We start from the raw sequence: 140,829 nt of genomic DNA on the forward strand, positions 1-140,829 counted from the left end.
GGGAAGCCGCGGCCGCCGAGCGCCCGGGCTGCTGCCCCAGCTGGGCAGTGCTGAGCTGCGCCGCGCCGCGCTCGGTGTCTGCACTCCTGGCTCTGCGTTCCCCGCCAGCCACCCCGGGGCAGGCGGTGCGCCCGATCGCCGGCCCGCCAGACAAAGGAGGCGCGGCGCGGCAGAGCCAGCGCGCGGTCGGACGGACCATGGGCTCGGAGCGCGGGCGGCCGGCGCCAGCCCTGGGGACCTGGGGCTCCCGGGCTCGGCCCTAGGCGGTCGGCCCCGCCGCCCGGGGCGCCCAGCGGAGAGGACGCGGAGCCCGCGCGGTGCGGAGGAGGCGGCGGCCGCCGAGCGAGAGGGGGCGCCGCGGTGGGCGGCCCGCGCGGCCCCGGAGCCATGGGCAAGTGCAGCGGGCGCTGCACGCTGGTCGCCTTCTGCTGCCTGCAGCTGGTGAGCGCCGTGCGTCCGGGGCAGGGTGGGGCGCGGCGGGGCGGGGTCCTGGGCGTGCGGCTGGGGTTGTGGCCCCCGGGAGTGTGTCCCGGGCGAGTGCCTGGTGGGGGGTGGTCCGGAGTCACGGAGCGGACGGGCGGAGCCTGCTCCCGCTGGCCCGGCTGTCTCTTTGTGTGCGCTCCTCGGCTGTGCCCGGCGCTCCCCCGCCCGGCACTGCACGCACGGCTCAGCGCGTCCTGCGCGCGGGTCCCCGGCCCGCCCGGCGCCTGCCCCACGGTGCGAGTGGCCTCCTGCTGGAGGGCGTGCTGAGGGGCTGGCTCTCCGGGGCTGGGGGTGTGTCCCTCCAGGTCGCGCGTGTGCGTGGCTCTTTCCTCGGGCCCCTGCCGCCCGTCGCCGCCCCGGCGTGAGTGTCACAAAAGTGCTCCCTCCGGGTTCCTCTGTGATGTGTCTCCAGACCGCTGACCATTTCTGGGCCATGCTCATCATAAGCTCCGAGAAACCCTCAACCCTCTTTTGTGCAGTTTCTGCCTCCTTTCATCCTCTGGGCTGGGCAGCCGGGGCCGCCCCCCTGGAGGAGGTGTCCAGGAACTGCCAGATCCCGGCCGGCGTGATCTCACCTGGCGCCGGACACCCCTCCCAGCTTGCGTGCACCTGGCCACCGAGGCCGTGGGTCGTCTGCCAGCCTTCAGCTCTCCCAGAGCAGCCGGGTGGAGACAGGCAGGTCCACTCCTCTGCCTGGACTGGCACCAATTGCCTGGGGACACTTGAGTGCCCCCGGGAGCGTCCGGGGGACTTGTGCCTCCTCCTTGCTTAGGGAACTCAGGTCCTTGTCTCAGGAGGCCAGAAGAGTGAATTTGGAGGCCGAGGGAAAGCAACTGTGCCGGTCCGGTCAGGCGCTGGCAGTGGAACTTGGGGGGCGTTTAAGGAGAGGGGAGTCTCCTGCCCACCCTCAGCTCAGGCCCAACCACGGTGGGTGGGGGGGTGAGGGGACTCCTAAGGAGGCAGAACTCTGTGGGAGTGTTGGGGAAGCTGGACTCCACGGACTGGGTGTCCTCTCTTGCCCCCCTACCCGCCACCAGCAGGTGCAAAGATAGTGGGACGCTCTAAGCCCGGGTGTGTAGATCTCAGCTTTGCCTCTCTCTTGCCTTTCTCCTCTCGGGGACCCCAGCCCCAAACACGCCATCCCCAGACCTGTCCTTTTGGGCAATGGTAGAAACAGCCCAGGCTCAGAGCACTGTAGCCCTGCTACCCGAAGTGGGAGACTGGGCGGTGCCTCTGGTCAGTGGGCTGCGCTGTCTGTAAATGGGGGTCCCCGTGGCCTGCGGAGCGGAGAACGCCAACTCCAGAAGGGCCGCCGAGATTGCCTGTCTTGTTGGCTGCTAAATCCCCAGCCGCTGGGCCAGGGCCTGGCACTCCGTGAATATTTGCAAAATGAATGAATCTGAGATTTGACGGTTCCTAGCTCATGGCACAAACACCTGCTTTATCTACTTTAAGGAACAAAAAATGCCAAGAAACGAGAAACTGCTTGGAAGATTCTGTTTCTATGTTTGTTAGTGTCTAAGACCTTGAATGAGGGTGGTTTCTTTAATTAGAAAACAACTATATCCTGGAAAAATGAATAAATCAGTAGATAATTGGAGCAGATGAAGGTCAGCGTCCCCCCCAAGGTAAACCTGCTACCAGTGTGTCCCTCGCTCGCAGTCCCTGTGGACGTGGTGACCACGGTGACCCAGAGGGGACCCAGGCGGCTGACCACAGCCTCTGTTGTCTTCTTGGTTATGAAGTAGTTCGTTCTGCGCCTGGGAAGTCCAGGGCTCCTTGGGGTGCTTACTGCTCTGCGGAGAAGGCAGCCTCCCTGCCTTCACAGCTCTCCCTGGCGGGGCTGCACCCACTCGTCCCCATAGCACAGGGGTGGGGAACGTCTGGCCCATGGGCCGTATAAGGCCCCTTGAAATCACATGGTCTGGCCCTGCCAAGGCAACTACAGGTGGGACTCATCATTCATCACATCTGTAGCAGGCTCAGTGTTAAGTTGGTGATTTTGTGTGGCCTGCAAATGGTGCCATAATAGATCCGAATGGCCCTTGGCAGAGAAATGGTTGCCTACCCCTGATTTCACTAGCACGAGGGGCTCTGGAGTGGGGACACCTGTGTGGGATTCCGGCTCTCCCACGGCCTGGCCTGGTGGCTTTGGGCAGCTTGTGAGTATTACAGGAGAGAAGGTGGGGGAGGCTGGTTGCCCAGGGAGACCCTCCAGCTATCCCTCTGCCTGCGGGCCTCTGCTGCAGGCAGCCTCCACAATGTTCCGCGGGCCTCTGGAAGTCCCCAGCCTGAGAGGGGAAGGGCAGTTCAGTTTTCTCATGCCAGGAACTGGGTTGTCGGGGGAGGCGGGAACTAAGTGTTTTGCAACTGAGAACAGAAGAGGAGACATTGTGCCACTCTGCTTTTTCTTTTTTAAATATTTTATTTATTTATTTGAGATGTAGAGTTACAGACAGAGAGAGGGAGAGACAGACAGAGAGGTCATCCATCCGCTGGTTCATTCCCCAAATGGCCACAACGGCCAGAGCTGGGCTGATCCGAAGCCAGGAGATTCTTCCGGGTTTCTCACCTGGGTGCAGGGACCCAAGCACTTGGGCCACCTTCCTCTGCTTTTGCAGGCCACAGCAGGGAGCTGGATTGGAAGTGGAGCAGCTGGGACCCAAACTGGCACCCATCTGGGATGCCAGTGCTGTAGGCAGAGGCTTTACGCCACAGCACCGGCCCCCACTTTACTTTTTTCAAATGGAGCTCATCATTATGTCAAAGCAGGCTGGGTCTCTACACTTCTGTAGTTGGGATAGATCTGCTTGGGTGTGGGAGTAGGAGATGAGGGGTTATGGAGGTTTGGGGAAGCAGGCAGGGGCTGTGTCATTTGGGCTGCAAGTGTAGGATAGTAGTTAAGGCCCTGGAGTTCAACAGGACAGAACCAGATTCCAGTCCTGGCTCTGGCACCTTCTGTGTGGTCTTAGGTGAGTTACCCTCTCTGAACCAGTTTTTTTATCATCTGTTAAATAGAGCAAAAATAAATAGCTCCTTACTGTTCGCATTGTGGTGAGATGAAACCCACGCAATGGAGGTAGCACCGTGCCAGGTACAGAGTGAGCGGTAGCTTTTTATTTTTATCGTAATGATTCATACCGTGGGAAGATGCCCTGGAATTGTGGCTCCCACGTGTCCAGGTGCCACCTGCAGCAGATGGTTGGACACTGAGCTGAGAGGCAGGAGGCCTGGATTCAGATCCACTTGGCCACTACCATCCTGCTCCGGGAAAGTCTCTTCCTCATGCTGAGCTTTGGTTTTTTTTTGGTCTGAAAAATGGGAAGAACCGGGGTCTGGCTCCCCAAGGTCCTGCCAGCTCTGCCTGGGACTGGAGCTGACGTGTGGCCTGCCCTGGAGGTTTCTTTGCATCCTCGTCGGTCTGGTTCTGTCCTTTGGGTCCTTTGCTTTTCCGTGTCTTGAAGGCTTGTTAACACGATTCCTAATTGTTACTCCTTTGCCTTCTCCCTCCCTTGGCCAGACCCTGCCCTTTCTTCTTTGTTCGCCTCTTTCCTGAAACCTTCCAGGCTACTCTGTTCTTCCAGTAAGGGGATGAACCAGGGAGCTTTGCCCTAGGGAGTGGTCATCAATTCTTCATCATCATCATTATCACTCCCATCTCAGGAGTCCTGTGCTAAGCACTTTATATGCATTACCTCATTTAACCAAATGAGCTTACATATGTAAAGTGCTTGGCAACGCGCCTGGTACATGTTAAGTGATCAATAAACTTTAGCTCTTGGACTGTTTGTGTCCTTATTGTCATTCTACACATCGGGGTGGATGTCTTTATTACCCCCTTTTTCGGATGAGGAAATTGAGGCTCCTAGGGCTGCTGAGGTTGGCCCAAGGTCAGTGTCAGCACCAGGGTAGGAGCGCTCTTCTGCCTGAACAGACAGCTCGCTGTCAACCCCAGCCCTGTGCTGCTGCTCACCTTTAACCAGCGTGTCATCTCAGACGGGTCCAAGCCTCAGTTTCCCCATCTGAACATGAAATGATGTTTTGGTAGGCTCACGCATTGCTGTGCCTTAGTGCCTGGCGCTGTGAGCCGGGGGGTGCTCCGTAACATGTCACTGCCATGGCTGTTCCGGCGCCGGCTCTGGGTGACCTTGGACGCATGCACCTGCTCTCCTGCACCCTTGAGCCTTGGTCCCTACCTCACAGAGTTGTAGAAAGGGCTTCCTTAGGCGTATGCCAGGCACGCAGTAGGTATTCAGGAAGACACCGCTTTCATTCTTTCCCTTCCGGAAAGCTCCTTGCTTTCTGGAAGGTGGTGGGTAGACGAGGGGGACAACAGGAGCCCGGGCGTGCAGCTTCCAGCTGAGCTGCAAGTAATGGTGTGAAGCCCGGTCAAGCTGATTGATGTCGTTATTAGCCACAGTGATGGTGAAGGCCAGAGGGAGCTGGGCTCCGGCGGGGGCCTCTCTCCTGAGCAGCTGCATCGGCCAGCTCCTGGCTGCCTCGGGACAGCTGGCTCTGCACGGGGTGCCTGAGGCCCTTCAGCCAGGCTGCAGAGTCCGGAGCGTGAGACTGTCCAGGCCGCTGGCCCCTTTTCTTCTTCTTTCTCTGTTGGGTGAAGTGACACTGTCCACTCCCTGGTGCAGATGGACAGCCTGAGGCCAACAGCCCTCATGGCCCTTAGGAGGTGGGCAGAGTGAGGAGGAGTGGGACTGGCCCTGCTTCTGCTCCCAGGCGGGGGGAGTGGGGGTGGATGATGTATAAATCAGTGCCCCATAAATGGCAGCCGCTCTCAGATCTGCCACAGGGGTTAAGAGCACTACCTGGGGTCAGGCAGACCCTGCTGCTCTGCTTTGTGACTTCCAGAAGGTCCCTTAGCCTCTCTGAGCCTCTGCCTCCTCACCTGTAAAGTAGTCACGACTTGGGGTAGCCGCTTCTACCCCCTGGCAGTTGGGGGGATTTGGTGAGATGATGGCCGGACAGCACCTGGTGCGGCGCCCGGCCCGGGGAACTGCTGCTCCCTCTGTCTCGCTGTTGTTGGCCTGGAGACTTGGACGTGGGAGGTCACTTCAGCCCCATCTCTGCCTACGTGAGAGGCTTTTAGTGATCAGGGTCATCCCTGTAAATACTCCAAGGCTTCATTTCTTCATGTGGAAAATACGGGGCCCAGGGTGGCACTGTGACATAGTGGGTAAGGCCGCTGCCTGCAGTGCCAGCATCCCATATGGGTGCCAGCTTGAGGCTCGGCGGCTCCACTTCCAATCCAGCTCTCTGCTATGGCCTGGGAAAGCAGTAGAAGATGGACCCAGTCCTTGGGCCCCTGCACCCATGTGGGAGACCCAGAGGAAGCTCCTGGCTCCTGGCTTTAGATTGGGCCAGCTCTGACCATTGCGGCTACTTGGGGACTGAACCAAAGGATGGAAGACCTCTCTCTCTGTCTCTGCCTCTGCCTCTCTGTAGCTATTCAAATAAATAAATAAATCTTAAAAAAATTTAAAAATACGGGGCCCGTGTGAAAGCACAGCTGTGAGGGTCTCCTTCGTCTGCTGCAAGCCGGGCCCTGTGCCGGGCACTTTGGATGCCTTGGTTCTTGTCCCCTCTGGCTCGTCCACTGCCACGTAAGCAGTAGGAATGGACTGAGGAGTGAGGCCCGGATCTGGGCTCCCAGTTCTGCCCTGTGTGCCCCAGTGCTCCCTGCTGGGGGTTGGAGCGGGGCTGGAGTGGAGGCTCTGCCTGGTGTGAGTTCCTGTTAGGTGATGAGGATTCTCAGAGCTACTCCAACGCCCCCTCGCCCCATCTCAGCCCATCCCAAGCTCTGTGTTGGGCTTGAGGAGCTGTGGTGCAGGTTGAGAAAAAGTAACCCCGGCAAGAAACTACTTGTGTGGACAACTTGTCACTCCCATAACCACTCTGTGAGTTAGGTGTGGTGGCTTTTTTTTTTTTTTTTAAGATTTATTTATTTATTTATTTGAGAAGCAGAGTTATAGACAGAGAAAGGGAGAGAGAGAGAGAGAGAGAGGCATCTTCCATCTGCTGGTTCACTCTCCAAATGGCTGCAATGGCCAGAGTTGTGCCAATCTGAAGCCAGGAACCAGGAACTTCTTCCAGGTTCCCTATGTGGGTGCAGAGGCCCAAGGACTTGGGCCATCTTCTGCTTCCCCAGGCCACTAGCAGGGAGCTGGATTAGAAGTAGAGCAGCCGGGACTTGAACTGGTGCCCATACAGGATGCAGGTGCTGCAGGCAGAGGCTTAACCCACTACGGCACAGCGCCGGCCCCAGGTATGGGTTTTATACCCATTTAGTGCTGGACATACCGAGGCTTGGAAGAACAGAGTGCCTTCTTACAAGGGCCCAGGAAAGAACTCTCAATGAGTCATCAGGGGAGAGGATCCTAGAAGAACTGTTAGAAAATGTGGATCAAGCAAGCTGTGACCAGTGATCACAGGGCCTGTCGTCCAGCGTCAGGAGAGGTGAGTGACAGGAGCACAGACTGAGACCACAGGCATGTTTTTTTTTAAAAGTCGTTCCAGGCCACGGAGGGGTGGAGCTGACTCTGGGCCATGTCCCAGTGCCTTGCCTTCCCCTGCTTCGGGCTGGAGAGGGATGCTGCTTTGTTCAGAGACTGAGGGAGAGAGAGCCCCAGCCAGCAAAGCCAGCATCCCCAAGAGTCACCTGCGTCTGCCAGCGCTGGGGAGTGGGCACTGAGGTTCAGAAGAGCCGCTCACCACAGTTTCAAGATTGAATGGATTACCTCGGCCTCCCGGCCCCTGCCCCTCGGAGCGGCTGGCAAATGCAGAGGCAGGGAGGTGGCCTGGGGAGGGCCTGGGCTCCGGGGTCCGGCTGTGGCTTGAGTTCCAGCTCTGCCTCTTTGTAGCTGGATGCCCTTGGGTAAGACACTTGACCTCTCTGAGCTCCACCTGCACTTCTCTAAATCAGAATAATGATAATCTGCCTGGGAGAGTTGTGGGGAGGCTCCTTAATGATATGCAGAGGGGGCGCTCCTAAAGACTTTGAATCGTAAATACCCAGGCAGTGATCAGCAGGTGCCGCATGCGGGGTGGGAAGTGGAGAACAAGTCCCCCCCAACTTGTGGAAGACCCTCGCTGGGGCAGTGGTTCTGCTTAATCTGTGTGACCTTGGCCTTGCTGTCCCTTGGTCTTCTTGTCTGCAAAATGGGAATAGTAATAGCACCCTCCTCATAGGACAGTCATGAGATAAGGCAGGGGAGCTCTGGGCGGGGCCTGGTGTCACCTCGAGGGAGGCTTGGCCCTCCCCGGGCCTCTGACCCTCTGGGAAGGGAGCTGGCTGGGTTCATTGTCACCTCAAAGCACCCTGCCAGCTATGTCTGAATGAGCAATGAGCTCCCTCCTTCCCAGGAGGAGGTCAGAGTCACTGCTCTCACCTTGCTGCAGGCAGTGGTGATGGATGGGGGAGCTGGGCCTGGGGCGGGGAGGAAGCGCTGCCTCTGATGGCCTGCTCAGTGCTGCACACCTGGGAGTCCGGTTGGCAGGGCCTCAGCTGACCTCTCCTTCCCTCTGTCTGCCTGCCTGGATCAGGGCGCTGTCACCGTCCCGAAGGCCTTGATGGCATCTGTGTTTGTAATGTCGTGTCTCAGACTGCAGAGGGTCAGGGCCGGGAGGTTCTGCCCTGCACTAGCCGCTGGGGCACTGCAGGTGTTTCCGGAACTCCAGAAAGACTAAGGCTCCGAGAGTACGAATTGCTATCGGCTAAAACCCCATCCCGAGCGGAGCTCAGCTAAAGTGTAATGTAAGTGCCAGGTGGGATTCTAGGTGCTAGGTCACCAAAGGGCCCAAAACGTGACATCCGCTGCCAGTCAGAATCCCAGGGTTCGTGTAGTCGCTCGCCTTGCAACTTTGAGCCGGCCCTGGACCTCTCTGGGCCTTTCCTTGCCTGGTCTGTGAAATGAGGAATCAGGGGAGGGTGTTGGGCTCCATCGGTGGCTTTCACACTCTACAGAGGCTCTGCAGGGCTGGGGTGGGGCTGACGAGCAGGTGGTGAGTCTCCAGTCCCTGGCGAGGAGTAAGAATTCACGTGTAAGATGAATGACTGTGTGGACACCAGACCCCTTGCAGCCCCCAGATGCTGGTCCTCGGGCCAGTGCCAGTGGCATAAAGTGGTATCTTATTCTGGGTGATGACAATTGTGGACATTTTTGTGCTCTTACCGTGTCCCTTTGCTTTAAGCACGCTCCTTCCTGCCCCCACTTTGAATCCCACGGCACGACTGAGCGCCTGGCACAGGGGCAGGGAAACGGGCGGGCGCGGGTGTTTCCCCTTTGCCTGCTCTGCCACTCCCTGCCCTCGAAAGAAAGGCAGCCCTGAGGTCTTCAGGGTAGGAATTGGCTCCTAAGCCTTTCTTTTTGGGGGTGGCGGGGTAGGTTCTGCAGCCCCAGCCTGAACCAGAGATGTGGGTTTTCAATTACACAATTAAATGCACAATTAGGCATAATTACCAGTGCTCAGAGCCCGAGACTGCTCATAATAGGCGTGTAATCTAGTGCAGCCTCTGTTTATACTACTCAGCGCGCTCCCTAATGATGCCAGGATGCCTTCACACTGCACTGTTGCTATGGAGACAAGCCCGCCACCACCAGGCGAAAGCTGACAAATGGTGTTCTGGTCCCGGGCCCCTGGATTGCTTCTGAGGTCTCTGCAGCCAGCCCTGGGGTGGAGGGGCCGGCCAGGTGGGCCAGGAAGGCAGGTCAGCCCTCCCTTCCTCTGATGCAATTCCCCCCACCCCCGGTCAAAGCAGCCTTGGCATTGCCAAGGGTGAGCGGGGAGGGGCACATCAGTGGCCTGGGTCAGCAAGCCCTGAGCACGATGGCCCAGGTGCTATGCAAGTTCTTGTGGTTGTCCCTTTAAGCGTTGTCAGTCTCGCAAGGAAGCTGAGTCCTGGACAGGGGCCCTGTGGACACCTGGTTCCCAGGTGGGCCTGGCTCTGCTGTGACCGTGACCTATGACCTTGGGGGAGTCCCTGCCCCTCTCTGGAGAGCTCTGTTTTCCTGTTTCACAAGTGGACTGTGGGGTCTCTGCACGTGTTTTTGTCTCGGAAGTGGAGGAGACCTGTGAGCATTTACGACACGAGTACCTGGAGTAGCTCAGCCGTCCTCACAGGGGCTCTTGGTGGGGGGCACGGCTGTGACCCCCACTTCACAGAAGCAGAATCTAAGGCTGGGGTGGCTGCATGGGTGGTGGCAGGGCAGTAAACAAACCTGGCCCCTCTTCTCCCCCAGGCCCTGTGCTTTCACATGGGCCCACTCGTGTCATCCTCATGAGAGCCCTGCAGGTGGGACCATGTCCTGGGTGAGGGCTGTGAGGCTCAGAGTGGCAGAGTTGCTTGCCCAGAGCCACACAGCGAGGCAGTGGCAGAGGTTGATCTGACTGGTGCCAAAAGCCAGGGTTCCTAACTTGGGCTTCCCAGCAGAGGTCATGAAGAGGCAACAAGACTTCCCTCAACAGCATGTACCAGGGCCCCCCAATGTAGGCATCAGCCTGGGCCCCGCTGTGAAGGAAGCAGCGAGTCCTGGAGTCCCTCAGACCCAGCACTTCACTTTGACCTTGAAGGACACAGTGGTCATTTTCTCCTGCTTCAGCCCACCCCCACCTTGAGGAATAGAATTTGGTCTGATCTGATTGATTGATCTGAAAGGCGGATAGACACAGAGGGAGAGAGTGATCTCCCACCTGCTGGCTTATTCCCCAAGTGCCCACAAGAGCCAAGTGCCAAGGCTGGGGTCAGGCTGAAGCCAGAAGCTAAGAATGCAACCTAGGTCTCCCATGCAGGTGGCAGGTCCCAGTTAACTCAGCCATCACCTGCTGCCTCCCAGGTACACGTGAACAGGAAGCTATTTGAAAGGCAGAGAGAGAGAAGGAGAGACAGAGAGATATGTTCCATCCACTGGTTCACTCCACAAACAGCTGGGGCTGGGCCAGGCCAAAGCCAGGAGCCTGGAACTCTGTCCGGGTCTCCCATGTGGGTGGCAGGGGTCCAAGGACTTGGGCCATCTTCCACTGCCTTCCTGGGCGCAGAGTGGAGATTAGAAGTAGAAAACCGACGCTGGCATTGCAGACGGTGGCTTAACCTGCAGTGCTACAACGCCAGCCCCCAACACAGTATTTCTGGACACTTACTCCGTGGCAGCCCCTGGGGACACAGACAGATCAGTGCGCTCCATCTTGCCACTTAATGCGTGGTGTTTGGCAAGTCGCACGACCTCTCTGTACCTTACTTTTATACCTGTGGTGAAGGCGACAGCCCGTGTCTTGCAGGGTTGTTGGCAATGCAAGCCAGCGCAGCTACCCCTTATCAAACCCGCACCATGTGCCAGGCCTCGCCCAAGAGTGCGGCCAGTGAGTGCCAGGGCAGCCATCTGCCCAGCAGGGGGCCCGCCTGCCTGCAGGTGTCACCAGAAGTAGATGGCCGTTCCCCTCGCCACTTTCCTAGGTCTGCTTAGAGAATGAGACACTGGGGCTGGGGGGCGGGGACAGCACCCACTGGCGACCCCCAGGCCCGGCCAGCTGCCTGACATCCTGGCTAGCAGATGGACATTCTCAGGTCTGGGGCTTCTGAGGGGGGCATCAGACATCACCCCCACTCTCACTCTTTTTTTTTTTTTAGATTTATTTGTTTATTTGAAAGTTACACAAAAAGAAAAGAGAGACAGGGATATATCTTATACCTGCTGATTCACTCCCCAAATGGCTGCAGCAGCCCCGGGCTGGGCCAGGCCAAAGCCAGGAGCTTCTTCCAGGTCTCCCACGTGGTGCAAGGGCCTAAGCACTTGGACCATCCTCCACTGCTTTCCCAGGCCATAAGCAGGGAGCTGGATTGGAAATGGAGCAACCGGGACTTGAACCGGCGCCCACACGGGATGCCGGTACACGCAGAGGCTTTCCTTGCAATGCCACAACACCAGCCCCACCTTCACACTTCATTGCTGAGAAAACGGAAGCCCGGAATCACAGCACAAGTCCGGGTGGAGTTGGGATGCAGCCCCTCTGGATGCTTCTCTCCCCCGCCCCCGTCGGTCTGTTTGGCAGAGCTCTGGGGGCTGTGGCTGGGGTGTGTGCGCTTGAAGCCGCACAAGCACTCGTGGGGCAGGCGCTGGCACGGAGAGATTTGTGGATCAATAAACAGCCCTGCCCGCTTCCTCTCTCTTCATTTATTCATGAACTCTGAACTCCTTGGCTCCAGAGAAACTGCCTGGAAGAAAGCAATTAGAGCATAATTACAGCCACTCCTATCATCAGCTCTCAGTGGGAGGGGAAGGGGCTGCCAGGGGCGTGGGGAGGGAGGACCCGGGAGTTCCCTGGAGCCCCACTTGGCAACCCCCAACTCCGCACCTGCTCCGCCTCCCCTGAGTCCCAGGCTCGGAGGGCCCTGGGCGGGGCTGGAGGACCTGCCCCCCTTCCCCCCCCTCCCCCCCGCCAGGCAGTGAAGTGCTGATAAGGACGGGGCCCTTCCAGGCTGGGCTTGTGGGGTCCTCCCTGCCAGAGGCCGGGCCAGGCATTCAGGAAAACTGAAGCGCACCCTTGGCTCCTGCTTTCTAGAAATCCTCTTCTCAAGACTGCCAGGGCCACAGGAAATGTAAATTACCTGGAGGAAGCAATTACCAGGCAGGACTCCATTCACTGCCCAGTGACACACTGTAATAACAGGGCGCGCAGTCAAGATTGATGGGGGGTTTCTGACCCCAGAGCTGCTGCTCTTCCCCACAAGGTGTCCACCCACGAGGAGAAGCCCCCCCAGGGCGGGCCTTCTGTCATCTCCTGTGCACAGCAGGCATCTGAGCCTCGGGGCCGACAAAGCCTGAACAAGGGAACACGGAGTTGGTGCAGGACTCTGAACCGGGCCCCTGCAGCTCCAGACCCTTGAACTTGGCACTCTACTGGGTGCTTTGCTTTCTTGCCTTCCTCTCTCAGGTTGAGCCCCAGGTCTGGGGAGGCCTCGAAAAGCTATTGCACGTGCCTCCCCCCCCTCCCCGAATCTGTCTCCTGGCTGGAGGAAATGCCCTGAGCCCTCCTGTTGCTCTCTTGTGCCCTGTGCTGGCTGAAGAGAGGGTGGGAGGGCCTGGCCCTGGGTCTGGGCTGTGGCTAACAGGCCAGCCTTGGCAGAGGAAGGTGAAGGCCTGGCAGCTGAGAGGAAGCCCAGCTGTAACCAGGGAGACAGCCCCAGAGCCCTTAGCTGTGACACGGAGGGTGTGGCATCACAACGGGGGTGGAGGGGACTGCCACCTGCATGGACAGAGGAGCAGGTGAGGGGCTAATGGAGTTGGAGAGGGGACGCAGGGCTGCAGGGTCACTGATTCTCCCTCCTGGAAATGCATTTGGGCATCCTAGGACAACCAGGCTTCCTTCTTCCCTTATGCTGCCCCACCTGACCGGAGGTTGCCATGACAACTAGCTCCTCATCATTGGCCCTCTGTAGGGCCCTGCCCCCTTTCTCTAAGTGACAGGTGGTCACCGTGGCAACAGGCCCTGCGCCCAGCAGGGGCTTGGCTGGCCAACTTTCCGGTGAGGACCTTCACAACCCGCCCTAGGCCGCCTGGCATCCATCCTTTGAGTGATCTCAGCAAAGCGCGGCTCTGATCCTGTCTCCCCTCTGGTCCGCCCTGCCCGCGGCTCCCCTCTGCCTTCAGGATGATCCACTCTCCAGCTTCCCAGACGCTAGTGGGCAGCAGACTCACTTGCAGGGCTTGTGGACATCCACACTGCTGGGCTTCTCCCCGAGTTTCTGATTTAGCAGGTCTGGGGGAGGGCCCTGGAGTCTGCATCCCTACCAAGGAGACGCTGATGCTGCTGGTCTGGGGACCACACCTTGAGAACTGCTGGTTTAGACAGACACTGAACGTCTGCCCAGGCTTGCATGCTCACCTGAGCTCAACAGCTGTGTGTCCTCAACTTGGGTCACGTTGACCTAAGCAGCCCGAGTCTTTCCAACCTCAGTGCCTTTGCACCTGCTGCTCCTGCCTCTGGAAGTCCTTTCCCAAACCCTTATCTCCTTAGGCCGGCCCATCCCTCATTGCCTCCTCGCAGCATCTCTGTACCCCTATGTCCTCACCACTCACTGACAGCACCTTGCCCCTCCACCTGCATCATGGTGGGGACCACACACGCTCTTATCATTCTGCTCCTATTTCCACAGCCAATCCCTCTGCCTAGGCTGTGAGCTCACCGAGGCCTGGAAACTGCAGTGGCCCTCAGAAGGCACTCAGTGAGTGTGGGAAGCTTGAATGAACCCCATTGTGGCAGCCAGCCAGTGAGGTCGCCATGGGGTGCGAGGTGCTGGGATCCAGTGGAGGGGAGGCAAAGGCCCGGCCGTGCAGGCTCAGGTCCTGTCGGTGGTCCTGTTGCCACCCAGCCAGTGCCACACAGGAAGGGAGGACAGCAAAGGGTCCAGGTGGCTGGAGAGGGCTCCGCACAGCCGCTGGTCAGGCAGGAACAGAGCAGTCTACAAGCAACGTACAAGCCTTGGCACGCACCTCGTCGCCCTTGCTCCTCACTGCAGCCTGCCCTGCACAAACTGTCATCCCTGTCCTACAGATGAGCAAACGGGACCCAAGAGGGGGATTTGCTGGGCTGCAGTCACAGCCTGCACAGGGCAGAGCTGGGACTTGAACTTGGCTTTCCTAGTGCTAAATCCTCGACTCTCCACCTGGCCCTTGCCTGCCCCTGGAGCCGAGGCACCTGTGTGGCCTGAGACTGTCCCTTGGGAATGGCCTCCCAGTGAGGATTTGCTGGTTCGATTACAAACAAGACACCTCCTTGCAGGGGACCTGGGAAACGTTAGCTGGCCCTGTCCCTGCCTTCCTCTGGCTGTGCCCCTTGCCACAGGCCAGGGAGTCCACAGAGCCGGGGACCTGCACCCAGAAGTGCCCATGCCCCGAGCCTGACTGGATAGTCAGGACCCAGAGCCCCCTAGCTGGTCACCCCCAAGCCCACTCAGGCCTGCCAGGGCCCTTTCAGAGGAGGCCAGCCTGGGCTGCTGGTGTGTGCGCCCCCAGCCCAGGGGCTAGACAAGGAGCGGCTGCTTGAGGGCAGGAGTGCTTGTTGTGGACATGAGTGTCCAGCCCTGGGTGTGAGGCCCCAGCCAGAAATGGGAACTCTCACTGGGCCTGGCTTCCCCAGAGGCCGAATGACATTACTGCCTTCTGGCCCAGATTGCCAAGGAATCAGACACTGAAATCTCAAAGCAGCCCTTCCAGGCCATTGCGGCTGGGTGAGGAGACAGTCCGTGTCTTATCTGGGAGTTGGGAGGCTCGGCTGGTAACTGGAATACTTAGACCAAGGACACGGAGGCCACTGTGGGGCCCCCTCCCTGGTCCTGAAGCCCCCCTCCCCCACCAGACATCAGAGAAGGGTCTAGGGCTGGGATGCAGGCAGAGGACTGCCCCCTCCCCTGACCCCCCGAGCCAGAGCAGCCTCCGGCACTGCCAACTGCTCAGCCTATCAGTGCCTGTCCGCTGGTCAGCAGCCCCAGGAGCCATCTGGGCCGACTGCAGTCCCCAAGCTGCCACTCCCCTGTCATCCCCAAGACAGGCCAGCAGGGACTCTGGGTTCCTCCAACGGAGTGAGAGGCTGTCTGGGGCCCAGCCTGGGGGGGGGGTGTCACACCGTGGTTGTTGTGGTTGTCGCGGTTGTCGACTGTGACAGGTTGGACCAGGGCCCAATAGGACAGGAAGTGGGGGGTGGGGTGGAACTGCGGTTTGTTTCTAGGCCTGCTATGGCCAAGTACCAGTTCTTAAGCTCCTAGCTGCACCGGGCGTGGGTGAGATTTCTCCCATTTTGCAGAAGAGGAAGAAGCTGAGAGGGTTGGAGTAATGCTGCTCCTGCCTGCTGGGCAGTGAACTGGAGTGAGCAGCTCCGTCTCTCTGAGCCTCATTTCACCACCTGTCAAGAGGAGGTGATGGTGCCTGCCTCTTAGGGCAGCGGCGCAGCACCTGGCACTTAGCGAAGGCTCAGACCGTGGAGACACTGTAATTATGGCCAGGACAGCTCATTATTAGGCGCCTAGAGGGCAGGTGTGAGTAGTCAGGACATGGCTGGATGGAGGCGTCCCAGGCATAGCATCCTGGAACTCAGAAGCCAGGAGAGTCCCCAGAGAACATCCCTCCAACTCTGTATTTGTCACAGGAGTACACAAGGGCTCAGGGAGGTGGTGGGGACCCTAAGTCCAATTCTGTCTTCTTTCCTGGCTGCCCCAGGAAAAGGCTCGGCATCGGAGCCCTTCGTGATCTGCTGCATGAAGTGGGTGGGTCCAGCCAAAAATCCCCCAGAGCAGGCGTTGTGACAGCAAGTTAAGCAGCCACCTGCAACACCAGCACCTATATGGGCACAGGTTCATGTCCCAGCTGCTCCACCTCTGATCCAGCTCCCTGCTAATGGCCTGGGACAGCAGCAGAAGGTGGGTCAAGTGGTTGGGCCCCTGCCACCCATGTGGGCAACCTGGATGAAGCTCCTGGCTCCTGGCTTCCTACAGAGAGAGGGAGAGACAGGGAGAAAAATCTTCTGTCTGCTGATTCACTCCCCAGATGGCTGCAAGGGCCAGGGCTGAGCCAGGTGGAAGCCAGGAGCCAGGAGCTTCATCTTGGTCTCCCATGTGAGTGGCAGGGGCCCAAACACAGTCCATACTCTGTTGCTTTACCCAGGCCATTAGCAGAGAGCTGGATTGGAAGTGGAGCAGCCAGGACATGAACTGGAACCCATATGAGATGTCTGCATCAAAGGTGTCATTTCCTACTGTGTCACGGCACCAGCCCCGATCAATTTTTTTTAAGGATTTATTTATTCGTTTGAAAGTCAAAGTTACAGAGAGAGAGAGATAAAGAGAGAGAATACCTTACATCCATTGTTTCAATCCCCAGCTGGCCACAATGGCCAGGGCTGGGTCAGGCTGAAGCCAGGAGCCAGGAGCTTCTTCTGGGACTCTCACATGGGTGCAGAGGCCCAAGAACTTGAGCCATCTTCTCCTGCTTTCCCAGGTGTGTCAGTAGAAAGCTGGATTGGAAGAGGCACAGCTGGGACACAAGTTGGCGCCCTCATGGGACTACAGGCCTAACTTGCTGCCTCATAATACCTGCCCTATGCCTCAAAAAAATCTTTTGTTTTTAAGATTGATTGATTTATTTATTTGAAAGGCAGAGTTACAGAGAGGCAGAGAGAGAGAGAGAGAGAGAGAGAGGTCTTCCATTGCTGGTTCACTCCCTGATGGCCACACCGGCCAGGGCTGGGCCGGTCCAAAACCAGGAACCAGGAGCTTCATCCGGGTCTCCCATGTGAGTGCAGGGGCCGAAGGACTTGGGCCATCCTCTACTGATTTCCCAGGCCACAGCAGAGAGCTAGATCGGAAGTGGAGCAGCCAGGACTTAAACCACCACCCATACAGGATGCCAGCACTGCAGGTGGCAGCTTTACCTGCTATGCCACAGTACCAGCCCCACCCCCCAAAAATCTTAAAAATAAAATAAAACAAAGCCAGAGCTCCTCCAGCTGGTGGAAGCAGTCAGCCCCTCTGCTGCACCCTGAACGAGAGTGCGTTTCCCCACGGTGTCCGTGTTTCGGGGCAGAGGTTGGCGGGGAGCAGTGGCAAGGCACCCATCAGTCCAGGAGGTGCCACAGGAAGTCACAGATATCACAGGAATATGGAGCCCAAATGCCACTGCCGCTGGGTGACCTCGAGGGGCACTTGGTGTCTCTGGAGAAGGGCGGCTGCTCTCTCGGTGCAGGGGTGGGTCTGGTAAACTCGGGGCTCTGGAGCCCAGGACCCGGTTCAAGTCGGTATTGGCTGCGTGCCCTTGGGCAAGCTACTTTGCTTTGTGCTTCATTCTCCCCATGTGCCAGGCGGGTGTGTTTCCGCGCGTGTTAAATGAATCAAAGCATTCTAAGCGTTGGAGAGGTGCTTGGCACATAATGCGTATTAGCTGTTAGCACCTCTTAGAGTGTTCCTGGGATGAAATGAAATGGGACCTGAAAGAGCCGCGCTCAACACACGCGCACAGAGGTCCGAGGGCTGAGCTCCCTGTGCTTTCTCCCCGCTCACCTCCTGCTCCCCCGCTTCCTCCTGGCCCGGAGCCAGGCGAAGATTGCAGGACGCCACTCGACCCTCTTTCCTCCTGCTCCTCTGCCCTCCTCTTTAATCTTCCATCCTGCCCCTGGACCCACCGAGAGAGAAAGAGAAAGAGAGAGAGGTGGAGGGAGAGGGTCTCCTGCCGGCTGCACTTCCCCGCCTCCTATTCTGAGATCTTGGGCTGGAGACCCTCTGTGTGCAACCCTGTGGAATCATGAGGCAATGAGCCCTTCTCGCCTGCACTTGGGAGAGCTAAAGGAGACGGTGCAGCCAAGTGCGTTTGGCACAAAGCCTGGCACAGGTCAGTGCACACAGAATATCAGCCTTTGTTGGCCATGCTTGCGTCAAGCTGAGAGCCAGGCATTTTGAAAGGAAACCCTGGGTGGGGGGCCTCTCCTGCCATCTGCCTTGGCTCTTTCAGCCCCCAAGGGACACGCCCCCACCCTAGTCCTCACTCGGGCAGGGCACACCACCCCCCATAGCAGGCAGGTTACCCGGAAAAGAAGTAGAGACCGCAGAGGGGTGGGGGCAGACCTTCAGCCTGTGGGAGGGAAAAGGCAGTGCAAGGGGCTCCAGCAGGCCCCCTCCACACTTCTTCCAGCCACGGTGTCCTCCTGCGTCCGACAGAGCTGATGGTCCCACAGCACAGCTCTGAAGGGTTGGCCAGATGTTGGTGGCTGCTGCGAGTCCCTGCTGGAGGAGAGGCAGGAAGGCTGGGATCCAAGCCAAGGCGGGGACAGTCAGTGGTGTAAATGGCCAGGAGGATCCGGAAACCCCGGAGTGGCTCCTGGCCCCTGCCCGCCACTGTTGCTAGGCAGACTTCCCCACCTGGCTCTTAGTCGGGGGGAGGAGAAGCCAGAGTGCTTGCAGTTGCCATGGCAGTGAGGCTGGTTTTCATCAGCCTCCTTCCTGGAGCATCCGTTCAGGAGGCGCCACTGGAGAAGTCTGGGGACTGGATTTTTCCTCCTCCATCAGGTCGCAGGACCAGTGGCCCCAGCCCGGAGAAATGACTTCCACTCCCAGCACTGCAGGTGCCTGATACCTCCAGGAAACTGGGAGGGCTCGGTGCCCCTTCCCAACCCCTGCTGTCTCCCCACTCAGACTCAGTCCCTGCTACTTGTTGTTTTGTAGATTTTTTTTTTTTTTAATTTGAAAGTCAGAGTTACAGAGAGAGAAGAGAGAGATCTCCCATCTGCTGGTTCACTTCCAAATGGCTGCAATGGCAAAGGCTGGACCAGGCCAAAGCCAGGAGCCAAGAGCCAGGAGCTTCTCCTGCACATGGGTGCAGGGCCCAAACACTTGGGCCATCTTCTACTGCTTTCCCAGGCACAGTAGCAGGGAGTTGGATTGGGAGTGGAGCAGCCAGGACTCGAACCAACACCCACATGGGATGCTGGCACCGCAGGCCAGGGCTTTAATCCGCTGTACCACAGCACCGGCCCCTCCAGGGCCTTCTACTTGCCCAGGTCTCTCCCTACACAGGTTCTCTGTCCATGCTCTCCCCACCTGAACCTTCTCCTTTCCTCTGGCCTTGCCCACCTCTCGCCCTCAGATCACAGGCTCAGGAAGTCTTCCTTGACCGCTGGGCTCCTGGCACCCTTTCTTCAGAGCACTTAGCACTGTGTGTGTGTGTGTGTGTGTATGTGTGAGAGAGAGACAGAGACACAGATATACACACACTCTGAGTGTGAGCTCTATGGGGGAAACAGCTGTGCCTGAGTGTTTTCTTTCTTCTTTTTCTTTTGTTGAGATAAAAGTCACACACCATCAAATTATCCATTTTTTTCAGATTATCCATTTTACAATGTACAACTCAGTGCTTTTTGTATATTCACCACTATTTAATTTGAAAATACATATATTTTTAAATTCTGGAATATTTTTATCCTAGGGCTAGCACTGTGGCACAGTGGGTTAAGCTGTTGCTTGTGATGCTGGTTCAAGTCCTGGCTGCTCTGCTCCCAATCCAGCTTCCTTTTAATACACCTGGGAAGGGCCGGTGCTGCGGCTCACTAGGCTAATCCTCCGCCTTGCGGCGCTGGCACACCGGGTTCTAGTCCCGGTCGGGGCACCGGATTCTGTCCTGGTTGCCCCTCTTCCAGGCCAGCTCTCTGCTGTGGCCAGGGAGTGCAGTGGAGGATGGCCCAGGTGCTTGGCCCTGCACCCCATGGGAGACCAGGAGAAGTACCTGGCTCCTGCCTTCGGATCAGCGCGGTGCGCCGGCCGCAGCGGCCATTGGAGGGTGAACCAACAGCAAAAGGAAGACCTTTCTCTCTGTCTCTCTCTCTCACTGTCCACTCTGCCTGTCAAAAAAATAAAATAAAATAAAGACTCAAAAAAAAATACACCTGGGAAGGCAACAGATGATGGCTCATGTGCTTGGGCCCCTGCCACCCACCTGTGAGACCTGGATGGCGTCCCTGGCTCCTGGCTTTGGCCCGGCCCGGTTCTGGCCATTGTAGGCACTTGGGGAGTAAGTCAGAGGATAGATCAATCTCTTTTTTTCTCTGTTGCTCTACCTTTCAAATAAGTAAGTAAGTAAGCAAATAAATAAATAATATTTCTGGGCCAACGTTGTGGCATGGTGAGTTAAGCAACCACTTGCAATGGCAGCATCCTATATGGGCACTTTTCAAGTGCTGTTTACTCCACTGCTGATCCAGTTCCCTGTTACTATGCCTGAGAAAGCCGTGGGAGATGGTCCAAGTGCTTGGGCTCCTGCACCCAAGGAGGAGACCTAGATGGCTCCTGGCTTTAGCCCATACCAGCCCTGGCCGTTGTGGCCATTTCGGGAGTGAACTAGAGAATGGGAGATTGATTCTGTCTTATTTCTCTCTCTCTCCTTCCCTCTCTCTCTCTTTCTGTAACTCTGCCTTTCAAATAAATAAACAAATTTTTTTAAAGAAAGAATATTTGGGGCTGGCGCTGTGACAAATAAAGTCACTGCCTGCAGTGCCAACATCCTATATGAATGCCGGTTCAAGTCCCGGCTGTTCCACTTCCAGTCCAGCTCTCTGTGGCCTGGGAAAGCAGTGGAGGATGGCCCAAGTCCTTGGGCCCCTGCACCCATGGGGTAGTCCTGGAGGAAGCTTCTGGCTCCTGGCTTTGGATCTGCCCAGCCCTGGCCATTGTGGCCATTTGGCGAGTGAACCAGCATATGGAAGACCTTTCTTTCTCTACCTCTGCCTCTCTGTAACTCTGACTTTCAAATAAATAAATAAATCTTTAGAAAAAAAAAGAAAGAGAATATTTGGAGAATATTTGTATCCTGAAAAGAAACTCCAAACCCACTCACAGTCACTCTGCAGTCCCGCTTGCCAGCAGCCCCTGGCAATCACTGCTTTACTTTTTGGCTTTGCCTGTCCTGGACACTTCGTGTAAGGAAGTTGTCCAGTGTGTGACTGTTTTCACTTAGCAGAGTGTGTTCAGGGCCATGTGTGTCACAGCGTGTATCAATACGCCATTCCTTTTCATGGCTCAGTAGTATTCCATTGTGCACATATCTTCAGACTGTTCCTGCATTTTTGTTGCTGTGAGCATCTGGGTACAACTTTTATCAGAGCTTAGTTCTCAGGTTTATATTCCTACAAGTAGAAACGTTGGGCTGTGTGATGATCTGTGCTTCACTTGGTGCGAAATCACTCATTGCCACCAGCCAAGTCTGAGAGTCCCAGGTTCTCTCCATCATTGTTACATGCATTGTTATTGTCTGTGTTCTTGTTTGTAGCCATCCTAGTGGGTGTGAAATAGCATCACGTGGTTTTGAAGCCCCTTTCCCTAATGACTCTGACTTTGAGCATCTTTGCACGTGCTGATGAGCCGCTGGAGCTGGCACACCTTGGAGGCAGTGCAGGTGTGCTTGCAAATCACCTCCCTAAAGCACACATTGCAATAAAGCGAGTTAACTGAAATTCCCAGTGCACAGAAATGTTATAAAGTTACATTAAGTGTGCAGCAGCATTATGTCTAAAAACCAGTGTGCATACCTCAATTTAAAAGTATTTATTGCTAGCAAATGCACCTTCAGTGAATTGTATTCCTCACGTTGGAGAAGAGTTTTGCCTCATCGTTGTTGATTTGAAAGGCAGATTGGGGGGCGGGGAGCACTGTGGCATAGCAGGTAAAGCTGCCTCCTGTGGCATGGACATATGGGCCCCAGTTCGAGTCCCAGGTGCTCAACTTCAATCCAGCTCCCTACTAACACGCCAAGGAAGGTAGTAGGAGATGACCCAAATGTTTGGGCCCCTGCACCCGTGTGGGAGACCAGGAAGAAGCTCCTGGCTCCTGAATACAGACCAGCCCAGCTCCAGCCTTTGTGGCCATCTAGGGAGTGAACAAGCAGATAAAAGATTTCTCTCTGTATCTCTCCCTCTCTCTCTGTAACTCTGCCTTTCAAATAAATAAATAAATATTAAAAAAACAGCATTATTTTAAAAAGAAAGGCCTGGCATTGTGGCATAGCCGAGTTAAGCTGCCACCTTCAATGCTGACATCCCATATGGGCATTGGTTCAAGTCCCAGCTGCTCTGCTTCTGATAGAGCTCTCTGCTTATGCACTTGGGAAAGCAGCAGAAGATGGTCCAAGTGCTTGGGGCCCTGCACCCATGTGGGAGACCCGGATGAAAATCCTGGCTCCTGGCTTTGGCCTGGGCCATCCCTGGCTGTTGTGACCATTCTGGGGGGTGAACCAGTGGATGTAAGTTCTCTCTATATTTCTCTCTCTGTGTAAGTCTTCCTTTGAAATAAATAAAATCAATCTTAAAAAAAAAGGCAGGCAGACAGAGATCTCGTATCTGCTGGTTCACTCTCCGACACACAACAGCTGGAGCTGGGCCAGACCAAGGCCAGGAACCAGGAACTCAGTCTGGGTCTTCCATATGGGTGGCAGGGACCAAGCCCATTTGAGCCATTACCTGCTGCATCCCATTAACAGGAGCTGGAATTGAAAGGGCAGCCTGGACTTGAACCCAGGCACTTTGATATGGGATGTGGGCATCCCAAGCAGTAGCTTAGCTATTGCACCAAATGCCTGCCTGTTGATGCTGATGTTGACGCCTGTTGGCTGCTCAGGGTGGCAGTTGCTGGAGGCTGGAGTGGCTCTGGCAAACTCATTAAATAAGACTGCGTAGAAGCTGGCCTCGTCGGTTGTTCCTTCCAGGAGAGATTTCTCTGTAGCATGCGATGCTATCTGGTGGTGTTTACCCACAGCGGGGCTTCTTTCAGAACTGGAGTCAGAGGCTGGGCACTGTGGTATAGCGGGTAAAGCCACCACCTGTGGTGCTGGCATCCCATATGGGCGCTGGTTCAAGACGTGGCTGCTCCACTCCAATCCAGCTCTCTGCTGTGGCCTGGGAAAGCAGTAGAAGATGGCCCAAGCCCTTGGGTCTCTGCACCCGCGTGGGAGACCCAGAGGAAGCTCTGGCTCCTGGCTTCTGGTCAGCACAGCTCTGGCCGTTGCAGCCACTTGTGGGGGTGGGGGTGTGAACCAGCAGATGGAAGACTTCTCTCTTTCTCTGTCTCTACCTCTCTCTGTAACTCTTTAAAATAAATAATAAATAAATAAATCTTAAGAAAAGAACTGGAATCAGTCCTCTCAAACCAGGCCACTGCTTTCCCAGCTAAGTAGTCTTCCAGGTGTTTTGCTGTCATTCAGCTATGTCCCGCATCTCCCCCAGGAGCCGATTCCATCTCATGAAACCACTTTCTTTGGTCACCACAAGAAGCAACTCCTCACCCATTAAAAATTTTTAACTTTTTCCTTTATTTGAAAGAAAGACACAGTCAGCCAGCCAGCTAGGACTGAGCCAGGCTGAAGCTAGGAGTCAGAAACTCAATTCAGGTCTCCCAACTACTTGAGCCATCACCTGCTGCCTCCCAGGGTGCACGTTAGCAGGAAGCTGGAATTAGGAGCAGAGCTGAAATTTGAACCCAGGAACTCAGATATGGGATGTGGGCATCCCAAATGATATCTTACAAGCACTGCACTAAATGGCCAAATTTGATCATGAGGGGTGGAAACTGTGGCACAATGGGTTGAGCTACCACTCATGATGCCAGCATTCCATATTAGACTGCCAGTTCGAGTCCTGGCTGCTCCACTTCCAATCCAGCTCTCTGCTGTGGCCTGGGAACGCAGTAGGAGATGGCCCAAGTCCTTGGGCCCCTGCACCTGCATGGAAGACCTGGAAGAAGCTCCTGGCTTTGGATCAGCTCACCTCCGGCCATTGCAGCCATCTGGAGAGTGAATCAGCAGATGAAAGGTGCCCTCTCTCTCTCTCTCTCTCTCTCTCTCTCTCTGCCTCTGTCTGTAACTATGCCTTTCAAATAAATAAATAAGATCTTAAAAAATGAAAAACATTTGATCATGAGTTTGTAGCTTTTCAGCCCCGCCTTCCAGCTACACTTTGAATTCCAGTTCTCTTCCTGTTTCCACTACCTCTGTAGTCACTTCCGCCGCTGAAGTCTTGAACCCTCAGCGTCCTCCAGGAGGTGGGGGCCAGCTTCTCCCAGACTCCTCCAGTGTTGACATTTCCACCTCTTCCCATGAATCACAAATGTCCCCAGTGGCGTCTGGAATGGTGATGGCGTTCCCGAATTTTCCATTTCCTTGGCCCAGCTCCATCAGGAGAATCACTGTCTGCGAGAGCTCTCGCTCCGTGAACTGTGTTTCTTAAATAATAAGGCTGGAAAGTTGAAATCACCCCCTGACCCACGCTTGCAGAGTGGCCGTTGCCTAAGCAGACATGAAAGCGACGTTGGTCTCGCTGCACAGCTGCGCCAGGGCTCTTGGCTGACCACGCACGTTGTCGGCGAGCAGTCATGTTTAGAAAGACATCCTTTTTTTTTTTTCCCTGAGCTGAAGGTTTCTGCCGTGGGTTTAAAATATTTAGCAAACCGTGTTGTAAACAGATGTGCTGTCATCCAGGCTTTGTTGTTCCATTTGTGGAGCACAGAGAGAGTAGATTTAACACACGAGGACTTCAAAACGTTCGTGGGAGATGGAATTAAAGGATAAGCTGATTTTGATCCCCAAGATTTTGAAAGCACGGCATTGTTTTGTCACCATACATGTTTCCCATGAAATTGTCCAAGATTCACTGTGTAATTCCTCAGGGCCCTTGGGTTTTCAGAATAATAAAAGAGCGCTGACTTCAACTAAAGTCCCCAGCTGCATTTGCCCCTAAGGAGACGACCAGCCTCGCCTTGAAAAGCCTTGAAGCCAGGTGCTGACTTCTCCTCTCTCGCTATGGAAGTCCTAGACGGCGTCTTCTTCCACAACGAGGCTGTATTATCTACGTGAATGCTTGTTCTTTAGCATAGCCACCGTCATCAGTTGTGTTTGCAGCTTCACTTTCCACTTTATTTATTTTTAAAGCTGCATTTATTCATTTGAAAGGCAGAGTGACAGAGACAGAGGAGAGAGAGAGATCTTCCATCTGCTGGTTTACTTCCCAAATGGCCACAAAGGCTGGGGCTGGGCGAAGCTGAATTCAGGAGCCAGGAGATTCATCCGGGTCTCCTTCATGGGTAGCAGGGGCCCCAAGTACTTTTCTGCTGCTTTCCCAGGTGCATTGGCAGGGAACTGGATCAGACATGGAGCGGCTGGGACTCAAAAGGGATGCTGGCTCTGCAGGCGGAGCCTTAACCTGCTGCGCAGTGCTGCCTGCCCCATGGCTGCTTTGCTTTCTTATCATTTATGTGTTCACTTGAGTAGGGCTTTTTATTTCTTTCAAGAAATTTTCCTGGGGCTCCTGGGATGCAGAAGGTTAAGCCTCCTCCTGTAATGCCAGCATCCAATATGGGCACCGGTTTGAGTCCTGGCTGCTCCACTTCCAATCCAGCTCCCTGCTGATGTGCCTGGGAAAGCAGTGGAAGTTGGGCCCCTGCACCTGCTTGGGAGGCCTGGAAGATCCTGGCTTCAGATTGGCACAGTCCTGGCTGTTGTGGCCATTCGGGGAGTGAACAAGCAGGTGGAAGTCTCTCTCTCTCTTTCTCTCTGTCTTTGTCTCTGTCTCTGTCTCTCTCTCTCTCCCTCCTTCCTTCTCTCTCTGTATCTCTGCCTTTCAAATAAATAAATCTTTAAAAAAATTTTTTTCCTTTGTGTTTACAGCTTGCCAAGTATTTGCCACAAAAGGCCCAGCTTTTGGCCTTACCTCAGGATTTGACAGGCCTTCCTTGCTAAGTTTGTTCATTTCTAGCTTTTGATCTATAGTGAGAGACAGACAGCTCATGGTAGGTTATTAATTGGCCTAATTTCAATATTATGTCCCAGGGAATAGGAAGGCCCAAGAAGAGGGAGAGAATCTGGTACTACCAGTTGGAGGAACAGTCAGAGCACACAGAATTATTTATTTATTAAGTTCTCTGTCTTGGATGGTTGTAGTTTGTTGCACCCGCAAGCAATTGCAGTGGTAACAGTCAAATATCAATGGTTGGTTGAGGGCACATTAGCAGGAAGCCGGGATCAGAAGTGGAGCTAGGAGTTGAACCCAGGCACGCCAGTACAGCATGTGGGCATCCTACATGGTGTCTTAATACTGTGCCAAATGCCTACCCTCCCCCACATGGACTTAAAACCATCTTATCTATGTCTGTAAAAAAAAAGTGTGGAATTTTTTTAAAAGCAGATTTATTTATTTACATCAAAGGCAGAGAGACCTTCTATCCACTTCCATCCCCAGATGGTCAGGGCTGGTCCAGGCCAAGGCCAGGAGCCAGGAACTCTATCTCTGTCTCTCACATGGGTGGCAGGGGACCAAGTACCTGGGCCATCTCCTGCTGCTTTCCCAGACACATTAGCAGAGAGCTGGATCAGAAGCGGAGCAGCCAGGACTCGAATCAGTGCTCGGATACGGGATGCTGGCGCTGCAGGCGGCTGCTTAGCTCACTGCACCGAAGCTCCTGAAATTCTGAGAGAGACTGCATTGAATTTGTAGGTTAATTTGGGGTCTAGTGGCATCTTCACAGTGTTGGGTCCTCCAGTCTGTGAACAGAGTATGTCTCTCCATTGATTTAGATCTTGTTTAGTTTTTTTTCCCCAACATGGTTATGATTTTTTAAAGGATTTTATTTATGGATTTGAGAGGCAGAGTTACAGACAGAGAACGGGAGAGACAGAGACAGAGAGAGGTCTTCCATCCGCTGGTTCACTCCCCCAAATGGCCACAATGGCCAGAGTTGTGCTGATCTGAAGCCAGGAGCCAGGAGCTTCTTCCGGGTCTCCCTCGTGGGTGCAAAGACCCAAGCACTTGGGCCATCTTCTGCAGCTTTCCCAAGCACATCAACAGAAAGCTGGACCAGAAGTGGAGCAGCTGGGACTCAAACTGGAGCCCATATGGGATGCTGGTGCCGTAGGCAGAGGCTTATCCCTACTACACCACAGCACTGGCCCAGGTTTTGATTCTTTGTGGAAGAAATTTATTTATTTATTTATTTGAGTGGCAGAGTTACAAAGAAAGGAAGAGGGACAGAGCGAGCTTCCATTGCTGGTTCACTCCTCAAATGGCCACAACAGCCAGGACTGAGCCAGGCTGAAGCCAGGAGCCAGGAGCTTCTCTCACATGAGTGCAGGGGTCTAAGCACTTGGACCATCCTCCACTGCTTTCCCAGGTGCATTAGCAGAGATCTGGATCGGAAGTGAAACAGCCAGGACCTGAACCGGTGCCCCTATGGGATGCCAACTTCACAGGTGTCGGCTTTACCTGATACACCACCATAATGCCAGCCCCGATGGTTCTGATTTTTAGCTTACAAGTTTTGGGCCTTCTTAGTTACATTCAGTTGCTGTATTTTTTCTTTTTAAATATTTATTTTGTTTATTTGAAAGGCAGAGTTAGAGAGAGGAGAGACAGAGAGAAGTCTTCCATCCACTGGTTCACTCCTCAAATGGCCGCGACAGCCAGGGCTGGGCCAGACCAAAGCCAGGAGGCAAGAACTTCTTCCTGGTCTCCCTTGTGGGTGCAGGGGCCCAAGGACTTGTGTGATCCTCCACTGCTTTCCCAGGCACATTAGCAGGGTGCTGGATTGGAAGTGGAGCAGCCAGGACCATATGGGGGGTGCTGCCATCTCAGGCAGTGGTTTAATGAGCTATGCCACAATGCCAGCCTCCTATTTTTTTCTTTTGGATGCCATTGTTTTTTGTTGTTGTTGTTGTTTGTTTGTTTGTTTGTTTGACAGGCAGAGTGGACAGTGAGAGAGAGAGACAGAGAGAAAGGTCTTCCTTTGCCGTTGGTTCACCCTCCAATGGCCACCGCGGCCGGTGCGCTGCGGCCGGCACACCGCGCTGATCCGATGGCAGGAGCCAGGTACTTACCCTGGTCTCCCATGGGGTGCAGGGCCCAAGTACTTGGGCCATCCTCCACTGCCTTCCCGGGCCACAGCAGAGAGCTGGCCTGGAAGAGGGGCAACCGAGAAAGAATCCGGCGCCCCGACCGGGACTAGAACCCGGTGTGCTGGCACCGCAAGGCGGAGGATTAGCCTAGTGAGCCGCGGCGCCGGCCCTTTTGGATGCCATTGTTAATGAAATTGTTTTATTAATTTATTTTTAAGATTTATTTATTTATTTGAAAGTCAGAGTTACACAGAGAGAGGAGAGGCGGGGGTGGGGGTGGGTCTTCCATCCACTGGTTCACTCCCTAAATGGCCACAATGGCCGGAGCTGTGCTGATCCAAAGCCAGGAGCCAGGAGCTTCTGGGTCTCCCACAGGGGTGCAAGAACCCAAGGACTTGAGCCATCTTCTACTGCTTTACCAGCTCAAGCAGAGAGCTGGATCGGAAGTGGAGCATTCAGGTCTCGAACCAGCGCCCATATGGGATACTGGCACTGCGGGTGGCAGCTTTACCCGCTACGCCACAGCGCCGGCCCATTTTCTTAATTTCCTCTATAGATTATTCATTGCTGGTATATGGAGATGCAGCTGGTTTTTATATATTGATCTTGGGTTCTGTAACCTCGCTGATCTAACTTAGTAGCTCCAATAGCTTTCTATGGATTATTCATCTTCTTGCATACACGAGAACTTGTCGTCTGCAAATGGAGATGGCTTTACTTCTCCCTTTCCAATCTGGACGCCATTGATTTCTTTTCCGTGCCTAATTGTCCTGGCAAGAACCTTCGTGACAGTGTTAAACAGAGTGGACATCCTTGGCTTGTTCCTGACCCGAGGGGGAAGCTTCCAGTCTTTAACCGTTCAGTGTGGTGGGGCTGTGGGTGTGCTGCGATGCCCTCTGCCGGGCTGAGAAGGTGCGGTGCCCTTCTTGCTCTTGGGTTGAGCGTTTCCATCGTGGGTGGGGCTGTGTCTGTGTTTTTCCGCTGCACTGTCTCCACTGCGCAGGGCTCGGACCGACAGTCAGAAGTATTCAGTGGTACAATTGTACAATTGTACAAATGAGGTTGGAGTGAAGAGGACTCCGGGTGCCTGGTGACCCTGGCCTTCCCGGGACCCTTCCTGCAGTGACGTAGTCTGTGACCACAAGCTTGGGCCCACTTGCTTTCTTTCTCTCTTTCTTTTGATTTATTTTATTTATTTGAAAGGCAGAGTTACAAAGAGAGGAGAGAGATTTTCCATCTGCTGGTTCACTCCCTAAATGGCTGCAATGGCCAGGGCTGGGCCAGGACAAAGCCAGGAGCCTGGAACTCCATCTGGGTCTCTCATGTGGATGACAAGGGCCCAAGCACTTGGGCCATCTTCCGATACTTTCCCAGACGCGTTAGTAGGGAGCTGGAGGCCAGCGCCGCTGCTCACTAGGCTAATCCTCCGCCTAGCGGCGCCGGCACACCAGGTTCTAGTCCCGGTCGGGGCACCGGATTCTGTCCCGGTTGCCCCTCTTCCAGGACAGCTCTCTGCTATGGCCCGGGAGTGCAGTGGAGGATGGCCCAGGTGCTTGGGCCCTGCACCCCATGGGAGACCAGGAAAAGCACCTGGCTCCTGGCTCCTGCCATCGGATCAGCGCGGTGCGCCGGCCGCAGCGTGCCGGCCGCGGTGGCCATTGGAGGGTGAACCAATGGGAAAGGAAGACCTTTCTCTCTGTTTCTCTCTCTCACTGTCCACTCTGCCTGTCAAAAAAAAAAAAAATTAGGGAGCTGGATGGGAAGTGGAGCAGTCGGGACTTTAACTGGCACCCACATGGAATGCTGGCATCGCAGGCACAGCTTTACCCACTATGCCACAATGCCAGCCCCTAAACTGCCTCTTGGTAAGGGCCCAGCTGTGCTGAGTGGCTTACTGGCTGTGTGGCCTGGGGGTAAGGGCTGGCTTCTCCAGTTGCATTCCCAGCACCTGTAGGTTTGGGGGCAGGGGAGGAGTGAAGCGTGCATGAGGGCTTGTGCGGGCTGCCTGGATTTGGGGCCCATATGGGATGCAGCTTTACCCACTAGGCCACAGCACTGGCCCCCCCACTTTTAAGTTGACTTATTTGAAAGGCAGAGTTCAGAGAGAGAGGGAGAGAGAGGGATCTTCCATCCACCGGGGCTGGGCCAATCCAAAGCCAGGAGCCAGGAACTCCATCTGGGTCTCTCCCCTGGGGAACCAAGGCCCACAGTCTGTGCCGCAGGGAGGTTGGCATGGCTAACACTTTCCCGGCAGTGAGTGCGAAGAATTCGCAGAACCTTTGGCACACAGCCCCGCCTCCACGCCTCATGACAGTCTCATGAACAAGCTACTGCCATCAGCATCCCCACTTTACAGCTGATGGAATTAGAGAACAGAGGTGTGGGCTTCAAGCAGTCATTAAGACTCCACCTGGGGGGCTGGCGCTGTGGCGTAACAGGTAAAGCCGCTGCCTGCAGTGCTGGCGTCTTATACGGTTGCTGATTCGAGACCCGGCTGCTCCACTTCCCATCCAGCTCTCTGCTGTGGCCTGGGAAAGCACTGGAGGATGGTCCAAGTGCTTGGGCCCCTGCACCCACCTGGGAGACCTGGAAGAAGCTCCTGGCTCCAGGCTTCGGATTGGCGCAGCTCCAGCCGTTGCGGCCAATTAGGGAGTGAATCAGCAGATGGAAGACCTCTCTCTCTCTCTCTCTGCCTCTCCTTTCTCTGTGTAACTCTAACTTGCAAATAAATAAATGAATCTTAAAAAAAAAAGAAATCCATCTGGGACACCTGTGTCCTGTCCTGGAGTGCAGGGCTTCGAGTCCTGGCTCCTCTCCCCATGCTGACTTCCTGCTAATGTGAACCCTGGGAGAAAGCAGGTGATGGCTCAAGTACTTGGATCCCTGCTGCCCACAAGGAAGACCCACAGCGAGTTCCAAGCTCCTGACTTTGGCCTGGCCCAGTCCTGACTATTGTGTTTTTGGGGAGTAAACCAGCGGATGGCAGATCTCTGTCTGTCTTTGTCTCTCTCTGCTTTGAATATTTTTTTAACAAAAGAATGTTCTAGTATATAAATGGCTTACATGGTCCTTAAGCTTCCCTGTGAAGAAAACAGGACACTGTTAACCTCTTTGGGGCCGGTGAGAAATTAAGATCCGGAGGGGGCAGAGTGGCTTGTCCAATCTGTGATAATTTATTCCACACTTTAAATTTATTTTATTTTATTTATTTGAAAGGTAGAGAGAGGAAGAGAGCCCCCATCTGCTGGTTCACTCCCCAGGTGCCCACAACAGCCAGGGCTGAGCTAGGCCAACACTGAGTCAGAAACTCCATCTGCGTCTCCCACATGGGTGGCAGGGGCTCAGCCACTTAGCCATCACCTGCTGCCTTGCAGGGTGCACATTAGCAGGAAGCTGGAATGGAGAGTGGCACCAGGACTTGAACTCCGGCACTCCAGTATGAGATGCAGCAGCGTAACCCTTGTGCCAAACGCCTGCACTTATTATACGCAGAGTCCTTTATTCATAGCATCTCACTGAGCCCAGGAGACAGGTGTGCTTATTCCCCTTTTACAGATGAGTAAACTGAGGCTCCAGGAGGTAACTCTCCCAGATCCCATGACTGGTAAGAGCTGGGACTCAGCTCCAGGTCTGCCCATCTCCAGAGCTGGAGCTGGTGACCGCTGGGCTCCTCAGCCTCGGGCCTGATGTTGGCTGCTGCTTGCTTTGCTCTAGTCACTCCTGACATTCAGAACATCGCCTTAATGAATTCTCTCAGCCTAAGTGCCCGCTCCATTAAGGCACTTTCTGCCACGAGTTTTTGGCTTAATTATGTGGTCTCGTTCATTGTACTTAGTCGGGGAACTGATTAATCACCATTTTATTTACCCAAATGTTCATTTGTCTGCAGCCAGCGTCTCCCGGGAGAGCCTTGTTTTGCTGTTTTCCTGGCTCCAGGCTCTTGCCCTCCACCTCTGTCTTCAGCGTTTCTCTTTGTCAGGAAGCTCTTCCCCGACCGCGGGGGTTTCCCCGAGCTGGGACAGGGCCCTGGGTGCCTCAAGAATTTGGGCTTGGGCAGAGTTGGAGTGGCCAGCGCTAGGAAATTGGGCGTCCTGGGAGAAAGGGGGCCCGAATCTCCACCTGACCTCTGCTTCCAGCCCGTGCTCCTGCTCAGCCAGAGAGCGCCGTGCTCAGGGCACGTGGCTTCACATCCCACTGGCCCCTAGGGACCCATGGGCTCAGCCCTGGTACCTGAAGTCCAGTGGGATCTCTTGTCGTTCCTTCAGCCACTAAGAGCCACCCCCAGGCTCCCTTGTCACCCAGACATGTCTGCCTTTTGCACTGGAGGAACTTGTCTGGGTTTTGTTCTGGGGGTCTTGCACCCTAGAAGTCCCCACGGTCCTAGGCAAACCGGGCCGACTGGTCCCCCCACCCACACACGGGGTTCACCCAGCCTCATTCCAGCAATTCTTTTAGTGCCTGTATTTTGTTTTCTTACAAAAACTTTACTCCTCAGGTAAAAATCTTCTAGAAATACTAGGGGTGCCACAAAGTTCATGGAAGATGGAATTAAAAGTTCATTTTGGTGCAAAAATTTTTGAGATGTGTACATAGTTTATCTCATAATAGGCACTTTATGTGAAATCTTTTTTTTTAAGATTTATTTATTTATTTGAAAGAGTTACACAGAAAGAGGAGAGGCAGAGAGAGAGAGAGAGAGAGAGAGAGAGGTCTTCCATCTGCTGATTCATTCCCCAATTGGCTGCAACGGCCTGAGCTGCGCCGATCCGAAGCCAGGAGCCAGGAGATTCTTTTAGGTCTCCCACGTGGGTGCAGGGGCCCAAGCAATTGGGCCATCTTCTACTGCTTTCCCAGGCCATAGCAGAGAGCTGGATAGGAAGAGGAGCAGCCAGGACTAGAACTGGCGCCCAAATGGGATGCCGGCTCTTCAGTCCAGGGCGTTAACCCATTGCGTCACAGCACTGGCCCCTCTGAAATCTTTTGAAAACTCCTACACCTCAAAGACCCCCATGATCCCACTCCCCAGAGTTAAGAGGTTAACAGTTTAGCGATTCTGTTTCTTACACACAAAAATAGGATCCTGGGGTGGATGTTGTTCGGCAGTGGCGATGCAGGCTTTCCATTTTGAGTGCCTGGGTTCCAGTGTCCGCCACGCCACTTCCAATCCGGCTTCCTGCTAAGGCACCTGGGAAAGCAGCAGAAGATGACCACTGCCACCCACATGGGAGACCTGGATATGGCGTTCCAGGTTCCTGGCTTCAACCTGACCCAGCTACTAGCCGTTGTGGTCATTTGGCGAGTTCACCAGTAGATAGAAGATCTCTCTACCCACCCCACCCCCTGCCGCCTTTTAAATAAAAAGAATCTTTGAAAACAAACAGGATCCTGCCATTCAGGGGGCTCCAGAGTCTGCCTGTTCACGCTGCACAATGTGGCCTCTAGCCACACCCCCTCTCCATGGCCTCCTTGGGTTCTGTCCGAGGGAGGGAGGTATTAGACTGTTGACAGTGTTTCATTCTTATGGTCAGTTCAAGGCCATGCGTGAGTACCTCGCACTCTGGGAGGCACGCCCTCCCAGGGTTTTGCCTCATTACTGCTATGATTTGATAGTCCTGGTAACATGTCTGGAGTGCTTCCTGTGCTGGGCACTTGGCATATACTACACCATTTCATTGTCACAATTCCAGGGAATGTGTGGACTGTTGTTCTCCCCTTGTACAGAGAGGGAAACTGAGGTTCATATAGGAGATAAAGCCAAGCTCACACAGCAGGTGAGTGGCAGAGCCAGGACCCACGCCCAAGCTGCCAGGCTCCAGAGTGTGCCATCTTCCCCACTGCCTAAGCCACATCTCATGGTTTCCCAAAGGGTAGATAGGAGTGGATGGTGCTGGGGTCACACGCCCTGCTTACCTGGTAGGGCACCCGCCCCAGGCAAAACCCTTGGAGGATTTGCTGAGAGGGTACCTGGGCAAAACTGGCTGTCTCCAGCTTCTGCCCCAGGGCCTGGTGGGAGGTGGTGGCATGGAGACCCCCAGATCCAAGGAGCAGCCCCTTCCCCAGGCAGAAAGCATGGGGGGCCCCAGGAGGACTGAGGAGCTGTGGGGAGGCCTGGGCTTGGGAGAGAATCCAGACCCCTCAGTTCCCGAAGCACCGTTGTGAGGTGGGCATCCTCAACTCCACAGACAGAGGAGGAAACAGTGACAGAGCCACTGCCCTGCGGCTGTCTGTGCCTTGCTAACACGGCCGCCCACGGCGAGCCTGTGGGCTTGGACCAGATGGTCAGTGAGATGACAAGCTCAGTGGGATGGAGGGAGCTTCAATTTTATTTATTTATTTTTTGATTCCCCCTTGGTAGCACCCTGGCCCACCAGGCCTAGCAATTATGCAAATTGATGTAGATATATGCTAACGAAGTCCTGCCAAGCAGTTCTGTTGGAGGTGATGGGACAGATCTGCCCAGAAGGGGCCTGCAGACCCCACCCCGCTGGGGAAGGGGTGGGAACGGGTCAGTGGTCACTGAAATGAGGGAGTGGGTTGCCATGGAAACAGAGGCAAGCCCCTATCCAGACCAGGGCTGCCCAGATCAGCGTCCTGGGTCAGCCCCTGCCTCCCTGGCAGCTCCATGCTGGTCTCCAAGGGCTAATTATGCAGAAGGTAGTGACCAGCTGCTCCTTCCCTCCCCTGGCCCAGCTGGGGTAGTGGGGGGGGGGGGGCTGGGTCACAGCAGGAGGGCGTGGGGACAGGCAGATGGCGGTCTGTGGCTTGGGGGCACCAGAACCCGGCCTGAGTAGGAAGCAGTTCCTTTGCCAGAGCAGAAGGCACCTGCAGCAGGGCTGTAGAGAATGAGGTTCCCACACGGCCAGGGCAGGCAAACGGGCTCAGACCCAAGGCCAGGGTGTGGAGGGGGGCTGGGTCCCCATATGGCCCTACTGGTGGCTTAAGCCTTCCATGCCCCCAGGAGCAAACTTGTCCACTTGTCGGGCCTCAGTGTCCTCACCTGTAAACGGAGGTGGGATTACGAGACGGGACAAGAGTACTGAACACAACAGGTGCGCTATGAAGTCTCCGACTGGCCCCGCAGAGCCGTTGTTAAGCTCCCGGGAGAGTTTTGTTTCCTCTCCTCCTGGGAAGGAACTCTGTCCTCTTGCCCCTCTTCCTGTAGCCCTGCGCTCTGGGCTGGGACTTGGGTCACCGTGTCGCTGCTAAGGGCAAATGCTGGGCGGCCGCCCCCATACTCACCCCGAGTCCTCAGGACTTAGCACACGAAAGGCGCTGGAGAAATGTTTTTTGAATCCCTGGGTGCTGAACTCTGAGTGTGTGGGCCCCCTGGGAGAGGTAAGCGCTAGCTGTTAGCTAACCCTGGGAGCGCAGGGTCTTGGGGAAGCTGATGCCTGGGAGGCCCTTGGGTCCTGAGCAGGCTCTGCCCCGATCCGCTGGGTGGGAAGAGCAGCGGCATAGACTGCCACCGGGCAGCCACACTGGGCTGCGGGGAGAGGGTGCTCCTGTGGCTGGCAGCACCTGGAGGAGGGGTGACCTGGGGTAGCCAGGCAGGAAGAAGCAGGGCCATGGGGGCCCCTGCAGAAGGTAGCGGGGGGCTGGCAGAGGCAGTCTAGGGGGAAGGACCATTAGGTTCTCAGCAGAGGCCACAGGGCCTCCGAGGCCAGTCCCCTGGAGGCAGGAGGGCTGCACTGCCAGGGCCTAGACAGCAGCCTGGAGCCACAGAGGCCCCCATTGTACAGATGAGAACACTGAGGCCGAGTCACAGCACATTCCTATCACAGGGAGAGGGGGACTTCAGTCCCCTGAGCCGCTTCGCACCCTCTAAGGGGTGAATCAAAGGTAGAGACATGGTTCTTTCACTGTTTTGCAAAGGCAAGTTTGTTGTAAAAAGTTTCAGAGACAGAGGCCTGTGTTTCAGGCTCGGTGTCCCCAGGGACAGCTTCTCCCCACTTAAGCTGTGTCTTCCCCTGGCTCTGCAGCCTGCATTTGCCAGCACACACACTCACACACACACCCACTCACTGACACACACACACACACACCCACTCACTCACACACACACACACACACACACACACATACTGGCTGTCCCCCTCCCCTGCTGGCTTTTGTCTTGTCCACAAACAGAATCAAAATTTTTTAAAAAATTTGACAGGTAGAGTTATAGACAGTGAGAGAGACAGAGAGAAAGGTCTTCCTTCCGTTGGTTCACTCCCCAAATGGCCGCTACGGCCGGCCCTGCGCAGATCCAAAGCCAGGAGCCAGGTGCTTCTTCCTAGTCTCCCATGCGGGTGCAGGGAACCAAGCACTTGGACCATCCTCCACTGCACTCCTGGACCACAGCAGAGAGCTGGACTGGAAGAGGAGCAGCCCGGACTAGAACTCGGTGCCCATATGGGATGCCGGTGCCACTGGCAGAGGATTAACCAAGTGAGCCATGGCACCAGCCCCATCAAATTGTTTTAAAGCTTGCTTTTTTAACTCAACAATGATAGCCTTGGCCTGCTTGTAGTGGGATGGGCCTGGGACGCAGGCAGAAGGGCTGCTGGTGTCCTGGAAGAGAGTGGGGGCGGGGGCAGATTCGTGTGCATGTACATGTGTGCGTGAGTCTGTGTGTGTGTGTGTGTGTGTGTGTGTGTGCTGGGCACAGAGAGGAGTCTCCACAGGTCACTGCACACAGCGGAGGGGACCCAGCAGAAAAGCCCCTTCACCATCTGCCTCTAGACTTGAGCCCTGGGGGGCAGGAGCCGCAAGGCTGCTTCACCGTCACCTCGCCCAGGGCCGGTGCTCAGGAGCTATGTGTTCAGTGCCCCGAGTCTCCAACAGCCCCATGTTCCTGACCCTGCCGAATGCCACATGGTCTCTGGGACTCTGCCCCTTTGGCTCCCTTGTGTTGCAACTCCTGCTCAAGCGGCATTGGCCCCAGATGGACCCCAGAGACGGGGCTGCTCCTCCGCTGTCACTTTGCTCACCTCGCTAATGAAGGCTCTGGACCAGCCGTCTCCAGGGGTCCTCCCGGCGCTGCTGGCTGCAGCGTCAGTCCCACTCCCTCATTTCATGGATGAGAGGCTGAGTCGAGCTTAATTTTGTCAGCTGCCTCAGAAATCCACTGGGAAGGGGGGAGCTCGGGCCGGGGACGCAGCAAAAGCTGTGGCCACGCATGGAGCCCTAACTGCAGGCCAGGCCCCGGCTGGGTGAGCCCTTTGCTCGCACTGTCTGGATCCTCGGGACTCTACAGCAATGGAAGAGACTGAGGGACAGGGGGTGTCCCCTGTCCAAGGTCACGTGGGGAGTCAGTGACCAAATGAGGCTGGAACTGCAGTCCGCCATCCCCCAAACGCAGAGTCTGTGTCCTTGGTGAACTGAAGCCAGTAGGAGAGGTGGGCAGGGTGGGTGTTGGGGCATGGCAGATTAAACTAGCCCTCAGGATGCCCCATCTCGTGGGGGTGTGTGCATGAGTCCCAGCTACTCTGCTTCCCAGCCAGCTGCCTGCCGATGTACTTGGGTACTTGGATTCCTGCCAAGACCCAGATGGAGTTCGTGGATCCTGGCTTTGGCCTTGCCAGCCATGGCTGTTGTGGGCATCTGGGGAGTGAACCAGCAGATGGACGATCTCTCTCCCTCTGTCTCTTCATCTCTCTCTCTCTCTCTCTCTCTCTCTCTCTCTCTCTCTCTCCTACTCTGCCTTTCAAATAAATAAATAAATCTTTAAAAAAAATTTAAAAAGGTCAAACCCAGGCCAGACTAACGCCTTCTCCAGGAGTGGTAGGGGAACCTGCCCTGTCCCCCAGACTGCCTGGCTTTTGTGGCTGAGGCCCATGGTGACGTGGCTGGAATTTTGGCCGGGGAAATTATTGACTTGTAGGAGTGGCTGCTCAGAGCTTGGGGCCAAAGGCTCCTGATGGGGTCTGTGGGCCTGAGCACAGCCCCCTCCCCACCTCTCCCCCAGTCAACCGCCTGGGGCTGGGGTAGGTCCAACTGCCTTATTCATCTCTGCCCCCCCTCCATCCCCACCTGGGTTGGGCTCCTGGGGTTGGCGTCTAGACAGACAAGAGCATCCTACTGAGAACAGAGGCAGCCCTGACTCGAGGCTGAAGGTTCCCATGGCAACAGCATCCCCCTTAGCTGGCAGCTACCGGATAAATAAATAATCACCGATGGGGGTGGGGAGCTCAGAGTGGGGGAGGGGCAGCAGGGGAGGTTTCACTCTAGACAGAAGAGTGTGGGTAAGGCTGGAAGTACGCTGGGGAAACGGTGTTGGCATTGCCCGGTGGGAATGTGGGTGGAGAAAAATGGGCGAGGGTGAGGGATTTGGGAGGTGAGAGCCAGGACTGGATGGCGGGCTGGGCCTTGGGCCTGGGGATAGAGCAGGGTCTGTAATGCAGGTTTCTAGCTCATGCAGCTGGATGTGTCGCCGGGCCCAAGGGTTGGGCGAATTAGGTCCAAGTGAGCCCTCCAGTGAGTCGTCGGTTATAACGCGGAGCAGGCAGAAACTGAAGCTTGGATGGCATGTATGTCTTGGGACAAATGGAGCATGAAGAGGGGCTCTGAGCCCCTTGTAAAGGGCCTGAGTGCACAGCAGGATAGGATGAGCTTCCCTAGAGCCTGTGAGGATGGAGGTGGAGAGGGGGTGGAGAATTAGCATTTAGCACCTGCTGTGCTGGGCCCTGCTCTTGCCCCCTGGGAAAACCCTAAGTCCTCATGGAGCTTGCTGTGGAATGTGGGAGACGGACAGTGAGTGAACAGGAGTGAGCATCATGGGAACCGCCGGCCATAAGCGCCTTGGGAAGATAAAGCAAAAGTGGAAGCTGGGAGTTCTATGGAGTATGGCACTTTTTTTCACTGTTAAGGAGATTTATTTATTCACAAGGCAGAATGGCAGAGAGAGAAGGAGAGAGAGAGAGAGAGACAGAAAGAGAGAAATTTTGCATCCACTGGTTTACTCCCCAAATGCCTGCAACAGCTGGGGCTGGGCCAGGCTGAAGCCAGGAGCCAGAAACTCCATCCAGGTCTCCCATGTGGGTGGCAGGGGCCCAAGCACTTGGGCCATCATCAGCTGCCTTCCCAGGCACATTAGCAGGGAGCTGAATTGGAGGCAGAGTAACCAGGATTTCACCCTATTCATTCCAGTGTGAAATGCAGGGGTCCCAAGTGATGGCTTAACCCACTCTGGACAATGCCCACCCTGGAGAACAGTAATTTTAAGTAGTGCTGACTCCTCATGCCCTATGAGGAAGATTCTGTGAATCATATCTTATTTTTTGATAAAGAAACTGAGGTACAGAGATATTAGTGACTTGCCCAGAATGGTCTAATAACCAGTGGCTGCAGGATTCTAGCCCATGCTCTGTTCCTAACCACTGGGTCATCCTGCTCCTGGGGCCGTGCCACAGGCGGAAGCCAGGGAAGAGCAGGTGCAGGCAGGAGAAAGGGCCCCTGAGACCAGGTGGGATGAGAACACGAGGAGGTTGGGGGTTGCCAGGGACCTCAGTGAGAACGGAAAGCCGCAGTGTAGTGGGCAGAGTGAGTGGCAGGAGAGGTGGTGAGAGGGTCTTTTTTTTTTTTTTTTAATGAGAGAAGCTTGAGGTGTTTAGGAGCCAGCGGGAGGGTCCTAGGGATAGGAGGATGTTGAGTTTCCAAGAGAGAAGGGCCAGGGTGTTGTGGGCCACGGTAAGGGAGGGGCAGCGGGGGAGAGTGTGACCAGGTGGTCCCTGAGAGAGGGTAGAGGAGGCTTGGACACAGTAAGATCTGGGACGGTCACTGGGGAGACCTAGCCAGGCTACGGGACATCAGGAGCCCTCTGAAGTCAGCACAGCCGGCCAGTCTGTCCGGGGTGACTTTCTCCAGTCGCACAGGGGAAACGAATGATGGCCAGGCTCGGGCTTCTCCTGGCGAGTGCGATGGAAGGGACTGGCCCCAGGCAAGACTGACTGATGTCACAGGGAGGCTGCAGTCCCACAGCCAGCGTTGGCTGTGAAGCACCCGGAGGGCTGTGGAATGCACTAGACAGGTCCTGCCACCCCAGAGGGTGTGGAGAATGGAGCTGGGCAGAGCAGTTACTGTGTGGATGGGGCACATGGAGGAGAAGGCCATGGGAGAGGCGGTGTGGAGACTGGGGCAGAGCAGCTGGATGGGGTGGCCCCAGATGTCAAAGTCAACCAGGAGGGTGCAGGGGCCAAACTTATTTTCAAAGATGGTGCCAGACCTGGCGGCCAGAAGAACGTGCAGTGGAGGAGGGTGGGGTGGCTGCAGGCTGAGCCTCAGGGCCATGTGCTCTGGATGTGGCTAGGGGACCCCAGAGGATCCCAACTCCACCTTTGGGCCCCGAGGAACATGAGACGAGAGAAGAGAAGCAGAATTCCTTAAGGGGCTTCAGGGAGAGCAGAATCCTGGGTGCAAAATGCAAGGAGCAGAGGGACCCCTCCTCCAGGGAAGGGAGCTGGAGGTCTGGGGGTCTGGGGGCACTTGCCGGTTGGGCATAGGAAGGGGGCAGGGAGTGCATGGGAAGGGGGCACTGAGGGCCACTGGACCCGGGAAAGCAGCACCAGTGCAGGGGGGAGTGATGGGCAGCAGTGTGGGCCCTCCCCAGGGGACACTGGCTTCTGGAAGGCAGGGCTGCGAGGCGCAGGAGCCTTGATCTCATCTGTCACTCTGGGTCCTTGGTCAGCGGACTTCTGTGTGGCTGGGGTTCTGTGTGGCTGGCGTGAGATTTGCGTTTTAGAGAAAGTGCTAAGGCGGAGTGGGAGCGGATAGGAGCAAGCCTTCCTATGCCCAGAGATCCGGGAGGCGGCTGCATTGGTTACCCCCAAGGACTTTGCTGCTGGCCCACTTAGGACAGAGATTTGAAAAGCTGGCTTGACCTGGCCTGCAGGCTGCCTGGGTAAAAATATCCCCAAGGTCTTCTCATTCCCTCCGTGCACTCGCATTTGAAATTGTTACAAAGGGGTAGGTTGCTGTTGCTCCACACGCATGGTTCCTCGCATCGAGTAACAAAGGCTCACTGAGGCCGGTTAAGATTTATAATTGCAGGTGGCGGGCGTTGGCACAGCAGCTAAGATGCTGCTTGGGATGGTCACATCTCATATCACAGTGCCTGGGTTCAAGTCCCAGCTCGGCTTCCAATTCCAGCTTCCTGCTCACTGCAGCCTGGGAGGAGATGATGGCTCAAGGCTTGGATCCCTGCCAGCCTGGGCAAAGCCAGGATTGGGTCCTGGGCTCCTGGCTCTAATCTGCTCAGGCCCAGCTATTGTGGCCATTTGGAGAGTAAAGCAGCAGATATATGAGCTCTCTTTCTCTGTGTCTTTCAAGTAAAGGTTTTTTTTTTTGTTTTGTTTTGTTTTTTTTTTTGACAGGTAGAGTGGACAGTGAGAGAGAGAGACAGAGAGAAAGGTCTTCCTTTGCCGTTGGTTCACCCTCCAATGGCCGCCGCCGCTGGTGCGCTGCGGCCGGCGCACCGCGCTGATCCGATGGCAGGAGCCAGGAGCCAGGTGCTTTTCCTGGTCTCCCATGGGGTGCAGGGCCCAAGCACCTGGGCCATCCTCCACTGCACTCCCTGGCCACAGCAGAGAGCTGGCCTGGAAAGGTTTTTTTTTTTTTTTAAATTAAAAAATATATACAATTACTGTAGTTCCCAGATTATGGTTTCTAAGCTGGTGTAGCCAGATGGGAAAGATTTTTATCCTATTTTGTTCTTTTTTTTAATGATTTATTTATTTTTATTTGAAAGTCAGAGTTACACAGAGAGACGGAGAATCAGAGAGAGAGAGAGAGACAGACAGACAGACAGAGAGACAGAAAGAGAGATCTTCCATCCACTGGTTCACTCCCTAGATGACCACAATAGCCAGGGCTGAGGTAGGCTGAAGCCAGAAGCCAGGTGCTTCTTCTGAGTCTCCCAAGTGAGTGCAGGGCCCAAACACTTGGCCCATCTTCTGCTTTTCCCAGCCATTAGCAGAGCGTAGGATTAGAAGTGGAGCACCCGGGACTCAAATTGGGATCAACATGGGATGCCAGCCTTGCAGGTGGCAGCTTTACCTGTTATGCTACGACACCAGCCCCCTATTCTGTTCTTATGGCTATTTGTTAATTAGCTGCAGATCACTGTTGCACAAGCAGAAATTCTGAAATATTGGGCTTGGTTTGATAATAAAAATACAGTAAACTGAGAACTGAGAATATTTAATGAGACACTGAATGTTGATTCTTAAAAAGATACAGTAGTCACCCCTGTAGTCATTTACCTGCAGTGAAATATCAAGTTCCAGAAATGAGCAATTCGTAAGCTCATTGTTTGCTCATTTATTTATTTTATTTTATTTTCATTATTAGGATTATTTTATGCTAAAAAGAGAAGAAAAATTCTAATAAAAATAAGTATACACACATACATAGAGACTGTATATGGGCAAAAACACACATCACATGAGGAGAACAATTGTTCAGCTTCTCTTAGCCACAAAGCTTATTCTCTTTACCCACAAGGTTGGATTCTATTAAAGATTTTGTGTTTGAATAGCAGTGTCAGAAGCAGGAAGGGAAAGGAGGGCGGGGAGAGAGAAACAGAGAGAGTCAATCTTCCATCCTCTGGCTCACCAGACTGCCACACAGTGGCAGGGGCGCAGGTACTCTGGTGATCTTCTGGTTTTTGTTGGGTACTAAAGGGTCTGTCCCTAGGCTTCTAGTAGCCAGTAAAGGAGTCATTAGTCCCACAATTCTGGTAGTAGTGCGTTAGCAGGTGGCACATCCCGGGGCGCAGAGTGTGGCCGGATCCTACGAAGAGCCGCCGTACCCCGGCCCATGAGCAGGGCAGCCGCACACGGGGGAATTTGGTGCTCCAGGAGTCCACGTTGTGGTTGCTGATCCCAGCGTGCACCCTGCCCCCATCCAGTGGAGCTTTTCTTATTTTATTTGTAAAAAAAAAATTATGTTTATTTGAAAGTCAGAGTTACAGAGAGAGAAGGAGAATCAGAGAGAGAAATCTTCATTTGCTGATTCACTCTCCAAATGACCACAACAGCCAGAGTTGGGCTGATCTAAAGCCAGGAGTCAGGAGCTTCATCCTGGTCTCCCATGTGGGTGCAGGGGCCCAAGCACTGCAGCTGTCTTCTGCTGCTTTCCCAGGCACATTAGCAGGGAGCTGGGTGGGAAGTGGAGCAACCGGGAATGGAACCTGTGCCCACATGGGATGCTGGCACGCAAGTGGCAGCTTAACCTAGTGCGCCATAGCACTGGCCCTGCTGTTTTGTTTTGTTTTGTTTTGTTTTGTTTTGTTTTGTTTTTTAAGATTTATTCATTTATTTGAAAGGCAGAGTTACAGAAAGGCAGAAGCAGAAAGAGAGAGAGGGGTCCTCCATCCACTGGTTCAATCCCTCAAATGGCCATAACGGCCAGAGCTGAGCTGATCTAAAGCCAGGAGCCAGGAGCTTTCTCTGGGTCTCCCATGTGTGTGCAGGGGCCCAAACACTTGGGCCACCTTCTACTGCTTTCTCAGGCCATAGCAGAGAGCTGGATCAGAAGAGGAGCAGTGGGGACTTGAACCGGTGCCCACATGGGATGCCGGCACTGCAGGCTTCAGCTTTACTCGCTATGCCACAGCACTGGCCCCGATAGATCTTTAAAGAATAATCAGCAAGGAAGAAGCTCCTGGCTCCCAACTTCATATTGGCTCAACTCCAGCCACTGCAACCGTTTGGGGAGTGAATCAGCAGATGGAAAGGTTCTCTCTCTCTCTCTCTCTCTCTCTCTCTCTCTCTCTCTCTGCCTCTACTTCCCTGTAACCCTGTCTTTCAAATAAATAAATTTAATTTAAAAAATAAAGATCTATTTATTCATTTGAAAGGCATAAGAAGAGAGAGAAGGAGGGGGGAGAGAGACAGAGAGAGAGAGAGAGAGATTTTCCATCCACTGGTTTATTCCCCAAATGGCTGCAATGGCCAGGGCACATATAAACTGCTGCATTCAGTAAAATAAGGGTCTAATCGTCAGCTCGTTCATGCGATTTCTGTTATATTCTCAAAACAACTTCTCAGGAGGAGTGGCTTCTCTGTGGTTGAAGAAATAGGTTCAGAGAAGGAGAGTGACCTGCCCAGGTCACACAGCACAGCTAGGATTTGAACCTGCCTTTGAGTAACTTTCAAAGCTGCTGCATTAAAAAAAAAAAAAATTATCCAATGATATTGACTCCATCTGTGAGGCCACAGAAGAGAAAGGAGGTTTGAGTGGGGCCAGGGTGGAGATGGGGTGCCACCATCTCTTAGGTGGACATACATGGGCAAGGGGTCTCAGCTCCGCCATGTGCCTGAGCACCTGTCACAGCCACTGGCTCCATCCTCTGATGGACCAGGTGCCGGCTGAATCCAGAACGCCAAGCCGGACCCCAAACCACCAGAGTCACGGTGCGGGGGCGGGGGAATGGAAGTGGGGGAAGAGTGATGGGGGTGGGGAGCAGCAGAGAAAGGGCCCTGCAGCTGGCGAGTTCCTTCCCAGGGTCAGCAGACCATGGCCGTCAAAGCTGGGAGGGCAAGGCGGGCATGTGGGAGTGAGCCAGTGCTGGGAAGCGCTTTCTGCCTCCGTATCCCTGTGTCTCTTGGCCTCTCAAATAAAATAAATCAGTAAAACTGGAAGGGCCCTCAGGGATTATCCAATCCAGTAACTTCCACACCTATGGGGAGAAGTCTGAGACCCAGCAGGGGGGGTGACCTGCCCACGGTAGCCAGGCAGGCAGAGGCAGAGTCTCCACTGGGACCTGCACCTCTTGACTGCCAGGCCAGGGCCAGCTGGGAAGGGCGGTGCATTGGTGCCAAAATGGGACAGGCGACAGGGAAAGGCCTGGTCTGCCACCAAGCTGCTGTGTGGCCGTGGGCAAGTCACTTCTCTCTGTACCTCATGTTCTCTTTCCTCATAATGAAATCCTGGTTTGGACGGGCTAAACCACTGCTTGGAACACATGCATCCCATATCAGAGTGCTGGTTCAAGTCCCAGCTGCTCTGCTTCTGATCCAGCTCCCTGCTAATGCGCCTGGGAAGCAGTAGATAGATGATGGCTTAATTACTTGAGTCCCTGCCACTCACATGGGAGACCCCATGTTTTTAGCTCCTGGCTTTGGCTTGATCCAGCCCCAGCTGTTGCTGCTATTTGGGGGAGTCTCTCTCTCTCTCTCTCTCTTTCTCTCTCTCTCTCTGTCACTCTGCTTTTTCACATACATAAATAAGATTTAAAAATGAGATGATGATCCCAGCTCTGCCTTTCTGCCCAAGGAGATGAACTTGGGACGCTCCTTACGGCCAGGCTGGTGCCAGGTGGGTAGGTGCCAGGGTTGGGCCTCACCGCCAGGCTTCCCTCACCACTTTGCCCAGACCTGCAGCTTCCTTGGCCTCTGCCCAAGCCTTGCCATCTGTGTAGTGGCATCGGCACCACCTCCTCCTGCCTCCCTGCTGGGGTCCTCTCCCTTTCCCTCCCCACCAGACCTTCCACTCTCCCTTCCTGTTTCAGTCAGGACTCTTGGTTGTGAGCGACAGAAATCAGAAGTGTGAGGGTCTTAAAAAAGTGTGTGGAACATGAACATGTGTATTGAAAAAAAAAAAAAGTGCAAAGATTTCAACATTCTTTTGCACCAAAGTAAACTCATAGCCATTATTCCATGGCTGGATCTAGTTTGAGGCACTAAGGACAAGGCATCGCTTTGAAAAAGAGGCCCCATCAGAGCTACATGAATTCTGCCACAGTTGAAGCAAGAACAGATACCCAATTTATGGTGAAACACTGGTGACATCACTGATGACTTATGAAAAGTTTATGAGGACAAAGCTCCAAGGAAATCAGCAGTTCACAAATGGATAACTCCTTTTCAAGAGGGTCATGACAGCGTGGAATCTGTAGCCCGGGGCGGCAGACCATCCACATCAGATTGGAAAAAAATAATCTCGTTTGTACTCTAATCGAAGAGGACCGATAATTAACAGCAGGAACAAGAGCCAACACCATAGCCGTCCCAGTGGGTTCAGCTGACGCGATTCTAACTGAAAAGTTAGACTGGAGCAAAGCTCTGCTTGGCGGTGCCAACATTTTTGGACCCGGATCAGCTGCAGACAAGAGCATCGCTTTCAATGGAAATTTAAACAAGTAGGATCAAGATCCCTGAAGCAAGGCTGGCCGGCGCTGTGGTGTGGAGGGTAAAGCTGCCGCCTGCAGCACCATGCGTTTTGTATGGGCACCGGTTAGAGTCCTGGCTGCTCCACTTCCGACCCAGCTCCCTGCTATGGCCTGGGAGAAGCAGCTGAAGATGGCCCCAGTGCTTGGGCCCCTGTATTCATGTGGGAGACCCAGATGAAGCTCCTGGCTCCTGGCTTTAGCCTGGCCCAGCCCTGGCCTTTTGGGGAGTGAACAAGCAGATAGGAGATTTCCCTCTGCCTCTCCCTCTCTCTGTAACTCTGCTTTCAAATAAATAAATGAATAAATCCTAAACAACACAAAGCTCTGAAGCATTCCTTCTATGAATTGTAACAGGAGATGAAGCAGGACTTTACCTGAAGACAACGCGCAATCAAAGCAAGCGCTACCAGGAGGAGGGCGTGGGAGCAGAGGCCCTGACAGCAGGCTTGGGGGGTGCTCAAGGCATTTTGCTTGTTGATCTTCTGGAGGGCCAACAAGTGGTAGCATCTGCTTACGGGGACGGTGCCGTAAGGAACTGAACCACAGCTCTCCCAACGCCTGGCAAGAGTCCTGCTCCTCGACAGCGTTACTGCTCGCCCCTCTCAGCAGACAAGGGCAATTTCATGAGCGTCTCCATGGACAGCCTTAGGCATCCACCTTCCAGCTCTGGTTTGCTCCTTATTTCTTTGTGTTTCCTAATCTTAAAGACCTTTTTAAAGCGGACCAGCAGGGTGGCGTAGAGGGATAAGCCGCTGCCTGAGACCCCAGCATCCCATACAGGCCCTGATTCATCTCAGCTACTCCACTTCCCATCCAGCTCCCTGCTGATGGCCTGGGAAAGCAGCAAAAGATGGTCCAAGTGCTTGGGCTCCTACCACCCACGTGGGGACCTGGATGAAGCTCCTGGCTCCTGGCTTTGGCCTGGCCCAGCCCTGGCTATTGTGGGGAGTGAATTAGGGGATGAAAGATTGAGATCTCTCTCTCTCTCTCTCTCTGCCTTTCAAATAAAATGAATAAATCTTCAAAAAAGAAAAGAAGAAAATGGCCAGCGCCGCAGCTCACTAGGCTAATCCTCTGCCTTGCGGCACCGGCACACCGGGTTCTAGCCTGGTCAGGGCGCCGGATTCTGTCCCGGATGCCCCTCTTCCAGGCCAGCTCTCTGCTGTGGCCCGGGAGTGCAGTGGAGGATGGCCCAAGTGCTTGGGCCCTGCACCCCATGGGAGACCAGGAAAAGCACCTGGCTCCTGCCTTTGGATCAGCGCGGTGCGCCGGCCACGGCGGCCATTGGAGGGTGAACCAACGGCAAAGGAAGACCTTTCTCTCTGTCTCTCTCTCACTGTCCACTCTGCCTGTCAAAAAGAAAAAAAGAAAAGAAGAAAAGCCTTAAAAGGCACTCAGTATTCTTCAGTTAAGGTGACAAGATGGCACAGGCATGGAGACATCCCTAGGAGGCTCTGTGTTAGGGACAGACTCAATATCTGGTTTCATTGCTTGCAAAAGTGAACTTGTTGGAGCTTCTGCTGAGAAATCAAGTTGGTATTTTTAAAACTTAATTCCATTTCCCTGCAAACATTGTGAACCCCTCCTTGTACCAGGAGGAGAGCTAGCTGTTGACAAGGCTCGATCCTGCAGTCTCACACCCTGTCCCCAGGCACTCCCCTTGCGGTTTACTCCTCACCCCTTCCCTCCCCTCCCCCAGTGGTGGCTTCTTCCTCAGGTAGGCCACGCCCCTGTGGTGATAAAGATGGCCACCAGGAGCGCCAAGCTGACACCGTCCCCACTCAGAGCAGCCTGTCCCAGCCGCTCCTGCAGATAGCCAGGTGACAGGGCCAGGACACAGGGTGAGTGCCCACGCCAGAGCCCGTCACTGTGGCTTTGATTATTTGACTCAGCCTGGGTTCGGGGTGTCAGTTCGTCCAAGTCACATGGACAGAGTGGCCGTGGGAGTGTCCCAGAACCCAGAGAAGGATTCTGTCACCAGAGGAAGGGTGCTGGCAATCGGGCACCATGGGTGTCCTTAGCTCCTTTATTCCTAAGATTGAGCTGGGGGCTCTGGGCGGGGTCTTCCAACAGTTTGTGGGAAATGCTGACGATGAGAAAAGTAGGCATGAGTTTCAAAACATTTTTTGCACCAAAATAAACTTACCTTTTTTTTTTAATAAAAACGATTTAATGAATTTATTTTATTTGTTTGAAAGAGTTGGGGCCGGCACTGTGGTGCAGCAGATTAAAGCCCTGGCCGGCAGTGCCAGCATCCCATATGGGTGCCCGTTCAAGTTCTGGCTGTTTCACTTCTGATCCAGCTCTCTGCTAATGTGCCTGGGAAAGTAGTGGAGGATAGCCCAAGTCCCTGGGCCCCTGCACCCACATGGGAGATCCAGAAGAAGCTCCTGGCTCCTGGCTTCAGATCAGCTCTGCTCCAGTCGTTGTGGCCATTTGGGGAGTGAACCAGCAGATGGAAGACCTTTGTCTCTCTGTCTCTACCGCTCTCTATAATTCTTTCACATAAATAAAAGAAATCCTAAAAAGGAAAAAAAAAAAAAAAAAGAGAGAGTTACAGCAAGATAGGGAGAGAGATTTTTTTCATCCACTAGTTTGCTCTGCAAAACCAGCTGGGACTGGGCCAGGTCAAAGCTGGAACTGGGCCAGGTCAAAGCCAAGAGTTGTTGAACTCCTTCCAAGTCTCCCACATGGGTGGCAGGGTGCCAAGCACTTGGGCCATCTTTGGCCGTTTTCCCAGGTGCATTAGCGGAGAGCTGGATTGGAAGTAGAGCAGGTGGGACTTGAAGAGGCACTTTTTTTTTTTTTTTTTTTTTGACAGGCAGAGTGGACAGTGAGAGAGAGAGAGACAGAGAGAAAGCTCTTCCTTTTCCGTTGGTTCACCCTCCAATGGCCGCTGTGGCCGGCGTGCTGCGGCCAGCGCACTGCGCTGATCTGAAGCCAGGAGCCAGGTGCTTCTCCTGGTCTCCCATGCGGGTGCAGGGCCCAAGCACTTGGGCCATCCTCCTGGGCCACAGCAGAGAGCTGGACTGGAAGAGGGGCAACCAGGACAGAATCCGATGCCCCGACCAGGACTAGAACTCGGTGTGCCGGCGCTGCAGGCGGAGGATTAGCCTATTGAGCCACGGCACCAGCCGAAGAGGCACTTTAATATGGGATGCTGGCATCAGAGGCGGCGGCTTACCCCACTGTGCCACAATGCTGGTCTCTAAACTTACCTTTTAATTCCATTTTAACATTTAACATGAATGCATTCATATCCTAGTTAGCTTTTGCTGCATAATGAATCACTCCAAAACATTTCATTTCATGTCTCGCAATCCTATGGGTCAGCAGGGACGTTCTGGTCTGGACTCTGTGACTGTGGCCAACAGGTGGTGGGGGCAGAGAGGGAATTACCTTGGATGGCCTCACTTACATGTCTGAATGTGGGTGGGCCATCAGCAGGGCTGCCTCGGCTCTCCTGCCCGTGGCCTCTCCTCCACAGCAGGTGAGCTTGGGCTTGTTCACAAGATCTGTGTCACAAGAGAAGCAGGCTAGGGGCCGGCGCCAGGGCTCACTTGGCTAATCCGCTGGAGGCACCGGCATCCCATATAGGCGCCGGGTTCTAGTCCTGGCTGCTCCTCTTCCAGGCCAGCTCTCTGCTGTGGCCCGGGAAGGCAGTGGAGGATGGCCCAAGTGCTTGGGCCCTGCACCCGTGTGGGAGACCAGGAGGAAGCACCTGGCTCCTGGCTTCGGATCAGTGCAGTGCGCCGGCCGCAGCGTGCCGGCCACAGCAGTCATTGGAGGGTGAACCAACGGAAAAGGAAGAGCTTTCTCTCTGTCTCTCTCTCACTGGCTAACTCTATCTGTCAAATTAAAAAAAAAGAGAGAGAGAGAGAGAGAGAGAGAAGCACCGATTCCCATGCACATCTCAAGCCTTCCTTTGCATCACATTTGCTAGAGTCCTCTTGGGCAAGTCACATGACTGAACACAGAGTTAATGTGTGCGGGCACTGCCAAAGAGCATGGAAACAGCAAGAGGCAGAATTTGAGGCCAGTTTTGTAAACTACTCCACCTCCCTGGGGAAAGGAGAGAGAAAAGGAACCCCTGCGCCTGGCGCTGTTGTGCATCGGGTTAAGATGCTGCCTGTGATGCCGGCATCCCATATGGGAGCCAGTTCAAGCCCTAGCTGCTCCACTTCGAATGAGGCTCCCTAGGAAACCAGGGGAAGATGGCCCAAGTGCTTGGGCCCCTGCACCCACTTGGGAGACTTGGATGAAGCTTCTGGCTTCTGGCTTTGGGCTGGCACAGCCCTGGCTGTTGCAGCCATTTGGGGAGTGAGCCAGCTGGTAGAAGATCTCTGTGTAACTCTGCCTTTCCAATAAATAAAATAAATCTAAAAAAAAAAAAAAAAAAAAAAAAAAAAGGAAAATGCTCTCTAACCCATGGATCCCACAACCTCGGAGGAGGTGGCTCAGGCTCAGGAAATTATTGGAGCCGTCAGCTGGGGCAGGGAGAGGCAGTCCAGATCCTGACTACACAATGGGGAGGGGTAGGAGCCTGAGCTGCTGGTAGGGAGCCCCTGGCAGGGAGGAAGGGGTCTGAGCCCTGGCTCCTGGCTCCCTCCAGCAGCCCCAAAGTGATGACCATGCGTAGGGAGGCCTCCACCTGCACAGACTTGCCCCTGCCTCTCAGCATCTCTTTGGTACCCGTGGGTTGGATGGCACTGAATCTTGTGTCTCATGGCACAGCTGTCACGCGCTCCACAGGCCTCCCAGGTGTGACCGTGGCCTCAGCCCATCTCTTCCACAGGTGGCTGCGCTGCAGCGGCAGATCTTTGACTTCCTGGGCTACCAGTGGGCGCCCATCCTGGCCAACTTCCTGCACATCATGGCGGTCATCCTGGGCATCTTCGGCACCGTGCAGTACCGATCCCGATATCTCATCCTGGTACGGCTCGCCGTCCCCTTCCCAGGCCCACCCCGTCTCTCCCTGCTCCTCCAGCCGGAGGTGTCCCCCCCGCCCCACAACCTTGGTGCTCACTTGGGCTCAATTCCAACCCAGCTGGTGGGAGGATGCTCAGATCCCAGGGCCACTTTCCCCAAAGAGGTCAAGGTTGGTGTTTCTTCCTAGAGATGTTCTCAGGGGAAGAACCCAATTATAAGCTGGATGTACCCTGAGCAAAAATAAGCTCCCCCAGGGCTGGCTCCGTGGCATAGCGCGTTAAGCTGCTGCGTGTGATGCCACTATCCCTTATCTGCACCAGTCTGAGTCTAGGCTGCTCCACTTCTGATCCAGCTCCCTGCTAGTGCACCTGGGAAAGCAGCAGAAGATGGCCCAAGTGCTTGGGACCCTGCCACCCACATGGAACACCCAGATGGAGTTCTGGGCTTCTGGCTTGGGCCTAGCCCAACCCCAGGTGTTGTGGCAATTTGTGGAGTAATCCAGTAGATGGAAGATCTCTCTCTCTGTTTCTTCTCTCTCTCTCTCTCTCTCTCTCTCTCTCTCTCTCTCTCTCATTCTGCCTTTCAAATAAATAAATACACGTTTAAAAGCGATTCCGAATTGGGGCAGGTGCTGTGGTGTAGTAGGATAAGCTTCCTCCTGCAGTGCCAACATGGAGTCCCGGTTGCTCCACTTCCAATCCCGCTCCCTGCTGATGGCCTGGGAAGGCAGTGGAGGATGGCCCAAATTATTGGGCCCTTGTACCCATGTGGGTGGCCCTGAAGAAGCTCCTGGTTTTGAATTGGCCCAGCTCCAGCAATTGCAGCCATTTAGGGAGTGGACCAGCAGATGGAAGATCTCTCTCTCTCTCTCTCTCTCTCTCACTGCCTCTCAAATAAATAAATAAATCTTTACAAAAAAAGAAATTCAGAATCCGTATGTCTGGAGGGTAGAACCAACGAATCTGTTTTTGTTTGTTTTTTTGTTTGTTTGTTTGTTTTTTTAACAGGCAGAGTGGATAGTGAGAGAGAGAGAGAGACAGAGAGAAAGGTCTTCCTTTTGCCATTGGTTCACCCTCCAATGGCCGCCACGGCTGGTGCGCTGCGGCCGGCGCACTGCGCTGATCCGAAGCCAGGAGCCAGGTACTTATCCTGGTCTCCCATGGGGTGCAGAGCCCAAGCACTTGGGCCTTCCCGGGCCACAGCAGAGAGCTGGCCTGGAAGAGGGGCAACCGGGAAAGAATCCGGCGCCCTGACTGGAACTAGAACCTGGTGTGCCGGCACCGCTAGGTGGAGGATTAGCCTATTGAGCTGCGGCGCTGACCTGGAATCTGCATTTTTTAAAAGATTAATTTGATTTGATTTGATTTGATTTGAAAGGCAAAGTGACAGAGAGGGAGAAACAGATCTTTCATCCGCTGATTCACTCCCCAGATGGCCTCAACAGCCAGGGCTGGTCCAGGCCAAATCTAGGAGCCTGGAACTTCATCTGGGTCTCCCACATGGGTGGCAAGGGTACAAGTACTTGGACCATCTTCTGCTGCTTTTCCCAGGCAGATTGGAAGCAGAGCAGCTGGGACTTGAACTGGTGCTCTGATATGAGATGTAGGCATCTCAGGCAGTAGCTTAACACACCATGTAACAATGCTGACCCCAGGAATCTGCAATTTTAATAAAGTCCCTGTGTGATTTTACTAGACCCTGCTGGCCTAACAGTTATGGTTCTCTGAAGAGCAGAGAGAACTGGCTGTCAAAGGTATAGGGTTTGGGTGCTGGCCCTACCTCCCCCTCTGTGTGATCTTAGGAAGCTCAAACCTCCCCTTGACCTTGTTTATTTTGTCTAAGCAGAGGCCTGGGCCTCCCTTGCAGGTCTGTAGTGGGCACTGGATGTGTGTGAGCATTTGTAAACTCCAGCATGCTCTCTGAGTAAGGGACTGTCCTAGTGTCCCCTGCACGGGTCTCCTCAGTCCTCCAGCTCTGTCTCCACTGACACCCCCTCCCCGCTCCCCCAGGCCCCAGGCTGACCCCACCTCTGCTTTCCACAGTATGCAGCCTGGCTGGTGCTCTGGGTGGGCTGGAATGCCTTCATCATCTGCTTCTACCTGGAGGTCGGGCAGCTGTCCCAGGTAAGCCTCAGGCCAGGCAGTGCCAAGGGCAGGCCGGACCTTCCCCCTCCCCTACCCCGGGGCTCCTGGTGTGGTGTGGATCGGGGACGTCCTGTCCTGAAGAGACTTCCCTCTCTCCCTGCATCCAACTAATCTGCGCTCCCCTTTCTTCATGCCCACATTTTTGCTCCTGGCCTCCTCTGTGCATCTCAGAACCAATGACAAAGCAGCTGAGGCCGAGGAGCAGCCTGTGTGCAGATGAGCTGGAGGTCCCAGTTGATCACAAGCTCATAAAAGCCAACAGGAGATGGTGGCCCAGAAAGCTCTCCTGAGACTCCATGACAGAGGTGGACATTCAGAGCAAGGGAGGTGAAAATGCCCTGCACTTTTTACTGTGCGGACAGAGACTTGGGTCCAATTCTGATCCATGCTTTTCAGAGGGGAAAGAAACTACTTAGGGCTTGTTCAGGGACAATTGAGCTTACTGTGTCACATGGGGAAATATTGAAGAAAGTCAGGCCATTTAGCTTGAAAAAGAGCAAAGCCAGAATGACACAAATTCTATTTTTAGATACTCAGGAGGCATAACATGTGGATAAGAGCATTGGCTTCATAACCTGACCCTCTTAGATTCACATCCTAGCTCTTCCATGTCCAGCTGGGTGACCCTGGGTGAGTGGTTTGGGCTCCTTGAACTTCAGCTTCTTCACTCAGTCAGTGGAGACAGAGCTGCACGTGGTTGCTGGGGGGGCGGGTGGATGAGATCACACGTCTGAGTGCTGGGCTCCCAGTCATCCCACAGTGGATCTCTAAATGACTGAAGAAGTGAAAGGATCAACGAACACATGGATGTACACCTTGGGTCAGAACTTCTGATCCAGGTCAGCCCTTCTCCACTCAACACGTGGAAGAGGAACAGGGGTTTGGCCCTGTGGTTGAAACACCGTATCTCACACTGAAGTACATGGGTCTGAGTGCCGGCTCTGGCTCCCCATTCCAGCTTCCTGCTACTGCAGATCCTGGGAGGCAGCCAGTGATGGCTCAAGGAGCTGGGTCCTTCCGCCCAGCTTGGATTGAATTCCTGGCTCCTGGCTTTGGCCTGGCCTAGGCCCTGCTGTTGCAGGCATTTGAGGGGTGAGCCAGCAGGTGGGGAGCTTTTGTCTCTATTTTTCCATCTCTCTCTGCCTTTTAAAACAGATGCAAAGAGGAGAGTTTTCCCCAGGGTCACACACAGAGGAAGCGGTGGAAACTGAATGGGCTGTGCTAGGGCTTGAGTTGAGGGCTTCCCCAATGGCTGGGAAAGTGGACCGGCCAACTCCTGGTGTCCCCTCCAGCCCTGACATGGGCTCCTCTGAGTCAAACACCAGCCCAGTTGCATCTTAGGAATGGAAGCATGCAGCCTGCATGATCATGAAATGCCACCTACTGGCCAGTTATGGATGTGCAGTTCTGACTCCTGGTCCTGTCACTAATCAAGCCCCAGAGCTGCCCCGACAGTCCAGGGGAGAAGCAGGCCTCATGTCAAGTCTTCTGGAGCCTGGGGAGTATTCCCTTCCCTCCCCTGCTCAGTATCCCAGGCCCCTTTGCTCCCAGGATCGGGACTTCATCATGACCTTCAACACATCCCTGCACCGTTCCTGGTGGATGGAGAATGGGCCAGGCTGCCTGGTGACGCCTGTTCTGAATTCCCGCCTGGCCCTGGAGGACCACCATGTCATCTCTGTCACTGGCTGCCTGCTCGACTATCCCTACATCGAAGCCCTCAGCAGCGCGCTGCAGATCTTCCTGGCAGTGAGTCCTTCCATCCCCCACCCCCACACTCCCAGATGTGGGAGCCTCCACCCCAAGCCCTTTCTTTAGCCCTAGTTAAGCAGGAGTGAATCTAGGTCCTGCAGCCTGTCTGGGCTTCTGGTCAGATCTGATTCCATATCTTGCCCCAGCTCCTTTTATGCCTACCCAGCCCCCACTTGGGGAGTGAGCAAGATTAACAAACAGGCTGAGGCACCAGCTGTGAGTCAGTCTTGGGTTTAACGTACCACACGGAGTGGGTGCTGTGGCACAGCAGGTTAAGTCACTTCCTGGGACGCCCACGTCCTATATCAGAATACCTGAGGTTGAGTCCCTCCTCCACTGCCCGTGCACCCTGGGAAGGCAGCAGGTGGTGGCGCAAATGCTTGGGTCTCTGCCACCCATGTGAGAGACTGGGATGGATTTCCTGGCTCCCAGCTTTGACTTGGCCCAGCCCTGGCTTTTGTGCCCAGTGGGAGTGAATTAGCAACAGAGATCACTCGCTGTCTCCCTTCCTCTGTCACTCTGCCTTTCAAAAAAACCAAAAAGTACCATACTCCCACTGTGTGATCTTGTACGTGTCACTCACCCTCACCATGCTTGTCCTTATTCACAGCAATGAGTGACAGTACCAACCTCTTCTAGTTATGAGAATACAAAAATGGCTCCAAGATAGTAGGAGCCGCCCCTCCCCCTTCCACTGAGTAATGACGTGGAGAAGAATCCATGTATCACTGTGTCTACCAGCATGTCAATCCCCGACTTGAAATTTCCATTGTTTATAAGCCAAACAAAAAAACAAAACAAGCAAGCAAACAAAAAATCTTCCAGTTTCTGGGAGGGCCAGCCCTGACCCCAGCACTTCATACCCACAAAATGACACAATTGTCTTTCCAATTAACATGCTAATAAGGCATTGCTCACTTCCAGAAAACAAACACAAAAATAACACGGAGGCTCAAGAGGTAAAATAATTACTTGTCACAGTCACTTTCCCAGGATGGGGAACGGGATCAGGAATGTTGGATTTTAAGGTTCAGTTTATTTTTAGAGATTTACTTTATTTATTTGAAAGACAGAGTTATACAGAGAGAAAGGTCTTCCATCCACTGGTTCACTCCCCAGATGGCCGCAACGGCCAGAGCTGAGCTGATCGGAATCCAGGAGCCAGGAGCTTCCCCCAGGTCTCCCATGTGGATGCAGGGGCCCAAGGACTTGGGCCATCCTCCGCTGCTTTCCCAGGCACATGAGCAGGGAGCTGGATCGGAGGTGGAGCAGCCGGGACTCGAACTGGCCCCATAGGGTTTACCTGCTGTGCCACAACACTGCCCCCTCCCCAAGGTGCAGTGTTTTGAACTTGAAGTTGTTAGGGTCGGGCTTTATCCTGGCAGCGCCCCCCCTCCCTGACTCGTCTCCCCCCACCCTGCCCCCAGCTCTTCGGCTTTGTGTTCGCCTGCTACGTGAGCAAAGTGTTCCTGGAAGAGGAGGACAGCTGTGAGTAAGGCGCCACCGCGCCTCCCTTCCCTTCAGCACCCTGGACAGGGCCCGGGCCGGGCGGGCGGGCGGGAGGGAGCTCAGGGTTGGTTTCCGCTTTGGAGGGGCAGGCGCGGCAGCAGCCGGTGGAGGGGTCTGCGTAGGGAGACGCCACGGCAGCCGCTCCAGCACCACGGGCGCTAACGTTGTCCTGCTCATGCGAGCTCTCGGCCCCTGGTTCGTGCCTGGCTCCCTAGGGCTTCACTCCTTGCAGGGCCGCCCGTTTCGGCCACTTGACCCCTGCTAGCCTGGGCCTCCCCTGGCTTCTCTGGCTCGGCTTCCCGGGGTCGGATTCTTCCTTTCAGGACCCAGCCTGCCATGGTTCGCGCCCCAGCCGGCACGCCCCTAACTGTGCGCCCCTCCCCCTCCGCAGTTGACTTCATCGGCGGCTTCGACTCCTACGGGTACCAGGCGCCCCAGAAGACATCGCATCTGCAGCTGCAGCCTCTGTACACGTGGGTCCTGGCCAGGAGCTGGCTGGGGATGGAAGGGTGGGGTGTGGTGCTGGGGAAGAGGAGAACGGGGGAGCGCAGGGCAGTCGCATCTCTCCGCCCCCATACCTTTGGAGTCCACTGCCTTAACCTGTCTTTGTTTCCTGCAGGTCGGGGTAACTTCTGCCCTACGCCCTTGCAGGCGCTGCGCCCTCGGAGGCTGGACGGACAAGCGCCCGCAGCCGGCTCTGGCCGAGATGGGCTGGCGCGCCCCCTGGCGGCCCGTGGACCGACTGCAGCCTGCGCCGGCCCTACGTGGGTCTGCGGCCAGAGAAGCGGACTTGTGGACTTGGACTTGGCCCTTTGCCGCCTGGACTTGGGGGTGGAGCAACGCGAGGCAGGGGATGGGGATATCGAGATTTGTATTTTTTTTTTAATCTCAGTCTTGGCGTGCGCTGGGGCCTTCCTGCATTCTCCAGTCTCTCCCTTTTACCTTTCACCCAGCACCCTGCCCCTGTCCAGAGAGAGAAGCATCCGGGCAGAGAGTTTCACCCCATGGCACCACACTCATTCACCAGCCCTGGAAGAGCTACTGTGAACTTGGGGCAGGAGTGCTGGGTTCAGGTCGCAGCTCCCTCACCAACTGTGTGGCCTCTGGCAAAGCCTTGCCCACTCTGTGCCTCAGTTACATTGAGTAATTGAAACGATCTCTTAGCAGGTGGACCCTTCTAGCTGCCTCATTTGACTCTCAGTTCCCTGGGCAGAGATTATAATTCCCATTCTGCAGACATGGCCCAGAGGTGTGATTTGCTTGAGGCCACACAGCTGGGCTTTAGGTGGGAGCAGGCCTTGAACAATGTGCTTCCTGTAATTTCAGTCTCCAAAACCCAGTGTCGGGTCTCTGGATTCCACTTCCAACCTCCCACCCCGCCCCTTCCAGCTTGGACACTCCTGAACCCACGTGGTCTCCACCTCACTCACACGCCCGCCACCCTCGTCGACGCCTGTCGTAAAGCAATATGCCCACTTGCTCTCTCACCAGATGGACAGAGCCTAGAGTCCTGAATTCAGCCCGGCCCATGGGGAAGCCATGCTAGATTCAGCCCGTACCCACCCTCAGCAAGCTCCCTCCTCCAGGGAAATTAAGTCACAGCTCAGCACCCCCTCCTGGTCCCTGAGCCAGGCCTGCTGCCCCCATGCTCTGCTCCCTCTTAGCAACTCCACCACCTCCCGGGAGACGGGAGGTCCAGAGCACAAGGGCTGGTCGGCACCGCCTGACACCCGTGTCTGCACATCACCAGCGTTTGCCACCACTCCAGGGCCCAGAAGTGACCTCTCCCAATCCCAGAGGCATTTTAGAGGGGTGGGGGGATGGGCAGTAGGGGGTCAGAAGGGCCAACACCCCCACCCTTCCTTAGGGGCAGGGAGAGGTGAGAGCTCTCTCTGCCAGCCCTCCTCCAGAGCCACCCCCGGGGACTCTGCACACTGGCTGGTGTCCGAAATCCTGAGGACCAGGCCTCAGCGTCCCGATCTGCAGAACAGGAGCAGCCCTGGGAGGCGCTGGGGAAAGGAGGGGAGTCCAGATGGTGCGGGTGCTTTGTGTACCTGGGCCTATCTGTGGTCACCTCCCCCCTCCTTGTCTCCACCCTTCCATCTATCCTGAACTAGAACGCCAGCCCCACCCCGCCCCGCCATCCGCACCCGCAGGCTAACCCGTCAGTCCCAGGCCATCCTCTGGCCACCACAGGCACCAGGTTCCAGACTCAGCCAGGTCAGCCGGTGGGGCCAGCGCCGCCTCCAGCTCTCGCGTCTCCACCCCTCCTCCACTGGCAGGTTTAGCCACTGGTGCTTTGAAGCCTTTCGTTTTTATAAATGGTCTTTGCCGGGGGGCCCTTGCCAGGTGGGGAGTGCGCCCCGGGTTTCTGTGCAGGTGGCTTGATTAAAGATGATGTTTTCTTCTCTGCCTTCCTGTCCTGCCCTCTGGGTCTGCATCTATTGATAAGCTTTATTTTGATCCCCCAAATTTGAAATCAACACATAGTTTTGCTTGCTTGTTTTCTTTTTTTAAGGTTTATGTATGTATTTATTTGAAAGTCACAGTCACAGAGACAGAGAGAGAGGTCTTCCATCTGATGGTTCACTCCCCAAATGGCCACAGTGGCCAGAGCTGAGCCAGGCCAGAGCCGGGAGTTTCATCCTGGTCTCCCACATGGGTGCAGGGTCCCAAGCACTTGGGCCATCTTCCACTGCTTCCTCAGGCCTTTAGCAGGGAGCAGAATTGGAAGTGGAGCAGCTGGAACTCTGGAACTTAAACCAGCGCCTATATAAGATGCTGGCATCACAGGTGGTGTTCCCCACTGTGTCACAACACCAGCCCCAGTTTTTTCATAATATTCACCTTTTGTGAAGTTTTTAAAGACCCCCTTGTATTCACAGATTTCATTTTTTTGCACCAAAATAAATTTAATTCCATTTCCACGAACCTTTTGATATCTTTCCAACGATAGTCAAGTCTTTCCAAATGTATACACATATTCCTTTTTCCCCTCCCTTTTCACATTGTATTCTACTTACTCTTCAAGCGCTTGCTGCTTTCACTCGACTCTGGTTCCTGGCAATCCTCCTGCAAGGATGCCTGTGGCTCTGCCTCTGCTCTTCCTCGGCGTCTGATCCCAGGCAGCAGAAGGCTCCGGGTCTGTTCTACACACCCCTGCGGACCACTCCTGACCATCGGGGGTGGGGGGATGGGGGCCAGAGGAAACCGGGCCCTAGGCACCACCTTCAGGGAGCTCGCCATCTAGCGGGAGCGCGCTGTGTGGGCAGTGGGTGCCGCCGCCGGGCGGTCAGTGCTGAGGACACAGCGTAGCTGTTGACAGCTCAGAAGCCAGAGTGCGTGCAGCAGGCAGGACAATGGCAGGGCAAAGATGTGGTCGCAGGAGAACACGTGTCCGGGCCAAGGAAAGTAGGAAGCGAAGTAGTTTGGAGGAAGCCTTGCTGGGAGCATGCGCGCCATCAGTTTACTGTCACAGCTTCAGATCAGGGCTGTTTCTCGCGCAGAGTTCTATAAAAGCCCGCGGGGCTGGGGGCTGGGGTCTGCAGGGCTGGGGGCTGGGGTCCGCGGGGCTGGGGGCTGGGGTCCGCAGGGCTGCATCTTTCCCCGCGGCTCCAGGGGAGAAGCTGTTTGTGGCTTTTCCTCCGAGGCTGCTCGCCTTTCTTGGCTCCGGGCCTCCCTTCTCCATCCTTGAACCCATCCCAGCTCTGGCCGTTCTTCCCTGGCCACATCTCTCACCACGGCCAGAAAAGCTGCTCCACTTTTTTTCAAGACGTACTTTTGTTTACTTGAAAGAATTACAGAGAAGAGAGATTGTTCCATCTGCTGGCTCACTCCCCAAATGGCCACAACGGCCAGGGCTGTGGCCAGGCTGAAGCCAGGAGCCTGGAACTCCATCTGAGTCTCCCAGGTGGGTGACAGGGGCCCACGCAATGGGACCATCTTCTGCTGTCTTCCCAGGCACATTAGCAGGGCGCTGGGCAGGAAGTGGAGTGGGGGGGACTCGTTCGTATGGGATGCCGGCATCTCAAGCAGCAGTTTAACCCGCTGTGCCACAACGCCGGCCCCGGCGACTCCACTTCTAAGAACTCTGTTGTTAGATTGGGCCCAAGCAAATAGCCCAGGCTGACCCCTCTGTCTCACAGCCCTGAAAGCAGTCACATCTGCAAAGTGACTTGTGCAGCAGTCACAGCTTCCAGGGATTAGAACGTGGAGCGTTGCTTCTACTTCTTCTTTTTTTAAATTTACTTATTTGAGAGACAGAGCGCTTCCCTCAGCTGGTTCACTCCCCAGATGCTCTCAAGAGCTGAGATGGGGCCAAGCCAAAGCCAGGAGCCAGGAACTCGATCCCGGTCTCCTGGCAAGAATCCGATTAGCTATGACTGCTGCTTCCCCGGGGTCTGTGCCTGCAGGAAGTTGGAGCAGAGAGCAGGCACCGTGACACGGCATGTGGGCACCCTAACCTGCGCCTTAAGTGCGAGGCTGAACCCCTGTCCCAGCATGTGGACGTCCCCAGGGAAGGAGTTGTGTCTGGCTCAGAGTGGCTGAACGTCAAATTGGGGTGCAGAAGCCCAGTGTAATGGCAATGGGGAACATTTCTATGCTTTTTTTTTTTTAATGTGATTGACTGATTTATTTGAGAGAAAAACTGCTCAGTACTGGTTCACTCCCCAAATGCCCGCGATAGCTGGGTCTGGGCTGGGGCAAAAGTGGGAAGTTGGAAGCTCAATGCAGCTCTCCCCATATGTGGCAGGAACTCAGTTATTTGAGCCACAATGATTGCCTCCCAAGGTCTGCACGAGCTGGAGTCAGGGTGTCGAACCCAAGCACTTAACGATGGGATACAGGTGTCTTAATCCCTAGGCTAAAACGCCTGCTCCTTGAAGACTTTTGAACCGTCCTTTCGAGGGGATTGGCAGGGCTGCTGGCACAACGTGGGGAGCAGTGAAGTCTGCAGGAGGCCTGGCTTTCTCACTTCTGTCTGGGAGCAGGAGTGAGTTCTTGGGGGCAGGTGGGTGGTGATGAGCTCAGTGGTCATTGATGAGCTGTGTAAACTCTGACGTGGAGGCAGACCTGGGTTACAGTGCCACTGGTCAGGCTGATCCTTCCACGGAGGCAGAGAGCCCCCCCCCGGGGGGGGCTATCTCCAGCAACCTCTGCACATTAGAATAATCTCAGTAGGACCATCTTCCAATAACTGCTGAGTCAGCAAGGTGCCCAAGGGGGGGGGGGCACACTTTTTTTTAAAGCAAAACAAATTGTGCATTGCCCCAGAGGCAGTTGATAAACACGTAGTCTACTGGGATTACAGACAACTGCTTGTTTTCTTTTTCCCTCAGTGCATTGGGATTTGGATCTTGCAACTTTTGTAAGATTGGTCCTTGTGCCAAGGCCTCATTGCATTCCCAGAATGTTCCGTGCTCCCAGAGGCCTGGGTGGTGTTTCTCAATATTGGAGACCAAAAGAATCTCTTAGAAACCAGATTCCTGAGCTCCAGTCACCCGGAGGTGCACTGACTCCAGTGTCTCCAGGGCAGTGACGGGAATCTGTGTTTTCCCCCAGTGTCCCCAGGTGCTCCAGGTTTGGAAAATAGCCCCGGTGACCAGGCGGCCACAGAGTTTTTGAAAGTGCACTGACCCTATCATTATGGATGCCCAGGCAAACTGCACCTGCCGGCGCCCTGATGTCTAGAGGTGGATTTAAGGAATGTTGATTGAGAGATGAACTGCATTTTCTACTGACAGTCGTACAAACCCCCCATCACTCACCATTGAGGGGGTGAATATAGATGGAGAGGAGGGCCGATGGCCTCTTTCCAGGTCTTGGGGTGAGTGACCCAGCGGAGGCCAAGGCAGGAGGGAAATCAGGGCGCTGGGACAAAGCAACACCAGAGTGTTCTCTGCTTTGCTGGCTTCGTTCTCTGCTAAGAAGTAAGGATCAAAGGGCCAGCGCTGCGGTGCTGTGGCACAGGGGGTTAAAGCCCTGGCCTGAAGCGCCAGCATCCCATATGGGTGCCGGTTCTAGTCCTGGCTGCTCCTCTTCCAAGCCAGCTCTCTGCTATGGTCTGGGATAGCAGTAGAAGATGGCCCAAGTGCTTGGGTTCCTGTACCATAGTGGGAGACCTGGAAGAAGCTCCTGGCTCCTGGCTCCTGGCTCCTGGCTCCTGGCTTCGGATCGGCGCAGCTGCGGCCATTGCAGCCATCTGGGGAGTGAACCAGTGGATGGAAGATCTCTCTCTCTGTCTCTTCCTTCCTCTGTAACGCTTTCAAATAAATAAAATAATAAAAATAAATATTAAAAAAAAAGAAGTAAGGATTGAGCACCTGCTGTGTTCCACGCCCTGTTTCAGATGCAGATACCAGGGCTAAAGCAATGAGCATGACAGACAAGGCCAGGATCCTCTGTCTCTTTCAGCTCACTTTCTAGATTGAATTCACTCTTTTAAAAATATTTGCTTGAAAGAGTGACAGAGACGGAGCTCTTCCATCTACTGGTTCATTCCTCAAGTGCCCACAACAGCTAGGATTGGGCCAGGCCAGAGCCAGGAGCCAGGAATTCTGTCCAGTTCTCCCGCATGGGTGGCAGGAACTCAAGGGCACGTTAGCATGGAGCTGGATTGGAAGCAGAGTTGCTGGGACTCTGCAACGGCCAGGCCGAACCAGGAGCCAGGAGCTTTTTCCATGTCTTCCATATGGTGCAGGGGCCCAAGTACTTGGGCCATCCTCTGCTGCTTTTCCAGGCACATTAGCAGATTGGAGCAGCCAGGACTCGAACCAGCTCCTATAAGGGATGCCGGCACTGCAGACAGCAGCTTAACCTGCTGTGCCACAGGATCCCAGCTCCATCGCTTCCTATCCAATGTGCTGCTAATGCGTACCCTGGGAGACAGTGGTGATGGCTTAAGTGGTTGGGTCCCTGCCACTCACTTGGGAGACCCAGATGAAGCTCTTGGCTCCTGGCTTCACACTGGCCCAGCCCTGGCTGTTGCAGCCATTTGGGGAGTGAAGAGTGGCTAAAAGTTTTCTCTTTCTGTGTCTGTCTCTAACTTTGCCTTTCAAATAGAATGAAAATAAATAATTTTTTAAACATACTTAGGCCAGGGCTGCAGGTGCAGGGAGCGCTCTCAGGGTTGCTGGATGGCACTGGCTCTTGGCAGGAGGCTGCAGGGTTCTCCATTGGGCTGCTTGAGTGTGCTTACAACGTGGCAGCCAGCCCACCCCACAGCACGTGACCCAGAAGAGCAAGGGAGCAAGATGCCAAGGGGCCAGTACTGTAGTACAGCAGGGGGAGCCGCTGCCTGGGATGCCAGTGTCCCCTTTGGGGGCTGGTTCGAGTCCCAGCTTCTCCACTTCAATCTAGCTCCCTGCTAAGGGACCTGGGAAAGCAGCAAAAGATGGCCGAGTGTTCCAGCCCTTGCCACCCACACGGGAGATCCGGGTTGAGTTCCAAGCTCCTGGCTCCAGCTGTTGTGGCTGCTTGGGGGTGAACCAGTGGATGGAAGACCTCTGTCACTGACTTTCAAGTAAATAGACAGGCAGAATGGACAGTGAGAGAGAGAGAGAGAAAGGTCTTCCTTTGCCGTTGGCTCACCCTCCAATGGCCGCCGCGGGCTGCACACTGTGGCCGGTGCACCGTGCTAATCTGAAGGCAGGAGCCAGGTGCTTCTCCTGGTCTCCCATGCGGGTGCAGGGCCAAGGACTTGGGCCATCCTCCACTGCACTCCCTGGCCACAGCAGAGAGCTGGCCTGGAAGAGGGGCAACTGGGACAGAATCCGGCACTCCGACTGGGACTAGAACCCGGTGTGCTGGTGCTGCAGGCAGAGGATTAGCCGGCCGTAATAGATCTTCAAAGAAAGAAGGCCAGGAAGTGTGGCTCTCGGAGGCCACACGCCATCACTGCCACCATCGTCTGTCCCTCGGAAGTAGCCAGTGAGTCCTGTCCACACTGAGGGCAGAGCGAGGCCGCTCCACCTCTGGAGGGGAGGGCTGTCAAAGAGCCTTGGATGTATTTATTCATTTATTATTTATTTATGGACATACTTTAAAGCCACCACAGCAATTCTGATTAGTGTTCTAAGGCCCCTATATTAAGAAAAGTGAACAGGTGCTTGGAGGAAGTAGATGCTTTCTCTCCTCTCCTCCCCTCTCCTCCCCTCCCCTCTCCTCCCCTCCCCTGCCCTCCCCTCCCCCCCCCCCCGCCCTCTCCCCTCCTCTCCTCTCCTCTCCTCTCCTGCCTGTGAGCCTGGGGAAGGGAGGAGCGGGTCGGGCGGGGGGGAACGCTCTGGGAGGAGCCTGCGGAGGAGCGCCCAGGAGCAGGTTCGGCGAGCCCCAGGCATGTCTGCTGCTGTCCCCACGTGTCTGTGCTCTGGTAGATCACATCCAGTCCCTAGTCCTGGACAGACTCTGCGTCCTGGATGAGAGAGATGTAATGCAAAAACCACAGAGGGGCGGGGCTGCTGTGCGGTTAGAGCCCTGCTGTGGATCTCTGCACCCCGCATCGAAGAGCCTGGTTTCAGTCTCAGCTCCACTCCCGCGAGCCAGCTTCCTGCACCTGCACACGCTGGGAGGCAGCAGGTGATGGCTCAAGTGCTTGGTCCCTGCTACCCATGTAGGAGACCTGGATTGCGTTCCTGGCTTCAGTCAGGCCCAGTTTCCATTGTTAAGTATTTCAGGAGTGAACCCATCTCTTTTTCTCTATATCTTTCTGCCTTTCAAATAAATTAATTAAATAAAAAGTAAAGAAAAACCTGATGAGGTGGGGTAATGGTAGTATGATTCCAGAACAGGGTGGAGAATCATGGTGGAAACACAGAAGAAGGCAATCAAGGGAGGCTTCACCAAAGAGGCAGCACTTGAACTGAGACTGGAAGGATGTGTGGACACAACTTCTCCAAAGGCATACGCGTGAGAGAGCCCAGCATGTCTGGGGAATTGCAGGGTTCAAACGAACCTGAGAGCATTTAGCGGGATCCCCATTGTGTCTCTTAAATATAGCAATAGCCCATGTTACTAGTAATAGTAATTACTAATAATAGCAATAGCCGATGTTATTAATAATAGCAATAAACAATGCTACTAATAATAGTAATACTTACTAATAACAGCAATAGCCAATGTTACTAGCAATAGTAACAATTACTAATAATGGCAGTAGGCAATGTTTTCAAGGGCTACCCACTTGCCAGACATGTGCCCAGCACTGTGTCTGCACCGTGTCCGAGCCAATTCTCGCAGCAGCGCCGCGAGGCGGTTACTGGTATTGGCCAGTGTTCCTAAATGAGGAAACTGGGACTAGCGAGGTGCCGGTACCAAGTCCAAGGTCACAGAGCGAGCAAACTGCAGGGCTTAGACCTGAATCCTAAGTTTCTGACTACAATCCTGCACTTCTAGCCTCTGCGTTGTACTGTGTCTACACTGCTAAGTGGTCTTGCAGCCTCAGCACGCACACCCCTAGTGCCAGGAAGCCCCTGAGCTCTGGCAAGGACCTAGGGGCTGTGGGATCTTTCATGCCCCTCTCAGCCCTGGCAAAGCCAACAGCCTACTTGCGGTCAGAGGTCAACAGACCAAAGACAGACACTTTATCATATTTCAGGCCAGCCAGCACTTGCTGAATTTCAATCCAATGCCATTTATCCAAAGAGCTCTGGTTGGAGGCAGACAGCAGGGCAGCAGGTGGCAGCAGGGGCTGGAGGAGGAGCAACCTCTTGCAGGCGGGACCTCAGGGTGGACCTCCTGGGCTGACCCCAGGGAAGGGCATCGTTTTCTCTACGCCAGCGTTTCTCAAAGTCAGCAGGATTGGCACTCTGGGTGGAGAGCCCTGTGGGGGACTGGCTGTCCCCTGTAGGCTCCTGACTCTGCCCACAGGATTCCCTGAGCTGTGACAACTGACTGTGTCTCGAGACATTGCCCAGTGACCCTGGGGAGCAAAACTACCCCTGGCAGAAGAATCAAGTGAGCAAAGTTCTTCATGGGGGAAGAGTGAGGCTGGATAAAACCTGAACTTGAGCCTCATTGTTCTCATCTGTAAAATGGCACACTTCAGACTGCTCGTGATCATTAGAAGAGAGCACCTGCGAAACGCCTGACACGGGAGGCCCCCAACAGCGTTTGTCCCCTCCCTGTGGAGGAGAATGGCAACTCCCAACCCCCAGGCTCAGCAAAATAAGGGCTCTTCTGAGACTATGGTCTGTGATTCCTGAACTGGGGCCTCAGTGTTTCTGCCTTTGAAATGGCATTGTAGGCCGGTGCCGGGTAGATGCCTACAGTGCCGGCGTCCCATATGGACACTGGTTTGAGTCCCGGCTCTCTGCTGTGACCTGGGAAAGCAGTAGAAGATGGCCCAAGATCTCCCTGCACCCGCATGGGAGACGCGGAAGAGGCTCCTGGCTCCTGGCTTCAGATTGTCCCAGCTCTGGCCATTGAAGCCATTTGGGGAGTGAACCAGCGGATGGAAGACCTCTTTCTCTCTCTCTCTCTCTCTCTCTCTCTCTCTCTCTCTCTCTCTCTCTCTCCTTGCCTTTCCTTCTCTCTCTGTGAAACTCAAACTTGCAAGTAAATAAATATATCTTTTTTAAAAAGTGGCATTGTAGTGAAGGGAGAAACGTTGACCAGATCGAGAGCTCCTGAGTTTTAAAATTGCTACCCTCTGGCGAGGGACTTTGGCCCAGCAGTTAAGATGATGCTTCGGACACCTGCCTCCCGTATCCACGGAGTGCCTGGGTTCAAGTCCTGGCTCTGCTTCCGATTCCAGCTTCCTGCTGATGGGCACGCTGGGAGGCAGCAGGTGAGGGCTCACGTCCTTGGGTCCCTGCCGCCCACGTGGAGACCTGGGTTGCGTTCCTTCCTGGTCCCAAGGCATTTGGGGAGGGAACCAATGAAATGAGGGCTCCCTCTGTGTCTGTCTTTGTCTCCCTCTGCTACTCAAATAATACAAATTTTTTAAAATTCCACCCTCATCCAGGTACCATTTTTAAAAAGATTTATTCATTTACTTAGAATGAGAGAGAGAGAGAGAGAGAGAGAGAGAGAGATTTTTCGTAACTGGTTCACCCCACAAAGGACCGCAACAGTCAGGACTAGGCCGGGCCAAAGGCAAGAGCCAGGAGCTTCATCCGGGTCTCCCACATGGGTTCAGAGGCCCAAGCACTTGGGCCATCCTGCGCTGCTCTCCCAGGCCATAGCAGAGCGCTGGATTGGAAATGGAGCAGCTGGGCCTCAAACTGGGGCCTATATGGGATGACGTTACAGAAGACAGCTTAACCTGCTGCACCGTAGCGCCGGCCCCAGGTACCATTTTAAAAGACAGAGCATTGATGAATAATCCGTTCATTTCCTATTTGTCAAGGACAGTGCTCCCAGCTCTGTGGGACAGGACTCCACACACGACCTCCTGGGCAGTTATCGCCTTAGCCCCAGGTGGACTCCTGCTGACGCGAGCAACTTCCTCCCCGGAACCTGCGCGATGGTTCTCTGGCTTTCAGCAATCCCGGAACAGGGGACTCCAGTCTGCCATCCGAGGGTCCCAGAATCTGATTTGGACCCGCAGCTTGAGCTGTGAGCCAGCGGGGTGGGCACAGTGAACACATCCTGTCTACACCTCTCTCTACCTTCCTGGTATCCTGTCCTCATGTCCAGGGGTCCTTGGTGCCCCGGGGACACGTGAGGGAGAAGGAGATGAAGCCGTGGGGGCCAGCAGGACAGGTGACCGCTGATGGGAGGGAAATAATGACCATTAAACTCTCACCAGGCCCTTACAGCATGCACGGCGGACGCTGCCTCCTGTGAAGCAGCCCTGTGAAGCAGCTGCTGGCAATTCCCATTTTACAGATGAGGAAACTGAGGCCCAGAGGCATTATTAAAAATGACACAGGTGGTAAAATTCATGGGAAGGTAATGCCTGTTTGTTGAGTGCCTCACTGGGTGCTTCTATAAGCAGCATGTTCCATCTTCTCTGTCCTCTCCAGCCCATTGCACCTGCTAGCAGGGCTCTCTCCCATCTCCACTACCTTCCTCTGACCCCAGAAACACAGCAACTCCTGCCACTGCCTCCAGACATCCAGACTCGGATGAGACCACCCCTCCCTGCCGCTCAGTGGGCCCTCTGCCCCCGGCAGCCTGCGGCCATGTCCTCCTGAGTGCCTGGCCAGCCTGCTGCCCAGCCAGGGTCCTGTCTCCCGCTGCTTTCTTGGTCTGGGCCTGGGAACAGCATGGGTTCTTAGACCAGGATTTAGCCACTTCCTAACTGGATAACCGTGGCCCGCTCATTGGATCCAGGAGGGGACTTGTTCTCTCCCCCAGCCTCCAGGCATTGGTGTGCCTGAACTGAAGGCCTTGCTGCTGTGGGAGGGGCTTCTCGGGTGCAATGGGCCTGGGAAGTGGAGCTAGGCATGCCGCAGTCGGATCCGGCCCCAGGAGCCCACGTGGGAAAGCAGCGAAGGCCGCCGCCTGCAGTGCCAGCATTCCTGACGGGCTCGGGTTTGAGTCCCAGCTGCTCCAGTTCCAGTCCAGCCCCCTGCTGATGCGCCTGGGAAAGCAGTGGAAGATGGCCCAGGTCCATGTGGGAGACCTGGATGAAGCTCCTGGCTCCTGGCTTCTGCCTGGTCCAGCCCTGGCTGTTATGAATATTTGAGGAATGAATCAGCAGATGGAAGATTCTCATTCTCTCTCTCTCTCTGTCTCTCTGTCTCTCTGTCTCTCTTTCTCTCCCTGCCTATGCCTCTCCCTCTCTGTAGCTCTGCCTTTCAGATAAATAAATGAATCTTAAAAAAAAAAAAAAGAAAAGAAAAAATAAGATTCAGCTCCAGGCTCCAAATCCCTGTCCTTCCCTGATACCTCAGCCCCACCTTGAAGGTAACAGCTCCCGAATCTCCACGGATGGGGGTGCGAGGTTCCAGGGGCCAGGAGGGCGGTGGATGGAGTCCAGGTTGACAAAGGTCCATGGGGAAATGGGAGGACTAGAGATGGGGTAGAGCCCTGGGAGTGACCAGAAAGTGGGCCTCTTGCTCTCTGTCTCACTGTCTCTCTTTCTCCGTTTTTAAAGATGTCCTCGGGGCCAGACTCCCTTCACTGGCCTCTGACGGCTACAGCACGGAGCCTGTCCCACGGCCGCAGAGCCTGGCCCTGAGAACAGCGCCAGCTCCTCTGCCTTCTGTCCACCCCATGATCTGGTCGTCTTCCCAGCTTTTGCCTTGTAAAGGGGCCCCGTGCTGCCGCAACCCAAAGCACTCAGTCTCCAGTCCTACTGTGGCTCGCCCTGCACGCACTCAGGACTCCGGGGTTCAGCTTTGCAAGGGGTCAGGACAACCGCAGGGGGTTTCGGGAACACAGCCCCCAACACTATTTTTTACGCCACAGTCGTTGGGAAGTCAACCCTCTTCCCCTAGGACTTGGCGCTGTGGACCTGCTTTCGCCTTCTCACCTGGCCGCCTGGAAGAGAGCATTGAGGGCTGATAGCAAAGCCCCAGTCCTTCTCTCGAGCCCCTGGGATCCAGCCAGAGATCCCTAACCCACGCTCCTCGTGCTTGCCAGCAAATTTCCTTTATTATTTATTTTTGCTTTAGTTGGTTTATGGTGTGTTTCTGTTATTTGCAACTGCTGCAACTCTGGTTAATGCCATGTCTTGTCGCTCCCCCTCTTCGTGGAGGAACGACACTAAGCCCTGCCTAGGCTTCATATCCGAGTCACGGCACCATTATGTCGCTCCCCCTCTTCGTGGAGGAACGACACTAAGCCCTGCCTAGGCTTCATATCCGAGTCACGGCACCATTATGTCGCTCCCCCTCTTCGTGGAGGAATGACACAGGACCCTGCGCTGTTCTTTCGTCTGCTCGGCCCTCCCCGGGTTTGCTGCTGGTTCTTCCCGGGTTGGCTACCAACCCTTCCACCTCCGTGGAAGGGCGGGCCCCCCTGCCACATTCCCCACTTCCGCGGGGGAGCAGCACACCGCCGGCCGGCTCTCTCGGGGGCTGCACAGGTGTTCCTTCAGCTAGATGTTCCCCTTAGATGTTCCTGGTGCATGCCGTCTCTCTCCTCCTTTATAGTCCTCCTCCGCCAATCCCAACTCGGCTGCCCACACGCCGAGTACGCTGCTCTCCTCCAATCAGGAGCAGGTCCTACAGTTTATTGGTTGAACTGGAGGCAGCTGTGTAGAAGCTGTTTTCTCCTCTCCCAGCGCCATATTGTGGGAGAGCAGATGCATAGAATAAGTCTTAATCCCAGTAACTTAGTCTAGTCCGGGTTGCTCCCCACAATGTCTCAGCCAATCTGATCTGTTTTTTTTTTTTTTTTTTTAGCAGCTTTTATATCTAAAGACTTCAGCTTTAATGATTTATACAATCCTTTGGTTTAATCCTTGGTCAGTATAAAGGTCCAAATCAAAATCAAGTCATGAGCACTTACAATACCTACCCTATACTTAGATACCAACATTTTCTTCTCAGTGTGTCTGCCTATGGGGGAGGGGCAGAAATTGTCCAGAGCTTTTATTCCTTGCCTATGAGGGCATTTAGGAAAATCCTACTAAACTACAACAGTAGTTTCTGCAAAACTGAGATACACCACAGAGTTGAACAGGTAAATAAATAACAGAACCAAACTGATTTCAGTAGTCAAGTCATATTTCCAAAAGTGAAATCTATTAAGAACAAGTAATATATATGCCCAAGAAATTACAAGAAATGATGATCATGGTTAGCTACAGAGGCAAACTGATATCTAATTATCCCAGGCTTGTGAATAATTAAAATCAAATTCATATGCTAATTCAAATCTTATGTACAATAAGCTGGTCAAGTATCATTTGAATACACATCATATTTGGTAAACTTAAAATTATATTACCTTTTCTATTCCTGTAATATCTGGAATAAGTCCATGCCAATATAGAAAACAAGGTAATTTTCATTTATGGGTTAACAGACTGACAGAAAGTTTCTACTGTGTATGTTTCAGAATATAAAAGTTAAAGAATTTTTTAAGGAGGAAAAAACACTTAAATTACTGAAGTTTAATTGATCAAAGTTTAATGTCCACTTATAAAAATGAAATTTTAAAACAGATGCCATACAGTTATTATATGGTGGCCCTACTGATCTGATTACCAAAAGCATTTAAGGAAGGGAAGTTCAGTTGAAAACAGATTAACCCAAGGGATGTATGCTGCTTTAGAAATTTGTTTTGCAGGAAAACTAGCTGCTTGGCCTAGTTTGAAAGCTAATTACAAAATTCATTTTCTTAATGGTCCAGATATTTTGCCAATTCTTCCAACTCAGCAGAACTCCCATCGATTTCTACACTGATTGCAGACAACAATGTGGCCATCTGTTCGCCAGCACTCAGTGTTTGCACCTGCGTGGAGGTGCAGTTCTTCTTGTCATGTTTGCCACATGTGAACAAGCCAGTCTGGGTTCCACCTGTCCCGGCCATCTGAAGTCCTCTGCTGGCTTCTTCGGTCAAGTTTTTCTGCATCTCTGAGCTCATCACTAGCCATTTCCTCTGCTGTCATCCTAGCAAATAAGTCAGGAGGAATATTCCCACAATACATTTTCCTTAGATTTTTTGCATCTTTAAGACCTGATATCCTACTTCGTACTGCTGTATTTCAGGTCTGTATTCCTTATTTCTTGCTAGACAGTTTCCTCAATTTGCGGTCTCAATTCTTCCTCATCAGCTCCAATAGCCACGCAGTCATCTCCCTGCAGCTCAGCCTCTCCCTGCACTTCACCTGCACAGTCAGAAGTGCGTGGTGCCCGAGGAATAGAGGAAGCGTAAGGATCTAGGGCGTGTGTGTTGTTCTTTCTGCTGCTCCGTTGCCGCTGGAGCTACTTCCTTCTCTTGCCTCCGGGCTACTCTGTGACGCAATTGCAGGTTCTTTTTTCTTTTCTTCGGGGTCTTTTTCTGTTGCTTTTCCAGGATTTGATGAGAGACTTTGCTACAGATGTAACTTCTTCATCTGTACTTTGCTTGCGAATAGCGTCCACCGACACCCCGATTCCGCGGACTGTAATCATTCCAGGGTCACAGGAATCTGCTTCAGCTGCTCTGGCAAATCCGGTGCTCCAGCTGCGCTCTCCCTCCCCATCTTGTCCGTCTTCTCGACGGTGCGGACTCCCTCCTCCTCCTCATGGCGCCGGGGCCCAGCCTGCTGGGGCTGTGGAATGGCAGAAGCTGGTGTGGAGAGGACATAGAACCCTGTGTCCTGTCCCGCGAGCCCCACCACGGCAGGCCTGGGCCTAGGGCCTTCCTCACAAACCAGACCAGAGGTGGCAGCCTGATCCAGTTCTTTCGTGGGTAGGAGACCTAAGTCTAACCATAAAAGGCTGAGCAGAGAACCGTGTACTACGCACTCAACAGCTCAGCTCCTCCACCAAGGAACACATCACAAGTTTTAACAATTGCATTTATTTTCATCCATTCAAAGAGACAGAGAGAGACAAGAGATAGACACACACACACACACACACACACACAATCTTTCATCCGCTGGTTCACTCCCCAGATGCCTGCCACAGGCAGCGCTGAGCCAGGCAAAAGTCAGGAGCCCGGAACTGCATCCAGGTCTTCCACATGGTGCCGGGACCATCACCTGCTTCCTATCCAGGCACATTAGCAGGGGGCTGGATCAGAATCCGAGTAGCTGGCACGCTGCCATTGCAGGCTGGGGCGTAACGGCTGCATCACCACACCAGCCATGGGACTACCAGCACCTGCCCCCAGCAATTATTCTCTGGTTACTAACTGAGGGTGATCTTCCCGCCAGCCTGCAACCTTCGCTTGTGTAGGGATGATAACTTGTTCGCTGTATTCCTCACACCTAGCACATAACCTAAAAGAGCAGGTTAATAAAAAAATTTTTTTGACAGGCAGAGTGGACAGTGAGAGAGAGACAGAGAGAAAGGTCTTCCTTTTGCCATTGGTTCACCCTCCAATGGCCGCCACGGCCGGCACGCTGCAGCCGGCGCACCGCGCTGATCCGAAGCCAGGAGCCAGGTGCTTCTCCTGGTCTCCTATGTGGGTGCAGGGCCCAAGCACTTGGGCCATCCTCCACTGCACTCCTTGGCCACAGCAGAGAGCTGGCCTGGAAGAGGAGCAACCGGGACAGAGTCCGGCGCCCTGACCGGGACTAGAACTCCGTGTGCCGGCGCTGCAGGCGGAGGATTAGCCTAGTGAGCCGCGGCGCCTGCCAAATATTTTTTTGAATGAATAAATAATTAAACATCAAGTACGTGGCGGTTAAGACCATTTGCTCCGGGGTGAGATCGAAACACTAAAGTAGACCCCGGTGCAGGTCCTGATTCTGCCACTAATTGGCTGTATTTACGCGGCCCTGTCTCCACCCAGGCGCTTAGGAGCCTCCGTTTTCCCAGCTGTACAGTGGGGGCGCTCCCAGGACCTTTGACGGGACTGTCGTGCGGGATATGTGCAGCTACTGGCACCGTTCCTCCTAGGAAGTACGGAACACCTGTGGGTTAAGTGGATGGTGGATCGGCCTTCCTCGTGTCCCTTTACCCAACCCACTCTCTCCAAAGTCCCCGCGAGACGAGAACAACCCTTGTCTTCTACAAAAGGAGAAATGGGCCCGGTGTGAGTGGGGAGCTGCTCCGAGGCTCGGCTGAGAGCGGAGCCCGGGACCTGCGGGAATGGGCACCAGCAGGTGGGGCTGCGGAGCGCGCCGCTCGCCCCGCCCCCCGGGCCCCCCTGCAGGCCCCTGTCTCTCTCTCCCCCGCCCCCCTAGATAAGATCCTCCGGCCCCTCTCTCCCCGAGCTCGGGCCCCGCCTCCATCCCTGTCCCCTCCGCGGTTTCAGGGTCCCCTGCACCCCGAGAGAGGGGCCCGCCCTTCCCCGCCCTCGCCGTCCCCTGGGTCCCTGGCTCCAGCCACGCCCCAGCCGGATCCTAAGGAACTCGCCCCTCGCTCCGCCCCCTCTACCCCGCCCCCGCCCCTTTGTTCGGGAGCCGGCGGCTCAGCCCAGCGGGCGGGTCCGGGGCGCCCCCACCCCCACCGCAGTCTCCCCGGGGAGCCGCAGGCGGGCGCCTAGGGAGGTGGGGCGCGCGGGCCCCGCTCTTTCTTTGTTCCGCGGAGCATTCCTGTGCTCCAGCCCTGCCCACCAGGGGCTCTGGTGGCCTGCAGGTTGTGCCTCGGAAAAAGCGGTGGGAATACACAGCCCTTAAGGCCTGGCGTCTGGCACATCCTGGGAGTTTCTGCACTTGCTAATCCAAGGGTCTCCGCGAGGTTGAATGTAAAGCGAAAATGCAGGTACGACAGCCTCGGGCGCAAAGTGAACGCTCCTCTTTGGAAAAGCTGCCCTGGGTGCCTTTGCCCAGAGTTCACCTTCCTCCTCTTTGCGCTTCCTACTAACGAAGTCCCCCTAAATCTTGGGAGTCTCGCACATTCGCACCCCGGCAAGAAGAGAGAGAAGGAAGAAGGCCAGGCCGGCGCCGCGGCTCACTAGGCTACTCCTCCGCCTGCGGCGCCGGCACACCGGGTTCTGGTCCCGGTTGGGCGCCGGATTCTGTCCTGGTTGCTCCTCTTCCAGTCCAGCTCTTTGCTGTGGCCCTGGAAGGCAGTAGAAATTCTACCCTGAAAAACTCTTGGAGGTTTCCACTGATCTCAACCAGGCTCCACAGATCACTCTGGGGGCTGGGCGGCTGGCCTAGCGCTTCAACTCATTGACACTCTTGTGGTCCCTATGGGAGTGCCTGGGTTTTAGCCCCAGTTCCACTCCCAAGTCCAGCTTCTTGCAAATGTGCACCCTGGGAGGCAGCAGGTGATGGCTCAGGTCCGTGGGTCCCTGCCACCCACACAGGCCCAGGGGTCCCTGCCACCCACACAGGTCCGTGGGTCTCTGCCACCGCTGGACTGAGTTTCCTGCTCCCAGCTTCAGCCTGGCCCAGGGCCAGTGTGAGCAATGGGTCTCCTGCTGTCTCTGTCTCTCTGCCTCTCGAACAAATAAAATAATAAACAAACAGATCACTCTTGCCATGAGTCTGAAGGGGGGCAGAGGAGGAGGAGAGCAGAGGGGTTAAGGGGCTGTTTTGTCATCAAGGTAAAGAAAATGGCAGATTGGACTACAAGAGCAGCTGTGGTAAAAATACTTGGCGTAGCCTATTTGGCAATGGAGCCAGAGCAAGAGAAAGCAAAGTGACGGCTGCTTCTGCTGTCATTTGAGCCCCTGGATCCAGCTATGCCTGAAGTTGTTTCTCCTGGCTTTTATTTTTTTGACAGGCAGAGTTAGACAGTGAGAGAGAGAGACAGAGACAGAGAGAAAGGTCTTCCCTCCGTTGGTTCACCCCCCAAATGGCTGTTACAGCCAGCACGCTGCGCTGATCCGAAGCCAGGAGCCAGGTGCTTCTCCTGGTCTCCCATGCAGGTGCAAGGCCCAAGCACTTGGGCCATCCTCCACTGCATTCCTGGGCCACAGCAAAGAGCTGGACTGGAAGAGGAGCAGCCAGGACAGAACCGGCGCCCCAACCAGAACTAGAACCCGGGGTGCCAGCACTGCAGGCGGAGGATTAGCCTAGTGAGCCACGGCGCCGGCCTCTCCTGGCTTTTACAAGTATGTGAGCCAATACGTTCTTTCTTCTGTTTAAAGTCAGTTTGATTTGGGATTCTGTCATGTGGAACATTTCTTTTAAAAGATTTATTTATTTGAAAATCAGGGTTAACACACACACACAGATCTTCAATCCACTGATTCACTCTCCAGATGGCTGAGACAGCCAGGACAGGGCCAGGCCAAAGCCAGGAGCCGGGAGCTTCCTCCGGGTCTCCCACATGGGTGCAGGAGTCCAAGCACTTGGGCCATCTTCTGCTGCTTTCCCAGACACATTAGCAGGGAGCTGGATCAGAAGTGACGTGGCTGGGTCTGGAACCAGCGCCCACATGGGATGCCAGCGCTGCAGGCTGCGGCTTTAACAGCTTCTCCTCCACACCTGTCGCTTGGAAATTAAATAAGTCAGGGTGCATGTGCATTCTATTGAGAATCCTCAAAACAAATCCATGCATAGCTGCTATTATTGGCCAAGTTTTGCAATTGAGAAAACAGGCTTAGAGAAAGTGAATTTCCCAAGGCCAACAGAAAGTAATGGTGGAGATAGGATGCGGACTAAGTCACTGACCCCAAAGCTTGCACAATTGACTCTTCAGGACTCTGTAAAATGCACACCCCCACCCCACTATAATCTTCCTGGCCAGCACTCACTTCCTGTTGCTCTGTCCTAAAGGAGGATACCAGGGTACAGAATGAACCCTTGTATTCCAAAAGAAACTTCGAGGGGTCAGAATTCCACTCACCCATGTTTGGCACAGTGGCTAAGTGGATGCTTGGGTTGCCTGAGCACATGAATTCAAATCCTACTTCCTCCATTTCCGATCCAGCTTCCTGCCAGTGTGCATCCCGGGAGGCAGCAGGTGATGGTTCAAATACTCAAGTCCTGGAGCTGGTGCGTTGTGGTGCACCAGGTTAAGCCACTACCTGTGAGGCCAGCATCCTACATAAGAACACTGGTTCAAACCCCAGCTATTCCATTTCCAACCCAGTTCCCTGTTTAATGTGCTGGGAGAACAGCAGAAAGTGGCCCAAGTGCTTGGGCTCCTGCCTGTTATGTGAGAAACCAGGATAGAGATCTTGGCTTTGACCTGGCATAGACCTGGCTGTTGAGGTCATGCAGGAAGTGAATCAGTCGATGGAACATCTAGTTCATTTTCCCCCCATCTTTCAAATAAATAAATCTTTTTTTTAAGTACTTGGCTCCCTGCCACCCATATGGGAGATTTGCAGGGCTCTGTAATGCTGATTCTCCGCTCCTGCGTGACAGGGTGGACATATGACCACGCTCTGCTAAACAGGGTACGGTATCCTATTTGCCTAATCTCAGGGGTTGGATCGGAGAAAGAATGAGCACTTGTCTAGGCCTGGTTGTTGCAGGCATTTGAAAAGCAATTCAGGGGCCAGTGCTGCAGCGCAGCAGGTTAAAGCCCTAGCCTGAAGCAGCGGCATCCCATATGGGTGCCGGTTCAAGACCCGGCTGTTCTACTTCCTATCCAGCTCTCTGCTATGGCCTGGGATAGCAGTAGAAGATGGCCCAAATCCTTGGGCCCCTGCATCCATGTGGGAGACCTGGAAGAGACTCCTGGCTTCGGATCAGCGGCCATCCGGGGAGTGAACCGGCGGATGGAAGACCTCTCTCTCTGCCTCTACCTCTACCCTCTCTGTAACTCTGTTTTTCAAATAAATAAAAATAAATCTTAAAAAAAAAAAAAGCAATTCAATGGATAGACGATCTCTCTCTCTCTCTCTTTCTCTCAGCTTCTCTGTTACTCTGCCTTTCAAATATAATTAAATAAATAAACATTTTTTATAAAACAAAAGAAACCTTGAAACAGGGGGCAGGAGTTTGAAACCGTGAAACAGGGGGCGGTGAAGACACCGCATCTCAAATCCGAGTGCCTGGGTCTGAGTCCAGGCTCCATTGCTGATTTCAGCTTCCTGCTCATGTGCACCCTGGGAGGCAAACAGGTGATGGCTCGAGCACTCAAGTCCCTGCCGCCATGTTCAAGACCTGGATTGAGCTCCGGGCTCCTGGCTTTGGCCTGTCCCAGCCTCAGCTGTTGCCAGCATATGGGGAATGAACTAGCAGATGGTTTTCTCAGTGTCTGTCTGCCTTTCAATCTGTATTTTTTAAGCTTCTAATGGATATTTTCATCTTTTTAGAAAAAGAAAAGCTGAAATATAAAACTCATTCACTATGGCTGGATCCAGGGGTTCGAATGTCTTTAAAGTCTCCAATTTTCTGGATTTCTAGGCTTCTATGTGGGGAGTAAGAGCACCGCCAGTGGCCCGAGGTTTAGCTTAGCAGCTTCAAGGGAGAGGGAAAACGTCCTCCAATGGGACTCTGGTTTACTCAGGGGCCAAGTGCTCATTCTTTCTCCGGTCCAACCCTTGAGATTAGGCAAATAGGATACCATACCCTGTTTAGCAGAGTGTGGTCATGTGTCCACCCTGTCATGCAGGAGGGGAGAATCAGCATTAATCCAACCACATGGAATAATTCATTTTTTTTTAAGATTTATTTATTTGAGAATCAGAGTTACAGAGAGAGGAGAGGTAAAGCGAGAGAGATCTTCCATCTGCTAGTTCACTCCCCAGATGGCCTCAACGGCCAGAGCTGCGCCGATCTGAAGCCAGGAGCCAGGAGCTTCTTCCAGGTCTCCCATACAGGTGCAGGGGCTCAAGGACTTGGGCCATCTTCTACTGCTTTCCCAGGCCACAGCAGAGAGCTGAGTTGGAAGAGGAGCAGCCGGGACTAGAACTGGCACCCATATGGGATGCTGGCACTGCAGGCGGTGGCTTTACCCACTATGCCACAGCACCGGCCCAAAATGATTCCTTTTAAAATGATTTTGTCCCCTCGAGGATAGGGAAGGATTGTTGAGCAGCCCGATGCAACAGAAGTCTTCTTCAGAAAACACTGGCCGCTCTGTTCCGACTTTCCGTAACTGAACCTGGGAAGTTGCACAATTTGTACTGGAAAGAGGCCAGATAATGGAGGAAACACGCCTGGGTTCAAGCCCTGGCACGACACTGAGCTCTCGAGCTTCTGTTGCTAACCCACAGCATTGTTCTATGTGCTGTCCATTCTTGGCACCGGTCCGAGTCCTGGCTGCTCCTCTTCCGATCCAGCTTTCTGTTGATGGCCTTGCAAAGCAGAGGAAGATGGCCCAAGTGCTGGGACCCTGCACCCATGTGGGAGAACCAGAAGTTCCTGGCCCCTGGCTTTGGATCGGCCCAGCTCCGGCCGTTGTGCCCATCTGGGGAGTGAACTTCTGTCTTTGTCTCTTCCTCTCTCTGTAACTCTGACTCTCAAATAAATATTTTTTTTTAAAGAAAAGAGTTTTCGGGACCAGCGCCATGGTGCAGTAGGTTAATCCTCTGCCTGTGGCTCCCGCATCCTGTATGGGCACCAGTTCTAGTCCCGGCTGCCCCTCTTCCAACCCAGTTCTCTGCTGTGGCCTGGGAAATCAGTGGAAGATGGCCCAAGGGCTTGGGTCCGTGCACCCATATAGGAGACTGGGAAAAAGCACCTGGCTCCTGGCTTTGGATCAGCACATCAGCTGTTGTGGGCATCTGGGGAGTGAACCAACCGGAGAAAGACCTCTCTCTCTCCTTCTCCCTCTCACTGCCTGTAACTCTACCTCTCAAATAAATAAAATCTTCTAAAAAAGAAAAGAGTTTTTGTAGAAACCTTGAAACATTGAAAGACTGAAAATCACACTTTACAAATTAGAAATAATGATGGTGAATCATGATCACAGAACCTTGACATTGTGTGATACTGACAGAGTGCTCCTGGGTATTTTGCTGGGGCAGGTGCCTTTGGGATCGCTTTACTGTTTGAGTAAATACTTGAGAATACTTGCCGTATTCTCTTCTGTACTCAGAAGGCCATGATCTTGGATGTTGCAGTCTAGACACAATCTTTGGGCATCTCGACACGGCTGTCACCCTCCCAGCCGACTGTCCGCCAGACCTCATGGGAACAGCGTGTATTTGCAGGCAAGGCACAGTCAATGCGTTTTCCTATTGGTTCACGCTCAGCAGCACACCACACCTGTGAAGACTGAGACACGGGGGAGTTGACAAGACCTGCATGGAGCAGTTACTGCATTCTGTCACTTCCAGCTGGGCGAAGGATGTGTATCAGTTCACAGCCACGAAGGCCAGGGGGCTTCTGAATCGGCTCCGTGATTCCGCCCCGGACTTGGGTTCTGACCAGCTCTGTGGTCAGTGTCCTCCTCCGCAGGCTCACTGAAGTCATCTACTGTCTTCCCAGGTGTACTAGAGGGAGCTGGACAGGAAGCTGGCTGGCTGGGACTCCAAAAAATACAGGATGCCAGCATCGCTGGGTTGCAAACAATGTCTTAACTCACTGCACCACAACAACAGCTCCAAAGTGAAGGGGTTTTGGTTTGTTTTAGCTGGGTGCACTCATTACCTGTTAAACATTAAAATAAAAATTAAAACAAGGTTGAGTGAGCATTTGGCCTAGCGGCTGAGACGTTGGTTAAGATGCTCAGCTGTCACGCACAGCAGAGAATCTGGTTTCATACTTGAATATCCTGATTCCAGCCTCCTGCACGCAGACCCCCGGAGGCAGCAGCGATGGCTCAGGTGACCCGGTCCCTGCCATCCATGAATCACAGATTCTTTAAGAATCTGATTGACCTGAACCGAGTTCTGGCTCCTGCCTTTGGCCTCAGGGCCTAGGGGCTGTTATGGGTACTTGCAGAGTGAATTGGCAGGGAGCTTTCTCTACCTCTGACATTTAAACAAATGAATAAAAGTTAAAAAATAACAACAACAACAACAAAAACCAAGAACAAAACCACCATGTCGATGGCTGGCCTTGTAGTGCAGCGGCTTAAGCTGCCCACCTGTGATGCTGGCATCCCATCTGGTCACTGGTTTGAGACTAGGCTGCCCCACTTCTAATCCAGTTTCCTGCTAATGCTCCTGGGATAGCAGAGGAAGGTGGCCCAAGCACTTGGGCCCCTACCACCCTCATAGGAGACTGGGATGGAGTTCCTGGCTCTTGGCTTTGTGGCATTTGGGGAGTGAGCCAGCAAATAGAAAATTCTCTCTCTCTCTCTCTCTCTCTCTCTCTCTCTCCCCCCACCCCCATCCCTTGGATCCATTTCGATCATTCCTGAGGGCTCCTTCCCTGTCAGAGCCAGTGCTTTGGTGTCCAGTGCCCCCCCCCCCAACCTTCTTCAGGGGCCGCTCTTTGGCCGCTGGAGCTGCTGGACTCCGCAGCAGCCCATGGCAGCAGCTGGGCGCTTCCTCCCTGCCCCCGCCCCGGCATGCCCAGCCAACGGCTGATCAGGGGCTCCCCCACCTGCCGCTGCATGCAGCCAGCTGCCTAGCGATGCTGTGGAGTCCCAGGCCCGATGCCGTCTTCCCCTTGCTGTGCCGCTTCCCCACTCCCGTGCCAGGGTCCCCTGACAGCATCTGAATTCCCTGCTTGTACCCGAATCCCCGTTCCAGGCTGCTTCTGGGAAACCATCTCACCTCTACTTGCTTTTATGAAAGCAGGACTTAGGTGTTGACTTGGCCGCTTATTTAATTACACATGTGATGCCTTTGCTGTCCCTGTAACAGCCCACGAGCTGAGCGCTCAGTGGCGTTTCATAGCCGAGTCCCCAACCCACTCTTCCCTGAGAAGGCAAACTGTGTTACGGTGACCCAGTGTCTTTCAGACCTTCCACTGTGTGTTTCGTGCGCTTGTTTTTCATTAGTGAGTGTGCCCTTTGCTCTTCGTGGGCATCCTGCCCCTCCTCTTCAAGAGTCTGCCCTGGGGGCAGGCGTCTGGGACAGCAGCTAATGAACCCATGTCAGAGAGCCTGGTTCAAGTCCCAGCTCTGCTCCTGATCCCAGCTTCCTGCCAGTGTGCACCTGAGAGGCCGCCGGTGATGGCTCAAGTACTCAGGTCCCTGCCGCCCATGAAGGGGACCTGTGTGGAATTCCTGACTCCTGGAGTTAGCCTGGCTCTGCCTGGCTGTTAAGGCCAACTAGGGAGTGAACCCACAAAAAAGAATCTGTCGGGACAACTGTTATGGCACAGCAAGTTATGCTACTGCTTGTGACGCGGACATCCCAAATTGGAGTGTTGGTTCAAGTCCCAGCTACTCCACGTCCAATCCAGCTTCCTGCTAATGTGTCCTCAGAGGCAGCAGGAGATGGCTCAAGTGTTTAGACCTGGACCCACGTGGGAGGCTTGCATGGAATTCCTGGCTTCTGGCTTCAATATGGCCCAATCTCAGCTGTCTTAGGCATTTGGGGAGTGAACCAGCAGAGGGGAAGACATCTCTCTCTCTCTCTCTCTCTCTGTTTGTCTCTCACTGTCTCTGCCACTCTTTCAAATAAATTAATTAATTCAACTTTTTTTTTTAAAGATTGATTTATTTATTTGAGAGGCAGAGTTACAGAGAGAAGGAAAGACAGAAAGAGAGGGAGAGGGAGAGGGAGAGGGAGAGGGAGAGGGAGAGGGAAGGAGAGAGAGAGAGATCCCAAAATGGCCACAAGGGCCAGAATTGAGCCGATCTGAAGTCAGGAACCAGGAGCTTCTTCCCGGTCTCCCATGCAAGTGCAGGGGCCCAAGCACTTGGGCCGTCTTCTACTGCTTTCCCAGGCCGTAGCAGAGAGCTGGATTGGAAGACGGCAGCCAGGACACAAACTGGTGCCAATATGGGATGCTGCAGGCTGTCTTAGCCTACTGTGCCACAGCGCTGGCCCCCCATAAAAAATCCTTTCTTGATTGTTTCCATGTCACCTTGCCTCCAGGGTGACCTTCCCAAGCTCCTATAACATCATGTTTTCCCCTTCCTTAGGGCCCAGGGAGAAATGCCTCTCACTGGGCCATCCCACAAACTTCCTATGCTGCCTCGGGCCTGGGGCTCCTGTCTCAGCTCACTCCAGTCACAGGACTCCCCCCAGGTACTTGAATAACTGGGCTCTTTAGTACCCCAGGGCCCTGGCACAGCCAACAATCTTCCCTCTCCCTCTTTGAGTGGCTAATTCTCCTGGGGGTCCCAGCAGAAAAGCATTGCCCTGAGGCCCCAGGCGGGTGACACTCACACGCTAAGTATTCACTTCCGAGTGCTCATAAACAACGTGTCAGCTTTTCGGGATGCGCACTGGGCGCTACGCTTCTGGTTGATGCATGGGCGATCCTGGGGACCGGTCGTGTTTTCTACCCCCTGAAGTGAAAAGTTCCACAGGGACAGGGTTCCCGTCTGTTTTGGTTGTCTGTATCCATAGTGACTTGCACAGTGCCAAGCAAGGAAGCAAGTCTCCACCAATGGTTCTGACCTGACAGGAAGAATTGGGAAACTGTTAGAGAAAGCTCCCGAGTCTCTCTCTCTCTGACAATGCTCGTCCTCTCTCTGTTAATTTGAAGGGCAGAGTCTCTCTCTCTCTCTCTCTCTCTCTCTCTCTCTCACACACACACACACACACACAGAGAGAGAGAGAGAGAGAGAGAGAGAGATCTAGCCACTGGTTTGCTCCCCAAATGTTTGCAATGTCCAGGGCTGGTCTAGGCCAAAGATAGGGTCCAGGAACTCTATCTATGTTTTCCACAAGGGTGCAGGGGCACAAGCACTTGGGCCACCTTCAGCTGCTTTCCCAGGTGCATTAGCCAGTAGCTGGATTGGAAGTGGAGCAGCCAGGACTTGAACCGGCGCTCACTTGCCAGTGTCGCAGGTGGCTGTTTAACCCGCTGTGCCACAACACTGGCCCCTAGAAGAGATTGACAGCTGGACAGTATCCTCTCTGAGCTGTAAGGACGCAGACTAACACAGTGTTTCCAAAATATCTCATAGGTTTCAAAGTATTTATTACCACTATGAATATTTCATGCCTGCAGATTGCCTTGGGATGTAGGCGTTCTTCCAGATATTTCTCAATGGGGCATATAACTGGTACCACGTAAGTACAATGGTTTCTAAGATCTGGTTTCACAGTCATCCATCTCCTGTGACAGTGTTCTTGCATTTAGCAGCTTTCTAGGTTGATGCTAAGAGGTCTGACATGTTGTCAGTGTGCCTACTAATGGATGGCTCTGCAGAGCCACGTTTTCTCTTCTGGTTGCTCCCAAATATGGCTTCCTTTGGTCCAAAATGAAGTGATGACTAGATCCACACAAGCCAGTAAAAGCAGCACTTTGGCAGCTGCAAAAAAAAAAAAAAGCACCTTGGGAGCCTGGCCTTGTGGCACAGCAAGCTAAGATGCTGCCTGCAATGCGGACATCCAACATAGAGTGCCAGTTGGAGCCCCAGCTGCTCCACTTGTGATCCAGCTCCCTGCTAATGCGCCTGGAAATCAGCAGATGATGGCCCAAGTACTTGAGCTCCTGACAATCATATGGGAGACTTGGGTGGAGTTCCTGGCTCCTGGTTTTGGCCTGGACCCTCTCTTCAAATAAATAAACAAATAAATCTTAAAAAAAAAAAAAAAACAAAAAAAACAGACCTCTTGGTTTTAGCTGTTGATTGTGTGAAGTTCAAACCGCCAAACCACATTTCACCTGCGACTGTGAAAACCAACCTTACAGAAAGAATGTTGTTCTTTATTTTGCATGTGGCGATGCTTTTGGAAAGTTCAAACTTTTCCCCCTCTGTCTGAAATGATATTTTGCCCACATATAAAACAGACCTTGATAATAAAATTGCGATAATGAAGCTGACAATTAGAAGAGAAAGTGATAAAATTACAGGAATATCACAGGAAGTAGAGCAAAATGACAGAGATAGAACATAGGAGAGAAATTATCAGAAAATTAGAAAGTCTACCTAAGAAGTCTAATATCTGAGTCTCAGGAGTTACAGAAAGAACAGATGAAAGACAGGAAGGAAATCTTCAAAAAACTGTTGGAGAACTCTCGAGAACATTGGTTGCCATAGTGAGGCCCACTGAGTTCCCAGAAATTGGCTGAAAATCTGTCCATGTCAAGTGACGCTGGCATGAACTCTTGAGACAACAGGGATAAAAAGATGTCACAAGACTCTGGAGGGGAAAAACCAAGCTTTCCAAACCTGTACTTAGAGGAGAGGGGCAGACACGAGCGTGTGCAGCCACGCGCACACTCGGAGAGCCTAGTCACTGATGCTGGATCTTCCTAAGGACATTCATCCTGTGCCTGTGTGAAAAGGAACACGCTCAAGGATGTACTTTCAAAGATGTATTGATTGGGCCAGCGCCGCGGCTCACTAGGCTAATCCTCCACCTGTGGCGCTGGCACACCGGGTTCTAGTCCCAGTTGGGGTGCCAGATTCTGTCTCTGTTGCTCCTCCTCCAGTCCAGCTCTCTGCTGTGGCCAGGGAGTGCAGTGGAGGATGGCCCAAGTGCTTGGGCCCTGCACCCCATTGGAGACCAGGAGAAGCACCTGGCTCCTGGCTTCAGATCCATGCAGCGCGCCGGCTGTGGTGGCCATTTGGGGGGTGAACCAATGGAAAAAGGAAGACCTTTCTCTCTGTCTCTCTCACTGTCTAACTCTGTCTGTCAAATAAAAAAAAATATTGATTTTTTTTTTTTTGAGAGGAGAGAGAAAGAAGGAGAGAGAGAAGGAGAGGGAGGCATACTACCCCCTGCTGGTTCACTTCCCAAATGCCTGCAACAGCCAAGACTGGGTTGAATTGAAGCCAGGAATAAAAACTCAGGGCAGAGCACCTGCTGATTTCCAGGGTGTGCACGAGCGGGAAACAGAAGTTCAGGGCCAGAGCCCGGAATCAAATACAGGCACTCTGATGCAAGACACAGGTGTCTTAACTACTAGGCCAAATGTCCTCCCCAGATGTACTTTTTGTTGTTTGAAGATTTATTTATTTATTTGAAAGAGTGAGGGAGAGGCCGGCGCCGCGGCTCACTAGGCTAATCCTCTGCCTGTGGCGCCGGCACACCGGGTTCTAGTCCTGGTCGGGGCACCAGATTCTGTCCCAGTTGCTCCTCTTCCAGGCCAGCTCTCTACTGTGGCCCAGGAGTGCAGTGGAGGATGGCCCAAGTCCTTGGGCCCTACACCCCATGGGAGACCAGGAGAAGTACCTGGCTCCTGCCATCGGATCAGCGTGGTGCGCCGGCTGCAGCGTGCTGGCCGTGGCGGCCATTGGAGGGTGAACCAACGGCAAAAAGGAAGACCTTTCTCTCTGTCTCTCTCTCTCACTGTCCACTCTGCCTGTCGAGAGAGAGAGAGAGAGAGAGAGAGAGAGAGAGGTCTTCCATTCACTGGTTCATTCTCCAAATGGCTGCTGCAACAACCAGAGCTGGGCCAGGTCGAAGTCAGAGCAAGAAACTCTGCCCAGGGGTCACATGTGGCTGGCCGGGACCCACGTACTCGCCGGTACACCACCCAGGGGTCACACATGGCTGGCAGGGACCCACGTACTTGCCACCACATGAGCTCATCCACTGTCTTCCCATCGCATTAGTGGGAAGTTGGCTGGGAGGCTGAGTAGCTAGAACTCAAGCAGGTGCTCTGATACGGGATGCAGGTGGCCCTCAAGGCAGCTTTACCCACCATAACCCACAGGATGCCTGCATCCAGGTGCGCTTCTTTTCCAAAAGGGACTGAAGTTGGGGTGAACTCTTGTTTCATCTGCCCAAAATTACATCTCCCCTTTCTGTCCCTCTCTCCCCCACATACCTATGCTTCAAACGAGAGTTCTCAAGTCCTTTTTTTTCTTCCTATTCATTTAGTTTTCATTTTATTTGAAAGACATAGGGACAGAGGGAAAGAGTTCTCTTCCATTTACTGGTTCACTCCCCAAATGCCCACAATAGTTGGAGTTGGGCCAGACTGAAGCCAGAGTCGGAAGAGAAGGCAGAATGGGAATCCAGGCACCCTGATACGGGATGTAGTCATCCCAAGTAGCTTAACTGCTTCCCCAAAGGCCAGCCCCTCTCCAGTCTCAAAGGTCCCCACCTCCCTGGCCACATTATATCAAAGTACATTTAAAAAATATTTTATTTATTTGGGCCGGCGCCGCGGCTCACTAGGCTAATCCTCCGCCTAGCGGCGCCGGCACACCAGGTTCTAGTCCCGGTTGGGGCGCCGGATTCTGTCCCGGTTGTCCCTCTTCCAGGCCAGCTCTCTGCTCTGGCCAGGGAGTGCAGTGGAGGATGGCCCAGGTGCTTGGGCCCTGCACCCCATGGGAGACCAGGAAAAGCACCTGGCTCCTGGCTCCTGCCATCGGATCAGCGCAGTGCGCCGGCCGCAGCGCGCTGGCCGCGGCGGCCATTGGAGGGTGAACCAATGGCAAAGGAAGACCTTTCTCTCTGTCTCTCTCTCTCACTGTCCACTCTGCCTGTCAAAAAATAAAAAAAAATATTTTATTTATTTGAAAGACAGAGTTATAGGGGCTGGTACTGTGGTGCAGTAGGTTAATCCTCCACTTGTGGTGCCGGCATCCCATATGGGTGCCGGTTCTAGTTCCGGCTGCTCCATTTCTGATCCAGCTCTCTGCTATGGCCTGGGAAAGCACTAGAGGAGGGCCCAAGCACTTGGGCCCCTGCACCTGTGTGGGAGACCCAGAAGAAGCTCCTGGCTCCTGGCTTCAGATCTGCCCAGCTCCGGACGTTGTGACCATTTAGGGAGTGAACCAGTAGATGGAAGACCTTTCTCTCTGTCTCTCCCTCTCACTGCCTGTAACTCTACCTCTCAAATAAATAAATAAAATCTTTAAAAAAAAAGAAAAAAAGAAAAAGAGAGAGAGAGTTGGGTGGTAAAGATGAGAGACTCCGTAGCTGCTGGCCCTCATGAACCCAATGTACTTCTGAAACAATATCGTGCAGGCAGAGAGAAGCAGAGCTGAGAGACTTAGACTTGGTGGCCTCTGAGCCCCTGAATCCAACTGTTCCTGAGACCTCATCACTTTCATGGCCATGTGAGAATTCCAGAACAAGACAAAAAGCATGAGTCTGGCTAAATACACATACACACACGTATGTATATATTTTAATTTATTTTGGGGGCTGGCATTGTGGTGTAGCAGGTTAAGCTGCCACATGCAGAGTTGGCATCCATATGGGCACAGGTTTGAGTGCCACTTGTTCCACTTCTGATACAGTTCCCTGATAATGTGCCTGGGAAAGCAGCGGAAGATGGCCCAAGTCCTTGGGCCCCTGCACCCAAGTGGGAGACCCAGAAGAAGCTCCTGGCTCCTGGTTTTGGCCCGGCCCAGCCCTGGCCTTTGCAGCCATTTGGGAAGTGAACCAGCAGCTAGAAGACCTCTCTCTGTCTCTTCCTCTTTCTTTCTTTCTGTAACTCTGCCTTTCAAAATAATAAAATAAATATTTTTAAAAATTATTTTAATTTTGTTCAAAAGGCAGAGAGACAGAGACAGACAGAGATCTTCCATCCACAGGTTCACTCCCCAAATGCCCACAACAGAGGAGACTGGACCAGGCCAAACCCAAGAGCCCAGCTCTCCATCTGGATCCGCCACATGGAGAGCAGGGAACCAGGACCTGAGCCATTACTGACTGCTTCCCAGGGTGCACCGCAGGAGGGAGCTGGACTGGAAGTGGAGTAGCCAGGACTTGAACGTGGCACCCTGGTATGGGATACATGCATTCCAAGTGCTGTCTTAACCTCTACACCAAACTCCTGCCCCGTGGTCTGGGTTTCCATCACTTGAAACCAAAGAGTTACACCCGGTACTGACATGTGAAAGGGTAACTGCTGCTGCCTGTGTAGTAACTATTACAGCCAGCATATATTGAGATTTTCATTCTGGGCACTGTGCAAGTGCTTTCAGTGAATTATCTTATTTAATCCTCCCCATGGACCCGTGAGAAAAGTCCTACTGTCATCTCCACTGAACACACGAAGATACTGAAGACAGAGCAGACGAATTACACCTTCACAGTCTGGGATTAAAGCTCAAGTACATAAAAGACCATCAGAGACCCTCCTCCAATGGGAACGCCCTCCTTCCCACTTCCTGTCCTCGGAACCCCTCGTCCCCAGGCCACATACAGTCCTTCCAACCTGCTCACGTGTTGCTTCCATTGGAACACGCTTGCTCTTAGCAAAATCCTATTCACTGTGCAATGTTTTCTGTCCTGTTCCTCCCTGACTCTGTCATCCTCAGATGCAGCATATCCCATCTCCCTCTGTGCGCTCACCCTGCGTGCAAAGTGTGGAATGCAGAGAACAGGCTCTGTTCGCTGTATTTCACATCTTAGCTTTACTTTGTTTTTATTTTATTTATTTATTTTTTTTTTGACAGGCAGAGTGGACAGTGTGAGAGAGAGACAGAGAGAAAGGTCTTCCTTTGCCATTGGTTCACCCTCCAATGGCCGCCGCGGCCGGCGCGCTGCGGCCGGCGCACCGCGCTGATCCAATGGCAGGAGCCAGGAGCCAGGTGCTTTTCCTGGTCTCCCATGGGGTGCAGGGCCCAAGCACCTGGGCCATCCTCCACTGCACTCCCTGGCCAGAGCAGAGAGCTGGCCTGGAAGAGGGGCAACCGGGACAGAATCCGGCGCCCCGACCGGGACTAGAACCCGGTGTGCCGGCGCCGCTAGGCGGAGGATTAGCCTAGTGAGCTGCGGCGCCGGCCCAAACATCTTAGCTTTACTACCTGTCTGCTTGGACCAAGGTCTTGTCTTACCATGTTTGGGCTTCAGTTTCCTCAACTGTAAAATAGAATTAACCAGCCCTACCTCCTCGTAGGGTTGTTGTATGAAATAAGTTAATACCTGCATGCTGCATGTAACAAGTTTTTGGAACAAAACTTCTCGCGTACTGGGCATTCAATATGTGTTAGCTGCTGTTATCACTTGTGTTTGATATTATCCTCCTGCAGTGGCTTACTCTTTCATGTTGTTTTTAGAATTTACTTCATCTACTTGAAAGGCAGACTTACACACACACACACACACAGAGAGAGAGAGAGAGAGAGAGAGAGGGAGAGAGAGAGAGAGAGAGAGAGAGAAGAAGAGACAGATAGAGAGAGGTTTTCCATCTTCTGGTTCACTCCCCAAATGGTTGCAACTGCTGGGGCTGGGACAGGCCTAAGCCAGGTGCCAGGAGCTTCTTCTGGGTCTCCCATGTGGGTGCAGGGCCCAAGCACTTGGATCATTGCCTTCCCCAGTGCATTATCAGGGAACTGGATCAGAAGTGGAACAGCCAGGTCTCAAACTGGTGTTTATCCAGGATGCCAGCACTGCAGGTGGCAGCTTAACCAGCTATGTATGCCACAGGTCTGGCACCTCTTATTGTGTGTGTGTGTGTGTGTGTGTGTTTAAGATTTATTTATGGGGTGGGTCCTGTGGTGCAGCAGGTTAAGCCGATGTCTGCAGTGCCAGTGTCCCATATATACGCCGGTTCAAGTCCCACCTGCCCTACTTCCAATCCAGCTCCCCGCTAATGTGCCTGGAAAACTTTGGGCCCCTGCACCCACATGCATGACCCAGAAGAAGCTCCGGACTCCAGGCTTTGACTTGGTCTATCCCCAGCCATTGTAGCCATTTGGGGAGTGAACTAGTAGGCGGAATATCTATCTCTTTGTCTCTCCTCTCTCCCTATTAAAAAAGGTTTGCTTATTTATTTGAAAGACAGAGTTACGGAGGGTGAAGGAGAAACAGCAAAAGATCTTCCATTTGCTGCTTCATTCTCCAAATGGCTGCAATGGAGTGGACTGGCACAGACTGAGACCAGGAGCCTGGAACTCCATACAGATCTCTCATAAAGGTACAAGGGCCCCAGGCACATGGCCCATCTTCTTCTGCTTTCCCAGGTGCCTTAGCAGGGAGCTGGATGAGAAGTGGAGCAACTGGGACTCCAACTGGTACTCTTCAGCTGAAAGCAATGCCCATATAGGATGCCAGTGTTGCAGCCAGTGGCTTAATCTGATGTGCCACAACACTGGCCCTTTTCTTTTCTTTTTTTTTTTTAAGATTTATTTGTTCATTTAAAAGGCAGAGTTGGGGTAGGGTAGGAGAGATCTTCCATCAGTTGGTTTACTCCCCAAATGGGCACAGTGACTTGTACTGGGCCGGGCTGAAGCTAGGAGCTATCTGGGTCTCCCTGGTAGGTGGCAGGGGCCGAAATACTCCGACCATCTTCTTACTGCTTTCCCAGGTGCATTAGCAGAGAGCTGGATTGGAAGTGGAGCGGGGCCTCTAACCGGTGCTCACATTTGGGATGCTGATGTCACAAGCGGCGCTTGAACTGCTGTGCCACAACACCGGCTTTACTCCGTCTAAGCCTGAGATGCCTTGCAAGGAAAATAATAATAGCTCAGCCTCCTTTGGTTGCCGTGGGGCTGAGATCAGTTACGACTTGGGGCCTCTCATCAGCACATGGGAAACAGGAGCAGGTGCTGCCAGCAGCTGATGTCTCCGTCTATTCTAGGAGTTTCCGATGCACTCCTCTGAGCTCTCTCTCACCCCCTGGGCTTTGGCTCCGGGTAGGGTGGGGGGGCAGATAGCCTAGTGGTGATTAAGAGGCTGCTCACTCCCAGTTGACTTCCCTCCCTGGCTTCCAAATAATTGGCTTCCCCTTCAGAAAGGCAATACTTAAGGCTGGTTAGACTCTTAAAAAGTTACTGATTGCATATGAAATACACAGACCCAGAATCCTTATTAAAAATGCATGCCTTCCAGCTAAGGGTAAAATCTACTTTGAGCATGAAAGCCGTCCCAGCCCTTGCAGAGGTTAGCGCCGCTATCGGTCTGATGCCTTTGATGACTTATTTTTATTGAAGCTGCTCAGTCCTCGGTTACTTTCAAGCTGACAGCCTGTATCTTTCTTCTCTTTGCGGAAAATCCTCAGCCCTTATTTCTTCAAGTATTTCCATTTGCCTCATTTTCAACTCCTGGAATTCCTGCTGAATGTTCTAAATGTGGCCTCTCTTACCTGCTTCCTCTCTTTTCCTTCTGAGTCAATTCCATAATATTATCTCAGTTTTTTCCCTTGCAGTGTAATTGTATTAAAATAGGGCAATAAAGAATGCTTCAGGGGACAGCACTGTGGCACAGTGGGTTAAGCCACCAACTGTGACACCTGAATCCCTTATCAGAGTTTCAGTTCAGGTTCAAGTTCCCAGTTCCTGCTTCTCCCCTCCCCATCCAGCTTAATGTTAATGTACCTGGGAGGCAACAGATGATGGAGTAAGTGCTTGGGCTCCTGCCTCCCATGCAGACCCGAATGAAGTTCCTGCTCCTGGCTTTGGCCTGGCCCAGCCCTGGCTCTTTCAACCATTTGGGAAGTGAACCAGGGCATGAAGATCTTGATCTCTCTCTCTCACCACACCCCTCTTTGATCTGCCATTCAAATAAATAAATAAATAAATAAATCTTTTTAAAAAAGGATTTAGAACCTAGTGATGGCTCAGATAGTCTAATATGTCACATTGAAAAGCATATGCTGGGGCCGGTGTTGTGGCATAGCAGGTAAAGCCGCTGCCTGTAATGCTGGCATCCGATATGGGCACCAGTTCGAGTCCAGGTTGCTCCACTTCTGATCCAGCTCCCTGCTAATGCCCCTGGGAAAGCAGCAGAAGATGGCTCAAGTTCTTGCACCCTTACACCCACGTAGGGGATCCAGATGAAGCTCCTGGCTAGCCCAGCCTTGGCCAATGCAGCCATTTGGGGAGTAAACCAGCAGATGGTAGATTCTCTCTCTCTCTCTGCCTCTCCCTCTTTCTCTCTGTAATTCTGCCTTTCAAATAAATAAAATGGATATTTAAAAAAGCATATGCTATTAACATTACAATATAGAAAGTTTATACAGAAGAAAATATGAAAAGTAAAATGTAGTGATAAGCTTTTTAAAAGCCTTGTCCATTCTGAAAGACCAACAATGAAGTCAAACTTTTATAAGTATGGGGGAAAGTGTTTTTCACCCAACAGGTCACATGAAAACTTACGTTAGCATTTGTATCTTCCGTGCCTCCCGGAACGTCAAGAGGAGGAAGAAGGCTTCAAAGGTAGTTACAGTCAGCACATAAATATTGATGTGACTGTGCACAAAGCCACGTCAGAGTGCAATGTGTGACTTCGCAGGCAGCCAGGGCACCTCTCTGACCGGCACACTGCTCCCTGCCCAGTCCTGCCCCCCGGCCTGCATCCCACCAGCTGGCATCCCATTTGCCTCCCTTGGGACCCTGAGTACCGTAATGACTACACATAGCTGTGGAGATTGCACCCAGCAGTCCCAAGAGCTTAGGGCCAGAAAACCAGCCATGTCAGCTGCCTCCACCACTAACAAAGAACGTAACGATTGTTCTGTCTCAAACTAAATTACTTCCAAGAACTCCTTAACCTGTGACCCTCACTGTGGACAGTCTTTTTATTGCTCTTCCTGTTTATTAATTATGACGGCAGGAGACGTTTTCCCAGGTGTGCTTGGCGTATTTCCACTTCCTGAGGACAGAGAATGCTTGGGGCAGGAGTGCCCAGAGCTGCCCTGGGTACCTTTCACTGTGCTTTGCATTGTTATCCGGCAAGGCCCATTAGGGCAGAAAGAAAACCTGCAGAGCGGATTGCAACATGCTTTTTTTTTTTTTTTTTCCACAGGCAGAGTTAGACAATAAGAGAGAGAGAGACAGAGAGAAAGGTTTTCCTTCCATTGGTTCAACGCCCAAATGGCTGCTACGGCCGGCGCGATGCGCCAATCTGAAGCCAGGAGCCAGGTGCTTCCTCCTGGTCTCCCATGCGGGTGCAGGGCCCAAGCACTTGGGCCATCCTCCACTGCCCTCCCGGGCCACAGCAGAGAGCTGGACTGGAAGGGGAGCAACAGAGACAGAATCTGGCGCCCCAACCGGGGCTAGAACCAGGGGTGCTGGCACCGCAGGCAGAAGATTAGCCTAGTGAGCCACGGCGGCCAACATGCATGCTTCTTAAAGAGAGTGACCTCTGGAAGCACAAGATCTAATTCAGGGCCGGCGCCGCGGCTCACTAGGTTAATCCTCCACCTAGCGGCGCCGGCACACCAGGTTCTAGTCCTGGTCGGGGCACCGGATTCTGTCCCGGTTGTCCCTCTTCCAGGCCAGCTCTCTGCTGTGGCCAGGGAGTGCAGTGGAGGATGGCCCAAGCACTTGGGCCCTGCACCCCGTGGGAGACCAGGAGAAGCACCTGGCTGCGGCCATTGGAGGGTGAACCAACGGCAAAGGAAGACCTTTCTCTCTGTCCACTCTGCCTGTCAAAAAAAAAAAGGAAAAAAAAAGATCTAATTCAGCTTGCCCCATGAGAAAACTCCAGCAAGCCTGGTGCTCCTTTGCTCCTTAGAGCACTTATCTCCTGGTGCCAGATTCCGGCATAGACTAGAGCCCTCGACACATGTGCACGTTCAAGACATAGATTGAAGCAAGTCGTTCATAAATCATATTCTCTTAAATGTCACTTGATGGATTTTCTTGAATGATTATTTATTTGAAAGGCAGAGCAACATACTAGGGCCAAGCTGAACCCAGGAGACTGGGACTCCAGCTGGGTCTCTCATGTGGGTGGCAGGGACCCAGGTATCTGCTCCTTTAGCTGCTGCCTCCCGGGGTGCACTTTCACAGGAAGCTGGAAAGGAGGTGAAGCAGGCACTCCAATACAGGATGCAGGCAACCCCAGCAGAGTTTCACCCACTGCACTCAACGCTTACCTCTATGTCATAGTCTAGTGGCAAATTTCTTATTTTAAAGGTGGTAGTGAATTCATATTCTGCAATATTCAATCTGCAGGTCTAGTTGTTTTAATTCAGAACTGCGTTTTGTAGAAACAGAGCTACACAAATTGTATCCTGGAGTAAGAAATGTGCTTTTTGGCACCTGTAGGCACAAAAATTCCACTTAGATTTCCAAAATTAGTATTAGCCTGTTTTTAAGTTGTTTTTCTAAAAAATAGAGAAACACTATAAACACATGACTCTTACAGATAAAAAGGGATAGCCAACTGCTCTTTTATTATTTATGGCAAAACCAATTTTTAAAGTACTGTATAATGACATATTCAGATATTTTAAATTAATTGCTCACTTAAAGGAGATAACTACAAAAGCCATATTGGACTGTTTTACACTTAATCTTAGTCAAAAGGCCAAGAAGCAATATATTAGACTGTTTTAAAAGCTAAATCTTGGGGCTGGGTAAAACTGCCGCCTGCAGTGCCGGCATCCCATGTCGGTGCCATTCTGAGTCCCAGCTGCTCCACTTCTGATCCAGCGCTGTGCTATGGCCTGGGAAAACCGTAGAAGATGGCCCAAGTGCTTGGGCCCCTGCACCCATGTGGGAGACCAGGCAGAAGCTCCTGGCTCCTGGCTTCAGATCAGCTCAGCTCTTGCCGTTGCAGTCAGTTGAGGAGTGAACCAGCAGATGGAAGCCCTCTCTCTCTCTCTCTGCCTCTCCTCTCTCCATGTAACTCTGGCTTTCAGATAAATATATAAATATTTATATATTAAAAAAGGAAATGAGAGGGGCCGGTGCTGTGGAGCAGTGAGTTAACACCCTGGCCTGAAGCGCCGGGATCCCATATCAGTGCTGGTTCTAGTCCCGCTGCTCCTCTTCCAATCCAGCTCCCTGCTATGGCCTGAGAAAGCAGTAGAAGATGGCCCAAGTCTTTGGACCCCTGTACCCGTGTGGGAGACCTGAAGGAAGCTCCTGGCTCCTGGCTTCAGATCGTCGCAGCTCCCACCATTGAGGCCATCTGGGGAGTGAACCATTAAGACCTCTCTCTCTCTCTCCCTCTGCCTCTCCTCTCTCTGTGTAACTCTGACTTTGAAATAAATAAATTTTTTTTTTAAAAAAAGGAAGGAAATGAGAATATAGTCTGAAAGGATTTGTATGTGCTGGGTTCCTAAGCCAAGACTCTTCTGAGGGGGCAGGAAAAGGAGGCTCTGTCCAGCTTATTCCTCATTTTCTTCTCAAAATACCACTGATATCTGACTTACGTGTGTTTTTTTTTTTTTTTTGGGGGGGGGGCGGGGCCTGGTAGGCAAGGGTACAAATGGGATCAGATCTTCTTGGCTGTTGAAGGGAATTTTTCAAACATCTTTTTTTCCTCTCTCATTAGTATTGCAGGACAGATTTCTTCTGGGGTTCCCAAGTCTTCGGTCTCTTGGCAACAGTCTCTGGTCCAATCACAGATACCGAGCGGCTGGGGAGGGTGGGATTCAGCACCGTTCAGGAGGCCCGGGTTGCAGGGTGGAGGAAAGAGGGAGGCATCGCTAATGTTTCGTCCAAGGCAGCCTCTGGCCGGCGACTCTGTCGCAGAAAGCCTGTCCAATAGCAGCTCCACTGGGTGAGCGCTTGCAGCCGAGTCACAACGCCCGGACTGGGCATCCCACGCACAGTGGAAATCTTGACGGGACACTGATCTCTGCTTCTCTCCGTATGTGGTCTGGGCAGTTGCCTGCGGAAGAGATGTTTCAGCTGGTGCACAATGGTGTCCAACAGCGCCATATACTTCCCCGAGCCTCAGGCCGCGTGGTTACTGTGGTCAGCAGACGCCTGGACAGCTCCAAGCTGAAGAGAGGCAGCCGAAGATGGCCCAAGTACTTGGGTCCATCAGATGGAGTTCCAGGCTCCTGGCTTCTACCTGGCCCAACCCTGGCTGTTGCAAGCATTTGGGCTATGAACCAGTAGATGGAAGATCTCTCTGTCTCTCCCTCTACTCTCTGCCACACAGTGCCTTTCAAATAAAATTAATTAATTGTTAAGTTAATTAATTGTTAATTAATTGTTAAGTTCTTGCGTTGACGTCAGGTTGGCAGCTTTGTCAGTCACAGGGAGAGCATTCACACCAAGGAAGCTTCCAGATGCACCCAGAGAGCCACTTTGGTTCACAACCACCTCCTCCCTACCTTTCTGTGCAAAGTCACTCACAATCTGACAAGCTCTCGCAAAAAGCACAGTGAAAAGGGCACCAGAGGGACGACCAGGCTATGAGCTGAGTTGGGAGCCCACTGGATGGGCACCCTTGAGCTTGGTGCCACACTCGGCAGCTTCTCTGTAAGGAGAGGGGTGGCCGAGGCGTGCCGTGCGGGGATCCGGGTCCCGAGGGCACAGCTGGCAGGAGAGGGGTGGCCGAGGCGTGCGGTGTGGGGGTCGGGGTCCTGAGAGCACAGCTGGCATGGCCTCCATCTGCTGGTTCACCCCACCCCCACCGACAAATGGCAACAACAGCCTCGTCGGGCCAGGCCAAAGCCAGGAGCCAGGAACTCCATCCGGGTCTCCCACATGGGTAGTAGGGGCCAGGGTACTTGAGCCTTCACTGCTGCCTTCCCAGGAACATTAGCAGGAAACTGGATCAGAAGCGGATGGACGCCAGCTTACCCCGCTGCACCACACCAGCAGTACCCAGCTCTCTGCTGCTTCCAAGCTGTGGGGCGGGCTTGAATGGTCTCTTAGCTGTTAATAATGTAGCAGGCTGCCTGGAGAGACAGAGCCTAATTTTTGGCTTGGTGAGACAAGCTGCTACTTAAAAGCTGCCGTTACTTTTCTCTGTCCAGGGAAGGATCCCTGGAGTGATTATGTAATGACGTTCTTGGGTGCGTGTGTGTGTGCACATGTGCGTGTGAAGGCATCCCTGTGGCCTGACCAGAGCTGCTCTCCAAATTGGTATGAGACGGGGACAGGAGGCGGAAGGGCCGTGTGTGTGATGTGAGTGACCAGATTGAGACCCCGACCCCTGCCCTTTGGGGGCGTGTCATGGATCAACTCTGAGGCGCTGAGCTGGCTTCTCTCTTCCTGGAATTCCTGTTCATTAGACGTTGTCTCTGCTTCTGAACTTATCCTCTCAAATTCTAAGTTAATTTGGAAAAATTAGACAATATAGGTAAATAAAATTAAGGCAGGCAAGGGGGTGGCCCTTGGAGCCACGAGCCTTGGCACCATCGTGGATTTGCTCGCCCGTGTCTGTTCAGGCTGCTTTTCATTCTCATATGAATGCGTAACTAGAAGGGATCAACCTGTGTCTGTGCTGGGCACAGCCCGCTGTGCTCACCTACCACTGTATGCTTTAGACCATTCAGTTTAAAAATATACATAGGAGAGGGGCTGGCGCTGTGGCGTAGAGGGTTAAAGCCCTGGCCTGAAGTGCCGGCATCCCATATCAGTGCCGGTTCTAGTCCTGGCTGCTCCTCTTCCAATCCAGCTCTCTGCTGTGGCCTGGGAAAGCAGTAGAAGATGGCCCAAGTGCTTGTGCCCCTGCACCCACGTGGGAGACCTAGAAGAAGCTCCTGGCTCCTGGCTTCAGATGGGCCCAGCTCCAGCCATTGCAGCCATTTGGGGAGTGAACCAGCAGATGGAAGACCTCTCTCTTTCTCTCTGTCTCTACCTCTCTCTGTAACTGTCTTTTAAATAAATAAAAATAATTGCCATTAACAACTCATGGAGGGGTAGGCATTGTGGAGGAGGGCTGAGCGGCTGCTTGGGGGCCTGCTCCCCATATCAGAGTGCCTGGGATCCAGTCTGTGCCAGTGAGCACCCCGGGAAGCAGCATACCTGGGTCTCTGCCACCCACCTGGGAGACCTGGATGGAGTTCCAGTCTCCTGGCTTTGACCTGGCCCTGCTCTGGCTGTTGCAGGTGTCTGAGTAGTGCACCTGCAGACGGGAGACCTTTCTGTCTGCTCATCTCCCTCTCTGCCTCTCAAACTGAAAAAAAAAAATTGTTTTAAAATATTTTCTGACCCAAAAAAGACCTATTTTTAAAACCCCGATTGTTACTTCTGATTTCTTCCCTTATATGTCTAATCACATCTGATTCACAGCTCGCTTTTATGACTCCAACCACTGTGGCAGTTTCCCTGTGTAGTTACTATTCGGCTTTGTGATAAGTGGTTCGTGACATCATTGTATTCCATTGCCACAGCAACAGTGGGAAGGAGATCGAAGCCGGGAGCTTCCTCAGCAAACACACTGGTATTCTTGAGATTGGGTCACGTGGCTCACTGCCTGGCCCCACCCCTCCCTGTCCTTGGCCTGACAGGGCTTCCAGGATCACCAGGGGTCTCTTCTTAAACTGTAGTAATCCCACTGCTTTAAAAAGAAGAAAAGATTGGGGGCTGGCACTGTGGCACATCAGGTTAACGCCCTGGCCTGAAGCACCGGCATCCCATATAGATGCTGGTTCGAGATCCAGATACTCCACTTCTGATCCAGCTCTCTGCTATGGCCTGGGAAAGCAGTGGAAGATGGCCCAAGTCCTTGGGACCCTGTACCCGCATGGGAGACCCGGAAGAAGCTCCTGGCTCCTGGCTTCGGATTGGCGCAGCTCCAGTCGTTGCAGCCATCAAGGGAGTGAACCAGCAGATGGAAGACCTCTCTATCTCTCTCTGCCTCTCCTCTCTCTCTGAGTAACTCTGACTTTCAAATAAATAAATAAATAAAATCTTAAAAAAAGAAAATATTGACTGCTTGATTTGAAAGGCAGCGTCACAGAGAGAGACAGACGACAGAGATCGTCCATCCACCCGTTCACTCCCATATGGCTGCAATGGAGCTTCTGGCTCCTGGTGTCCGTCTGGCCCACCCCTGCTGTTGTACTGTCTCCATCTCACTCTCACTCTCGATCTCGATCTCCTCTCTGTCTCCCCCTCTTAAATAAATAAATAAGAGGCGGTGTGTGGTGTAGCAAGTAAAGCTGCTTCCTGTGATGCCCATATGGGCACCAGTTTGAGTGATCCAACTCCTTGCTACTGCACATGGGAAAGCAGTGGAAGATGGCCCAAGTCCACATGGGACATCCGGAAGAGGCTCCTGGCTCCTGGCTTCAAATTGGTCCAGCTCCGGCCATTGTGGCCATTTGGGGAGGGAAGCAGCAGATGGAAGACCTCTCTCTCATGAAATGAAATGAAATAATTTTGGAAAGTACTTTAAAAAAAAACAAACAAAAAAGATTTTTTTATTTATTTGAAAGGCAGAGTTACAGAGAGAGAGGGAGAGATGCCTGCTTCCATGATGCAGGCGGCAGCTTTATGGACTACACCACAAGGCTGGCCCTGTTTTTTTGGTTTTGTTTTTTTTGTTTTTTGTTTTTTTTTTTTTTTTGACAGGCAGAGTGGATAGTGAGAGAGAGAGAGAGACAGAGAGAAAGGTCTTCCTTTGCCGTTGGTTCACCCTCCAATGGCCGCCGCAGCCGGCGCACTGCGGCCAGCGCACCGCGCCGATCCGATGGCAGGAGCCAGGTACTTGTCCTGGTCTCCCATGGGGTGCAGGGCCCAAGCACTTGGGCCATCCTCCACTGCACTCCCTGGCCACAGCAGAGAGCTGGCCTGGAAGAGGGGCAACCGGAACAGAATCCGGCGCCCTGACCGGGACTAGAACCCGATGTGCCAGCGCCGCAAGGCGGAGGATTAGCCCAGTGAGCCAAGGCACTGGCCCCTGTTTTTGTTTTTTAAAGGGCTGATGTGGTGGTGCAGCAGGTTAAACCCCCGCTCGCCATGTCGGCAGCCCATCCCAGAGTGCCAGTTCAAGTCCTGGCTGCTCCTCTTTAGAGTCAGCGCCTGCTAATGCGCCTGGGATGACAGTGGATGATGACTCAAGTGCTTGGGCCCTTGCTACCCATGTAGGAGACCCAAGTGGCATTCAAGGCTCTTGGCTTGGGCCTATCCTAGCCCTGGCTGTTGCGGCCATTTGGGGAGTGAACCAGTGGTGGAAGAGCCCTCTCTGTCTCTCCCTCCCTCTCTGAAACTCTACTTCTCAAATATATAGATTATTCTTTTCAAAACACAGACACAATGAAGGGCAAGTCTGCCTTTGAATGCTGATGCAGCTGACCTTGAACCTCGGGAGATGGTCTTCACGCTAGGGAAAGAGAGCAAATAAAAATGTTGTGTAATTGAGAGAGAGAGAGAGAATAGAGAGAGTGCTGCTATCTGCAGTTCGCACCCCAAATTCCCACAATGGCCGGGGCTGGATGGGGCTGAAGCTGGCTTCCACAAACTCAATCCAGGTCTCCTACATGGGTGGCAGGGACCAATCACCACTGCCTCCCAGGGTCTACATTAGCAGGAAGCTGGAGTCAGGAGCCAGAGATGGGTATTGAACCCAGGTGCTCCAATATGGGTTACGATCAGTTTAACCACCAGGCTAACCACCTGCCTACTACACAGATGCCCGTCACCGCCTTGATCCTTCCACTGACCCTAAATGGCAACAAACACTCTTTGTGGTGCCACTGATTCAGTCTCTGCAAGGCCGGGAGCTGTATTTTGTTCATCTCTGACTAAAATGCTTGTAGAATTCACAGGATCCTGATCCCATGTGGTACAGGCAGAACCTGACCTGCAGACAGGATTACGTGTTGTTGCATAACTAATTCTAGCCAGGCCCCGAGGTCTCAGTTTCTGGATTATTTTCCTAGGGCTGCTGTAACAACGTATCACAAACTGGGAGCCTGAACAGCAGAAATGGACTGACTTGCAGTTCTGGAAGCTGGAGTTCTGGGGTCAAGGTGCCAGTGTAACCGTAACAAGCGCACCGACGAAGGCTACCTACTCTCTTTGACTTGTCGTGGGCTGGTGCTGACACTTACGCGGTTTCAGGACCCAGTGTCCTCCCTGACCCACCGCGGCTACTCTGTCTCCTTTCACTGTCCTCCTGCCGGCTTGCAAGTGGAGCAACAGGAGCAGGTTTGGGACCACAGAGCTGGCCTTCCACTCGTCGACTGCCTAGCGCAATCTGCTCAATGCCGAGTGGGCGGCCCAGTCTGATATCACTGGGAATGAAGTCCCAGGGGATTCCACCTTCTTCACACCCAGCAGACAGGAGAAGAGGGAGGGGGAAGGAGAAACCACAGGGAGCGCTGGGCCCCGCTCCCTTGTAACCCAGGCTCTCAGCTCTCTGCTCTTTGCTGGGCCGCCCGCCTGGCCTGTCATTACGCCATGTGACCCTGCCTTCCCCGGTCTGACCGGCTGGGCTCTCTCTCAGGTTCCCTCTGGAGAGCTCCCACCCTTTCCCCATTACACCTTGCTACCCTGCTTCCCACTCCTCTCGGTCTCATGCCTGAATTCTTTCATTCTTTTCTTTTCTTTTCTTTCTTTCTTTCTTTCTTTCTTTCTTTCTTTCTTTCTTTCTTTCTTTCTTTCTTTCTTTCTTTCTTTCTTCTTTCTTTCTTTCTTTCTTTTTCTTTCTTTCTTTCTTTCTTTCTCTTTCTTTCTTTCTTTCTTTCTTTCTTTGTTTCTTTCTTTCTCTTTCTTTCTTTCTTTCTTTCTTTCTTTCTTTCTTTCTTTCTTTCTTTCTTTCTTTCTTTCTTTCTTTTTTTGACAGGCAGAGTGGACAGTGAGAGAGAGAGACAGAGAGAAAGGTCTTCCTTTGCTGTTGGTTCACCCCCCAGTGGCTGCTGCAGCCGGCGCGCTGCAGCCGGTGCAATGCGCTGATGAGAAGCCAGGAGCCAGGTCTCCTGGTCTCCAACGCGGGTGCAGGGCCCAAGCACTTGGGCCATCTTCCACTGCACTCCCGGGCCACAGCAGAGAGCTGGACTGGAAGAAGAGCAACTGGGACAGAATCCGGCGCCCTGACCAGGACTAGAACCCGGTGTGCTGGCGCCGCAGGCGGAGAATTAGCCTAGTGAGCTGCAGCGCCGGCCACCTGAATTATTTTTTTCGCGAAGACAAGAACCTCTGTTGCAGCCATTTCTGCTGACATCCCTCACCCTTTAGAAGCCAAGGCCATCTCTAGGGCTGGGCAGGGCTGGGGCCTGCGGGGTTTGGTGGGAGGAGTACAATGCAGAGGGCACTGCCTTATTCTTTTTCCCCTCCACACCTGGGCTCCTCCCCCAGAGGCCGCCTGCCCCCTCCTGCACTCCCCACCCCTCCCTCTCCCTCCTTCTGGTTTTAGATAATGATGAAATTCCTAGCATTTCTGTGTGCTGAGTCTGTGTGTGTTGGGACAAAGGACCCCAGCTGAAAAGAGAGAATAAGAAACCACAAAAGCAACACACAACACACAGAGACAACTTGATGAACCATATAGCATTTATTCTGATTTGACTTTGGAGGTAAGACATTTGGAAAACACAAAATGAAAACACAGCTGTTCCCAGTGCCAGGACTAGCTCACCTTCGCTGGGAGCTGCGTCTTCTCTTCGGGCTGAGTGCACCTGTGAAGCTGGGGCTGGGGAAGAGGTGCCATCTGTCACTGCACCTTCGCTGATGCCCCCTCCCTGCCTCCCCAGAGCCAAGGTCCAAGCTCTGGGAGAGATGAACCCCCAGGAGCGGCTGAAGCAGAGGTCTGGGCAGGGAGCCTCAACCAGCAAGCAGGTTGACCAGAGGGTCTGCAGGCTTTTACCCCACTCAGCAGAGCGTGGCTCCTCCTCTTCCCTACCACACCTTCTAAAATGGATTCCTTCTCTCGCTCATTAAACGTGAACAGGCCCCCACCCTGGGCAGGCCGAGGGGCTTCACTGGGCAGAATCTAAGTTCAGGCCCTACAACCACCACCTGCTCAGACCTGGTCCCTTAAGTGACAATGCACTTGTCCAGGGCTGTGGGGGAGAGAGGTGAGAAGAAAGGAACCCGTAGGATCCCTGCTTTCTGAATGGACAGAGAGTAAACCCTGAGGACATTTTTTTTTTTTTTTTTTTGGACAGGCAGAGTGGATAGTGAGAGAGAGAGAGACAGAGAGAAAGGTTTTCCTTTTGCTGTTGGTTCACCCTCCAATGGCCGCCGTGGCCGGTAGAATGCGCTGATTCGAAGCCAGGAGCCAGGTGCTTCTCCTGGTCTCCCATGGGGTGCAGGGCCCAAGCACTTGGGCCATCCTCCACTGCACTCCCTGGCCACAGCAGAGAGCTGGCCTGGAAGAGGGGCAACCGGGACAGAATCTGGCACCCCGACTGGAACTAGAACCCGGTGTGCTGGCACCGCAGGTGGAGGATTAGCCTATTGAGCCACGGCGTTGGCCCCTAGGGCATCTTGACCCTTAAGGGACTACCAGGCTCTCTCTGCCAAGTCTGGAAGCGGAGGAGTGGGGAGGCAGCTGCAGCGGCACGGGGAGGATGGGGAAAGGCAGTGAGCAGGACGGGTAAGGGGACATTCCAGATCAGGGAGCAGACATTCTGGGCCCTGGAGGCCAAAGAGAGAGTTTAGCAAAACCGGTGACTGCAGTGGGGTGGTGGTGAGAGGGGCAGAGGCCAGAGACGAGGCTGGGAGGTTGGCAGGCTCAGGACACCAAGGACCTGAGCCCTTGCTAGGGTTTCTGACCTGCGTCTCCAGAACAATGGAAAGTCACAAGAGGAGTGTGGGATGGGGTTTTTGTCAAAAGACAAAACTGGGGGCCAGCGCTGTGGCGTAGTGGGTAAAGCTGCTGCCAGCAGTGCCGACATCCCATATGGGCACTGGTGTGAGTCCTGGCTGCTCCACTTCCAACGCAGCTCTCTGCTATGGCCTGGGAAAGCACTGGAAGGTGGCCCCAAGTCCTTGGGCCCCTGTACCTGCATCTTCAGATTGGCCCAGCTCCGGCCATTGAGGCCATTTGGGGAGTGAACCAGCAGATGCAAAACCTTTCTCTCTCTGCTTGTGCCACTGCCTCTGCCTCTCTGTAACTCTGCCTTTCAAATAAATAAGTAAATCTTAAATAAAAATTCCATGTTATGTCAAAAGACAAAATTGTTAGGACACAAACTTGGGACAAACCCAGAATCCTGGCTCCTCTGCCCGTCGCAGCTTCCTGCTAATCTGCACCCTGGAAGGTGGCCGATCATGGCTCAGGTAGACCCAGATTGAATTTCCAGCTCCTGACTTCAGCCTGGCCCACCCCTGGCTATTACAAATATTTAGGAAGTGAACAACATTTCCTTGTCTGTCGGTCTGCCTCTGCCTTTTAAATAAGATAAAACTAAATAATAAGTTAAGGATTGGGCATTGTGACACAACAGGCTAGGTTGTTGCTTGAAATGCCCACATTGCATATTGGAGTGTTGGTTCAAGTCCTGACAACTCTGCTTCTTATGAAGTTTCCCACCACCTGCCACCACACCCTTGGAGACAGCAGGCGATGGTGAAGTGCTTGGATCTCTACCACCCCTGTGGGAGATCAGATGGAGCTCCAGGCTGCTTCAGCCGGGCCCAGCTCTGGCAGCTGTGGGCATTTGAGGGGTGAACCAGTGGATGGAAGATTCCGTGTCTCTTTCTCAGTCTCTGTTGCTTTGCCTCTCAAATACAAAATATGTATTTTTACAAAAAGAATAACTTTAAAAAATTTTAAACTTATTTAAACAATAAGTTTAGTTCCAGGTCTAATTGGCTTCTAGTCTACAAAATGGAATGTAAGCCCCCTGGGTGAAAACCAGGAAACAAAACAATAGGAAAAAGCTAGGATTGGTTAATACCAGCTTACTATTTTTGGTGAGGGTTAAAGCAGAGGGGACTTCCTTATTGCTCTGACTCAGGTAGCCTGGAATCTCCTGTTTTCAGGAACAATTGTTCTGTGTGGTTTCTATCTGCCTCCTTAAAGTTGCAGTTTGGTTATGCGGAGCTCATGGGGAGTCACTCCATTTTGGTCTGGTCTGGTCTGCTGGGTCCTTGTGCCTGGCCTTAGTCCAAAACAATGGCCTCCTATTATGCCTCCTATTATTTCTGTTTAGCAGCTAAAACCGACAAATCATATTCAAACTCTTTTAAGGCCAAAGGGTGTCTCAAAGAGAATGGGAGAAATCTAAGACATGGAGCCATGGGGGAAGAGGAGGGGTGAGGGGAGGAGGGGCTTGAGGGGGAAGGGGAGAAGGCCCTCTCCCCTACAGCCCAGCCACAGGGATCTGTGTGGGAGGACCACACACGGGAGTGAGCACCGTTTCTTTTCCAGACTCCACTGTGTCCCTTCACACCTGTGAGCCGGTTGAATGCTCCACCAGCGAGGTCTCAGTGATTGTGTTATTTGTTATTATTACGTACGCATTGCACCAGTGAGGATACTGAGGGAGCAGTTCTGTGCCTTGATCTAAGAGCAAGAGTCATGGGGGCCAGCACTGTGGTGTAGCAGGTTAAGCCACAGCCAGTGACTACAGCATTCCATATGAGCATTGAGTTCCAGCTGTCTCACTTAAAAAAAAAAAAAAAGATGTATTTATTATTTATTTATTTGAAAGGCAGAGATAAAGAATGAGATGGAGAGATGGAGAGAGAGATTGATCTTCCATCTGCTGGTTCACGTCTCAAATGGCCACAATGACCTGGGCTGGGCTAGGTCAAAGGTGGGAGCCAGGAGTTTCATCTGGGTCTCCCACATGGGTGGAGGGGCCCAGGAACTTGGGCCATCTTCTGCTGCTTTCCCAGGCACATTAGCAAGGAGCTGGGTTGGAAGTGGGCAGCCAGGGATGCTGGCACTGCAGGCGGCTTCTTAATCCGCTATGTCACAGTGCCAGCCTCTGTTCCACTGGTGATCAGCTCTTTACTAATGCATCTGGGAAAGCAGCGTAAGAGAAGGTGGCCTGTTGGGGCCCCTGCTGTGGCTCCAAATCCGCCAAGTTCTGCCTGTCGTGGCCATCTGGGGAGTGAACCAGATGAACCCACTGTCTCCCTCTCTCTGTCTGTAACTCTGCCTCTCAAATAAATAAATACAACTTTAAAAAAAAGAAGACGAAGAAGAAAGCCTCATGTCACCCAGAGGAAGACCCAGATGAAGCTCCTGGTTCCTGGTTTGGCCTGGCCCATCCCTGGCCATTGCAGCCATTTGGCGAGTGAGCTAGCTGTTGGAAGATCTTCTCTTTCTTTATCTCTCCCTCTCTCTCTATAATTCTGCCTTAAAATAAAATAAATACATCTTTTAAAAATATATTTATAAAAAAGAGAGTAGTGGAGGTGGGGCAGGCATTACGGCAGAGCAGGTTAAGCCATGTCTTTTTTTTTTTTTTTAAGATTTATTTTATTTATTTGAAAGACAGAGTTACAGAGAGATGTAGAGGCAGAGAGAGAGGTCTTCCATTCGCTGGTTCACTCTCCAGATGGCCGCAATGGCTGGAACTGTGTTGATCCAAAGCCAGGAGCCAGGAGCCAGGAGCTTCCTCCAGGTCTCCCATGTGGGTGCCATCTTCCACTGCTTTCCCAGGTCACAGCAGAGAGCTGGATCGGAAGAGGAGCAGCCGGGATTAGAACCGGAGCCCATACGGGATGCAGGCACTTCAGGCTAGGGCTTTAACCTGCTGCACCGCAGTGCCGGCCCCTAAGCCGTGTCTTAACAACCCCTGGTTTGAATCCAGGTTCAGCTTTCCATTCCAGCTTCGTGCTAGCATGCCTGGGAAAGCCACAGAAATGACCCAAGTACTTGGGCTCCTGCTATCAGGAAGGAGACCAGGATGGACTTCTTGGCTTCTGGCTTTGGCCTGACCCAGACCTGGCTGTTGTAGTCATGTGAGAAGTGAAAGGAGTGAACCAGTAGAAGGGACATTCTCTCTCGCTCGCTCTGCCTTCAAATAAATAAATAAATCTTTCAAAAATAAAAGAGAGAGGCAAAATTGAACCTAAGCAATACGGCTTCAAAGCCTGCATTCTAAACCCCCACCTTTTCAAGCTGCCTGTTTTAAGTTTTTTAAAGTTCACATGTTGATTTGTATTTATTATAAAGGCAGAGTGAGGGCCAGCACTGTGGCACGGTGGGTTAAAGCCCTGGTTTGCAGTGCCGGAATCCCATATGGGTGCTGGTTTTAGTCCTAGCTGCTCTACTTCTGATCCAGCTCTCTGCCATTGTCTGGGAAAGCAGTAGAAGATGGCCCAAGTCCTTGGGCCCCTCTACCCCATGGGAGACCAGGAAGAAGTTCCTGGTTCCTGGCTTCGGATTGGTGTAGCTCTGGCCATTGCAGCCATCTGGGGAGTGAATTAGCGGATGAAGACTTCTCTCTCTCTCTCTCTCTGCCTTTCTATTTTTTTTAAATTAATTATTCATTTGAAAAGCAGAGTTATAGAAAGTCAGAGACAGAGAGAGAGAGAGAGAGAGAGAGAGAGGTTGGAATGGAAGATGAACTCACAGCCTGTGAGAGAGAGAGAGAGAGAGAGAGAGAGGTTGGAATGGAAGATGAACTCACGGCCTGTGACACTGTCATGCCATATGGGTGCCAGTTCGAGTCCCAGATGCTCTACTTCCAATCCAGCTCCCTGTTAATGTGCCTGGGAAAACAGCAGAGAATGATCCAATGTAGGAGACCCGGACACTGTTCCAGGATCCCTGGTTTGGGCCTGGCCCAGACTTGGTTATTGTGTCTCTGGGGGAATGAACTGGCGGATTGAAGATCTCTCTCTCTCTCTCTCTCTCTGTCTCTGTCTCTCTCTCTCTCTCTTTGTAACTCTGCCTTTCAAATGAACAGATAAAACTTTAAAAAAAAAAAAAGGAAAGGAAAAAAAGAAATAAGTAAAGAAAAAAGAGGGAGAGAGAGGTATTTTCCATCTGCTTCCATTTGCTGATTCATTTCCCAAATGCCAAAGTCAGTTTTTCCACCCAGATTTCCCTCATAGATGGGAAGCTGGATTGGAAAGCAGAGCTGGGATTCAAACCCAGGCATTTTGATATGGGATGTGAACATTCCAGGCTGTAGCTTAATAAGCCTGCTACGCTGCTCCTGAAGCTGCTCCCCTACCCACCTTTTTAATAGATATAAATCTTGCTACTTTAAATGTTTATTTGTTTATTGTTGAAATGTTTATTTATGGACTTAGTGCTGTGGTCCAGTAGGTTAAACCACTGCTTGTGATACTCATATCCCAAGTTCAAGTGTCAGTTTGAGTCCCAGCTATTCTGCACTTCTAATCCAGCTTCCTGTTAATGTGGCTGGGAGGCAGCAGATGATGGTCTGAGTACTTGGGTTCCTGCCACTCTCATGGGAGACCCAGGTGGAGTTGCTGGCTCCCAGCTTCAGCCTGGCCCAACCCTGACTGTCACTGGCATTTGGAGAAGAAACTGGTAGATAGAAGAAAATTTCTCTCTCTGCATCTCTCCTCTCTTTTTGTCACTCAGCCTTTCAAAGAAATAATAAATACATCTTTTTAAAGTGTTTAGTTATTTATTTAGATCTACTTGAACCCACAGCAAGGGAGAAAAGACAGAGAGAGGTCTTCCATCACTGGTTCACTCCCCAAATGACCTCAAGAGCCAGGACTGGGTTAGGCCAAAGCCAGGAGCCCAGAACTCCACCTGGATTTCCCATATAGGTGGTAGGCACCCAAATACTTAATCCATTTTCTTCTTTTTTTAAAAAAATATTTATTCTATTTATTTGAAAGACAGAGTTACAGAGAGAGTTAGAGACAGAGAGAGAGGTCTTCCATCTGCTGGTTCACGTCCCAAATGGCTGCAACGGTTGGAGCTGAGCTGACCTGAAGCCAGGAGCCAGAAGCTTCCTTTGGGTCTCCCATGTGGATGCAGGGGCCCAAGGACTTGGGCCATCTTCTACTGCTTTCCCAGGCTCCTTAGCAGGGAGCTGCATTGGAAGTGGAGCAGCTCGAGCTCAAACCAGTGCCCATACAGGCTGCCGGCACTGCAGGTCAGGGTTTTAACCTGTTGCACCATAGCACCGGCCCTGGGCCATCTTCTAAAGCCTTCCCAGGCGCAGTAGCAGGAAGCTGGATCGGAAATACAGCACTGCTGGAAGCTGAATGGCCTCTCCAGTACGGAATGCGGGCACCCCTGCAGCACAGCACTTGCCCCTGAATCACTGTTTCTACCCTGTGCATCTTCACTGAGATTAAGCTTCCCAGAAGGGAGAACCTGATTGGCCCAGGGCAGACCTGTAGCTACTTAGGACAAGCACGGTATCCACTTCTCTACCTGGGGACTGAAGGAGGGGAATGGGGAGATCAGAGTCTAGAAGAGGCCTCAGTTACTCGCTGGAGGATTACTGGAGCGTCCAAGAGCGAGGGCCAGGGTCCCCCTGAGAACACTGCTCCAGTCTTCCTGAGGAAACTGCTGATGACTTCAGCAGGGAGGCGGTGGGAGTGTGGAGAAGGAGATGGCTTGGAGGACACAAATGTGATGACTAAGAGGAGGAAGGCTCAGGAGCAACCGGGATAGACTCCTCCCAGCTGTGGCTTGAGCAGTTGTGCTGATGGGAGCCAGTGGCCAGGGTAAGAGGTGGGCCATGCTGAACCCACGGTCGGATGCTCGGATTCAGCTAACCCCGCTCACTCTGGAGATGGGAGGGGACATGGCCCCAGTTCACATCTCTACAGGGCGTCCCTGGCTCCCTTTTGGAGTGGGGCTTGGGCATGGGCATTTGGCCTAGCACTTCAGATGCCCAGGTTCCGTATCAGAGTGCTTTGGTCAGACCCCAGCCTCTGGTCCGGACTCCAGCTTCCTGCCAGTGCTGATGCTGCAAGGCGGCAGGTGATGGCCCAGGTGATTCAGTCTCTACCACCATGTGGGAGACCCGGATTGAGCTTCCTGGTCCTGCCTTTGGCCCGGCCCAGGCTAGACTGTTGCAGACATTTGGAGGGAACTAGAAGACAGGAGCTGTCTGCCCCCATCTCTCAAGTAAATAAATTTTTAAAAAGAGAGAGAACAAGGGTTGGCAATTTTATCTTTAAAGGCACAGAGTTCTTATTTTAGGCTTTTTGGCCATATGTTCTCCGTGGCAACTACTCAGCTTGGCTGTTGGTACAGGAAAGCGGGCACAGACACTACCTGAAGAGCTGGGTAGGAACGTGTTTCCACCACACTGCTTATGGACACTGACACTGGAATTTCACATCGAGAAATAATACCCTTCCTGTGGTATTTTCCTCACCATTTAAAAATGCTAAGGGCTGAGTACCCAGCCTAGGGGGCAAGACACTGCTCCTCATATCTGGGGTACTTGGGTTCTATTCCTGGCTCCAACCCTCAACCCAGCTTCCTGCTAACGTGCACCCTAGGAGGTGGCAGCTGAGGGCTCAAGCAGCTGAGTCCCTGCCGCCTGCATGGAGACCTGGATTGAGTTCTGGCTCCCAGCTTCTGCCTGGCTCATCTCTGGCTCTCATGTGCATTTGGGGAGTGAACCAGAAGATGGCAATTCTCTCTGTTTGTCTGTCTCTGCCTCTCAAATAAAATAAAATAAAAAAACAAATAAGAATATAGGCATTTCAGAAACAGCAGGGAGTGGGTGAGAATGATTTGTCAATGTAGGATCATCAACTGTACCAAATGCTGCGCTCCAGTAGGGGATGTGGGAAGCCGGGAGACCGTGTGTGTGTGTGGAGGGAGGAAGTAGATGGGAAATAGCTGCACATTCTGCTGTGAGCCTAAAACTGCTCCAATAGCAAAGCCCATGTGTAAGAAAAGAAATAAAAACAAAAATCAAGGAGCAAGTTGAGATTTGGTCTATGGGCTATTCTTTGCTGATTTCTGTTTTATTTGTTTTAATAGAAGATTTATTTGTTTATTTGAGAGGTAGAGTTACAGGCAGAGAGAGGGAGAGACAGAGAGAGACATCTTCCATCCACTGGCTCACTCCTCAAATGGCCACAATGGCCTGAGCTGGGCTGATCTGAAGCCAGGAGCCTGAGCTTCTTCTGAGTCTACCACATGGGAACAGGGGCCCAATCCCTTGGGCTGTCTTCCACTGCTTTCTCAGGCCATCAGCAGGGAACTGGATCAGAAGTGGAGCAGCCAGAACAGGAACTGGCACCCATATGGAATACCTTCACTGCAGGTAGAGGCTTAACCTACTAGGTCACAGTGCAAGCCTCTTTTATTTATTTATTTTTTTTTTTTTGGATTTTTTTTTTCTTTGAAAGGCAGAGCAACAGAGAGAGAGAGGGATGAAGAGACAGAGTAAGAGAGATCTTCCATCCAGGTCTCCCATGTGGTTCACAGGAACACAAATATTTGGACTATCTTCTTTTTTTTTTTTTTTAAGATTTATTTTACTTATTTGAAAGATGGAACTACAGAGAGAAAGGGAGAAACAGAGAGAGAAATCTTCCATCTGCTGGTTTACTCCCCAAATGGCTGCAACAGGTAGGGCGTTGTTATGACAAAGCCAGGAGCCCAGAGCTTCTTCTGGGTCTCCCACATGGGTGCAGGACCCCAAGCACTTGTGCCATCCTCCACTGCTTTCCCAGCCATTCACAGGGAACTGAATTGGAAGGGGAGTAGCAGGAACTCAAACCGGTGCCCTCATGGGATGCTGGTGTCGCAGGTGGTAGCTTTACCTGCCATGCCACAATGCTGACCCAGGAAATACATTTAGAAGTTGAAATTTACTGGTGTATACTTTGCATTCTAGAATTTTTTTTTTCTTAATATGATTAGCAGTCCCCTAAAACGGCCTTGCATACTGTCTCTTGAAATTTTCACAATGGAATCTGTTTGACTTCCCTGAGCCAGGCAGCAGTAAGGAGTCTGGAACCCCATCCAGGTCTCCCGTGTAGGACAGGAAGCTAGGCACTTCAAGCATCTCCTACTGCTTCCCAGGCACACAAGCAGGGAGCAGGAATCAAAAGTGGAGCCAGGATTCGAACCCAGGCACCTGACAGCGTGGGTCATGGGCTTCCCAAACAGTATGTTAACTGCTGCACCAAACACCTCCTCCTTCTCCACATTTTTGTTGCGTCTTCATTTACCTGGCCCCCTGGGTTATTCTGGTCTAGATTCAGTTTTAGTAAGCAGTCTTCTGAAAATATAAAATCCTCTAGTTGAGTCATATGTTAAACATATGTAAAATATTCTCATATACTGACATTTGCATTTTGGAAATCAATAAATATTAAATAATTATTATGTGTTCTAGATGCTTGTTCCTAGAATTGTATCTAAACTGAGTCATGTCTAGTTTTTACTTTATTCAACATGATCATAACCATTTCATCTATAATTTTTGAAAGATATTTACTTATTTATTTGAAAGTTAGAGTTATAGAAACACAGAGAGGGTACAGAGACAGAGAGAGAGAGAGAGAGACCTTCCATTCACTTGTGCACCCCTGAAATGGTTACACTAGCCAGGGCTGGCCCAGGCTCAATCCAATAGCGTGAAACCCATCCAGGTCTCCCACATGGATGGCAGGGTCCCAAGCACTTGGGCCATTCTCCATTACCTTCCCAGGCACATTAGCAGGGAGATGGGTAAGAAGTGGAGCAGTTGGGACTCGAACTGGTGCGCATACAGAATGCAGGTGTCACAGGCAATATCTTAACCCACTGTGACACAATGCCAGCTCCTCATTTATAATTTTAATTTTGTCATTCATTCCCCAAGCAATGTGTGATTTTTTTTAAATCAATATTTGTATTCTGCTTAAATGTCTGCCATAGGGGCCCGCGCTGTGGCGTAGCAGGTAAAGCTGCTGCCTGCAGTGCCAGCATCCTATATGGGCGCTGTTTCAAGTCCCAGCTGTTTCACTCCTGATCCAGCTCTCTGCTAATGTGCCTGGGAAGGCAGTGGAAGATGGCCCCAGTGCTTGGGCCTCCACACCCATGTGGGAGACCAAGAAGAAGTACCTGGCTCCTGGCTTCAAATCAGCAGAGCTCCAGCCATTGCAGCTATTCGGTGAGTGAACCAGCAAGCGGATGGACGATCTCTCTCTCTCTCTCTCTCTGCCTCAATCTCTATAACTCTGTCTTTCAAGTAAATAAGTAAATATTTTTTAAAAAGTTATGCCATTGTTGTATTAAAATTTGAATGATTTCTGCCAAATAAAGAAAACTTTCTATTATCACACTCATTGGCTTTCTTGGATGAGCCAATGAGTTCCTTAACCATAAACTGAAACGGAAGCATCGTGTGTCCAGTAACAGCTCCCATTTTTTCCCCTCATTTTCACATGGATACACACACACACACACACACACACAAATATTTGGAATCAGATTTCAATTTTATTGTGCATTTCACTTTCTTCAGACATGTTAAGAATATACAGTAATGCTGCCAATAGTTACATTCATTCTTATTCTGGTGTTGATTTAATTTGTTTCCAACTCCAAAGACTTTGTATTTTAGACAAAATATAGGATCTTCTGAGATAGAGTAAAGTAACCCGGGTAAAATGATTCTTTTTCCTCTAGAAGAACTATGAATATTCGGTTTCCAAAAGATTTCCACCTGTGTTACTTGGGAATCTAAAAGCTCCTGTCTGAGATGGATCATTTTTTAAAAAGATTTATTTATTTACTTGAAAAGCAGAATTACAGAGAGAGAGAAGGAGCGACAGAGAAAATTTCCACCCTCAGATTCACTCCCCAAATAACTGCAATGATCAGAGCTGGGCCAGGCTGAAGCCAGGAACCAGGAGCTTCTTCCAGGTCTCCCACATTGGGGCAGGGGCTGAAAGACTTGAGTCATCTTCCACTGCTTTCCAAGGCACATTAGCAGTGAGCCAGGTCAGAAATGGAGCAGCTGGGACTTAAACTAGTGCCCATATGGGATGTCAGATTCACAGACAGCAACCCAACCCACTGTACCCCAGGGCCGGCCCCAGGAGCTCTCTCTTTCTGTCTCTTTGCTTTCAAATATATACAAATTAATTAATTAATAAAAGAGAGTTTTTCTGATATCTAGGGGAAAATTATGATTTAGTATTGACTCAGGAAAGAGAACTGGCTTTGAGTATCACTGGATCCATGGCCTCCCAGTCTTAGATCACCGCAGCCACCATGTTTTGGCTTTGCTGCCCTTGGAATGAGCTTCCCTCTTAGCCAATGCTCACAATGAGGTGGCAAAGGTGGTGGCCGGCAGGTCCACACTTACGTCGGAACAGTTTATCAGCTCATAGCAAGAGAACTGTTCCAGCAAAAGTCCTGGGGATGGGGTGGGCATTTGGCTTAGGGATTAAGCCACTGATTACAATTCCCTTCTCCCACACTGGGATGCTTGGGTTCTATATCCAGGCCCTACTCCTAACTCCTGCTGATGCAGACCCTGGCTCAAGTAACTAGGCTTCTGCTATCCACACGAGGGACCTGGATTGCATTTCTGGTTCCTGGCTTCAGCACCATCCTGCCATTGCGGGCTTTTGGGGGAGTGACTCAACAGATGAGAATGCATGCTGTGTTTTTTTCTCTCTCTCTTCCCTTCCCCCCGTTCTCGCTCTCCCTCTCCCCAACTCCATCAAATTTTTTGTTTTAAAATAGTCCCGGAGATGGGATTGGCATCATGGTACAGTGGGTTAAGCTGCCACACGGGATGCTGGCATCCTATATGGGCACTGGTTCAAGTCCCGACTGCTCCACTTTGCATCCAGCTTCCTGATAATGCACCTGGGGAAGTAGCAAAAGGTGATTCAAGTCCCTGGACTCCTGCACCCATATGGGAGACCTGGATGGAGTTCCAGACTCCTGGATTCAGCCTGGCCCAGTTCCAGCCATTTGGGGAGTGAAACAATGGATGGAAGAATCTCAATCTCTCTCTCTCTCTCTCTCTCTCTCTCTTTCTCTTCCCCTTGTTTCTCTGTAACTCGTCTTTCAAATAAATAAGTAAATCTATTTTTAAAACATAAATAAAATGAGTAAGAGAGTAAATTAGAAAAAAAAGTCCTAGTGATGACTCTTTTATTTTATTTATTTATTTTTTTAACAGGCAGAGTGGACAGCGAGAGAGAGAGACAGAGAGAAAGGTCTCCCTTTTGCCGTTGGTTCACCCTCCAATGGCCGCCGCAGCCGGCGCACCGCGCTGATCCGAAGGCAGGAGCCAGGTGCCCCTCCTGGTCTCCCATGGGGTGCAGGGCCCAAGCACTTGGGCCATCCTCCACTGCACTCCTGGGCCACAGCAGAGAGCTGGCCTGGAAGAGGGGCAACCGAGACAGAATCCAGCACCCTGACCGGGACTAGAACCCGGTGTGCCGGCACCAGAGGCAGAGGATTAGCCTAGTGAGTCTCGGTGCCGGCTGTGATGACTCTTGATGCCACATATTCATTTCTTGAATCATGATTAACTGGCCAGGCCTGGGCCATAAATTTATGCCTGTGTGGGTTATAGGTTTGGTGAACCCTTAACCAAAAGGATTGAGAGTAGAGCAAGGTGGGTTCCCCGCAGGAAGCCAGAGACACTGAACAGTTCAAGGAGGAGTGGCTGTACAAAAGCCACCAACGCCCATTACACAACAGAGGCAAGCCTGGAGGAGGTGAGGAGGAGGGAGATGACAGAAGGCGCTCTCCACAAGAGAGGGCTTTTATTGAAGGCAAGGAAAGAAGTTTCAAGTAAAACACAGTCAGCGGGGTCAGATGGGACATCAAAGAGAGGACCAAGCCATGTTCGCTGCATCTAGCACTAAGAGGTTTTATTAGCGGTGGTAAGAGTGATGCAATCTTTCATCAGTTGAAGGATGAGTGGAAAAAAAAAAAAGCAGAATGAGTGCAAGGCAAAGAAGTTATGTGTAGACAGCTAGCTCAAGTTCTTTGCCTGTGACAGGGAAGAGCAAAATGAAGTGGGAGCTGATGGGGTGAGACTTGAGCCTATTGAACATACAGGGTAGGAATAGCAACATCATCGTGACTACCTTGTATCGAGCATGTCCTATGCGCCCAGGCATTTTGTGTTGTGTTAACATTACAAAACATTACCCTTGGGTTTTGACTTCAGAGTGGAGACTCAGTTAAAGCGATGGTCTAACAAGCAATGGAAATCTCAGAGTCTGCACCCACATGCATACCCTTGTGCTAGCTCACAGCTGAGTGCCCTTTGCTCCTATCTCAAGCCAATCTGTCCTCTGAGCCACTAGATTTAAGAGCAAGGTTCTAGCAATTCCTCCTCTGCTACATCATCACTTCTGGTGCTCTGCTGTGGCATTCCCACCAGCTTATAAAATGTTCTGCTTTTTTTCCCATCTCTTCCTTCTATCTTCCCACTAGTCACAGCTTCTTTGAAGCCAGTTTTCTTCAAAGGGTTCTGTCTGTTCATTCTAATTCCTTTCCTCTGGTTCTCTTTCAGTCCTGCTCCAATCTGGCTTTTGCTCTCAGCCTACCACTGAGACTGCTCTGGCTCAGGTCACCAAAGACCTGCAGTTTGTGAAATTTAGTGGTAATTCTTGGTCTTCCTCTTATTGGTACATTTGCTCACTCCTCCCCCTCCTGACACTTTCTTCTGTTGGTTTCCAGGTTGCTCCGTCATCTAATTCCCACCCTTTCTCTTTCTTTTGTGGATTCCTTCTCCTCTTCAAGGAAGCTTCAATGTAAGAGTGAACCAGGGCTCAGGGTCGGGTCCTATTCTCTTCCCTATCTACTTTTACTCCCTTGCTAATCAAATGCTATCTCATGACTTCAGCACTATTTATTCACCAGCAGCTTCAAAATTTAAATTGCCATCCAGGACCTTTATCCTGGGCTCCAGACTTAACTTATTCTACACAAGACTACTCGAATCTTCTTGAATGTTAAATAGATATCTCAGGTTTAATCAAAACTGTATACCTAATCTCTCCCTCTTCCCTTACCTGCTCTCAAACTTGCTCCTTCCTTAGCTTTCCCTAACAAAATTAAAGGCAATTTTTCAGTATTTTGTCCCCCAAATCCTTAAGTCCTTAAGTCTTGGTGGTGTACCCAGGTTGGTGTAGGCAGGTGGTGACAGTGGTCTGTAGAGGGGAATATTTTATCATTTTTAGACATTGCCTAAAATCCCTGGCATTTAATGATAATAAGCAGGTGACCAATTTTCAGTCTGTTTTATTATTTCAAATTTCAACTACAGATAATGCACAACCTTATTCCTCGTTGTCTGAACCCAGAGAGGATCATCTCATTACCATGATGCCCTTGATGTGCTTCTGTCTTTTTTTCTTCCCAAGATTCATTTATTTGAAAGGCAGAGTGACAAAAATGGTGGGGGGAGAGAATCTTCCATTCCTCCCCAGTAGTTGAAACAGCTTAGGTTGGGCCAAGCCAAAGCCAAAGCCTGGAACTCCATCCTGATCTTCCACATGGATGGTAGGGACTCAAGCACTTGGACCGACATCTGCTGCTTTCCCTAGTGCATTAGCAGGGAGCTGGGTCTGGGGTGGAGCAGCTAGGACTTGAACTGGTGCTCTGAAATTGGATGTTGGTGTCACAAGCAGTGGCTTAATCCACTGCCCCACATGCTGGTCCCTGAACTCAGATACTCTGATATGGCATGTGGGCATCCCAAGCAGCCACCTAAGCCACTGTGCAAAATGCCTGCTATTGTGACATGTTGCTTATTTTGTAAGTTATATATATCCTAGTCAGTTATTGATGATAAAGAAATTCCATTGACTTTAGCAAGTTGATGATAGCAATCTTACTGAGTTGTTTATAGGTCCTAACAGTTTTTCTGAAGGTTCTATTGGCTTTCTAAGTAGATTATTATGGCATATTTGAGCACTGATAATTTCGTATCTTTGCTCTGACTTGTCATTCCCCCAAGTCTTTTTTTTTTTTTAAGATTTATTTATTTATTTATTTAAGAGTCAGAGTTACAGACAGAGAGAGGGAGAGACAAAGAGAAAGGACTTCCATCTTCTGGTTCACTCCTCAAATGGTCACAGTGGCGAGAGTTGGGCTGATCTGAAGCCAGGAGCCAGGAGCTTCTTCTGCTTCTCTCACATTAGTGCAGGGGCCCAAGCACTTGGGCCGTCTTCCACTGCTTTCCCAAGACACTAGCAGAGAGCTGGACTGAAAGAGAAGCAGCCGAGCATATGGGATGCTGGTGTCGCAGGCGGAGGCTTAACCTACTATGCCACAGCCCTGGCCCCTAAGTCTTTTTTTCATATAACATCGGCCAGATTTACGGTCACTACAATATTAGTGATTGGGTTTCTTGGTTTTGTTTATAATCTAAAAGGAGTACACTAAAAACACTGCAAAGGGTTTGGGTGTAAAACCTTTACCAAGGGAAGACTTGACTCTTGTGGCAGGAGTTTGAACTAGTGCCTAAGACACTGGGCTAGGATATTCAAAATCCATGTCAGAGTCTGGTTTCAGTGCCTGGCTTTCTTCCTGGTTGTAGCTTCCTGCTAATGCAGACCTTAACCCCTTATGATGGGACAGCCCTGTATCTTTTTAAAAATTTATTTATTTATTAATCTGAAAAGCCATATGAGAGAGAGAGAGAGAGAGAGAGAGAGAGAGAGAGAGAGATCTTCCATCACTGGGTCACTCCCCAAATGGCCCCAACAACCATTCCATGGAGCCAAAAACTCTATGTAGGTCTCCCATGTGGGTGTCAAGGGCCCAAGAATTTGGGCCCTCATCTGCTACTTTCCCAGGCACATTAGCAAGGAGCTGGATTAGCAGGGAGGTGGAGCATCCAGGAATTGAACCGGTGCTCTAATGTATGATGCCAGCGTTGCAAGTGGTGACTTAAAACACTGTGCCACAGTGCCCATACCGAGGCCTGTATCTTCACTGTGGTGGTGGCTACATGAATCTTTATATGTGGTAAAAGTTGCATAGAAGTACACACACACACACACACACAGACACACACACGCTGAATGCCTGTAAAACTGAATAAGCTGTTTCAAGGTCCATTTTCTAGTTTTGAAATTTTGCTATCCATTGTCATGTCAGATGGTACCACAGGGGAAACAGGGCAAAGGATACACAGGATTTTCCAGTGCATTTTTTTTTTGGTAATTTCCTGTGAATCCATAATTATTTCTTCTAAAAATATTTTTTAAATGGTAGCAGTTGTTAAACAGTTTCCAACATTGTAAACACCAGGCCCTGATGGTGTTACAGGCAAATTCTGTCACTTTCAAGGAACAGATCATCCTAAACAGAAAAAGAGAGAATACCCCCTCCACCTCCAATACAAGAGATCAATATACACTCAACACCAAATCCGGGTCAAGAACAGAGGGATGGGCATTTGGCTTATTGGTTAAGACAGTGCTTGGGGTATCTGCATCCCACAGGAGAGCGCCTGGGTTTGAGTCCTGGCTCTGCTCCTGATCCCAGCTTCCTGCTCATGCTGACTCTGGGGAGGCCACAGGTGGCAACTCAAGTGGTTGAGTCCCTGCCATGCATGTGGGAGACCCAGACTGAGGTCCTGGCTCCTGGCTTGGGCTTGGCCCAGCTACTACTTCTGCAGGAATTTGGGGAGTGAACCAGCAGATGGGGAATCTCTATATCTGTCTCTCTCTGTCTTTCAAATCAAGTGAAAATAAATAAAAATATAAAGAGAGAAACATGGGGGAGGACATTGTGGCATAGCGTGTTAAACTGCTCGCTTTGGATACCCACATCCATGTACAGTGCCAGTTAGCATCCCGGCTACTCCACATTAGCTCCTGCTCCCTGTTCATGTGCCTGGGAATGTCCAGAAAATGGCCCATGTACCTGTGCCCCTGTCACTCACTGCGGAGCTTTGGACAGGGTTCTGGGATCCTGGCTTCAGTCTGACACAATCCTGGCTGCTGTTACCATTTGGGGAGTGAATCAGTGGATGGAAGATCTCTCTCTCTCTCTCTCTCTCTCTGCCTTTCAAATAAGTAAATACTTCTTTGAAAAAGAAAAAAAATCATATAATCCTTTCAATAAATGCAAGAAAAAAATTTTTTTTTACAAAATCCCACATAAATAACCATCAGAAGCGTGACCTAAAGACAGCATCAACAAAAAGCTACAACAACTATTTCGGAAACTTAGAAGAAAATTCAATTTAAAATCATGAACCTGGGGCTGGTGTTGTGGTACAGTAGGTTAAGCTGCCTCTTATGTTGCTTGTATTGCATATCAGAATCCTGTTTTGAGTCCCAGTTGCTTCACTTTAAAAAATATTTTATTTATTTGAAATGCAGAGTTATGAAGAGAGAGAGAGAGAGAGAGAGAGAGAGAGAGAGAGACTGAAACTTTTCCATCCACTGGTTCATTCCGCAAATGGCCATAGGCATCGGAGCAGGGCTGATCCAAAGCCAGGAGGCAGGAACTTCCTCCAGGTCTCCCATGCGGGTGCAGGAGCCCAAGCACTTGTACCACTCTCCGCTGTCTTCCCAGGCACATTAACAGGGAGATGGATCAGAAGTGGAGCGGCTGGGACTCAAACTGAAATCCATAAGGGATGCCAGTGTTGCTGGCGGAGGCTTTACCTGCTATGTCGTCACAGCGCCAGCCCCAGTTGTTCCACTGTAGGTTGAGTTTTCTGCTAATGTGCCTGGGAAGGCAACAGAAGATGGCCCAAGTGTTTGGGCCCCTGACACCCACATGGGAGATCAGCATGGAGTTCTTGGCACCTGGCTTCAGCATGGCCCAGTCCTGGCCATTGTGGCCATTTAGGGGAGTGAACCAGTGGACAGAAGATCTTGCCCTCTCTCTGTCTCTCTGTTTCAAATTAATCAATCAATATTCATTAAAAAAAAAGTCTTGTCTGTTCTTAGCCTTTTCTCTTAATATACTGAAATGAAACTCCCCTATATTCACCTTTTTCTCTCTCTCTCTCTCTCTTTTTTTAATTATTTTTATTTTTATTTTTTGACAGGCAGAGTGGACAGTGAGAGAGAGAGACAGAGAGAAAGGTCTTCCTTTTGCCATTGGTTCACCCTCCAATGGCCACCACGGCTGGTGCGCTGCGGCCGGCGCATCGCGCTGATCCAAAGCCAGGAGCCAGGTGCTTCTCCTGGTCTCCCATGGGGTGCAGGGCCCAAGCACTTGGGTCATCCTCCACTGCACTCCCTGGCCACAGCAGAGAGCTGGACTGGAAGAGGGGCAACTGGGACAGAATCCGGCGCCCCGACCGGGACTAGAACCCGGTGTGCTGGCGCCGCAAGGCGGAGGATTAGCCTAGTGAGCCGTGGCTCTGGCCTTCTCTCTCTCTCTCTCTCTTTTTTTTTTTTTTTTTTTTTTTTTTTTTTTTTTTGTCAGGCAGAGTGGACAGTGAGAGAGAGAGACAGAGAGAGAAAGGTCTTCCTTTTGCCGTTGGTTCATCCTCCAATGGCCGCTGTGGCCAGCGCGCTGCGGCTGCCCTATATTCACTTTTAAACTTCAACAATGATCAATTCACGGTCGATCTTGCTTCATTTAGACCCCCTTCTATGAGTACTTCCCCTGATTCAGACTATTCTGAAGCAGATCCCAGACATTACATCATTTTCTCCTAAACAGGGAACTTGCTCTAGATGTTTTGACAATATAGCTGCAGGAAGAATCTTTTTGCTTTCCACTTAAGTTACTCATGCATTCCAGTAAAATCAAACAAAGTAGAAGTTAGCTTGTTTATTTTCAAACTTCTTTTTGATCTTGCCAGGTTAATAATAAAACTAAAATTTTAAAGAAGTACAAAACCTGAAGTTTGCTATTCTTTCCCTTTCAAACATTTATTTGTTTATTTTGAAAGAGAATTACAGAGACAGGGAGAGAGGTTCTCTATTCTGCTGGTTCACTCCCCAAATGGCCACAGCAGCCAGCTCGGGGCCAGGCAGAAGCCAGGAGCTGCTCCATCCTAGTCTCCTACCTAGGTGGCAGGGTCCCAAACACTTGGGCACTCTTCTGCTGCTTTTCCCAGACTATTAGTAGGGAGCTGGATCAGAAATAGAGCAACCAGGACACAAACCAGTGCCCATGTGGGATGCTGGCTTTGCAGGTGGCAGCTTTACCCTCTACGACACAATGCTGCCCCCAGTCTTTCTTTTTTAAACAATCCAGAAGAATATGGGTGATCCAGGCTGGCGCCGTGGCTCACTAGGCTAATCCTCTACCTGTGGCGCCAGCACACCAGGTTCTAGTCCCGGTCGGAGCACAGGGTCCCGGTTGCTCCTCTTCCAGTCCAGCTCTCTGCTGTGGCCCGGGAGTACAGTGGAGGATGGCCCAAGTGCTTGGGCCCTGCACCTGCATGGGGAACCAGGAGAGGCACCTGGCTCCTGGCTTCGAATCAGCGTGGTGCACCGGCCGCAGCGGTCATTGTGGGGTGAACCAATGGAAGGAAGACCTTTCTGTCTCTCTCTCTCTCACTGTCCACTCTGCCTGTCAAAAAAAAAAAAAAAATGGGTGATTCAAATACATTGGGCAAATGGACTTTGGAATGATTTATCTCAGACATGATGTACTGAATTTTAGCCTCCATAAATTATATATTTATATAATTTATATAATTATTTAATTACTAATCAATTACAGTAAATCAACCTATGATGACTTTAATATTTTTACTTATTTATTTTTATTGATTTGTAAATAAGAGAAACATAGAGACATTGGGAAAAACATAGACAGATTTTCCTCTTGCCAGTTCATTCCCTAAATACTTGCAACAGTTGGAGTTGGGTCAGGCTGACAAAGAACATGGAACTCAAATTAAGTGTCCCACACGGGTGTCACGGATCCAAGTATTTGAGCCATGACTCACTGCTTCCCAGGGTGTGCATCATCAGGAAGCTGGGATTGAAAACAGAGCCAGGACTCGAACTGAAATGGGATGTGGCCATCCAAGTGGTGGTTTAACTGCAGCATCAAGTGCCTACCTCCCCTGTGATAAGTTAACAATTTTATATTTCGTTTTCTTCCAAAATTTCTATTTGTTTATTTGCGAGGCAGAGAGACAGAGAGAAACAGAGAGATAAACAGAGAGAAAGAGATTGAGGGGCTGGCACTGTGGTATAGTGGGTAAAGCTGCTGCCCACAGTGCTGGCATCCTATATGGGCGCTGGTTCAAGTCCCATCTGCTCTACTTCCAATCCATCTCTGCTATGGCCTGGGAAAGCAGTGGAAGATGACCCAAGTCGTTGGGCCCCTGCACCTGCATGGGAGACCCGGGGGGAGCTCCTGGCTCCTGGCTTTAGATCGGTGCAGCTCTGGCCATTGTAGCCATTTGGGGAGTGAACCATTGGGTGGAAGACCTCTCTCTCTCTCTCTCTCTCTCTCTGTGTGTGTGTGTGTGTGTGTGTGTCTTGCCTCTCTGTAACTCTGCCTTTTAAATAAATAAATAAATATTAAAAAAAATAAAAGAGAGAGACCAAGAGAGATCCTATCCACTGGTACAACCTCAAATGCCTGCAATGATTGGGGCAAGAGCTGGGAACCCAATCCAGGTCTTCCATGTGGGTGGCAGGAACTCAGTTACTTAAACCATCACTGCTGCCTGCCAGTGTCTGTATTTGCTGGAAGCTGAAGTGAGGAGCCAGGGTGTGTGATCAATTCCAAACACCTGGATATGGGATGCAGCCATCCTAGATGGCATTTTAACTTCTCAGCCAAAGCCCATGTTGACTTTTTTTTTTTTTTAATTCACTTGAAAGGTAGAGTGACAGAAAGAGAGAGAGCATCTGTCTGCTGGTTCACTCCCCAAGTGTCCAATATAGCTGGGACAGGGCCAGAAAGGCAAGAACCATGAATTCCATTTTGGTCTCCTACTTGGATGACAGGAACCCAAGTAGTTGAACCATCAGCCTCCCATCCTGCTCCCTACACACATTAGCAGGGAGCTGGATCAGAAGCTTAGCATATGGGGATTTGAACTGACACTCCAGTAAGAGGAGCAGGCATCCCCATCTGCTGATCCTCAATGCCATTCCCCCATGTTGACATTTTAAAAAATATGTATTTTATTTATTTGAAAGGCAGAGTTACAGAGATAGGGAGAAAAGGAGAGGGAAAGGGAGAGGCATAGGGAGGGGGGAGGGAGAAAGAAAGAGAGAGAGAGAGAGAGAGAGAGAATCTTCCATTAGCTGATTCACTCCCCAAATGGCCACAATGGTCAGGGCTGAGCCAAGCTGAAGCCAGGAGCCAGGAACTTCTTCCAGGTCTCCCATATGAGTGCAGGGGCCCAAGGACTTGGATCATCTTCCACTGCTTTCCCAGGCACATTAGCAGGAAGCTAGATCAGAAGTGGAATAGCTGGGCCTCGAACTGGCATCCATATGGGATGCTGGCCCTGCAGGCAGTGGTGTTACCTGCTCTGCCACAATTCTATGTTCTAGACATTTTCTTTGACTAATCTCTAAATTCACTATATCTGTCTTCATCAGTATTTCATCTGCTGTAAAATCCGATCCATTTGGTTACTATATTGTTCCATTACAGAATTTCTCCTAGGGTACCTTGCATGTTTTCCACTTTTATGCCAAAAGTATCAATCTCCTATTTCTCCTATTTCTTTCTTTCCTTCTTATTTTTTTAATATTTATTTATTGGGGCCAGTGCTGTGGCGTAGCAGGTGAAGCTGCCGCCTGCAGTGCCAACATCCCATATGAGCTGCTCCACTTCTGATCCAGCTCTCTGTTATGGCCTGGGAATGCAGAAGGAGATGGCCCAAGTCCTTGGGCCCCTGCACCCGCATGGGAGACCTGGAAGAAGCTCCTGGCTCCTGGCTTTGGCCAGGCCCAGCCCTGGCTGCTGTGGCCATCTGTGGGGTGACCAGCAGAAAGAAGATATCTCTCTAATATTTCTCTCTCTCTCTCTCTTTTTAAGATTTATTTATTTATTTGAAAGGCAGAGTTACAGGGAGAGAGGAAGAGACAAAGAGAAATCTTCCATCTGCTGGTTCACTCCCCAAATGGCTACAATGGCTGGGTCTAGGCCAGGCCAAAGCCAGGAATCAGGAGCTTCTTCCACTTTCCTTGAGCCATCCTCTGCTGCTTTCCCAGACACAGTAGCAGGGAGTTGGATCAGAAGTGGAGCAGCCAACTCTTGAACCAGCACCCATATGGGATGCCAGGATGGCAGGTGGAAGCTTTACCCTCTATACCACAATGCCAGCTCCTACTTTCTTGAACATAATAAACGACCCCAGGACTCCAGTATCTGGTTTTCATATAGGCCCTTGGTTTATATATGTACTTTTTAATGTTTTATTGTTTCTCCTGAGTTTTGTTTATATTTTCTTGTCTTCTAGTATGAATATATGTGATTAGTTTTGTATGTGGGCTGAAAATTATATTTGTGCAATTATTTACAGAAATAATTTGAGAGGAGCAGGCACTGGGCTGCCTGTAATGCTAGCATCCCAGATAGGCACCGGTTTGAGTCCTGGTTCCTCCTCTTCCAATCCTGCTCTCTGCTATGGCTTGGGAAAGCAGTAGAAGATGACCCAAGTCCTTGGCCCTTGTGCCCATGTAGGAGAGCTGGAAGAAGCTCCTGGCTCCTGGCTTTGAACTGGCTCAGCTTTGGCTATGGTGGCCATTTGGGGAGTGAATCAGCAGATACAAGACCTCTCTCTTTCTGCTTCTTCCTTTCTAATAATAAATAAATAAATCTTTAAAAAATAAGGAATTTGAGGTGTAGGATGACAATATCTTTATCGAGAGAGAATTGTTTTCTGCCAGGTACTCTGGGATCATCTTAATACAATATCAAGATTTGAGAGAGTTTGAAGCTGAGTTTACAATCTCTGTAAAGGCAAGTCTACTTTATTCAGCTTTACTTTTATTTATTTATTCATTTATTTATTTTCATTTGAGAAGCAGAGAGATACAGAGAGAGAAAAAGAGAGCTCTCATCCACTGGTTCACTACTCAAATGCCTGCAATGGCTGGGGCTGGGTGAGGTTAAAGCCAGGGCTGGGAACTCAATCCACTTCTTACATGGGTGGCAGAGACCCACCCACTTGAGCCATCATCTGCTGCCTCTCACAGTTTACATTAGCAGGAAGCTGGAATTGAGAGCAAAGCCAGAACTGGAACTCAGGTGCTCTGAGTAAAGAATCCAGGAATTATTTTTATAAGAAATTTTACACTTTTTTTAAAAAAAGATCTATTTATTTGCTTGAGAGGCAGAGTTACAGAGAGAGAGAGAGAGAGATAGAGAGAGAGACATCTTCCATCCACTGGTTTACTCCCAGATTTGAAGCCAGGAGTTAGGAGCTTCTTCTGGGTCTCCCACACGGGTGCAGGGGTCCAAGGACTTGGGTCATCTTCCACTGCTTTCTCAGGCCATAGCAGAGAGCTGGATCAGAAGAGGAGGAGCCAGGACTTGAACCAATGCTCATATGGGATGCGGCACCTCAGGTGGATGCTTAACCTACTACACGGCAGCATTGGCCTCTGGAATGCAGGAATCTTAACTACTAGGCCAAATGCTTCCTCCATCTTTACTTTTAGGGTGCAGATTTTCGGGATCCCAAAACTGGGAATTGCTCACCAAGTGTTCTTTCCCCTTAGAAGGTTCTAGATTCCAGTCTCTGTTCCTATAACCAATCAAGACTGCTAAAACACCACTCAGCAGTGGTTGTGTACCCTGGCAGTTCCATCTATCCACTGGTTCATTCCCCAAATGGCCTCAACAGCTAGGTCCGGCTAAAGCCAGCAGCCAGGATCCAGGAACCTCTTCTGGGTCTCCCATGTGGGTACAGGGGCCCAATAACCTAGGCCATTCTCCACTGCGTTCCTAGGTACAATAGCAGGGAGCTGGATCAGAAATGGAGCAGCCAGGACTTGAACCTGTGCCCACAAGGGATGCTGCTGCCTCAGGTAACTTGATACACCTCAGCGCCAGCCCCTCAGTAATTTTTCACTAACTTGCTAGTTTTCCAGTAATAGCAAGCAGTGATTTAAAAATGAGATTTACATATTTATATTTGACAAGCACTCTTACACACACACACACACACACACACACACACAGATTTTTCACCCACTGGTTTACTTTCCAAATGGGTGTGCCAGGAAAAACCCAGAAGCCAAGAACTCCATCCTGGTCTCCCATGCAGTGGCAGGGGCCCAACCAGTTGGGCCATCTTCTGCTGCTTTCCCAAGATGCATTAGCAAGGAGCTGGATCAGACGAGGAACAGCTGGAGCTTGAGACCGTTCTCTGATTTGGGATGCTGGTGATGCAAGCAGCAGTTTTACTTGCTGTGCCACAATGCCAACCCCTCAAGCAGAGATTTTTAAAAAAGGTTTATTTATTTATTTGAGTGGTAGAGTTATAGACAGAGAGAGGGAGAGACAGAGAGAAAGGTCTTCTGTCCGTTGGTTCACTCCCCAGATGGCCTCAAAGGTCGGAGCTGACCTGATCCGAAACCAGGAACCAGGAGCTTATTCTGGGTCTCTCATGTAGGTGCAGGGGCCCAAGGACTTGGGTCTTCTTCCACTGCTTCCAGAGGCCATTAGCAGGGAGCTGGACTGGAAGTGGAGCAGCTGGGACTGGAATCTGTACCAATATGAGATGCCAGCCCTGCAGATGGAGGCTTAGCCTACCATGCCACAACACCAGCCCCTCAAGCAGAGATTTCTGTTTTTCCAATCTTACTAGTTTTCTCAGTCAGAAGAAGGTTGGTCAGAATTACCTAGTCAGTGGGACTAATGTTGAGGTGTAACAGGTTTTCATATGAGCGCTGGTTTGAGGCCCAGCTGCTCCACTTCCAATCCAACTCCCTGCTTATGTGCCTGGGAAGGCAGGGGATGATGGCAGAAGTACCTGGGCCCCTGCCACCCTCATGAGAGGCCCAGATGGAATTCCTGGCTCCTGGCTTTGGTCTAGTCCTGGCTGTTGCTGGTATTTGGGGGAATGAACCAGAAAATAGAAGATCTCTCTTTCTCTCTCTGCCATTGTATCTTTCTAATAAATAAATAATACATCTTAAAAATGTTACTTAGGGAGCTGGCACTGTGGCATAGCAAATTAAGCCACTGTCTGCAGTGCTGGCATCCCATATGGGAGCCAGTTAAAGTCCTAGCTGCTCCACTTCTGATCCAGCTGATGGTGCACCTGGGAAAGTAGTAGCAGATGGCCCAAGTGCTTGGACCCTTTCACCTACATGAAAGACCCAGAAGAAGCTCATGACTCCTGGCTTGAGTCTGGCCTGGCCTGGCTGTTACAGCCATTTGGGGAGTGAACCAGGGGATGGAAGGCCTCTCTTTCTCTCTCTATCTTTCTGTCTTTATAACTCTGGCTTTCAAATAAATAAAATGGATCTTTTAAAAAAATGTTACTTAGTTACCATTACTTGAACCCCAAACCCATGTTCCTCCACTCTCCCACATCCCCTTTTCCTCTGAGAAAAATGATCTACTAGGAAACAAAATGACAGTGGAAATGCTAACAGGGTAACAATTACCCAGGCATTGAAACAAGGAACAGAAGCATACCCAAAGGAGAATCTACAAATATACAAAGAACAGGTACAACAATTGTAAAAATAACTCAAACTAACACTGGTAACAAAATTTCCTTCTAGAAAATTGGGGATCCAATTCCATTCTCTGCTTGAAAATGCCTTGCAGTTTACAAATATCACCTCCTAATGACTTTTACGAGCCAGCAGTGGTTGCTTGTAAGAGAGAATGAAATCTGTGGAATTGTATTGCCGTGTGTTCATTCAGTAAACCTCAGAGACTACTTTCAGTGCTACAGTCCTATGAAGGAAGAGGTAACACTTGAGATTCCTGAACCAAGAGTTTCTTGAATGGCCTTCACTAAAAGTTTCTGTTTTGAGATCTCTGTGGGTTTTTTTTTTTTTTTTTTGACAGGCAGAGTGGACAGTGAGATAGAGAGACAGAGAGAGAAAGGTCTTCCTTTTGCCGTTGGTTCACCCTCCAATGGCCGCCGCTGCAGCCGGCGCACCGCGCTGATCCGATGGCAGGAGCCAGGAGCCAGGTGCTTTTCCTGGTCTCCCATGGGGTGCAGGGCCCAAGCACCTGGGCCATCCTCCACTGCACTCCCTGGCCATAGCAGAGAGCTGGCCTGGAAGAGGGGCAACCGGGACAGAATCCGGCGCCCTGACCGGGACTAGAACCCGGTGTGCCGGCGCCGCAAGGTGGAGGATTAGCCTATTGAGCCACGGCGCCGGCCCATGTGGGTTTCACTCTAATCAGATCACAACCGAGCAGATGAGGCTTCTCTGATCAGATTAAAATACTGATCTCAGATCTGTCCGCCCTAATCCCTTCTCTAGGTCAGCTTGGTCAGAATTTGTTTCCCAAACTCCCAAAGACCGGTGAAACGATCTGTTTACATGTATGAGTTCAGCCAGATGAACTGTGAGGATTCCCAGCTTTCAGGCATGATTCTGACCTTGTCTTGCCTGCAATCCCCAGCGCCTCGCCTTGGAGAATGTGTTTGGACAAATGCCAATCCAGTTTCTTAACCTCTCCAAGCTTTCCCTGGGTATAAGAATTTTATCCATATCACAGGTATCTTCAGAGTTTTTATTTTCATTTATTTGAAAGGTAGAGAAAACGAGAAAGAAGAGAAGGAAAAGAGATTTTTCATCCGCTGTTTCACTTCCCAAATGCCTGCAATAGGCAGGACGCGGCCAGGTTGGAGCCAGAAGCCTTGAACCCAATCCATGTCTCCCATGTGGGTGGCAGGGACCCAAGTACTTGAATCATCATCTGCTGCCTCCCGGAGTGTACATAAGCAGGGAGCTGGAATTAGAAGCAGAGCTGGGACGCGAACCCAGACATTTCAGTATGGATGCAGATATCCCAAGCTGTGTCTTTACCTTTGGGCCAAATGTCTGCCCCAATATTTTGGGAGACTTTTTTTTTTTAAGATTTATTTTTTAATGTATTTGAGAGACAGAGTTACAGACAGAGAGAAAGGTCTTCTATCCACTGGTTCACTCCCCAAATGGCCTCAATGGCCCGAAGCTGGACAGATCTAAAGCCATGAGCCAGGAGCTTCTTCTGGGTCTCCCATGCAGATGCAGGGGCCCAAGGACTTGGGCCAGCTTTCCCTGCTTCCCCAGGCCATAGCAGAGAGCTGGATTGTTAGTGGAGCAGCTGGGACATGAACTGGCACCCATATGGGATGCCAGCACTGCAGGTGGAGACTCCGCCCACTATGCCACAGTGCCGGCCCCTATTTTGGGAGTTTTAAACAAAACAAAGAATATAAAAATCTCAGGATTGCACATGGCACATAAGCAAACATTGTATAACAGGGTAGTCTTCTGAGTTGGCTGGAGAAAATGCTCCGATGGGATTACTTGGGGGCTGGGCGGGATGTCAGGCCCTTTGAAAGCAATTCCTTAGGGGAGCTCTGAGATGGGTGACAAGTATTCTGTCATGATTGCACAATTTGGCTGAGGTGCCTGGAGGCTGGTACCACATGGCTGTGGCTGACTTGACAGTGGACTCTGTATATATGAGTAATGAAACCGAAGGATTAGTCATGGAGCTCTGGATGAAATCACAGCACCCAGAGCCTGGTAAGATTTTGAAAACTTTGTAACTTTCTCATGTCTGTTAAGCTTTTTTCTCTTGCCTGCTTTCCTATTATGGCCGCCCAGCACTTTGCAGTGTCCTGGCCCCATGGGGCTTACTGTTTTGTCTGCTTTATTTCACTTACTGCTATTTTTGCTATTATATTAACCACACAGTGCAGGGGGAACACAGAAGCTCAGAGAGGTTAAGCAAGTAATTTCTTGTCTTTTTCCAGAGCTGGATGTCTGAATACAACACATTTCTTATAGGATTGTTGCACTTCAGTGCTGACATTCTCTCTCTTTTTTTAATATTTATTTATTTGGAGGGCTGACACCGTGGCTCACTTGGTTAATCCTCCACCTGCAGTGCCTGCATTCCATATGGGCGCCAGGTTCTAGTCCCGGTTGCTCCTCTTCCAGTCCAGCTCTCTGCTGTGGCCCGGGAAGGCAGTGGAGGACGGCCCGGGTCCTTGGGCCCCTGCACCCACGTGGGAGACCAGGAGGAAGCACCTGGCTCCTGGCTTCAGATCAGCACAGCGCCGGCCGTAGCAGCCATTTGGGGATGAACCAACGGAAGGAAGACCTTTCAGTCTCTCTCTCTCTTTCTCATTGTGTAACTCTATCTGTCAAATAAAATAAAAAAAATTTAAAAAATTTATTTATTTGAAAGGCAGACTTACAGAGAGACAAGGAGAGACAGAGATCTTACGTCCACTGGTTCACTCCCGAAATGGCTGCAACAGCTGGGGCTGGGCTACACTGAAGCCAGGAGCCAGGAGCTCCCACACGGGTGCAGGTGCCCAAGCACTTGAGCCATCTTCTACTGCTTTCCCAGGTGCATTAGCAGGGAGCTGGATTGGAAGTCGGGGAGCCAGGACTTGAACCCATGTCCATATGGGATGTTGGCACTGCAGGCTGGGCCTTTAACTCTTTGCGCCACAATATCAAGTTTTGAAATTCTAATCATTGGATTCATTTATTTAGCTAACATTTGATATACACTTAATGCCTGTCCTGGTCTAATTTGGTCTTTGGGGAACCAGAAGTGATTATAAGATAACAATTATAAGAATTATAACAAAGCAGCTACATTTATTGATACTAACTCTTCATTAAACACTTTCTATATGTTGATACCTTTATTTTGCAGGTAAGGGAGCTGACTCCTAGACTCGCCCAAATTCACACAGCCAGGGAAGAGCTGAGCTCAGGATATTTACGCTCCCTGTTTTGTTAAGAAATGAAAATCTCACCCTCATATTTAAAACAAGATACATTCTTTTTAAAAAATATTTATTTATTTATTTGAAAGTCAGAGTTACACACAGAGAGAAGGAGAGGCAGAGAGACAGAGGTCTTCCATCTGCTGGTTCACTCCCCCAGTTAGCTGCAGCGACCAGAATTTCTCGGATCCTAAGCCAGGAGCCAGGAGCTTCTTCCGGGTCTCCCACACGGGTGCAGGGGTCCAAGGACTTGGACCATCTTCTACTGCTTTCCCAGGCCATAGCAGAGAGCTGGTTGGAAAGTGGAGCAGCCAGGTCTCAAATGGTGGCCATATGGGGTGCTGGTACTGCAGGTGGAGCTTTACCCACTACGCCACAATGCCGGCCCCAACATACAGTCTTTTTGAAAAGATTACTTATTTGAAAGGCAGAGCAACACAGAGAATGAGAGATAGAGAGACCTTCTATCCATTTGTTCATTCTCCAAATGGCTACAACAGCCAGGTCTAGACTAGGTGGAAGCCAGGAGCCAGGAACCCCATCCTGGTTTCCTATGTGCATGGCAGGGGCCCAAACACTTGGGCCATCTTCCACTGGTTTCCCAGGCGCATTAGCAGGGAGCTGGATTCGAAGGGCAGCAGCAGGGACTGGAATGGGCACCCCAATGTGGAATGCTGGCAAGTAGCAACTTAACTTTCTGTGCCATGTGGCTGGCCCCACAAGTCACATTCTTGAAAAAAATAATCAGAACTGATATATACTCAAACTATTTAAACAATATGATTAATTTCCTCTCATATTTGCAAAAAATGTGATGTTAATAATCACTTTAATTTTGGCCAAGGTGTTAAATAGATGTATTATATTTCAAATTACCATTTCTTTTATTATTTTTCCTTACCTTTTACAACTTTGAGATATAGTTAATGTATCACAAAATTCAAAGTGCACAGTTCAGTAGTTTTTGTCTAGTCACAGAGTTTTGCAACCATCATCACAATGTAACTTTATAACTTTTTCAACATCCCAAAAAGAAACCCCCTACACATTAGCAATTCCCCACCTGCCCCACCAGCCTGTTCTTCCATCCCTTGGTTGGCCATGTGTGATTTTGTTTTGTCTGTCTTTCTGATTTGGGGGTGGTGGTGGTGTGGCTCAGTGAAGTTGGGTATTTGTCATGTATACCACGTACATCGCATTTTTAGCCATTTTCTCTTTTTACTTTGTCGGTGGTGTCCTTTCTTGCACATGTGTTTAGATTTCTTTCAATCTTTATATCTGTTGACTTTGTTTCGTGATAACCACTTTCTTCCCTCCAGTTATAGGACTGCTCTCCGCCCTAGCATCTTTGCCTTGGGTTTGCTACAGTATTGCCAGGGCTCCCGTCTGCAGGGCACACTGAGTTCAGTCCGAGATAGCGTCACAGTATCTGATCGTTTGAGAAGTTACTTCCATCGGATGGCTACTTTGTCGCTCGTTTTTCAGAGCGGACAGAGTGACAAGAGCCAAATCAAGACAGAGGGCTTAGGCGCGGGGCGGTGGGGGGTGGGCTTCCTGTTCCGGATGTAATGTCCCGCTGTGGCCGGTTTGAAACCTGTAACCCATTCTGAACAAGGGACCTCACCTTGCCATTTTGCGCTGGATCTGGCGAACCACCCTGCGAGCCTGTTGCTAAAAATCCTAGGCTCCGAGAAGCGCTGCATATGTAGTTCCACTTACTCCTCTGCGTTTCACAATGGGGACATGGAGGCAGGTAGCTGAGAGCAGGCCTCCCGCCCGAGAGCCGCAGCAGAGCCGGGGACAACCTGGGGAGGGCTCTAACGTCCGGGCCCGCGCGCGCTCAGGTGCGGGCCCGGGGACCCCGCCTTCTGGCCTCGGCCACGCGCGCTCGTCCAGCGGGCTGGCGGGCGGGCGTGCGCTCGCTCGCGCGCGCAGTGCTGGTGTTGCTTGCGAGTTTCCCGAGTTCACGCAGGCCCTGGGTTGGCATGGCAACCAGGCAACCTGTTCCAGAGCCGCCTGCCTGCTCCGCACATGCCGCTGCCACCGCCGGAGCCGGGGCCAGAGCCTATCCCATGATGCACCGCGGCAGCCCAGTCCCCAGTGGGCCGCCATGTTGTTGGAGTGAAAGGTAAGGGGGAGCGAGAGCGCCGGAGAGAGAAGATCGGGGGGCTGAAATCCATCTTCATCCTACCGCTCCGCCCGTGAGTATCCGCACCCCGCCGGCTCCAAACGCTGCTCCGGACCCCTAGCGAGCAGACTGTCCCTTCGTATTGGTGTTTGAGAGCGATTGGGGGGGTGAGAAGGGCTTTGGAAAAGCCGCCGGGGCCCTGGCTGAGGCTTCTCACTCGCTGTTCCTCGTACATGTTTTGGAGTCAGCAGCAAGGCCCCTATTGTTATCAGAGGAGGGAGGGGGTGGGGAGCGGGGTCGAAGCGAGGCGAGGGCCGGGGGCTTAGTCCCGGACTCGGGGCACAGAGGTGCCTCTCTGTTTGTGCTCGGCCCTGTTGGCATCCGCCGAAGATTGATGTTGCCATTCGGGTTGCTTTTTTTGATGGATTTGCGAAGCCCCGAGTCTTCGGTGTGGCCGTGGAGTATAATTCTGTGCCACCCCGGATTCCTTCGACTTCCTGCGCTTCCGTGGCAGCGCCAAGGGAGGAGGAACAATACATGGCTTTAGGAGCGGCCGTGGCCCATCGCCACAGGCGAGACCCACCGTGGGGGGAACTTTGCAAGCCTTAAATGTGCGTAAGTGGCCATCAGGAAGTTTCCGGTGGCTGTGTAGGCTCCCGGGTGCTTGTGGCCTTTTGTTTCCGCGAGAACCCGTGTTTTTAGGGGGTTCCTCCTCTTTGAGCCTCTCCGTGTTGGTGTCTGCCTCTCAACTCGAAGAGGAGTTCCCCCCTCCTTGGTAGTAGGGAAAACGTCCACACAATGCTAGATAGTTTCCGTGCTCGGCGAAGTGCTTGATAAACACAGGTCATGTATTGTATTTGGGAGGACCACTCCCACGGCAAGTGAGGAGTCAGCTCTCGTAACCCCTTCCAGTGAAGTCCCCCCACCCTCGCCTGAAAAACAAAAGAAACCCCCAGACCCCCAGGCTGCATGACCAGCCAAGGTTTTCTCGGAGGATTGTTACCCTTCATTGTTCCATTAAGAAAATCCTGTTCTTAGCTCTTGTTGGCATTTTGTGCACTTCTTATTACTGAAATGGTTAAGATTTTATGAGGCTTTTGGGGGAGTTTCTGCTTTAAAGTCAGTTACTTCTGAAACTGTAGGTTTGTTGCTGTAGCTTTTTGTTTGTTCTGTGAGAACACTGGAAAACTCAAGTAAGCCCCCTTCAAGATCAGTGGCTTCTGCTGCTGCTTTAAGTAAGCTAAGTAAACCCTTTGATCCATTGCTGAGTTTAACTTTATAAAACACTCCCAGGGCTGTTGATTGTCTCTCTGGGTCTTTGAGAACTACTCACTGGATTCTGGACTTTGAGTTAGTATTTTACCTTAGCCACACTTGAATTCCTTTTGTCCAAGGCCACAGCTTTTTGAAGTTGGAATTTGTTTAGTTTGGGTTTGAGACGAACTGCTTTAAAATAAATTTATGACCACAGAATGTTTGTTCAGTGTGGTAAAAATAAACACCTTTTCAACCACTAAGCATTTTAGTAAAAGGTGAATTATAGAGATGGATTAAGTCCTGTTCCTTTGTTTGAAGTAAACTCTATTACTGATATTAACAAAACAAAACCCCTTGATGTAAACAGTATGAAAAGCTGTGACAGGGTAGAGGATTGGCCCTTAATTCTAGTTGCTTAATATACTTGCTGTAGTGTGTCATTTGTAAAAAATAAAAAAACAAAACAAAAAAACAACAAAAAAACCATTTCAAATGCTGCATGTAACTTTTTAGTGAATGTTAAGAGTTCCCTAAAAAGGTATCAGCAGTTAAATGTTTTCTGTTATTTAGGTGACTGCCTCCTTAATTTTTGTGCTGTAGTTGCTAGGATCACAAAACTGCTGAAGACACAGGTTAATTGGTTAGGCATTTGCTCACTTTCAGATTGTCCCTTTCTGCCAGGTTTTTTCTTGTTTGAGAAACTGCTTTGCCTCATTAGGTAAAGCAGGAAGTCTCAGGGCCTACAAAACACCAGTTGTTTTGTTTGAACAATTTTATAGGAATCTCTCCGCCCCATTCCTTTTTGAATGAAGTTGTGTTCAGCTTGTTTCAGTGGTAGACTCCTTTTTCATATGGAAATTCCTTGTTAGATAACTATTTTGATAGGTCCTTATTTCAGAAAAGATTGCATTTACTATTTTAGGAGTTCTCTTAGAGACTAACTCTCAACTGCCTTAAGTGGTGGTCACTAAGTTTCTAAGGTCTTTGGCGTGGTGACTTCCTCTGATCAAAAACTCTGAAATGTATTATCTTATTTTGTTTAAAAAACAGAAAACATTGTGAGACATAGAGCAAGGATTTCCTCCATTTTAATAAGGAAATAGGCCCAGGAAGTCGGTTAGTTTAGTGGAAGAACTTGGGTTTTGGAACTTGTGGCCTGTTCTAGAGTAAGTTAGGATGGCTGTTTTCTTGTGGGAGAAAATGGGAATGTCCAATATTGCTCATCCGAGGATGGTAACTTTTTTGGAAGATCATGTGGGATGGCATTAAGTTGCTTTTCACTTTGCAAACACTAGGGGTGAAACAGAGCCAGGGCTTTCTGGTACTTGGGCATGGGCAAGATTTTGTTCATGAAAGCATAATCTGAAGACTAGACGGCTAGGCTACTGGAATCCTACAAGAAGGTTCTGAGAGGTTGGAATTGTTAACCTTTACAATGTTTTTTTCCTTCTGACCTAAAAACATGAATTAGTTGTGTGAAGCCAGTGCTACTGTATCAGGAGGTTTTACAAAATCCAACAAGGAGAGATGATAGTTTTTTTTTCTTTTTTAAATAGTTCTATTGCAAATACCACAGTAAGACTTGGGAAAGATAAGGAGTATGTAGTGGTGACTGTTAGAGCTTAGTCCTCAAAGTGGGCTCTAGGTGCTGTGGCAGATATGTCCTAATTGGTAACTTATTTATTTACTTTGTACCTTTTTTTAAGTGCCCACAGGCCAACAAGTATTCTATTTTATGTTAAAATGTTTTTGATTGTTAAGGAACTTAACTAGTAATGTTTCATAGTAACCCTTCAGAGCTCCTTTGTTCAGTTTCTATAGGAGTAGAGGATCCCGGTGAGAATGTTGACTTACTGGGGAGTAGCAAGGGGTTGGTAGACAGAACTAGACTTGAAAAGTTTGAATCTTTTCTCTGTTGCTTACTAGCTGAATGGCCTTGGGCACATTGCGTAACCTTTCTGTACCTTAGTGTTTTCTTCTGCAGAGTAAGGATAGTGATCCTTACCTTTCAGGGTTTTTCTTTTTTTGTTTGTTATTTTGATAAGATAATGTCTGTAATATATTTGTATTTATCACACTGTTACTATGTTGAGTCCTCTGGTTTTTATAGTGTTTCCATACTAGTAGAATTTGGTTTGTTCTTACACTGTTTATAGGAATTGAAGCAGTGTGATTACAATTATAATTGTTCTTACACTGTTTATAGGAATTGAAGCAGTGTGATTACAATTATAATTGTAAATTGGTGGTAAAAAGCTTGGATTATTTTCCCCTCATGGACAGCAGCTCAGGAGAGGTTTGGGCTAAGAAGATTCTGTTGCCATTCTTGGTCAGAGGGTCTTAACAGTGTTTCCCAGAGGTGTATCCTACAAATATATTGGATCTCTTAAAGGATCCTTTCAAGTTGGACAATCTGAGCTATGAAAACTGCTGAAGTTGGCCAGTGCGGCGGCTCACTAGGCTAATCCTCCGCCTGTGGCGCAGGCACTCCAGATTCTAGTCCCGGTCGGGGCGCCGGATTCTGTCCCCGTTGCTCCTCTTCCAGTCCAGCTCTCTGCTGTGGCCTGGGAGTGCAGTGGAGGATGGCCCAAGTGCTTGGGCCCTGCACCCGCATGGGAGACCAGGAGAAGGACCTAGCTCCTGGCTTCGGATCGGTGCAGCGTGCCCGCTGCAGTGCACCGGTCGTAGCGGCCATTTGGGAGGTGAACCAATGGAAGGAAGACCTTTCATTTTGTCTCTCTCTCTCACTAACTCTGCCTGTCAAAAAACAAAAAACAAACCTGTTGAAGTTGGCTTACGGTGCAAATAAGTTGGGTAGAGGACTTCATTTGAAGTGTAGTTCTTTGTTGCTACCTTTTGGTAACAACACAAGCTTCTCTAAAGTGGCAGTATTGAGTCATGGTCTCAGTATCTTGTCAAAGTGCCTGTTGCCATTTATTTTACACACAGCCACTTAAAAATGGAAGTTTCAGTTTAGGAAATTGTATGTATATTGTATGACATTTTAATTGGTAAAAACTGGTTGTGCATGATTGTTCTGCAAAAAACCCGGGGTTCACGTTTTTATAGTGGTGTCTACATTTTTAGAGATGCAGACGTTAACCATATGTAACTTGTTTGTCCTTAGGTGTTGGTGGAATGAGCGTTGCATGTGTCTTGAAAAGAAAAGCAGTGCTTTGGCAGGACTCTTTCAGCCCCCACCTGAAACATCACCCTCAAGAACCAGCTAATCCCAACATGCCTGTTGTTTTGACATCTGGAACAGGGTCGCAAGCGCAGCCACAACCAGCTGCAAATCAGGCTCTTGCCGCTGGGACACACTCCAGCCCTGTCCCAGGATCCATAGGAGTTGCAGGCCGTTCCCAGGACGACGCTATGGTGGACTACTTCTTTCAGAGGCAGCATGGTGAGCAGCTTGGGGGAGGAGGAAGTGGTGGAGGCGGCTATAATAATAGCAAACATCGATGGCCTACTGGGGATAACATTCATGCAGAACATCAGGTAAAAAAAGTTCACTATTTCAGCTTTGAAACTCTTATAATCACTGTCACCTAGGATATCTGCTTTCAGTGAATGTCTTTAACATCTTACATTGCTGGTTTATTTCTTCTAAGCAGTCATTAGTTTTAAGATCTTGTAATATTGTCACTGGGTTCTTTATCATTGTGCTAAATAGTAAATGATGAGTTCATTTAAAAAAGACTGAAGATTGTTTTCATGTACACAGTACATTTCTGGGAGTACTTTTTTCTGACAAAAATACTATTGTTTCGCATTAACATATATATGCGTGTTAGAACTGTTTGGATTGTTTATAGTACAAATATGTATTTTAGTCTTTTCTGTTGGATATGGGTGACTTTTTTTTTTTTAAGATTTATTTATTACTGGTGGCGGCACTGTGGCATAGTAGGCTAAGCCACTGCCTGTGGTGCTGGCATCCCATATGGGCACTGATTAGTGTCCAGGCTGCTCCTCTTATGATCCAGCTCTGCTATGGCCTGGAGAAGCATTAGAGGGTGGCCCAAGTGCTTGGGCCCATGTACCGATATGTGAGAGACCCAGAAGAAGCTCCTGGCTCCTTTCTTTCTGTCTTTCCCTCTATAACTCCTCCTCTCAAATAAATAAATAAAATCTTAAAAAAATTGTATTATTTTTTTGAAAGTCAAAGTTACAGAGAAAGGAGACGCAGAGGCACAGAGAGAGATCGATCTTCCATCTGCTGGTTCACTCTTCAGATGGCCGCAATGGAGGGAGCTGGGCCAGGCTGAAGCCAGGAGCCAGGAACTTCCTCCAGGATGCAGGAGCCCAATGACTTAGGCCATGTTCTGCTGCTTTCTCTGGTGCATTAGGAGGGAGCTGGATTGGAAGTGGAACAGCTGGGACTTAACTGGCACCCATGTGGACTTTACCTGCTATGCCATAGTGCCAGCCCCAAGTTTTGTTTTTAAGATATTATGGTTAGAAAGTAGTGGGAAGTTGATAACAAATTAGCTGCTCAAATGGAATTTATTTGAAATGAAAATGATTACAATTTTGTGTCAGGAATGACTGTGACCTTTAGGTTTAAACTATTGCTGTCGTCTTAGAAGAACTTGTTTGTTTGGGTCAAATTTTTTTTTAATATTTGTTTATTTATTTGAAAGGCAGAGTTAGAGAGAGAGAGAGAGAGGTCTTCCATCTGTTGGTTCACTCCCCAGATGGCCGCAGTGGCTGGAGCTGTGTTGATCTGAAGCCAGGAGCTTCTTCCAGGTCTCCCATGAGGGTGCAGGGGTCCAAGGACCTGGGCCATCTTCTACTGCTGTCCCAGGCCATAACAGGGTTGGAATGGAAATGGAGCAGCCGGGACTCAAACCGGTGCCCATATGGAATGCCGGCACTGCAGGCGGCAGCTTTACCCACTATGCCACAGCACCGGCCCCTTTTAATATGTTTAATGTTATAAATCCAGAATCATATCTGAAATCATAGTACGTTTTACCAAGAAGAGGATTTAGCTTGATTGATGTTTCCTGACTTTCTGTTTGTGTCTAAAGCATTAGACTGTTTTGGTCAGATTATTTGAAATTGGGTGTAGGTTGAGTTTGGCAAGGTTCATTTTAATCTTTTTTTATTACTATTTTGTAAAGATTTTCTTTGAAAAGCAAAAGTTACACAGAGAGAGAGAGAGAGAAAGATAGAGATACCTTTCATCCATGATTCACTTCCTAAATGGCTGCAGTGGCTAGGGCGGGGACAGCCTGAAGCCAGGAGCTTCTGGGTCTCCCATGTTGGTGCAGAGGCACAAGTACTTGGACCACCTTCCTCTGCGTTCCCAGGCACATTAGCAGGGAGCTGGATGGAAATTGGAGCAGTGGATACGAAACCCCGCCCATATGGGATGCCGGTGTTGGCAGGTGGCGGCTTAACCCGCTATGTCACAATGCCTGCCTCGG

At 51.7% G+C, this 140,829-nt stretch overlaps 2 protein-coding genes and 1 pseudogene across 53 annotated transcripts in view; 2 read left to right on the forward strand and 1 right to left on the reverse strand.

Moving 5' to 3' along the window:
* The first annotated feature begins 245 nt into the window (after positions 1-245).
* Positions 246-58,794, forward strand: NKAIN1 (sodium/potassium transporting ATPase interacting 1). 5 transcript variants are annotated; one of them, XM_051856760.2, is made up of 7 exons: positions 246-441; positions 50,843-50,980; positions 53,019-53,099; positions 54,648-54,869; positions 56,300-56,360; positions 56,773-56,854; positions 57,001-58,794. In XM_051856760.2, the coding sequence occupies exons 1-7, from the start codon at positions 388-390 to the stop codon at positions 57,008-57,010; spliced, it is 648 nt and encodes a 215-aa protein (XP_051712720.1). In that variant the 5' UTR covers positions 246-387; the 3' UTR covers positions 57,011-58,794. The 5 variants fall into 5 exon arrangements, with proteins under 5 accessions (XP_051712720.1, XP_051712721.1, XP_051712722.1 ...); XM_051856761.2 differs by having other exon boundaries at positions 54,672-54,869; XM_051856762.2 differs by lacking the exon at positions 50,843-50,980.
* Positions 58,795-71,421: 12,627 nt separating this feature from the next.
* Positions 71,422-72,709, reverse strand: LOC100340251 (transcription elongation factor A protein 1 pseudogene; annotated as a pseudogene).
* A 61,202-nt stretch (positions 72,710-133,911) lies between these two features.
* PUM1 (pumilio RNA binding family member 1) overlaps positions 133,912-140,829 on the forward strand; it is a 150,864-nt gene continuing 143,946 nt past the window's right edge. For 24 of the 48 annotated variants that reach the window (XM_008265820.4, XM_008265822.4, XM_008265826.4 and 21 more), the window contains exons 1-2: positions 134,075-134,210; positions 138,522-138,895. In XM_008265820.4, coding sequence (XP_008264042.1) covers positions 138,533-138,895 — 363 coding nt within the window. In that variant the 5' untranslated portion in view covers positions 134,075-134,210; positions 138,522-138,532. Of the gene's footprint in view, positions 134,211-138,521; positions 138,896-140,829 lie in introns of all 48 variants that reach the window. The other 24 variants (XM_070078901.1, XM_070078893.1, XM_070078897.1 and 21 more) reach the window with 8 other exon arrangements.

The sequence above is a fragment of the Oryctolagus cuniculus genome, chromosome 7 (genome assembly GCF_964237555.1).
Source record: "Oryctolagus cuniculus chromosome 7, mOryCun1.1, whole genome shotgun sequence".
Taxonomy (NCBI): Eukaryota; Metazoa; Chordata; class Mammalia; order Lagomorpha; family Leporidae; genus Oryctolagus; species Oryctolagus cuniculus.

Bases quoted from the DNA above. Each gene is read 5' to 3' on its own strand.
- NKAIN1 (XM_051856760.2), top strand. From the start codon at position 388: ATGGGCAAGTGCAGCGGGCGCTGCACGCTGGTCGCCTTCTGCTGCCTG. The intron at 442-50,842 runs GTGAGCGCCGTG...TCTCTTCCACAG, and splicing joins CCTTCTGCTGCCTGCAGCTG to GTGGCTGCGCTGCAGCGGCA. The intron at 50,981-53,018 runs GTACGGCTCGCC...TGCTTTCCACAG, and splicing joins GATCCCGATATCTCATCCTG to TATGCAGCCTGGCTGGTGCT.